The sequence below is a fragment of the Cricetulus griseus genome, chromosome 3 (genome assembly GCF_003668045.3).
Source record: "Cricetulus griseus strain 17A/GY chromosome 3, alternate assembly CriGri-PICRH-1.0, whole genome shotgun sequence".
Classification (NCBI taxonomy): Eukaryota; Metazoa; Chordata; class Mammalia; order Rodentia; family Cricetidae; genus Cricetulus; species Cricetulus griseus.
This window is the reverse complement of record NC_048596.1, coordinates 22,112,720-22,256,898: the sequence shown is the minus strand read 5'-3', so window position 1 is coordinate 22,256,898 and position 144,179 is coordinate 22,112,720. Positions and strand designations below refer to the sequence as shown.

The window sequence follows — 144,179 nt, the reverse complement described above, 5'->3', positions numbered from 1 at the left end:
TGTTTCTAGCCTGAATTGTAATAAAAGTCTGAGAAAAGGCTTTTATCAATCAAAAGACCTTATTATTGAGAACACACAGAAAATAAATTACTATGAATAATTGTAAGATAATAAATTCTTGGTGTTATAGTTAAGCTGCATTAATAACTCAAGTTTAGATACACATGGACACAAGGTATAGAAACTATGTTACAGAGAATAGGGAAGTACACATATGTGTGTGTCATGACTCCAGAATCTGCACAATGGAATATGTGTGTCTCCTGAATCTTGAAGGATGTGGCAACTATGAGAAGGGAGAAAGCACCCAGGGTCCTCAAAGGAGAAAGAAGTGTATGTTGGCCTAAAGGGTACTGCAGAAGACAACACATCACAAGACAGACACCTGATCTCTTTAGATAGGAATGAAGTGAAGCTGGTAAGAGGGTAGCAGAGAGGCTAATACACTGACCACTGGGGTTGTATCTATGTCCTTTGGGTGAACCAGAGTTTCAGTTTAAAGTTCCAGAAAACAGTGGTCACGAATAGAAACAGCTCCACGCAGGCCAGGCCCTCTCCTGAACACATCCATTTTCCTGGGCGGTGGGGGAGGAAAAACAAAAGAAGGTAATTATTCCTTCTACACAAGAAATATTTTTTTGAGATGTACGGTGCTGGTACAGATAAAGAATAATAGTAACTCTCTGTGTTATTGGATATGTAATTAGATAAATGGATGAGTGAAGGGAAATCTAGTTCAACAAATAGGATAAGGGGGCATATTACCAATTAACACATGGTCTTAAGGAATATGTCATTCAAAAGCACTTCTCAGCAAGATGTATTGGTTTAAACTGTGTATAAATACCAGGGAGGCCATGGAGTAGGGATTATTACTCTAATATAAAGATCGCAAAATCAAGAATGGGAGCCCAGTACCACATTTTCTCTATCCATTCTTCATATATGTGTGTGTGTGTGTGTGTGTGTGTGTGTGATAGTAGGACATGTGTGACACTAAAGAACAGAAAGAAGATACTTGGAGCTAAATGTTTAAGCATAAAAGGGAGATGGGGGTGCAAGGAGGTAAGGCGTGGATTTCAAACACATCCTCAATCCTCAGGGCACATCAAGAAAAAAATGGGCAAAAGACTGTAAGAACCAAAGGAAAAGTGCTGTTTAATGATGTTGATTTGACATGACATGGCTGTTGCACACTCATAGCAACTATGCTTATATACAGTAGATCCTCACAAGATTAAGTCAACTGCCTTCTGTGTGCCCTCCTTGAGGTCTCCTGCTCTGGGGACTGTGCACAGGTGGAATTTCCCCAGCAGGCCAAGGCATCTAGGGACTGCCGATATCGAAATCCTAGTACCAACTCTAACCACAGGAAATGGTTAGTGTGGGGTTTGGGTCTGTTTTTGGCCTTTCTTTCACTTGCATTCCTAGGAGTCTCTTGGTCTGGGGAATGTGCACAGGTGAAACTCCCCTGCCCAACAGGCCAAGCCATCCAGAGTCTGCTGACATTGCAGTGCTAGTTCCACCTCTACCCACCAAGAGAGGGAGAATCTTACACATGTCTGCACCCATCAGGAAAGCCATAAGAGTATTTGACCTGCTGGCACCCATCAGAAGAGAACCTTTGACCAGTACTGACCAGGAGAGGGAAGGACTCCACCTGCACCATCTGGAAGAAGGAATGGGAAGACAATAGTATAAGAACACATTCAACAACAAAAAGAACAATATGACACCACCAGAGTCTAGTGACTCTACTCCAGCAAGACCTGAGCATCCCAACACAGGTGAAGCAGAAGAGAACAATCTTAAGAACCACATTATGAAGATTAATAGAGTCCCTCAAAGAGGAAATGAGAAAATCTGTTAAACAAATTCAAGAAATAACGAAATGTCTTAAAGCAAGGAGAGCCAAGAAAAAAAGAAACAACTAAACAAGTGAAGGAAACAATCCAAACAGTTCAAGTCTGGAAAGCTAAAACACAACCAATAAAAAAAAAGACACACACACAGTCTGAGGGAATGTTGGGAATAGAAAAGCTGAGTAAACAATCAGAAACTACATATACAAGCATGGTATGAAAGACATAATCTCAAGCGTAGAAGATACACTAGGAGAAATAGATTCATCCATCAAAGTAAATTTTGAGTCCAACAAATCCCTAACACAAAATATCCAGAAAATATGGGACACCATGGAAGGCCAAACCTAAGAATAATAGGTATAGAAGAGGGTGAAGAAACCCAACTCAAAGGTACAGAAAACATTCAACAAAATCAAAGAAGAAAACTTTCCCAACCTAAAGAATGACATGCAAATGAAAGTACAAGAGCCTACAGAACACCAAATAAATTGGACCACAAAAAGTCCTCTCACCACATAATAATCAAAACAACAAACATTCTGAATAAAAAACAATATTAAGAGCAGCAAAGGAAAAAACACCAAATAACATATAAAGGCAAATCTATCAGAATTATACCTGACTTCTCCACGGAAACCCTGAAAGCCAGAAGGACCTGGATAGATGTTCTACAAACACTAGGAGACCACAGATGCCAACCCAGACTACTATACCCAGCAAAGCTTCCAATCACTAAAGTTGGAGAAACAAGATATTCCATGACAAAACCAGATTTAAACAATACATATCCACAAATCCAGCCCTACAAAAAGTACTAGAATGGAAACTCCAACCCAATGAAGTTAACTACACTCACAAAACATAGGCAATAGATAATCCCACTTTACAAAAAGCCAAAAGAAGAAAGGGGGAATCCACACACAATACTGCAACCAACAACAAATCCAAAACAAATAAGAATTAATAATCAATGGTCATCAATATCCCTTAATATCAATGGTCTTAACTCGATTAAAAAAAGACACATGCTAACAGAATGGATACGAAGACAGAATCCATCATTCTGCTGCATAAAAGAAACACACCTCAACTTCAAAGACAGATGTTACCTCAGAGTAAAGCATTGGAAAAGATTTTCCAATCAAATGACCCTAAGAAGCAAGCTGGTGTAGGTATCCTAATAGCTAACAAATTAGACATCAAACTAAAATTAGTCAAAACAGATGATGAAGATAATTTCATATTGATCACAGGAAAAGTCCATCAAGATGAAGTCTCAGTTCTAAACATCTATACTCCAATATAAAGGCACCCACATTCATAAAAGATGCATTACTAAACCTCAAATCACAATTAAACCCCACAAACTTAGTGGGAGACTTCAACAACCCACTCTCATCACTGGACATAGCTACCAGACAGAAACTTAACAGAGAAACAAAGGAACTAAGAGAAGTTATGATGTAACTGGGTTTAATGGACATCTATAGAACATTTCATCCAAACACAAAAGAATATACCTTCTTGTCAGTGTCACATGTAGGTGTCAGTTGGGAGGCAAGGGCAGCCTATGGTACCTCTGGCAGTGGAACCAGTATTTTATCATTAGTGCATGGATTTTGGAGCCCATTTCTTTTGGAGGGATGCTCTCTCAGCCTAGATATATAGGGGAGGGCCAAGGTCCTGCCCCAAATGATGTAATTGACTTTCATGATCCCCCATGGGAGGCCTCACCCTTCCTGGGGAGTAGAACAAGGGTGGGATGGGGGTTGTTTCAGGGTCATGAGAGGATAAGAGAGAGAGGGAACTGGATTTGGTATGGAAAAAAAGATTGTTTTTTATTTAATTAAAAAATGTAAAAAAATATTTTTTGAAATAAAAAAAGAAAATTACTTCTTCAATCGCACAGGTTTCTTAGAGACAGAACTAATATGGTAGATAGGTAGACTGGACTGATAGACAACAGGCATAGGAAAGAGAGAAAATGTACATAGATGTATGAGAGAGATGATAAATGATAGATAGATAGATAGATAGATAGATAGATAGATGATATATAGGCATATAGATGATTGATGAGAGTTAATTTATCAAATCAACTGGTTCACATAGTTTTAGAACTAAGTATTATCTCTGTAATCTGACTGTGATGGGGATACTCAGGAAACCAGGTGGCATATCTGAATGCAAGTTTAAAAGCCTGTAAACAATGGAGTCAATTGTGTAGCATATCCTTACTAGAAAATATATAACTGCATATAAAATATTAGTATTTTAGCCCATTTTCACAAAGAGCCACATTTTGTACCATAGATTGAATAGCATGTGGAGACATCTCTCTGCAGAAGGCCCCAAGGTAGGAAATCAGCAATACCAGACAATGTGGATCCCTTGACACTAAGAGAGTAAGGGATAATCAGTAATGTCAGAGTTTCTCATTTGATTACTTGTAGTGCAGTGGGAAGGCAATGTAGCATCTAGAAATTATACAAATGTGACACTTCCTGGTACCATTATTCCTTTGGAAAGAGAAGTGAGGAATATGGAGCATGTGGTTAGCAATAGGAAAGCAAATGCATGGTCAATTCTAGCCTAAAAATATCAAGACAAAAGCTGTTTGAACTGTCACATTTTTCCTTTTTTAAATTTAAAATAGAAACAAGTTTGTTTTCCATGTCAATCCCAGTTCCCTCCCCCTCCCCTCCTACCCTGTCCTCCACCATGCCCCTACCCCATCCCCATCCTAATGGAGGGTGAGGCCTTCTGTGGGGGATCTTCAAAGTCTGTCATAGCATTTGAAGCAGAGCCTAGACCCTTCCCCCTGTGTCGAGGCTGAGAGAGTGTCCATCTATATGGATTGGGCTCCCAATGTCCATTCATGTACTAGGGATAAATGCAGATCCATTACCAATGGCCCCATAGATTAACCAGATCTCCAAACTGACAACATTCAGGGGATCTGAAACAGTCTGATGCTGGTTTACCAGCTATCAGTCTGGGGTCCTTGAGCTCCCCTTGTTCAGGTCAGCTGTTTCTGTGGGTTTTCACAGCATGGTTTTGACCCCTTTGCTTTTATCTTTTATTGACAATAACAGCAAAGGAGGGCATGTGCTGGCCCTATATGTGTATTCTTTTACTTGTCGTCTATAGGGTGTAGGTACTCCTGGACACTGTTTGTCATCTGTATATAAGGAGGGCAATTGGTTTTTTTAGTCAATCTTGTACCCTGCCACTTTCCTGAAAGTGTTTATCAGCTGTAGGAGTTCCCTGGTAGAATTTTTCAGGTCACTTATGGAAACTATCATATCATCTGTAAATACTGAAAGTTTGAGTTCTTCCTTTCCAATTTGTATCTCCATGTCTTGTCTTATTGCTCTAGCTTGAATGTCAAGTAAAATATTGAAGAGATATAGAAAGAGTGGAACAACCTTGTCTTGCTCCTAATTTTAAAGGAAACACATTGAGTTTCTCTCCATTTACTTTGATGTTGGCTGTTGACTTACTATATATTGTCTTTATCATGTTTAGGTATGTTCTTCTTATCTTTGATATTTATCATTAAGGCAGGGTGGATTTTATGAAAATCTTTTTAAGCATCTAATGAGAGGGAAATTGTGGTTTTTCTTTTTCACTTTGTTTATATGGTGAATTATATTGATGGATTTTTATAAGTTGAACCATCTCTGAATCCCTGGGATGAAGCCTACTTGTTCATGGGGGATGATTTTTCTGATATGTTCTTGGATTTGATTTGCCAGCATTTTAATTGAGCATTTCTGCATTAATGTTCATGGGAGGGAGGGATTGGCCTGTATTCCTCTTTCTTATTTGTGTCTTTGTGTGGTTTGTGTACCAAGGTAATTGTAGCCTTGTAAAAAGAGTTTGACAATGACCTTTCTACTTCTATTGTGTTGAACACTTTGAGGATTGTTGGCATTAGCACTTCTTGGATTTCTGATAGATCTCTGCACTGAAACCATCTGGCCCTGGGTTTTTCTTAGTTGGAAGATTTTTGATGACTGCTTCTATTTCATTAGGGGTTACAGATCTATTTAGATGGCTTTTCTGTTCTTGATTTTCAGTTTTGGTAAGTGATATTTATCCAGAAAATTGTCAATTCCCTTTTAATTTTCCAATTTGGAATACAGGTTTTGAAAGTGTGACCTAATGATTCTCTGTATTTCCTCAGTATCTGTTATGTCCCCCTTTTCATTTGTGATTTTGTTAATTTGCATGTTCTCTCTCTGCATTTTGTGTAGTTGGATAAAGGTTTGCCTTTCTTCTTGATATTCTTGAAGAACCCACTCTTTCTTTCATTGATTCTTTGTATTGTTTTAATTGTTTCTACTTTATTGATTTGAGCCTTCAATTTGATTACTTCCTGGCATACACTCCTTCTGGGAAGGTTTACTTCATTTGTTCTAGAGCATCCAGTCATGCTGGTAATTCTTTAGTGTGACACTTCTCCAGTTTCTTCATGTGGGCACTTAGTGCTATAAACTTTCACTTAGCACTGCTTTCATAGTGTCCCATAAGTTTTGGTATGCTGTGCCTTAATTTTCATTGAATTCTAACAAGTCTTTAATTTATTTTTTTATTTCTTCCTTGACTCAGGAGTGATACAATTGAGAATTGTTCAATTTCCATAAGTTTTTAGGATTTCTGCAATGTGTGTTGTGGTTGAATTCTAGCTTTAAGCAATGGCGATCTGATGAGATACAGGGGGTTATTCCAATTTTTTGTATCAGTTAAGGTTTGTTTTGTTACCGAGTATGTGGTTGACTTTAGAGAGGCTCATGTGGCACTGAGAAGAAAGTATATTCTTTTGTGTTTGGGTGGAATGTTTTATAGAGGTCTGTTAAACCCAATTGGCTAGAACAATAATTTTGAGTCTATAAAGAAACAAATCAAAGAAGATGCCAGGAAATGGAAATATCTCCCATGCTCTTGGATATGTAGGATCAACATAGTGAAAATGTCAATTTTCCAAAAAGCAACCTAGAGATTCAATCCAATCCTCTTCAAAACCCCAGTACAATTGTTTACAGAACTTGAAAGTACAATACTCAACTGTATATGGAATACCAAAAACCCAGGATGTCCAAAACAATCCTGTGCAATAAAGGAACTTCAGGGGCCATTAAGTTCTACTTTAGAGCTATAGTAATGAAAAAAAGCTTGTTATTGGCATAAAAACAAGCAGGTTGACCAATGGAATGAAAATGAAAACCCTGATATTAATCCATACATCTATGAACACCTGATTTTTGACAGAAAAGGTATATTTATACAATGGAAAAAAGAAAGCATCTTCAACAAATGGTGCTGGAATAACTAGATGCTAACATGTAGAAGACTGCAGATAGATCCTCATCTATCGCCATGGACAAAACTTAAGTCCAAATGGATTAAAGACTTCAACATATATCCAGCCAAACTGAACTTCTTAGTGAAAAGTACCCTTGAATGAATTGGTACAGGAAATCACTTCATGAACATAACTCCAGTAGCACAGACACTGAGATCGGCAATTAATAAATGGGACCTCCTGAAGCTGAGATGCTTCTGTAAGGGAAAGGACACAGTCAACAATACAAATAGAAGTCCACAGACTGGCAAAAGATCTTCAACAACCTCACATCTGACAGTGGAATTATTTCCAAAATATACAAAGACCTCAAGAAGCTAGTCACCAAAACACAAAATATTCCAGTTAAAAAGTGGGGTACAGAACTAAATAATGAATTCAGAAAAGAGGTACTTAATATGGCTGAAAGGCACTTAAGAAATTGTTCACCATCATTAGCCATCAAGGAAATGCAAATCAAAACAACTCTAAGAAACCATCTTACACTGGCCAGAGTGGCTAAAATCACAACCACCAATGACAGTCTGTGCTGGAGAGGATGTGCAGAAAGTGGATCACTCTTCCAGTACTGGTGGGAGTGCAAACTTGTGAGGTCACATTGGAAATCAGTATGTCTGTTTCACAGGAAAATGGGAATCAGTCTACATCAAGAAAGAGTAATTCTACTCTTGGGTAAATATGCAAAGGATGCACATTCATAAAACAAGTTCATCCATTCAACTGTGTTCATAGCAGTGTTGTTTGTAGTAGTCATAACCTGGAAGCAACCTAGATGCCCCCCCACTCAACTGAAGCGTAGATAAATAATATGTGGTATTTACACATTTACACATTGAAGTGTTACTCAGTGAGAAAAAATGAAATCTTGAAATTCACAGGCAAATGGATAGAACTAGAAGAGACCAACCTTGGTGAGGTAACCCAGTCAAAGAAAGACAAGCAAGGTATGTACACACTCACATATGAATATGAGACATAGAGCAAATGACTACCAGCCTACAATCCCCACATCCAGAGAAGGTAGGAAACGAGGACCCCAAGAGAAACATACATGGGCTCCCGAAGAAGGGGAATGTGACAGGAACTTCTGAGTAAATTGGGAGCACAGTGGAGACAGGGAAGGAAGGTAGGAAAAAGAGAAGGGGAGAAGCGGTGGGGATAGGAGAACATGAGGGATCAGAAAGACTGTGTTGGGGGAACAACAGAGGAGAGCAATAGATACCTAAAGAGATACCTCAATAGATGGAGCTCTTATATGTTTAAAGAGAAATCTGGCACAAGGGAAATATCCAGAGACCCACAAAGGTGACCCCAAATAAAAATCTAAGCAATAGTAGAAATGTTACCTTAAATGCCCTTCCCCTATACTGAGATTGATAACTACCATAAATGCCAACCTTCATGCTCTAGCCTTCATCCAGTAGCTGATGGAAGCCGAAGCAGACACTCACAACTAAGCACTGTGCTGACCTCCTGGAATCCATTTGTAGACAAGAAGGATGAATGAGCAAAGTGGTCAAGACCCTGCTGGAGAAACCTACAGAAACAGCTGACATGACTGAATGAGATCACATGGACCCCAGTTGTAAAGTTGCGGAATCAGCATTGGAATGAACCAATCACTATGAATCTGGGTGTCCATTAGGAGGCCAGGGCAGTCTGTGGGACCTCTTACAGTGGAACCAGTATTTATCCCTAGTGCACAAATGGACTTCAGGAGCACATTGCCTATGGAGGGATAATCTCTCATCCAAGACAGGGAAGAGGGCCGAGGTCCTCCCCCAAGTGATGTGACAGTCTTTGATGATCCCCCATGGAAGGCCTCACATTCTTTGGAAAAGGGTGTGGGGTTGGATGGGTGGGTATGTGGGGGTCAAGTGAGACTGGGAGGGAGAGGGAATAGGAATTGATATGTAAAATAAGTATGTTTCTAAATTAAATAAATTAATTAAAAAATGAACACCAAATACTGCAGTGATTCTAAGTTATGCTCAGCCGAAGAGCTTTGCTAACGTCCCCTTCACATTCTGTTTTCTGTGTATATATGTGGGTGGGTGATGTGTGTGCATAATCAGATGCATATATGTGAGGAATGCATGTTCATGCACATACACATATGTGGGAGACAGAAGTGAACCTTGCTGTTGTTCCTTGGGAGATGACAAACTTGTTTCTTGAGATAGGAGGATAAGGGCTCACTACTTAGGCTTGTTTGGGTGTCCAGCAAGACTGAAGAATCTCTTCTTCTGTCTCCAGTTTGGTATAACAAGCACACACTACCATGCCTGGCCTTTATATACATATTAGAGTGTAGATTTAGGTCTTCAAGTTTGTGTGGCAAGCACTTCAGTGGATGAAATAACTCTCTAAATTTGCATTCTGTATCCTTCACAGTGTGTGAACAAGCATGATAGGTTGAGAACTGTATTTCCTTTCATTTCTTACCTGACTTGTAAGCTAGTCTCAGAAAAAGTACACAAATCAAATATATTTATTACTGAAAACATGAAGAAGAAAAATGATAATGAATTATCTTATTATATTAGTTATATAACAGTAAAGTTCTATTTTAGCTCAAGACCAGAAACATATTAGTAGAAGGGGTAATAACACTGTTGCAAAGAATAGAAAATAGAAATAGATTTGTGCAGTGACTCCAGAAATTATAATATGATTGACAGGTGTTTCCTGGGAATTGACAGATTGGGAATACATGAGAGGGGAGGAAGGAGAATTTGTCCCCAGCGGAATGAAGGTCTTGAGGGGATTGCAGAAAACAACAGAGCCTGGGCCCGAAAGTCTAATCTTCTTTAGACAGAAATGAAGCAGAGCTAGAAGTGGGGTGGCACAGAGGCTAATCCATTGACCACTGGGGTTGTATCAATATCCTTTGGGTGAACCAGAGATTTCATCTTAAAGTTCTGTAAAATGGTGGTCAGGAATAGAAACAGCTCCATGCGTGCCAGGCCTTCTCCTGCACACATCTGTTTTCCTGGGGGAGCAGAATTTTAAAAAAGATTATTATTCTCATTTGTAAATGTGAGAACCTCTGTACTTGTAATTGACACAAGAGGCTATGAATGAAGGGTAAGTTATTGGATGGGTTGGTAGAAGGATAGCTACATGAAAGGACAGACAACTAGGCAAAAAGAAAAATGTAGAACAAATTTGTTGCTCAATTAACATACACTAGTAAGAAATACATAGTTCAAAAATACGATTTAGCTAGGTGTGGTAGTTCACATGTGTAACCATACTACTGGGAGAATGAGGAAGAAAGATTTCATGTTCATTATCAAAAATAATTAAGCCAAGGACAGAAACTACACATACAAAGGCAACATACATACTGAAGATTTTGACTCAATATCCCTTACTCTCACCCTGAATGAGAAGGAACAGGGTTCTTGATCATCTGTGCAGAGTGTCCTGCCACATTGACAATGTTTCCATCCTCTCATGACGGTCTTGAAGCTTCTCGCATTCTGAACTGTGTAAAAATGGTTTGGTCTAATGGTTCATGACCTTCTTTTAATTATGCGTGATTTCTTCTTACAATTCTCCATTACCTGTGCCTTTTGAGGCAGCAAAGAAGTCATGTACTACAATGTTGCTCCATTTTTGCCATTAATACATAAGGTTTGAGAGATCAATATGCTGATTTATCCTTAATAATTCAGAGATCTGGGAAACTTTCTCATTGCCTTAGTCCAATTGCTATTTGATAAGTATTTTTCATTCAGGTGTTTACCAAGGGCACTTGAGGCTTTCAAGAATTGTCTGTATTTTGGAGACTTGTAATTACATAGTTGAGCAAGGAGGTGATTGACACAGCAAAAAAGACAAGAATGTAAATTATAATGTCTCCATTTTCATGGTGAGTGAGAAAAGTGTAAAGTTGGCTTTCTTTGTTATTTCTTTGATGTAGCTAAAGAAAGAAAACCAATAGTCTACATTCTAGAGTTCTCAATTTTGAACAGTGATTGAACAATCAAAGCCTTAGCTTCATACCTTGTCAGGGAAGAAATTTCTCTTTCATGACAGTGCATGAACACTGAAAGTCGCACCCCTGATCATTGCAAGTCTGATGGCCATTAGGGAGACACTATGTAAGCCTCCACAGATGCTCATGACACTGGATCCATGGAAATGAATTTCTCTTACCTATTGAAAAGGGCACAAAGTAGTCACTTTTTCTTAAAGTTCTCATTCTTATCTAGAAAGTGGCCAGGGTCAAATATCTCTGGGTTGGGGAATTCCTTCCTGTTATCTAGTACTGATGACAGTGATGTTATTACCATTGTTCCCTAAACAACACACAGAGAGAAATCAAGTTACAAAATAAATGCATAGAGGTATAACACATTAGGTAAATAACCTAGTTCACCTTCAGCTCCATAATTGGGTAAGGTTCAAAGAACAGTAGGGAAGTTTCAAAACAGAGCAGATGAGGAGCAGGGAGGAGTTTGAGGCTAGGTACAGTGGTGTGGCTAAAGTGTCTTCAGTGACATTTCATGTGAGTACTTGTATTAAAATCTCTCCTTTCTTTCCTTCAGATTGGACTCATTCTTCTCTGACCACTGTCTACTATAGCTCATCACATCTGTCTATGTACCCCACATGTGAATCTGTTTCCTGATGGAATAGTTCATTAAGTGTTTTGAACAGACTAGGAGCCCATTCATTAAGAAAAATAGGGAAAATTTGGGAAGAAAAATATCACTCTTTTATGTTCATTTATAGAATCTATCTATATAACTATCTATTTATATAATAAGAAAGTAAATGTAGGGCTAAGTACCAGATTAGAAATGTGCAATCATATATGGAATCTATCTATGTGAATGCACAGACACAACACAGAAATGCACATATGTATTTGTGTCAGAAAAACAGGATGAAGACTCTTTGGGAGAAGGAAAGAAAGTAATGGAATGAGAAAGAGAGGGAGAAAATAAAATCCAAATAAGATGGGATAAGTTATGATGTCATGATCTGATGACAGGTAAATTAATAAAACTTCTGAAGATACACAGAAATATCTGGGAGCAGGTCCTGGCAAGGTCTCTTCAACTAGCACACAAACCAACTTTATATTATATCAAAGTTTCCAGGATCATGATCTAAAAGCTTTTACAAGGTTGCACACAAATTAGAATGTGGCTAAACTAAGTATGTTTATATTTTAAAAACTAAAAAGATTATTGACATAAGTAAGTTTTATGAAAAGTAAGTTCTAGTGTCAATAGGAGTTGAATGTATTATATTCATTAGCATTTGTTTACATGTTCCCTGTGACTGCTTCTCTGCCACAATGACAGCATCTCTAAAGGCACAGCACAATTCTTATGGACTTGAAAGTCTGAGATCTACGAGGACAATTATACCAAAGATTAGTGGTTCCTTCTTATCCTATAGGTTCTGCTAAGATCAGTGGCTCCATTCTGACTAAAAAAAAAACCTTATCCTACTTGTCAGAAGGGAGAATTAACTGTGAAATAGCCAGGTTGTTCCATAAAGGCAAAGAATGGAATATTCAAATTGACTAGACCACAAAGAGACCGGTCATGACATCATCCAACAGCAGAGGGATGAAGGGATAAAAGTTTAGCTGAGGCAACACTCTTCTCAAACAGGGCATTAAACTCAAGGAAGCTATGAAGAAATACACTGTTCCAATCTTCTCCTCAGTTGTACTTATCAAATAGTTGGACTGATGACATAAACATAAACAAGTTTTGTATATTAGCCATAGACTTCAATGGTCTTATCTCAGGAGTGCCCTTTAGCCAAATAGAGCATGATGGCAATTTAATCCATATTCTGAATCTGTTATCAAAAAGTAAAACCCATTGTCACCTGAAGGAATTAGTTCCATCATCTCTGCATGATGTTAGTAACTGGAACCTTACCAGTATCTTTTTGTGCCACCCCACCCTGAAGAAATACAAGGCTCTCCGGGAGAGAGAGCTTCATCCATTCTGAATGAATATATTCATATAAAAATTCTGAAGTTTTCATCTGTAGTATCTGGTTCTCAATAAAAAGTTTTATAGTATCTTCAAAGTTAGCACTAAGTGGTCACAGAAATGATATAAGTACAAACATAACCATATCATGGAACATTTTAACTTAGTTTTAAGCCAACAACTTGGCTTTAATTCAACTATGAGGAAGAAAAATTATGGACAGAATTTTTTAACATAGAAGTCATAAGCATACACCTGATCTAGACACCAAGAAGGTGGGTATCAGTAAGGAGGTCTCGGAAGTTTATGGGACATCTGGTAGTAGATCAGTATTTATCCCTAGCATAGGAATGGACTTGGATGCCCATTCCACATAGAGGGATACTCTCTCATCCTAGACACACAGGGGAGGGCATAGGCCCTATCTCAAGGATATGACAGACTCTGAAGATTCCCCATGGAAGGCCTCACCCTCCCTGGGGATCAGAAAGGGTATGAGATAGGCAGGTTGTTAGTGGGGGGCAGGGGAGGAGAGTAGGGAGAGGGGACTAGGATTGACATGTAAAACAATTTTGTTTCTAATTTCAATTTAAAAATGGAAAAAAGAAGTCATAAGTAATATGTGGTAGAGAAAATCCAATGTACATATATGTTTGCCACATATACAGTCACTGATCAAAGAGGAAACAATACACAGAACCATAAAATGGGTGCACAGAAGAATTTTTAAAAGAATAGACAGACTTTTGTGAATAAAATTTATCTCAAAGTAAAAATCTGTGTTCCTGGGCCATATTCATATGTAATTGGCTCCACAATAAACAATCTCTTGTATCCTTAAGTAAATCAAACCAAAACTTTTCATCTGGTCTACACAACTACCTTTGTATTCCTAAAACATCAAACTTGATAGGGAGATATTAAAGTTACAATAGTCATTCTCATCAGAAATGTGACAAGTGATGTGCTGTGGAATAATCCTTTTGCACATTGTGAAGATTAGCCACTCTGATTGATTTAATAAAAAGGTGATTGGCCAGTAAGCAGGCAGAAGTTATAGGTGGGACAACCAAATTAGGAGAATGATGGGAAATAATAGGGCAGAGTCACAAGACATGCCAGCCAGTCAATGAGAAAGCAAGATGTGTAGAAAAGAATTTAACATGCCACTAGCCAGGTGACAATGCATAGCTAAGAAATGTGGGATAATTTAAATGCGACTTTAATAGTAGCAAGCCTGAGATATTGACCAAGCATTTACAATTATTATTAAGTTTCCAAGTCAATTATTTGGGAAGTGGCTGCTGGTTATTTGGGATCAGACAGTCAGGGAAGGAAAATTCTTCCTACAGTGATGCGTACTGCAACCAGGTCTGTTCATCACTGTATTGCAATTCAACACACTGAAGAGAAATTAAGCCACAGGAATATGAAAAGTACATAGAAAATTACTAGTCCACATAATCCTTTCAAATTTCACATATATTTATAGATACATCATTAAAATAATAAATTCATTTTCAGATAAAAATAAGATCAACATAATGATTACATAAATTGTTTCCTTTAAGCAGATGGAAAGAACAGCAGAAGCACTAGAGACATAACAGGCAATAATTCTGGAAACCACTAAGAAGATATTTATAGGCTACAATATTGAAAAGAAACATGGAAAAGAAATCAATATCACAAGTACATGATTGAATGAAGTAGCTTTATTAAGGAGTTGAAGAATTCAGGATATGGATTCTTTCCACTTTGAAGATATTTTTTTCTCATTATGATGAAAATCTAGAAAAGACTTTTGGGAATTTGACAAAATGTTTGAACATTCAGACAAAAATAAATAAGCTTTGCCAACCTGTTTGGAAGAGAGCAAATGTGGAAGTATCATTGCCAGATATCTCTGTACCTGCAACAGCGCTGCCTCCAGTTCATGGAGCAGTACAAACCACAAGCAGCCCTGGGTGGCTCAGAGGACTGGAACCACACTGTGAACCTGGGAGCATCAAGAGGACAGAGGTGCAGCAGAGAAGAGACAAGCTTACCTTGGGGATGAAGTAGTCCCTGAATTTAATGTCACAGGTCACTGCATGGGGCAGGCTGGTGGGGACCATGTCTATGAATCTGTAGACCTTATGAACCGTGGCATCTGTGTAGGACATGCGGCTCCTGTCCTGCATGCAGGGACTACGGTGTCTGCCCACCATTTGATCAATCTCTTCCTGGACTTTAGCTGGTTGTTCACAGTGAGAAATGGGGGAATAGAAAAGTGACATGTTTGGTACAATGTCAGGCCATACAGAGCATAATGCAGGTGTTCCAAAAGAATTATAAAACGTTCATTATTTCTTTCACAAGTAAAATCATTTATACATCTTCCTCCTCTGCCAGCCTGACCTCTCCTGAGGTGAGTGTACCCTCTGCCACTGCCCTACTCTTCTCCATGCCCCCAGCAGTCCAGGATCTCTCTGGAACTGCACCTGCATAGAGTGGACCTGCCCAGACAGGGAAGACCTCCCTGAGTCTGGAAATACATCACTCTTCATTCCCTTCCTCTGGCCAATCCTCTCCAGAGGTGAGTGTACCCTCTACTCCTGCCCTACTCCCGCCCAATGTCCCCACCATCCCAGGATGTCTCTGGGACTGTGCCTGCATAGAGTGGACCTGTCCAGACAGGAAGGACCTCCCTGAATCTGGAAATAAGTCACTTCCTTCACCCTCCACCTCCCGAACCTCTCTTGAGTGAGAAGACTACCAGGATGGTAGTCTGGATGGCAAGACCATCCAGAGCTGTGGACATTGAAGTCTTGGCCCACACATACCACCTGGTGACAAAGGAGATAGAGAGAGCCCACCTGCACCCACTGGAAGAAGAGATGGGAAGAAGACAGAATAAGAACACACTCAACAACAGAAATACCAATATGACACCACCAGAATCTAGGGACTCCACACCAGGAAGATCTGAAAAGCATACCATAGAGGAAGAAGACGAGACAGACCTAAAAATCTACTTCATAAAGATGTTCAAGACCCTTAAAGAGGAAACAAGAAAATCTTTTAAAGAAATAGAAGAAAAACAAACAAAAAGTTCAAGAAATAAAAAAATTCTCTTAAAGAATCTAAAGAAAAAGCAACCAAACAAGTGAAGGAATCACTCAAAACAGTTCAAGGCATGAAGGCTTAAATAGAAACAATAAAGAAAACACAGAATGAGTGGATGCTGGAAATAGAAATGCTGGATAAATGATCAGGAACTAAAGATGTGAGTATAACCAATAGAATACAAGAGATGGATGAGAGAATCTCAGTTGTTGAAGATCTCTAGAGGATATACAGTCATCAAACAAAGAAAATCTCAAGTCCAACAAATCCCTAACAAAAAATATCCAAGAAATATGGTACATGGTGAAAAGGCTGACCTAAGAATAATAGATAGAGAAAAAGGTGAAGAAACACAGCTCAAAGGTACAGAAAACATATTCAACAAAATCATAGAAGAAAACTTTCCCAACCTACAGAATCATATGCCTAAGAAAGAACAAGAAGCTTACAGAACACCAAACAGACTGGACCACAAAATGAAGTCCCCTCGACACATAATAATGAAAACACCAAACCTACAGAATAAGAAGAAAATATTAGGAGCAGCAATGGAAAAAGGCCAAGTAACATATAAAGACACCTATCAGAGTCACACCCAACTTCTCAATGGAAAGTTTGAAAGCCAGAAGGTCCAGGATAGATTTCCTACAAACACTAAGGGAACATGGATGTCAATCCAGACTACTGTACCCAGCAAAGCTTTCAATCACTATAGATGGGGAAAACTAGATATTCATGACATAACCAGATTTAAACAATACATTTCCACAAATCCAGCACTACAGAAAGTTCTTGAAAGAAAACTCCAACCCAAGGAAGATAACTACACTCACAAAAACATAGGCAATAGATAATTCAAATTTACCAACCATGGAAAGAAACAGGAGGAGGTCTGTTTCTTATCAGACCACCATGCTTTAAAGTTAGAATTCAACAAAAACACGAATTGCAGAAAACCTACAAACTTTTTGAAATTAAGTAACACCCAGTTGCACACTGCCTGGGTCAAGGAAGAAATAAAAAATGAAATGAAAGATTTCCTAGAATTCAATGAGAATGTGGATACAATTTACTCAAATTCATGGGACACGTTGAAAACAGTGCTAAGAGGAAAGTTCATAGTGCTAAGTGCCCACATGAAGAAACAGGAGAATAATCACACTAGAGAATTAACAGCACAACTGAAAGCTCTATAACACAAAGAAGCCAATACACCATGGAGGAGTAGATGCCAGGAAATAATCAAATTGAGGGCTGAAATCAATGAATTGGAAACTAGGAGAACAATACAAAGAATCAATGAAATAGAGTTGGTTCTTTGAGAAGATCAACAAGATAGACAAACCTTTATCCAAACTTACCAAAAGGCAGAAAGTGAGCATGCAAATTAATAAAATCAGGAATGAAAAGGAGTACATAGCAACAGACACAGAGGAAATCCAAAGAATCATCAGGTAATACTTTGAAAACATGTATTCCTCAAAGTTCAAAAATCTAAAGGAAATGAACACTTTTCTGGACAGATTTCACTTACCAAGATTAATCAAGAACCAATAAGCAACTTAAATAGACCTGAAATCCATAATGAAATAGAAGCAATCATTAAAAGTCTCTAACCAATCAATGAAATTAAAAAGTTGGGTGCATAACTAAATTGAGAATTGTCAACAGAGCAATCTAAAATGGCTGAAAGACATTTAAGAAAGTGCTCTTAAATGGCTAAGTACATCCTTAGCCATGAGAGAAATGCAACTCAAAACACTTCTGAAATACCATCTTACACCAGCCAAAATGACTAAATTCAAAAACAGCAATGACAGTCTATGTTGGAGAGGATGTGGGAAAAAGGTGCACTCTTCCATTGCCAGTAGGAGTGCCAACTTGTAAGACCACTTTGGAAATCATTATGGTGATTGCTCAGGAAAATGGGAATCAGTCTACCTCAAGATCCAGCAATTCCTCTCTTGGGCATATACCCAAAGAATGCACATTCATACAACAAGGACATATGTTCAACCATGTTCATATTAGTGCTGTTTTTAATAGCTTGCCAGAACCACAAAGCAACGTAAATGCCTCTCAACTGAAGAATGGAGAGAGAAAATGTGGTAAATTTACACAATGGAGTACTATTCAAAAGAAAAAAGCAATGGAATCTTGAAATTCACAGGCAAATGGATAGAACTACAAGAAACCATCCTGAGTGAGGCAACCCAGTCACAAAAAGACAAACATGGTATGTACTCACCCATATATGAATTTTAGACATAGAGCAAAGGATTACCAGTCAAAAATCCTCTTCACCAAAGGAATTAGGAAACAAAAAAGGTCTTTAAGAGAAAAATGCAGGGACCCCAGAGGATGGGAAGGGGCAGGTTCTCCTGAGCTAATTAGGAGCATGAGTGTAGGGAAGAGGGAGCTGACAGAATGAGAGGAGGAGAGAGGAGGAAATGGAGGTATAGTAGGTAATTACCAATACGGAGTCAGGTAGAAATATAAGGGTATTTAATAGGGAAAAGCCTTACTTACAGAGCGAACCAGCCAGCCAGTGGTAGTCTGTACAGCAAGAAGCAAAGAGAAACCAAAACCGAAAATGCAGTCCCCCTACTCACTCTGACCACGCCCTCACAAGCCCTCAGGTACTCCTGTAGCCAGCCCCTAAGAAGGCGTGGCTACAGCTTCCCCTACAATTCCCCTTTTAGTCTAAAAGAGGATTAAAACTTAACAGTATAAAGGTAAAATATAAGAAGATAACTATCTATTTTAACTAAACCCTAAAGTCATAAACAATAGGAAGCTATTCCTAACTAGGTATATACACTATCCTAAGTGACAACAATGGGGAAAGGGGGCGTAGCATTCTCCAAGTTACTTCCTGCTGAAATGGGACGATGATAGTCATGTGGGGTCCTGTAGAAAGAAAATGTTAGTATCCAGTCCATGTTAGATGGGATTCACTTGATTGAAGGTCTCGCTTGAAATCCTCAACTTGATTGAAGTCAGTACCCGAACCTCTGGCCGGAGTGTCAGCTGAAATGGAGCAAGTTGGATCCAGTGCAGTAGAGGAGCTGTGGCCCATTTTCTTTTCAGGGTGTCCAGGGATTGCTGTCAGGCAGGTCTTCATTGGCTGTGTGGGACTCAAACATGAACAGTTAGCAGAGAAATGTTTGCTTGTGTATGTACACATGCTGAGGAATGTAACCATGAGAGCATAACAATTATGAGAGGGTGTACACCTTGAGAGAAAGATCCAAGAAAAGACAAAGACAGTCCCCAAATTCTTCTTTTATTCTGTATTACATCAATTGGCTTCTTGATACAATACAGAAACACTAAAGCTTAGTTAAATAATGTGCTTGGATTTTAGAGGAGGAAAGCCAAATCCACCTCTAAGTCCAGCATTGGTTTAATTGAATAGGGACTAGGAAATAAAGAGAAATAGAGTTTTTTGAGAGACAGCTGTAAAGTTTACCGTATGGCACATTCCTTCTATTTGATGGTTATAGCTACCTTTTCTTCTTAAGTATCTACCCATGTAGTGTCTTTTGCCTTCTGAAGATGAGTTTTCCTGTGAAGATAAAAGCAAAACACTTCCCTTTCCTTTGGGAGGTTTCTATTTAGTTTATAAGATATACCTTAGTAGAATACCTGTCATTTGTCCTCGTTGAGAGGTTTTTCCTTTTCCAGTCGAATCTTGATCAACTTTGATGGTATCCAAAGTTTTTCTTTTCCTGTAGAAACCAATGCAAAACCCCTACCCCAACGTAATACATGTCCTGGTTTCCATGCAGAGGTTAGTACATCTTTGAAGTATACTGGCTGATTGAGTTATGCTGGAGCATTGTCAGTTTTTATTTGTGCAGGTATACCCATAACTGCCATCACCTCTAGCAGGTGTATAATAACAGAATCAGCTTTTTAGAGTTAAGAGCAGTAGCCCATTGGAACCCTGAGAATGTGTCTATGGTATGATGCACATATTTCAAATTTCCAAACTCTGCAAAGTGAAAGACATTCATCTGCCAAACCTCATTTATCCGAATGCCCTTAGGATTACAACCTGCTGGCAATGGAGTTTGATTATAAAAGGAACAAGTAGGACAGTTTTTTACTATCTCCTTTGCTTGTTGCCAAGTGATAGAGAAGTCCTTTTTAAACCTTTGTTATTTACATGATGTTTCTTATGAAATTCTGAGGCTTCTAGCACACTTCCAATTAATAAACGATCAATCTCATCATTGCCTTGTGCTAGTGGGCCAGGCAGACCCGTATGGGATCTGATATGTGTAATATACATAGGATTACTTCTGTTTCTGATAGTTTCCTGTAATTGTAAAAACAGAGAAGTTAATTCTGTATTATCAGGAACAAATTCTGTAGTCTCAATATGTAACACGACTCTCTCTGCATACTGAGAATCAGTAACTATATTAAGAGGTTCTGTAAAATCCTTAAGTACCATGAGAATTGCATATAATTCTGCCTTCTGTACAGATGTATATGGACTTTGAACTACTTTACTTACCTCACCTGCTTTATAACCTGCCTTACCTGATTTGTTGGCATCAGTGTAGAAGGTAAGAACTCCAGAAATGGGAGTTTGTCTTACAATACGTGGAAGAATCCAGACTGTCTTTTTTATGAATTTAATTCTGTCAGTTTTGGGATAGTTGTTGCTAATTGTTCCCAAAAAGTCAGTAAGAGCTATTTGCCAATATTCATTATCTTTCCATAAGGAAGAAATTTCTTCATTAGTTAAAGGTACTATAATTTCTGCTGGATCTTTTCCAGTCAGCTGGCGAAGTCTTAATTTACCCTTTAAAATCAAATCAGAAATCTTTTCTATATATGTCTTTAACTTTTTATTCTGTTTATGTGGCAGAAATATCCATTCCAATATAGTGTCTTCCCTCTGCATCAGAATTCCAGAAGGGTATTCTCTGGATGGCAAGATAACCAGAATACAGTCTAAATTAAGGTTTATCCGATCTACATGTGCATTCAATATTCTGTTTTCTACCCATTGTAACTCTTTTTCTGCCTCATCAGATAATATTCTAGGACTGTTTAGGTCCTTATCACCTTTAAGGGCCATTTTTAAATGCTTTAAGTCATGTCCTTCTACACCAATAATTGTCTGTAATTGAGAAATTTCCCCTAATAATTTCTGAAGAGAATTAAGAGTTTGATACCGATCTCTCCTAATTTGTACCTTTTGAGGTCTGATTCTCTGTAAGTCTATCTTGTAACCTAAATAGTTAATAGAATTTCCTCTTTGTATCTTTTCTGGTGCAATCTGTAATCCCCAACGAGGCAGAACTTCCTTCACCATTTCAAACATACGTTCCAAAGTTTCCTTATTAGAATCTGATAAAAGAATATCATCCATGTAATGATAAACAAGAGATTGTGGAAATTTCTTATGAATTATTCCCAAAGGTTGCTGTACAAAGTGTTGACACAAAGTAGGGCTATTGAGCATTCCTTGTGGCAAAACCCTCCATTGATATCTCCTAACTGGTTGTGAATTATTAAGAGTTGGTACAGTAAATGCAAATTTTTCTCTATAACGGTATTGTGAAAAAACAGTCTTTTAGATCAATGACTATGATAGGCCATCCTTTAGGTATTAAGGAAGGTAATGGCATTCCAGGTTGCAGAGAGCCCATTGGTTGAATTACCTTATTTATAGCTCTCAGGTCTGTCAGCATTCTCCACTTACCTGACTTCTTTTTGATGACAAATACAGGAGAATTCCAAGGACTGGTAGATTCCTCTATATGTCCAGCATCTAGCTGTTCCTGTACTAACTTTTTTAAAGCCTCTAGCTTCTCAGAGGTCATAGGCCATTGTCCTACCCAAACTGGTTTATCTGTAAGCCACTTCAATGGCAGGGCCTTTGGCTCCTCTGAAGGTCCATCATTTGTACCTAGTTTCTGTACAGCATGGATGGTTGGTAACCGTTTTCCATAGCGTCTTACCAGATCTTTTTCATAATTTGTATCTGACACTGGAGGAATATTAATCTGAGTATTCCATTGCTGTAAGAGATCACAACCCCAGAGATTTATAGCTATATCTGCCACGTATGGTTTCAGTATCCCTTTCTGTCCTTCCGGTCCAATGCAGACCACTGAGTTAACACTCTGTCGAACTCTAGATAGAGTTCCAATTCCTAAAAATTGTACATTTGCCTCTCTAAGAGGCCATTTCTGAGGCCAAGACTTTTGAGTAATAATAGTTACATCCGCCCCAGTGTCCACTAAGCCAGAAATAACTTTATTATTAATTTTAACTTTTAACTGAGGCCTTTTATCATTAATAGAAGCTTGCCAAAATATGCGTTTCTCATTTTGTCCATTCACACTTGATTCTTCATCACTATTCAAACTACCATCTAGAGCAATATCTTTTTTCACAATATGCAAAGAACTATCTATTGTTCCTGTGAGAGATTGTCTTCCACTGCTATTGGGAATGACCTGACCTTTCTCGATGTGGGGGCCTTCTTGAGGCCCCCCTCGGGGTTTCCCGACCTTAAGGGGTTTCCTTGTATGTCCCTGGTCGATCTACATTCATTGGTCCAGTGTCTGCCCTTACCACATCTTCTACACAATCCAGAAGGCAGTGGCCTTCCATATGAGGCATTGTTAGAATTCATTTGTCTACAATTTCTCTTAGTATGTCCCATTTTACCACAGTTGAAACATCTAGGTTCCTGGCGCCTTCGTGGTCTCAAGGGGAAGGCTCTTCCTCCCCAAGGTTCTGGTTCATAGTAGTAGTAACCTCTAGCCTCTTGGTACCTATGTTGACCTCTGTAAGGTGCTTCTCCTTGCCAAGCCCTTACATCCTCATCTCTAGAACTTTTAATTTCCTGTTGCCGTTTTAAACCTTTTGAAATGGCTTCTCCTACCCAAGCTCCAGTATCTTGCACATTATAGTCAATGTTGGCTGCATACAAAATCCATTCTTCTAACGGAGCTGATCTGATCTTTAAAGGCAAAAGTATTCTTTTGCATATAGGGTTTGCATTTTCATAAGCTATTGTATATATAATTGATTGTCTTGTTTCTGGATCTGTTACCTGTAATTCTACTGCCCTAGTTAACCTTTGTAAGAAGTCCTGGAACTGTTCTGTAGGTCCCTGTTCTATTCTGGTATAAGCTTCTAGACGTTCTCCTGGCTCACGAACCTTATCCCAGGCATTTAATGCTGCTTTCCTGCAAAGAGACAGTATATCGTCATCATATTTAGCCTGAACCTGTGGGTCAGCATAAATACCCTGACCAAGAAGCTTATCTAGAGGGGCTTCAAAACCTTCCTTTATGCCCTGACGTTTAAGGAGCTTTGCCTCTTCCCTTACCAATGCCTTCCACTGGATTTGGCATGAATTCTCAAGTACAGCTGTTACCAATAGTTCCCAATCTGTGGGTGTCACCCTGTTAAAGGTTGCCCATGAATGTAATAGCTGTTTTACGTATGGGCTATGGAGACCATATGAGACAACTGATTCTTTAATATTCTTAAGATCCTTCGGCTGTATAGGTTGCCATTCATAAACCATTCGTCCATGAGGGTGTTTCTTAGAAGCTGGCTTTTCTACCATGGTAGCTGGGTACACTAATGGTGTACGAGTAACAACCTTAGAAGAATAGTCACGATACCTGGGTGGAGTAGGTGCCTGGGATTGGAGTGATTCTGCTTCTGAGGCATCCCACTGATCTTTAAGCCTAGCAATGATATCCTTTTGAAAAGTTTCAATCTCCTTAATCATAAAAGATTCCAAGCACGTTAGTGAATCTGTAAATTGCTCTAACTGCTCATCTACACGTTTTTCTAGGTCTTTCATACGATCATCCTTAGACAGCGTCTGGATGGCATGGAAACTGCCTTCTAGGTATTGGAGTCTAGATTCCAGGTCATGATTTGCTGATTTTGAGTCCTCAGCAATCGACCATATGGACCTATGTAATCTGCCAGCCCTGTACTGTAAATTATCTTCCAAACATTCAAATCTAGACTCAAATTTCTGATCTGTTACCTTGGATGCTTCAATAACTGATTGAATGGCATTGTCCAATTCTTTAACCCTATGCTGGGTATTTTGTACCGTTGCGTCTAGTTGATGAGTAACATTGACTGTCTGAGTTTCTAGCTGGCTACAGATATTCTTTAGCTGGTCATGGTCTTCTGACAGCCTAGCCTCTAAGGCCTCAGACATGGAGGATCTCTCTGTGTTTATCTTATCATAAATACGCTGTATCTCATCAGACAGCTCTGTCTTTAGTGTATTGGACACAGAGCCAAGCTTATCATCCAATTTCTGTTCCACTTGCTGCACAATTGTGGTCTGACCTAATCTGTTTTCCAAAACCTCATTGCGTAAAGCTGTTATTTCCTGCAAGCAGGTGGTGAGGTTATTTCTGTCCCTGTTCCTGAGTCCTCTGGCTAGTAATACTATTTGTACCAGCAAGCTGACTGCCATGACAGCATATAGGCCAATAATTGGCAAATTAGCATCCTCCTCAAACAGTGAATTCATGTAATAAGCAAAAACATTACCAATTTCAGCAAATGATAAATATTCCGCCATGATTTTACCTGATTTCTACTCCAGATGCAGTAAATATATTTGACCAGCAGGTAGCACAGGCCTTCAGTTATTCCGAGGCATTTGGCAGCAGTTGGTCAGCAGTGGAGAGAGGTCACAAAAGCGCCTGCGCTTATCTTAGAGAGTATACGGCTTTTCAGCTTTGGCTTTCCCGTTCTGCCGCAAGGGGAAGCCTCTGCTGAAAGCCGAAACTTACTCACCTCTAGGCAGCTAGAAACTGGGTGGATGACTGAGCAGCACAGCTGCCGTGGGTCAGCTGCTAGCCGGGAACGCCTGTGGAGAGAGGGTGCTTTCCGGGCCTAGGCGGCGGGCCCGATGGAACCCACAGCCTGTCCCAAATGGGGTGTGGGTTTCCAATATCCCACTTCTGACACCAGATATAGTAGGTAATTACCAATACGGAGTCAGGTAGAAATATAAGGGTATTTAATAGGGAAAAGCCTTACTTACAGAGCGAACCAGCCAGCCGGTGGTAGTCTGTACAGCAAGAAGCAAAGAGAAACCGAAACCGAAAACGCAGTCCCCCTACTCACTCTGACCACGCCCTCACAAGCCCTCAGGTACTCCTGTAGCCAGCCCCTAAGAAGGCGTGGCTACAGCTTCCCCTACATGGAGGAGCAGAAAGGTTGAGTCGGGAGAACGATAGAGGAGAGCAGGATGAGAGATACCATAACAGAGGGAGCCATTATAGGTCCGAGGAGAGATCTGGCACTAGGGAGATTTCCATAGATCTACAAGGATGACACCAACTAAGAATCTAGGTGATGATGGAGAGGCTACCCTAAAGGACCTTCCCCTATATTGAGTCTGATGATTATTTTATATGCCATCCTAGAGCCTTCATCCAGTGGCTGATGGAAGCATAGGCATACACCCACAGCTATACACTGAATTGAACTCTGGAACCCAGGTACAGAGAAGGAGGAATGAAGATCAAAGGGGTCAGGAATAGGCTGGTGAATCCCACATGAAACAGCTGGCCCACACAAAAGGGAGCACATGAACCCTCCTCTGGGAAGAAAGCATGGGACTGATCCAGACCCCTGAATGTGCTTGTCAACGAGGAGTCCTCAGCTCTCTGTGGGGCCCCTGGTAGTGGATCAGTATTTTTCCCTGGTGTAAGAAGGGACTTTGAGAGCTCATCTCATGTTAAGGGATGCTCTTTCTGCTTGGACACATGGTGGAGGGCTTAGGCATGGCCCAGGATGATTGGTGGAATTGGGGGACCCCCATGGAGGGCCTTACCCTCCCTGGGGAGCAGAGGGGGAAGGGCGGGACTGGTTGGGGGGTGAACATATATGTGTGTTGCATGTGTACAATTTAAAAGACTTTTCTTCTCACACACCATATTGAGCAAGTTCAACCTCTTCAACTACTTCTGAAATGTACTCTTACTTGTAAAATGACTGTTCTTATATGCCCACATATGTATACCATTTATGACTTTCAGATATAGGAAATGAATTTTTCAGTTGTATTACATCATCTATATAAACACATACGTGCAAAACACAAACAGCCTTCCTCTTTCTCATTACTAAAAGCATTTTAGGACCTCATGAAACTGAAAGACTTCTGTATAGCAAAAGACACTATCATTAGGACAAAAGTGGCGGGCTACAGAATGGGAAAAGATTTTTGCTAATTACACATCCAATAGAGGACTAATTTCAAAAATATGTAAAGAATTAAAAAAAACAAGATATCAAGAAAACAAATAATCCAATTAATAAATTGGGTAGAGATATAAGCAGGGAATATTCAAAAGATGAAACTCAAATGGCTGAGAAAAACTTAAAGAAACTTAGAAAAATGATCAGAAACCTTAGTCATCATAAAAATGCAAATAAAACTATTTGATATTTCATATTAACCCAACAGAATGGAGAATATCAATTTTTAAAATGTGATAGCTCATGCTGGTGAGGATAAGGATCTAAGGGAATATTAATGCATTTTTGGTGGGAACAAAAACCTGTACAGCCACTTCAGATATCAGTGTGATAGAAATTTTGGAAGTTGTAAATCAATCTCCAGCAAGATACAGCTAAACTATTCTTGTGCATACAGTTGCTTCATCCTGTCATGGAAACACTTGCTCAGCCATGTTCATTGCTGCTTTATTTATAATATCCAGGAAATCGAAACAATGAATAGATCACTAAACAGAAAGATAGATTGATTTTTTAAAATGCAATAAATTTAACAATGAAGTATTACTCAGCCATCAAAAAAGAATAAAAATCATTAAATCCTCAGTTAAAAGGATGAAACTAACAAGTGGATATTAGCTGTTAAATCAATGATAAACAAGCTGTATTCTGTAGAACCACAGAGGTTATATGTAACTAAGCGACTATGGAGGACAGATAGTTCCTGCGAAGAAAGGGAGGTAGAATAGATAATTATGGATATATGGGGGAATTAAGTGGGAAGCAGAGACAGGAATGCAGGAGGGAATACAGGGAGAGACAGTTAAAATTCAGGGCCATTTGAGGAATAGTATGGAATCTTAATACAGTAGAAACTTCCTAAATATATATATTTGAAACATATATGAAGGTGATCTAAATGAAATAGCCAAATATTTAAGAGACCGAGCCCCAACTGAACATCCCTTGTCATCAAATGAATCTTCTAGTTCTAGAGTTAGGCTACATCTAATTGAGTTGTTGGTCAAAGCATACTGTGAAATCTCCAAACAACCAAGGCTGTGTCCAAAACAATGAGCTGCTCTCCACAAACTGACAACAAGACCCCATTGCTGAAGTAACAACTGCATAATTCTGTTAACATGGAGAAGTCAACCTGATGCCTATATAGATCTTTACGCCTATGTTTCAGTATCTTTTAAAAGAATGTACTCTGTATACTATCAAAAGAGAAACTAAACACCAACTCAGCCACAAACCCTGTGATCAAAATGGTGTCTTGCCTGCTAGATATGATAGGGCAATTGTGGCACAAATCTTGTGGGAGTAACCAACCAAGAACTGATTTGAATTAAGTCCCACCCCATGATATCAAACCTATTCCTGAAAACTCTTGGGGGGCAAATAATGGAATACTAGATATCTCAGGAACCCATGGTAAAACTGAATACTTCTTTTCTAAAAATAAAAAATGAACAACCACAAAACAAAGCAATTAAATGACTCCTTATGACATTCTCCTATACTCTTAAATCAGTGTCTTGCTCAGACATCTTTGGAGAAACTTTATCTTGCAAAAGACAGCAACAGATACAGAAACACTTAACCTGACATTATGTAGAGAGTGACAGACCTTGGAATTTTTAGTTCTAAATGGAATGTCTCTGTTATGATAAATCTTTCTGTCCAAAGCCGCCTGAGCCCTACCACCATGTGGGCAGTCTCTCCCAGCTGTCTGAGTTGTGCCCACCACGTGGATGGACAAAATAATATAGAGACTTATTTTAGGGACAAATGCTGCTGGGCCAATGATTAGGATTTCTCATCTGCAGGCTCAGTTGTAATTATCATAATTCTATATATTTTGTAAGACTTATCTTATCAACCACCTTCATTTGGTGTCCTCCCTTGCTGGTGGATCACATCGCACCACTGGAGAAAGAGCAGAGGGGAAAAAGGGACCGCTTCTTGTCCTTCCTTAAATATGAGTCTCCTTGCTATGTCACTTCCTGCCTGGATCAACACTTCACTACTACATTTCCCAGAATCCTGTTTGACTCCTAGTCCCATCTAACTTGCTGTCTTATTTTCCAAACAGTACTTTATCCACCAACCAATAAGATGAACATACACAGAAGTACATTCCCCAACATGTCTCCATCAAATCCCTCCCCTCAGGGATCAGAGAAACCTGTGCTATAGGAGGCAGACAGTGTAAGAACCAGAAGGGATGGAGGATATTAAGAAAATAAATTCTTCTAAAGTCAAAATAGTCAAAGAACATAGGAACTCAAGAGACTGAGGCAGTGTGCACAGGGCCTGTGTAGGTCTGCACTAGGACATTTGCATATATAATATGGTTTCCAGTTTAGTGCTTTTATAGGATTCATTGATGTATAAATGAATGGGTTTCTGTTTCCTGTGCCTTCTCTTATGTTCCTTTCCTCTATTTTATGTCCAATTCTGATTTGTTATTTTGTGTCATATAATATATAATAAATTATATTATTATTTAGAAGCCTAATTGTTTTCTATTGAGAGGAAGAAAACAAGTGCATCTAGATGTGAGGGGAGATGGGGAATAAGAGGAAGGATTAATGGGAGAGGAAACCATAATCATAACATTATGTAAGAAAAACATTTTTCATTGAAAAAGGGAAAAACAGCAGATAGGTTTATAATACTTTGTTGTAACAATATGCATTATTAGATTAATTGTAATTACATAAGTATTATTCATTATTATGAAAATTATGATTATTTCCATTATTAGCAGTGTTTTGATAAATAGATACATTTTTATGTTTTGTAATTTTCCATTTCTTGAGTTAGAATTCTACTGGATATTTAAGTGTGTATTTTTAAACATTGGGAATATATATTCAATTAAAAGGAGCATTAAACTACAAGTTGTTTCTCTTTCATCCCTCACTTTCTTTGTAAAACTGCTACAGCATTCACATGGTAAATATTGAATTGGGAGTTTCTCAGACCTGTTACCCAGCACCCTTCTGATAATCTTCCTTTCCCACAAGCTCCATTCAGATTCCTGGAGCCCTGAATTTCTGTGACTTTACTTCAGATATTAGTATGAAAAAACATTCTTACAAGTATCATGAAGAAATGGAAAATTGGATAATTCTATGGCAATCCTGGTGTTCTCATCTACCTCTGATTTTGTAAACTTACAAGAAACCAACTGATCTGGAGAATTTTGGTGTAGTCTTGATGAGAACAGTTTACATATGACTGAGGGATCTCCCTGAAGGGTTTCATGCTTCTATTCAGTCTTAAAACTCTATGATCCTGTTTTGGATGGATGATTGCATCCATTCTGATTAACACATGGAAGATATTTTCTATTAAGGTGGAAAAATAAGACATGCTGATTTATTCATGTTATCTGGAGGATAGACCCTATTGCTCACATTCACAGAATAGGAAACAGAATGGGCTCTGACATGCGGAATTCTGGGACTCAAATTGTGTCGGTTTCTCCTTTGATCCCCATGCATTGCTCATTCCCTGTCAATCATCAATGTGTCAGGTACAAGGCTTCTTTGACTTAGATTCTCTTAAGAATTTATTTTTCCTGGAGGGGGGATCACCTGTTGAATGGGAATGGGAAGGGAACTTGAATGAGGCCAGCATCCTGTATATAGCACTTTTCTCTACTAAACTGCATTGCATTAGAATAAGAGTCTTGAGGGGCCTGTAGATACAGATTCACAGGTTACTTTTCTTACTACATGCAGGTTCATCTAACATTTATGTTTCAACATCATAGTTCCTGCTCTTTATTTTTCTCATTCCTCATACTGTTGTTTCAGTAATTTGGTGAAGCTTTCTTGGCTGCTTATTGTTATCTCTTCCTATCCTAAAATATACATTTTTAATTCATATTTGTGCATTTATCATGCAGTATATATTGGGCACAGGAGCGAGGGTGTGTTTCATATATGCTGGAATACTGGAGCTATTTTAAAGTACAGTGTACAGTGTAAAAGGAAACACTATTGGTACAGTTGAAATAAATCTTTGTTCAACAGAAGCTAAGGAAATGAACTTCTGAAGTGATAAAATTCCTTAATCTACATTTTCTGCCTCAATAGAAAAATGTTTTTTAGAGGATCTAAATATGTTTCTCAAAATGTACATTATCTCAGCTAGTCTCAGAAAATTCTAGGCTTTTTGCTTATGCTTCAGTGAGGTGAGTTTTATTTCTCCACCAAAAAAATTTGATTCATCCAAATGAGAAAAGGAAACTGAAAGATTTTTGCTGATCTAAAGACATGACTTTTAAGAAGAGAAGAACATACATCCACACGACAATGTACCCTGGCCATGCCTGTAGCCGTTTACCTTCCAGAGAACTCAGACACTAAGCAGAAGTTGATTGCTTTTCTGACAACCAGTCTGTTTCTCTTAGTCACACTCTTCATTACAGCCAGTGAGTGGCACAGGCAGTGACGCTCTGAGACTTCTCTAAGAATAACAACACACATGACACTAGAAGTGGCTTTCCATCATCAGACAGGAGCACTGTGGGTCACCACCTGTGTCCTTACCTGTGACATGTGGGTGCTTCAGCAGGAGCAGGAGAGCATATCTCAGCGTTGTGCTTGTTGTCTCTGTCCCAGCACCAAACAGATCATTCACAGTGGTTTCCAGATTTTCAAGTGAAAATTCAGATGGTTGATTGTGGTTTGCCTAAGAGTAATTTGATGCAATAATTTGTAATATTATTTATTAGCACTTCTGTTTACAGTGGCTCTACAGGTTTACACATGCTTATATATTTGTTACTAAAAGTGTAAAATTCAAAGTAAAACTCCATAGTTTCCATTCCAAATGGTTATTCTACCTGCATAGAAGTTTCCAGAATTGTATAGACTATGGGTTTAGCTAATTTGACATGATGTTTTATTTATGTACAAGTATTTTATAAAAAGACTTGTACAAAATTTTGTTTTATGATATTGCCAACAAAGATCCTGAAATGTATAGTATAGGAAAAACTAGCATACTATCTCAAAGACTATGGTACAGATTTTTAAAACTTTCAATTTCACCCTATTTCCTTACTAGACTTACACTTTCATTGATGTGATTATATGCAGGTAAGTATATACAGTTTTGTTCTTCTATGCCTTAAAAACATAAGGGAAACATTTTATTAAACTACTATTTTCTCTTATAAAAACCATAGGAAGAAGAATATGTGGTTGGTCTAACCTTAGGATGCATGCCCTAGGACCAGTAAACGATGACATATATGTTTCTGAGCCATTGGCCAATAAAGCCACATTGATCCTTATATATCACAGGTCATTATCAATATTCTTGTTTATTCTCAAGAACTTCATAGTAAACCCCTGCTTCCTGTTGAAACCTCTTGAGACAGCTTCTCCTGCCCAGATTCCAGCACCTTGCATGTTATAGTCAATGTGTGCAGTATGCAGAACCCATTCTTCTAGTGGAGCTGATCTGATCTTTAAAGGCAAAAGTATTCTTTTGCATATTGGGTTTGCATTGTCATAAGCTAAGGTATACAAAATCGAATGTCTTATCGCTGAATCTGTTACTTGTATGTGTACTTCTCTGGTCAACCGATCTAAGAAGTCCTTAAATGGTTCTGTTTGTCCCTGTTCTCTTTTGGTATAAGCTTCTAGTCGTTCTCCTGGCTCACGAACCTTATCCCATGCATCTAGTGCTGCTTTCCTGCATAGGGACACTATATGGTCGTCATATTCAGCCTGAACCTGTGGGTCAGCATAAATACCTTCTCCTAGGATCTTCTGAAGGGGTGCATCAACCCCATCCCTAATGGTCTGCCACTCTAGGAGTTTTCCTTCCTCTCTGAGCAATGCCTTCCATTCAATTTGGCAAAAGTTATCAAGGACAGTTGACACCACCAATCTTACCCAATCTGTGGGTGTCACCCTGTTAAAGGTGGCCCATGAATGCAACAGCTGTTTTACGTATGGGCTATGAAGACCATACAAGTCAACTGATTCTTTAATATGCTTAAGATCTTTCAACTGGATTGGTTGCCAGGCATGTCTGCCCCTGGGAGTGTCTTTTAGTTGGTTGCTTTTCCACCCCCATGGCCGGGTAGACTAGAGATGTGTGCATAATGACTTTAGAATGATTGAAATACCTGCTTGGAGTAGGCACCTCAGATTGGAGCAAGTCTGCCTCTTCATCAAATCGATTCTTCAGCCTGGCCAGGACATCCTTATGGGAGGTTTTAATCTCATTCATCATGAAAGATTCAAGGCATGATATAGAATCCACGATTTGCTGCAACAATTCTTCTGTAAGGTTTTCTAGACAGGTAATACATTCATCCCTAGCTAGCATCTGGGTGGTGCGGAGATTGCCATTCAGAGATTGATATTTTGAATCAAGGTTGTGATTTGCCTCAGCAATCGACTTGATAGATACTTCTAGTTTGTTATCTCTGTTCTGTAATTCATCTTGTAAGCTTTGAAACTCAGCTCTAATTCTACCATAGTCTCTCTCGAATTTTCCAGCCATTGATTTAATGGCATTATCCGATTGTTGAAGCCTATTCTGGGTATCTTATACCTTAGTAACAAAGGAATAGGAAAGAGAGACTATTTGACTATTTTTAGTTGGTTGCATATATCCTTTAATTCATCACGGTCCAATGCCTGCCTAACCCCTAACGCCTCTGAAACATTCTTTAATTCATCATTGTCCACTGCCTGCTTAGCTCATAATGTTCCTTCTAGAATTTCCTTATGTAAAGCTTGCATGTCCTTCCCTTTGTTCCTGAGGAATGACAATATGTGAATTAATACATTCACAGCTAATAAGACATATAGGCCAATATTCAGCAAGTCAGCTTGTTTCTCCAGTGCTGAATGCACATGAGAATAGGAGAGATTAGCTTTCCGCCAATCGACCCAGGAACTAGGTGAGTGAGACTCTGCCCTTACCCAACTCCTGCCCAAAACATCACTCACCCAGATGCCCCCTGCCCCCGCCTGCACCTGTGGGCTTGGGATAGACACACCCAGGCAGGGAGGAGCTCCCTGAATCTGGTAGCACTCCACTCTTCCATTTCAGTGACCAACCCAGGAACTAGGTGAGTCTCTGCACTTACCCAACTCCTGTCCAAAACATCACTCACCCCGACCACCCCCACCCCCATCCTTCCACCCCCACCTGCATCTGCCAGCTTGGAGTAGACACGCCAAGGCAAGAAGGACCTCCCTGCTCCCTGAATCTGGTAGCACCCCACTCTTCCATCCCTTTCTGCCGACCAACCCAGGAATGAGGTGAGTGAGCCTCTGCCCTTACCCAACCCCCACCCAAACCATCACTCACCCCGACCACCCCGGGCCTGCACCCGCCTGCTTGGGGTAGACACGCACAGACAAGGAGGAGCTCCCTGAATCTGGAAACACCACACTCTTCCATCTCTTTCTGCCAACCGATCCTCAAGTCCAACAAATCCCTAACACAAAATATCCAGGAAATATGGGACACCGTGAAAAGACCAAACCTAAGAATAATAGGTGTAGAAGAAGACGAAGAAACACTACTCAAAGGTACAGAAAACATATTCAACAAAATCATAGAAGAAAACTTCCCCAAACTATGGAAGGATATGCTTATGAAAGTACAAGAAGCTTACAGGACACCAAACAGACTGGACCACAAAAAGAAGTCCCCCCAACATATAATAATCAAAACACCAAATCTACAGAGTAAAGAGAAAATATTAAGAGCAGCAAAGGAAAAAGGCCAAGTAACATGTAAAGGCAAACCAATCAGAATCACACCCGACTTCTCAATGGAAACTCTGAAAGCCAGAAGGTCTTGGATAGATACCCTACAACACTAAGGGAGCATGGATGTCAACCCAGACTACTGTACCCAGCAAAACTTGATGGAGAAAACAAGATATTCCATGTAAAAAAAAACAGATTTAAACAATACCTATCCACAAATCTAGCACTACAGAAAGTTCTGGAAGAAAAACTCCAACCCAACGAACTTAACTACACTCACAAAAACACTGGCAATAGATAATCTAATTTTACCAAACACAAAAAGAAACAGGAGGGCGATATCCAATTTCAATGACACAACCACCAGTAAATTCAAAACAAAGAAGAACCAATGAAAAATTGACATTAATATCTCTAAATGTCAATGGTCTTAACTTAACCATAAAAAGATATAGGCTAACAGAATGGATATGAAAACAGAATCCATCCTTCTGCTGTTTACAAGAAACACACCTCAATTTCAAAGACAGGTGATATCTCAGAGTAAAAGGATGGGAAAAAATTTCCAATCAAATGGGCTCAAGAAACAAGCTGGTGTAGCAATCCTAATATCTAACAAATTAGACTTTAAACTAAAATCAATCAAAAGAGATGAAGAAAGGCATTTCATATTCATCACAGGAAAAGTCCATCAAGATGAAGTCTCAATCCTGAACATCTATGCCCCAAATGTGAAAGCACCCACATTTGTAAAAGAAACATTACTAAAGCTCAAACCACACATAAAACCACACACACTTATAGTAGGAGACTTCAACACCCCCCTTACACCACTAGATAGGACCACCAGACAAAAACTTAACAAAGAAACAAAGGATCTGACAGAAGTTATGACCCAACTGGGTTTAACAGATATCTATAGAACATTCCATCCAAACACAAAAGAATATACCTTCATCTCAGTGCCACAGGGAACCTTCTCAAAAATTGACCACATAGTTGGCAGCAAAGCAAACCTCCACAGTTACAAAAGAATTGAAATAACCCCCTGTATCTTATCAGACCACCATGCATTAAAGCTAGAATTCAACAGCAATACAAATTGCAGAAAACCTACATTCGCATGGAAAATGAATAACACCCAATTGCACCATTCCTGGGTTGAGGAAGAAATAAAAAAAGAAATTAAAGACTTCCTAGAATTTAATGAGAATGTAGACACAACATACCCAAACTTATGGGACACTCTGAAAGCAGTGCTAAGAGGGAAGTTCATAGCACTAAGTGCCCACATGAAGAAACTGGAGGAAAGTCACATTAGAGAATTGACAGAACAACTGAAAGCTTTAGAGCAAAAAGAAGCAAACACACCAAGGAGGAGTAGACGCCAGGAAATAATCAACCTGAGAGCCGAAATCAACAAAGTAGAAACTAGGAAAACAGTACAAAGAATCAATGAAACAAAGAGTTGGTTCTTTGAGAAGATCAATAAGATAGACAAACCTCTAGCCAAACTAACCAAAAGGCAGAGAGAGAGCACAATAATTAACAAAATCAGAAATGAAAAGGGGGGTGTAACAATGGACACTGAGGAAATCCAGAGAATCTTCAGATCATACTTTGAAAACCTGTACTGCACAAAATTGGAAAATCTAAAGGAAATGGACAGCTTTCTGGATAAATATCACTTACCAAAATTAAATCAAGATCAGATAAACAGTTTAAATCGACCTATAACCCCTAATGAAATAGAAGCAGTCATCAAAAGCCTCCCAACCAAAAAAAGCCCAGGGCCAGATGGCTTCACTGCAGAATTCTACCAGAAATTCAAACAAGAGCTAATTCCAGTACTCCTCAAACTGTTCCACACAATAGAAGCAGATGGGATATTACCAAACTCTTTCTACGAAGCTACAATCACTTTGATACCCAAGCCACACAAAGATAGGACTAAGAAAGAGAACTACAGACCGATATCCCTCATGAACATTGATGCTAAAATACTCAATAAAATATTGGCCAACCGAATCCAAGAACATATCAGAAAAATCATCCACCATGATCAAGTAGGCTTCATCCCAGGGATGCAAGGATGGTTCAACATACGAAAATCCATCAATGTAATCCACTATATAAACAAACTGAAAAAGAAAAACCACATGATCATCTCACTAGATGCTGAAAAAGACTTTGACAAAATCCAACATCCCTTAATGATAAAGATCTTGGAGAGAACAGGAATAACAGGAACATATCTAAACATGATCAACGCAATATACACCAAACCAATAGCCAACACCAAAGTAAATGGAGAGAAACTCAAAGCGTTTCCTCTAAAATCAGGAACAAGACAAGGCTGTCCACTCTCTCCAATATCTCTTCAATATTGTACTTGAAGTTCTGGCTAGAGCAATAAGACAAGAAAAGGGGATCAAAGGGATACAAATTGGAAAGGATTAAGTCAAACTTTCACTATTTGCAGATGACATGATAGTCTACACTAGTGACCCGAAAAGCTGATAAACACCTTCAGCAAGGTAGCAGGATACAAAATTAACTCAAAAAAATCAGTAGCCCTACTATATACAGATGATAGATCCAATAAGAAAGAAATCAGGGAAACATCACCTTTCACAATATCCATAGGTCAAACAGTTTGTAATTAATGTTAAACCTCTGAGTGATTGTTTTATAAGTGACTTCAGGGACCAGAAACTGGTCCAGTGGGACTGAGTGGGACAGAGAAAAGCTTCAGGCTACAAACAATTTTTGGCTTAAAAACAAACCCCACAAGAGGTTGGGAACTTTTAAAATACTTACATAGTGTACCATTATAGTTCCCTGTATAACTTAGTTTAGCAAATTAGCTACAGCTTAGCAATGCTAGCAAAAACAAGGAGGTTAGTCATATGTATTTTAATTTCTCTTAGCTTGAGAGACTCTGTGGATACAAGTTTTTTTTTTTTTTTTTTTTTTTCCCCGCCAGACTGCTTTGGTTACCATCTGACTATATCGTAAGTTAGGAATATCTTAGTCTCTGGTGTCTATCAGTGGTCCTAAGTTTTAGCCTTTTATTTTTGTTTTTTATTTTTAGCCTTTTATTTGTTTATTAAGATTATATATTAACAAAGACATTATAATAAAATATCTTGTAAAATTTAAAATGTCTCATAGCCTTATAAATTTAAACATTTTAAAACAGTTTCTTGAAAAATCCAGTTTACTTAAACCTTCTATAAAACTCTAAAAATCTCTTTTAAAGAAGTTTAAGATCTTTTAACTGTGTGTTCTGGTAACATGAAATGAAAGTACTTTTTTTTCCTTCAAAAATGAAGACATATAGCACAACTGTAATTTGCAGAAGACAAAACCAAGTTTTAACAGTGTAAATCCAGTGTCTCTAAAATCAATACCTAGTGGATTGCTCTTACGTTACAAAGTTTGGCTGCCTGCAAGATATGTTGTATGAACACACAGAGATGCAGCTTTAATACCCTATTAAACAAGCATTGTTTTAAACACTATCTTTTATAAGCTTGGCTTTTAAGACAGAACAGGAATTAGACAAAATCTTACCCCAATTTAAAAGTATCCCTGGAGATCTGTTGTCTCCTTGATTGGCCCATTCCTTGTGGCTGCCCTCAGTCAAGGTGGCAGTGAAGCCATGACATCTGCCTTATCCAACCCTAGTCAAAAGGACAACTGCGCAGGTGGCTGCCTTTAGTTAAGATGGTAGCAAACCAACTGATTCTCAGAATAGCTCCAACTCTAAGTTAAGAGTTTTAAGTTAATCTTGCTACAGATATTTCAGATATCTGTAGCATATCCAATAACTTATAAGCCAAAATCCCTTAGCTGGTCAGCTCTTGTTCTTTCTTGCTAGCAGGTTTTGACCTCAGACACAGAGACTTTAAAAACCATGCCTGCGTCTGAAAAAGGCTGAGCCATAACTCAGTTCCAGACCCAGCTTTTTATTAAAGTGGAACAGCATAAAAACAACTTTAATATCATTTATACCTGAATGACGTGCAAATTACTGTTATTACATTAGGTTCAGTGGCCAGAAAGCCCAGAGGTAAATTCTGAGCCCAGGCAATTAGTTGCAACAGAAACAGTTGATCGATCACCAAGACACATGGAACATAGCAAACTTACACATTCAAGACCAGGGAAACAAACATGCAATGTCCATATACTTTTATATATTTAACTGAGTTTAATGCAATTCTGTGTTGCTCCATGTTTGCAACAAAATGTACAGGCAGAGATCCATTTATACATACAAAATAGACAAAACTTTTCCTACCTCCTCTAGTGTTGGAATTTCAGGGGAGGAGTAACTTGTGCGCCATTTAATTTTTGTTTGTTTGGTTTTTTTGTGGGCCCAGAGGTGTTGCAGCAGGACTGCCTGCAGGCTTCCCTACTGGAGAAAGCTGTCTACTGGCCCCACATACTGTATTCTGTGAATCCTATACTCCAAAAGCTCCACCATTCCCATAGCTTTATAATTTGGGATAGATTCTGGAGGGAGAAAGGGACATGCAGCCTGGCATCTCTCAGAGGAGCCAGAGGAGAACAGGGATCCCCAGGATCGTGCATGAGAAGCCACAGGGGAGGTCCCCCCTGGGGGGGGGGCGGCCAGTGTGTGGATGGGGACCAGGGTGTAGGTTGTGGCTTTGTAGAAGTGGAGAGGGCCAGAGAAGGCCAGGAGATGGGAGGGAGATGGGGAGCAAGTGGAGATAGCGGATGGGGTTGACCATTAGGTGGAGCTTGTGTTGGTAGAGAGGATGGGAGGGCAGTAGGAAGAGGGAGAAGAGAGAGAGGTGTTTCGGGGGAAAGGTTGATATTTGTCACGGAGGGGGAGAAGGAAGGGGTGGGTAAAGATAAGAAGGCTGGCAACCAGGTGAAGTATGTGGCAGTGAAGAAAGGGAAGCGGTAGGCGGGGCTGGGGAAAGAAGGGGGATGCCTGAATCGTGGAGCTCCTGGATGAAAGGCATGAAGAAGTGCCATAACCCTGGCCAATAAGGTTTGTGCTTTCATGCACTGGCTATAAAGGGAGAGGCGGGAGCACAGGCCCCCAAAGCCCTAGACATAAGGGAGCTCAGACCATTAGTTCATGTTCCTACAGTTTTCAAGACCACGGAGGATGTTAAAATCAAGAGTGCCCTCTGGTGGCCATTTAGATTGGTTGTGTTTTGACATAAAGTCTGAGACACTCCCAATTTGGATAAATTTCATAGCAGGCACCCCAGAGGTGACTGACGATCAGGTTTAGATCTGGTGTTGTTTATTCCTGAGCTTGTGTTGGAAACCGAAGACTAGAACGAGGGATCCCCCGCAGTAGCCTGGGATCAAGCAGTGAAGGTTGAGTAGCCTTGGTAGGAACGCCTTCCAATCCAGCAAGGCTCCCCTGAACAGAGATTATCTCTGTTCCAGAACGGGCTTGCCCTGGTGTAGCTGTGACTTTTGGTAGAGGGCTCAAGATCTTTAACAAGATGAGGTACCCAGTACATCTTAGGCACTGGCTGGAAAATGGCGACTGACCCCAAATCAAAAGTTGATGGAGTCAGGCAGAGAGTGGGGGGAGTGAAGTGGTCCCCAAGCAGCCTGGGGCCCGGCCCTCCAGCTGGGGGCTCAACTTCTCCAGGGTTTTTGGCACACGATACAGGTTTCTACCAATGCAAAAGGCCCGATCAGATCAGATTAGAAACAGATAAATGCAGGTTTATTTGGTGTCATTCTTGGCAGGTACACTGGTCTCAAACAATGATTTTTCATTTCTGATTTTATTAATTTGGATGTTTACTCTTTTAGTTAGTTTGATTAAGGGTTTGTCTACCTGGTTGATTTTCTCAAAGAACCAACTCTTTGTTCCATTGATTCTATTGTTCTCTGTGTTTCTATTTTATTGATATTAGCCTTCAGTTTGGTTATTTCCTGACATCTACTCCTTGGGGTGTGCTTCTTTCTTTTTGGTTCTAGAGCTTTCAGATATGCTGTTAAGTTTCTAGCCTTGGATGTCTCAATTTCTTTTATATAGGTACTTAATGCTATGAACTTTCCTCTTAGCACTGCTTTCATTGTGTCCCATAAATTTGGAAACCGAAGACTAGAACGAGGGAATCCCCCGCCTAGTCGTTTTCATTGAATCCCAGAAAGTCCTTAATTTCCGTCTTAACGCATTTTTCATTCAGTACAGAGTTGTTCAGTTTCCATGAGGCTTTAGCTTTCTGTTGCTGTTGTTGATATCCAGCTTTAATCTGTGGTGGTCTGATAGGATGCAGGGAGTAATTTTAATTTTCTTGCATCTATTGAGACTTCTTGTATCTATTGAGACTTGCTTTGTGTCTAAGCATGTAGCCAATTTTGGAGAAAATTCCTTTAGGTGTTGAAAAGAAGGTATATTTTTATGTTTGTGTGGAATGTTCTTTAGATATCTGTTGTTTATTTGGTTTATAATGTCAGTTAGCTCCAGCATTTCTCTGTTCAGTTTTGTCTGGTGACCTGTCCATTGGTGAAAGTGGAGTATTGAAGTCTCCACTATCAATGTGTGAGGGTCAATGTGTGATTTATGCTGTAGTAGTGTTTCCTTTACAAAAGTGGGTGCCCTTGTGTTTCGTGCATAGATGTTAAAAATTCAAATCTATTCTGGTGGATTTTCCTTTAATGAAATTGTAGCATTTCCCCATCTCTTTTGATTAATTTTGTTTGAAGTCCATTTTGGTAGATATTAAAATGGCTATAACAGTTTGCTTCTTAAGTCCATTTGCTTGAAATGTCTTTATCTAACCCTTTATCCTGAGGTAATGTTTACCCTTGATATTGAGGTGTTTTTATTGGATGAGGCAAAAGAATGGATTCTGTTTTGTCATCCATTCTGTTAATCTGTTTATTTTTATTGGGGAATTGAAGCCATTGACATTGAGAGATATCAATGTCCAATGATAATTTCTGTTTCATTGTTGTTGGTGGTGGTGGTAGTGGTTTTCTTTTTTAAATTTTTTCTATTCTTTGATTTCATTTTACATTCCAACCACAGTTCTCCCTAGCACCCCTCCTTTTCTGAGTGTGTGTGTGTGTGTGTGTGTGTGTGTGTGTGTGTGTGTGTTGTATATATGTATGTATGCTTCCCTTATTTTGGTTTTGCTGGTGTGAGATTACTTCCCAGGTTTTCATAAGTGTAGTTAAATTTCTTCTTTTTAACTTTTCTTTCTAGCAACTTTTGTAGGGCTGGATTGTAGATAGATATTGTTTAAATTTGACTTTATCATGGAATGTTGTATTTTCTCTATCTATGGTGATTGAAACTTTTTCTGGGTATAGTAATCTGGGCTGGCATCTATAGTCTCTTGGAGTCAGAAGCACATCTTTCCAAGCCCCTTTGTCTTTTAGAATCTCCATTGTGATAGGTCTGATAGGTCAGCCTTTATATGTTATGTGGTGTTTTTCCTGTGTAGCTTTTAACATTCTTTCTTTGCTCTGTATGTTTAGTGTTTCAATTATTATATGGCAATGGGATTTTCTTCTCTGGCCCAATCTATTTGATGTTCTGTGTGGGAAGAGATTTCCTGTCCCATAGCTGCTCTCAAATAAATACACTGAGATTTACATTAATTTTAAATGCTTGGCAAAAAGCTCAGGCTTATTACTAGTTAACTCTTACATTTTAAATTAACCCATATTTCTTATATACCCTCTGCTATGTGGCTCATGGCTTTACCTGTCATCCAGTATGTCCTGTTCCCTCTGTGACTCCTGGTGACTGTCCCCACTCTGCCCTCCTTTCTTCCTGTATCCTCAGTTTGATTACACATTATACATTTTGCCTGGCTATTGGCCAATGAGCTTTTATTAACCAATGAGAGCAATACATATTCACAGTGTACAAAGAATTCTTCTACAGCATTCCCTTTTTTGTCTAATTAAAAAAGAAGGTTTTAACCTTAACATAGTAAAACTATATATAACAAAATACTTATCAATTAATAACTACAGTTACAATATCCAATCTGTTTGTATTTGGCAAAATTAGAGAAAATACTCAATTATCTGACTTATCTTTCTGAGTATAAAATTTTAAATTTAATTTACTTTCTATTATAACTTAGGAATACTATCAAGGATCACAGAAAGACCTAATGACAGGGACATCAGGTTGCCTGGACAGTCACCCAAATTTTGCAACACTGGGGCATCCAACTCTGTATGCCTAGCTCTGTAGAGGACTAGCATATCTTACAGACATTCCCAGGAGTCAGGGAATTCTGAAGGACTGTTCTACCTTGTTTTGGAAAAGTTTGGCAGTCTAGTTCAGTTTGGACAATATACCATCAGCAACTGAGACAAGGAAGGACAGGAGTTTTTTGCCCACATGTTTAAGGCTTTTTTTTCCTTTTTTTCTTGTGCTCTAGAAATATTGTCCTGGCTGTTATTGCTTATGTTCTTACACTAGCATCTAGGCATCTTGGTCTGGGGTGATTATAGGTTTTGGTGCTAATTTTTGGATTTATCTTGGTTGGGTGGGTGTTATGTTCCTTGGTTTCTGTTCATACTCCTGATTTTCAGAGTGTGTTGGCTCTTTACCTTGCATGCTCATCTGGTGTAGTCATTGGAATGCTTGCTGGTGTTGGAGGTTGGTGGAAGGGAAAGCCAAGATGAGTTAGTCTGTTGCAGTGCTAGGCATGACCTGAGTATTGGTTCTGGGTAACAGTGAGAGTGGGTCAGGTCCATTGGCATCCTACCTTGTCTGCTGGCAGATGTGGCCTGTGGTCATGTTGGGGCATGGAATACAGTGAAGAAGCAGGGATGGAAGGATGGTGTGAGATGGTCTGTGGGGTCCATAGGAGGTGTGGATGGAACAGGGGAGTGGGGAGCTGCAGCTGGTGTTCTGCTGCAGCTCTAGAAGCAACCATGAGAACTGGATCTAGAATAAAGGAAAGAGTGGGGAAGGTCAGTGGGCAGCCTACCTGGTCTTCTGGTAGGCATGGCCTCTTAACCACTAACATATATTATTAATTATTATTAATAAAGGATAATTTTTTTCCATTTTAAATTACTTTTTATTTTGCAGCTTTCAAAAGTCTATGGTCCTGTGTTCACTATGTACTTGGGCAGGAAGCCTGCTGTGGTGTTGCTTGGTTACGAAGCTGTGAAAGAAGCCATGGTTGATCATGGGGAGGAGTTTGCTGGAAGAGGAAGCTTTCCAGTGGCTGATAAGATTGGTCAAGGCTTTGGTAAGTGTCCATGTGCCAACATGTCCACTCATCTACACATCTAAGCACCTATGTATCCATGTATGTGTGTTGGGCTGTGGTCATAGGGAATGTAATCTTGGAAAATCTATCAGACACAGCTTAGCTCTCTGTGTGGCAGCTGCCATCAGTCCCCCTTCCTTACTTAGGATCTCCCAACTCATTTCTTGTCTTCTTTTAGGCATTGTTTTCAGCAGTGGCAAGATCTGGAAAATGATGAGACGCTTCTCACTTGTGACTCTGCGCAACTTTGGGATGGGGCAGAGAAGCATTGAGGAGCGTGTTCAAGAGGAAGCTCGCTATATGGTGGGGGAACTGAGGAAAACCAATGGTGAGTGTTACTCATCATACATTTCTGTCTTGTTATTAGGTCCTTGAGAAGTTTTGGGGTTGGCCAGAGCTTTCATTCTATGTTCTGGTTCAGTTTCCATATGGAAAGTGTGATTTTGAACAAAAAATGTAGGAGAACTTTTGTATCTGAGAATTTTGTTGTATGGTGGAATTCTGTCTATTGCAGAGGCTCTAAGTAATCATTTAATTTAGATCTTTTCCAAATGTTTTGTTTTCAAAAAACAGAATGACTGTATGAATTTAGGTTTTGAGCTTATTTTCTTTTTATAATTGTAATTAGACCAAGTTTAAATTAGAAACAAGCTTCTTTTACATGTCAATCCCAGTTCCCTCTCCCTCTCCTCCTTCCCTGCCCCCCCCATCGCAACCCCTTTCTGCTCCCCAGGGAGGGTGAGGCCTTCCATGGGGGAATCATCAAAAGCCTATCATATTTAGAGCAGGGCCTAGACCCTCTCCTGTGTGTCTAGGCTGAGAGAGTATCCCTCTATGTGGAGTGGGCTCCCAAAATACATTAATGTACTAGGGATAAATACTGATCCACTACCAGAGGCCCCATAGATTGCACAACTGACATCCTCCAAATTGACATCCTCGTTCCGGGGGTCTGGAACAGTCCTATGCTGGTTTCCCAGCTATTAGTCTGGAGTCCATGAGCAATCCCTTGTTCAGGTCAGCTGTTTCTGTGGGTTTCTCCAGCCTGGTCTTAACCCCTTTTGCTCATCACTCCTCCATTTCTGTAACTGGATTCTATAGTGGGAAATTACCAATACAGGGTCAGGTAGAAATATAAGGGTATTTAATAGGGAAAAGCCTTACTTACAGAGCGACCTAGTCAGCCGGCGTGTCAGTGGTCTGTACAGCAAGAAGCAAAGTGAAACCGAAAGAGCAAACGCAGTCACACTACATCACTCTGACCATGCCCTCACAAGCGTGGTCAGGCACACCTGTAGCCAGCCCCTAAGTAGGCATGGCTACAGCTTCCCCTACAGGATTCCAGAGTTCAGCTCAGTGTTTAGCTGTGGGTGGCTGCTTCTGCTTCCATTAGCTACTGGATGAAGGCTCTAGGATGGCATATAAGTTAGTCATCAATCTTGTTATCAGAGAAGGGCATTTAAGGTAGCCTCTCGATTATTGCTTAAATTGTTAGTTGGGGTCAACCTTGTAAATCTCTGGAAATATTTGTAGTACCAGAATTCTCTTTAAACCTATAATGGCTCCCTCTATTATGGTATCTCTTTTCTTGCTCTCCTCTAATCATTCCATGACTAAATCTTCCTGCTGTGTCATGTCCTCCTCTCTCCTCCTCTTCTCCCTTTCTCTTTCTTAAGGAACAATAATTTCCCTCAGCATAAATATTAATTTTACTAGCAAACACTTGATTTATGACTATGGTGGCACTCACTGTATCACACTTGTATAGAACTGGAGCCAGATGTTGTCACTGTCTTTCATTGGACTACATTGTATAACTGACATATCTCAGGTCCATGCATGAAATTCTGTTGGATGTTGCTGTGGAACACATTTTTTTACTTGGCTATATCTTAATAAAGATTTATCAGTTCATTCTCATCTAAAAGCATAACATAATTTATATAAAACAGAATAAATTATTTCTAATCTTCTATGCTATTGATCTATAGTTTTGAATAAATATGTTATTATATGATTCTTCAAAATGAATGTTCAGTTTTCAGTAGTGTATGCAACTAGGCTTCCCCATTGGTTCCATTTCCATTTATTTATCTCGTCTCCCTCTTTTTGTTGTATTTGGGTTACAAATTTGTGACAATAATTGTCTTCTTTCACTCTCAAGTTTCCAAACACTTGAAATATTTGTCATGATGGAACACAACTATGTTTTTAAATGCCATCTTTCAAATTAAATGAAAGAAAATGAAAAAGGGACTTCTTTGAGTCTCCCTCTCTCTCTCTCTCTCTCTCTCTCTCTCTCTTCCTCCCTCCCTCCCTCCCTCTCTCTCTCTCTCTTCCTCCCTCCCTCCCTCCCTCTCTCTCTCTCTCTCTCTCTCTCTCTCTCTCACACACACACACACACTCTCTCTCTCTCACACACATGCATTTTCTCTTTCTCTCTCTCTCTCTCACACACACACACTCTCTCTCACTCACATACATACACAGTGCTCCCTCTCTCTTTCTCTCTCTCTCTCTCTCTCTCTCTCTCTCTCTCTCTCTCAAGCACACACACTCCTAGTCATTAACCCATACCCATGAACATAATATACTTTTTAAATAAATTTCTTCCTCCTTTGACATAAGAAAATATGTATTGTGTATTGATATACTATTTCCATGAATACTACAGTGTTTAAAAGCATGTATCATTCAAACAACTAACTCAATTTCTTATTGTTAAATGTCCTAGTATTTTTCCAAATTCCTTTTGATTCAAGTTATTTTTACTTTAGGTTTTATGGATTTGAGATTTTTAATCTGTTTATTTATTAGTTCAAATTATGAGCAGGCTTGCTTCACATGTCAATTCCTTCTCCCTCTCCCTCCCCTCCCTCCAACCATCCTCCCATCCCCACACCTGCCCTCCATCCCATCCACCCTCCACTCCCCAGGCAGGGTAGGGCCTTGATGGTGGCTCCCCAAAGTCCACCACATGATCCTGGGCCAGGCCTAGGCCCTCCCCCATGTGTACAGGCTGAGAGTGCATCCCTTCACGTGGGATGGGCTCTTAAAGTCCCCTCTTACACCAGGGAAAAGTAATAATCCACTACCAGGGCCCCGTAGAGTGCAGAGGCCACCTAATTGACATCCATGTTCAGGGGTCTGGATCAGTCTTGTGCTGGCCTCCCAGACAGCAGTCTGGGGTCCATGTGCTCCCCCTTGTTCAGGCCAGCTGTTTCTGTGGGTTTCACCAGCCTGGTATTGACCCCTTTAATCTTCATTCCTCCCTCTCTGCAACTAGGTTCCAGAGTTCAGTTCAGTGTACATCTGTGGGTGTCTGCCTCTGCTTCCATCAGCCACTGGATGAGGGCTCTAGGATGGCATAAAAAGTAGTCATCAGCCTCATTATAGGGGAAGGGCATTTAGGTTATCCTCTCCATCTTTGCCTAGATTGTGAGTTTGTGTCATCCTTGTAGATAACTGGAAATCTCCCTAGTGCCAGATCTCTCCTTGGTCCTATAATGTCTCCCTCTGTTATGGTATCTCTCATCCTGCTCTCCTCTATTATTTTGCCCAACTCAACATTTCTGCTCCTCTATTTCCTCCTCTCTGCTTCTTTTCTCCTCATCTCATTCTGGCAGCTCCCTCTCCCCTACCCTCATGCTCTCAAGTAGCTCAGGAGTTCCTGTCCCTTCCCATTCTCTGGGGTCCATGCAATTTTCCCTTAGAGTCTTCTTTTTTCCTAGTTTCTTTGTTGCAGAGGATTATAGGCTGGTAATCCTTTGCTCTATGTATAAAATTCATATTTGAGTGAGTACATACCATGTTTGTCTTTTTGTGACTGGGTTACCTCACTCAGGATGGTTTCTTCTAGTTCCATCCATTTGCCTGTGAATTTCAAGATTCCATTGCTTTTTTATGCTGAGTAGTACTCCATTGTATAAATATACCACATTTTCTCTATCCATTCTTCAGTTGAGGGACATCTAGGTTGCTTCCAGGTTCTGGCAGTTACAAACAATGCTGCTATGAACATGGCTGACCATATGTTCTTGTTGTATGAACGTGCATTATTTGGGTATGTGCCCAAGAGAGGAATTGCTGGATCTTGAGGTAGACTGATTCCCATTTTTCTGAGCAACCACCATACTGATTTCCAAAGTGGTCTTACAAGTTTGCACTCCCACCAGCAATGGAGGAGTGTTTCCCTTTCTCCACATCCTCTCCAGCATAGAATGTCATTGGTGTTTTTGATTTTAGCCATTCTGGCTGGTGTAAGATGGTATCTCAGAGTTGTTTTGAGTTGCATTTCTCTGATGGCCAAGGATTTTGAGCACTTTCTTAAGTGACTTTCAGCCATTTCAGATTCCTCTGTTGAGAATTCTCTATTTAGTTCTGCACCCCACTATAGTGGGAAATTACCAATACGAAGTCAGGTAGAAATACAAGGGTATTTAATAGGGAAAAGCCTTACTTACAGAGCGACCTAGCCAGTCGGCGTGGCAGCTGTCTCTGTTGCAAGCTCAAAAGTGAAACCGAAAGAGAAATGCAGTCCCCGGAAAGACTCACTCTACATCACCCTTGCAAGCATGGTCAGGCACACCTGTAACCATCCCCTAAGTAGGCGTGGCTAGAGCTTCCCCTTTTAGTCTAAAAGAGGATTAAAACTTAACAGTGTAAAGTATCCAAAATTAACAATCATTAAGATAAAATATAGGAAGATATGTCACATCCTAACTATCTATTTTAACTAAACCCTAAAGTCATCTGAGAGAGGTGTCCAAGCCTGAACACCTCCTTCCAATCCCAACCATAAACAATAGGAAGCTATCCTTAACTAGGTATATACACTATCCTAAGTGACAACAATGGGGGAAGGGGACAGAGCATCCTCCAAGTTACTTCCTGCTGAAATGGGATGACCATAGCCTTGTGGGTCCTGTAGGAAAAAAATGTTAGTATAGTGAAAGCCTTGAATGGATTATATCCAGTCCATGTTAGATGTGGTTCACTTGATTGAAGATCTTGCTTGAAATCCTCAACTTGATTGCAGTCAGTACCCGAACTTCTGGCCAGAGTGTCAGTTGAAATGGAGCCAAGTTGGATCCAGTGCAGTCGAGGAGGTGTGACCCATTTTCTTTCCAGGGTGTCCAGGGATTGCTGTCAGGCAGGTCTTCATTGGCTGTGTGGGACTCAAACATAAACAGTTAGCAGAGAAATGTTTGCTTGTGTATGTACATATACTGGGGAATGCAACCATGAGAGCATAAAAATTATGAGAGGGTGTACACCTTGAGAGAAAGATCCAAGAAAAGACAAAGACAGTCCCCAAATTCTTCTTTTATTCTGCAATACATCAATTGGCTTCTTGATACTATACAGAAACACTGAAACACTAAAGTTTAGTTAAATAATGTGCTTGGATTTAAGAGGAGGAAAGCCAAATTCACCTCTAAATCCAGCATTGGTTTAATTGAATAGGGACTAGGAAATGAAGAGAAATAGAGTTCTCTGAGAGACAGCTGTAAAGTTTACCGTATGGCACTTTCCTTTTGTTTGATGGTTATAGCTACCTTTTCTTCTTAAGTATCTACCCATGCAGTGTCCTTTGCCTTCTGGAGATGAGTTTTCCTGTGAAGATAAAAGCAAAACACTTCCCTTTCCTTTGGGAGGGTTCTATTTAGTTTATGAGATATACCTTAGTAGAATACCTGTCATTCCACTCGAATCTTGATCAACTTTGATGGTATCCAAAGCTTTTCTTCTCCTGTAGAAACCAATGCAAAACCCTACCCCAACGTAACACATGTCCTCATTTCCATACAGAAGTTAGTACATCTTTGAAGTATACTGGCTGATTCAGTTCAGCAGTGTTTTCCATAGTCAAGTGTCTTTCTGTAGCTGTTTGTCCTTTTTCATTGGCATTAAGAAAGTTTAGTGATAATAAAGCATTCTGCAACCTATGTTTGGGGGGAGTTAGTCTTCTAAGCTTGTTTGTTGAGCATCCCCTTAAGTGTTCTATTAGATCTCTCAACCACTGCTTGTCCTGTAGGATTGTGTGGTATACCAGTGACATGCTTTATGTTATAATATTTGAAAATTGTTCCAATTTTGTAGAGACATATGCTGGAACATTGTCAGTTTTTATTTGTGAAGGTATACCCATAACTGCCATCACCTCTAGCAGGTGTGTAATAACAGAATCAGCTTTTTCAGAGTTAAGAGCAGTAGGCCATTGGAACCCTGAGAATGTGTCTATAGTATGATGCACATATTTCAAATTTCCAAACTCTTCAAAGTGAAAGACATCCATCTGCCAAACCTCATTTCTCTGAATGCCCTTAGGATTACAACCTGCTGGCAATGGAGTTTGATTATAAAAGGAACAAGTAGGATAGTTTCTCACTATCTCCTTGGCATGTTGCCAAGTGATGGAGAAGTCCTTTTTCAAACCTTTGCTATTTACATGTTTCTTATGAAATTCTCAGGCTTCTAGCACACTTCCAATTAATAATGATGAATCTCATCATTGCCTTGTGCTAGTGGGCCTGGCAGACCCGTATGGGATCTGGTATGTGTACTGTATGTAGGATTATTTCTGTTTCTGATAATTTCCTGTAATTGTAAAAACAGAGAAGTTAATTTCATATTATCAGGAACAAATTCTGCAGTCTCAATGTGTAACACAACTCTCTCTCTGCATATTGGGAATCAGCAACTATATTAAGAGGTTCTGTAAAATCCATAAGTACCATTAGAATTGCATATAATTCTGCCTTCTCTACCAGATATATATGGACTTTGAACTACTTTACTTACCTCACCTGCTTTATATCCTGCCTTACTGATTTGTTGGCATTAGTGTAGAAGGTAAGAACTCCAGAAATGGGAGTTTGTCTTACAACACGTGGAAGAATACAGATTGTCTTTTTTATGAATTTAATTCTGTCAGTTTTGGGATAGTTGTTGCTAATTGTTCCCAAAAAGTCAGTAAGAGCTATTTGCCAATATTTGCCAATAATAAATATTATCTTTCCATAAGGAGGATATTTCATCATTAGTTAAAGGTACTATAATTTCTGCTGGATCTTTTCTAGTCAGCTGACGAAGTCTTAATTTGCCCTTTAAAATCAAATGAGAAATCTTTTCTATATGTCTTTAACTTTTTATTTTGCTTATGTGGCAAAAATATCCATTCTAATATAGTGTCTTCCCTCTGAATCAGAATTCCAGAAGGATATTCTTTGGATGGCAAGATGACCAGAATGTAGTTTAAATCAAGGTTTATCCGATTTACATGTGCATCGAATATTCTGTTTTCTACCAATTGTAACTATTTTTCTGCCTCAGCAGATAATATTTTAGGACTGTTTATGTCCTTATCACATTTAAGGGCCATTTTTAAATGCTTTAAGTCATGTGCTTCACCAATAATCGTCTGTAGTTGAGAAATTTCCCCTAATAATTTCTGAAGAGAATTAAGAGTTTGATAACGATCTCTCCTAATTTGTACCTTTAGAGGTCCGATTCTTTGTAAGTCTATCTTGTAACCTAAATAGTTAATAGAATCTCCTCTTTGTATCTTTTCTGGGGCAATCTGTAAACCCCAACAAAGCAGAACTTCCTTCACCATTTCAAACATATGTTCCAAAGTTTCTTTATTGGAATCTGATATAAGAATGACATCCATGTAATGATAAACAAGAGATTGTGAAAATTTTTTATGAATTATTTCCAAAGGTTGCTGTACAAAGTGCTGACACAAAGTAGGACTATTTAGCATTCCTTGTGGCAAAACCCTCCACTGATATCTCCTAACTGGATTATCAAGATTTAGAAGAGTAAGTGCAAATTTTTCTCTATTATTTTCTTCTAATGGTATTGTGAAAAAAACAATCTTTCAGATTGATGACTATGATTGGCCATCCCTTAGGAATCAAGGAAGGCAATGGCATTTCAGGTTGCAGAGAGCCCATTGGTTAAGTTACCTTATTTATGGCTCTCAGGTCTGTCAGCATTCTCCACTTACCTGACTTCTTTTTGATAACAAATACAGAATTCCAAGGACTGGTAGATTCCTCTATATGTCCAGCGTCTAGCTGTTCCTGTACTAACTTTTATAAAGCCTCTAGTTTCTCAGAGGTCCTACCCAAACAGGTTCATCTGTAAGCCACTTCAATGGCAGGGCCTTTGGCTTCTCTGAAGGCCCATCATTTTTACCTAGTTTTTGTACAGCATGGATGGTTGGTAACCATTTTCCATAGCATCTTACAAGATCTTTCCTACTATCTAAAGATTGTACATAATTTGCATCTGACACTGGAGGAATATTACTTTGAGTATTCCATTGTTGTGAGAGATCAAGACACCAGAGACTTATAGCTATATCTGCCACGAATGGTTTCAGTATCCCTTTCTGTCCTTCCAGTCCAATGCAGACCACCGAGTTAACACTCTGTCGAACTCTAGATAGAGTTCCAATTCCTAAAAATTGTACATTTGCCTCTCTAAGAGGTCATTTCTGAGGCCAAGATTTTTGGGTAATAATAGTTACATCCGCCCCAGTGTCTACTAAGCCAGAAATAACCTAATTATTAATGTTCACTTTCAACTGAGGCATTTTATCATTAATAGAAGCTTGCCAAAATATGCGTTTCTCATTTTGTCCATTCACATTTGATTCAACATCACTATTCAAAATATCATCTAGAACAGTATCATTTTTCACAATAGTCAAAGATCTATCTATTGGTCCTGTGAGAGATTGTCTCCCACTGCTACTGGGAATGACCTGACCTTTCTCGATGTGGGGGCCTTCTTGAGTACCCCCCTCGGGGTTTCCCAACCTTAACAGGTTTCCTTGTATGTCCCTGGTCGATCTACATTCATTGGTCCAGTGTCTGCCCTTACCACATCTTCTACACAATCCAGAAGGCAGTGGCATTCCATATGAGGCATTGTTAGAATTCGTTTGTCTACAATTTCTCTTAGTATGTCCCATTTTACCACAGTTGAAACATCTAGGTTCCTGGAGCCCTCGTGGTCTCCAGGGGAAGGCTCTTCCTACCCAAGGTTCTGGTTCATAGTAGCAGTAACCTCTAGCCTCTTGGTACCTATATTGACCTCTGTATGGTGCTTCTCCTTGCCAAGCCCTTGTATTCTCACATCTAGAACTTTTAATTTCCTGTTGCCTTTTTAAACCTTTTGAAATGGCTTCTCCTACCCAAGATCCAGTATCTTGCACATTATAATCAATGTTGGCTGCATACAAACCCATTCTTCTAGCGGAGCTGATCTGATCTTTAAAGGCAAAAGTATTCTTTTGCATATTGGGTTTGCATTTTCATAAGCTATTGTGTATATAATTGATTGTCTTGTTTCTGGATCTGTTACTTGTAATTCTACTGTCCTAGTTAACCTTTGTAAGAAGTCCTAGAACTGTTCTGTAGGTCCCTGTTCTATTTTCATATAAGCTTCTAGGCATTCTCCTGGCTCAGGAACCTTATCCCAGGCATTTAATGCTGCTTTCCTGCATAGGGACAGTATATTGTCATCATATTCAGCCTGAGCCTATGGATTAGCATAAATACCATCACCAAGAAGCTTATCCAGAGGGGCTTCAAAACCTTCCTTCAAGCCCTGATGCTCTAGGAGCTTCACCTCTTCCCTGAACAATGCTTTCCACTGGCTTTGGCATGAATTCTCAAGTACAGGTGCTACCAATCGTTCCCAATCTGTGGGTGTCACCATGTTAAAAGTTGCCCATGAATGTAATAGCTGTTTTACGTATAGGCTATGGAGAACATAGGAGACAACTGATTCTTTAATATTCTTAAGATCCTTCAGCTGTATAGGTTGTAATTCATAAGCCATCTGTCCATGAGTGTGTTTCTTAGAAGCTGGCTTTTCTACCATGGTAGCTGGGTACACTAATGGTGTACGAGTAACAACTTTAGAAGAATAGTCACGATACCTGGGTGGAGTAGGTGCCTGGGATTGGAGTGATTCTGCCTCTGAGGCATCCCAATGATCTTTAAGCCTAGTGATGATATCCTTTTGAAAAGTTTCAATCTCCTTAATCATATAAGATTTCAAGCATGTTAATGAATCTTTAAATTGCTCTAACTGCTCATCTACACGTTTTTCTAGATCTTTAATATGATCATCATTAGACAGCATCTCGATGGCATGAAAACTGCCTTCTAGGTATTGGAGTCTAGATTCCAGGTCATGATTTGTTGATTTTTAGTCCTCAGCAATCGACCGTATGGACCTATGTAATCTGTCAGCCCTGTACTGTAAATTGTCTTCCAAATATTCAAATTTAGACTCAAATTTGTGATCTGCTACCTTGGATGCTTCAATAATTGATTGAATGGCATTATCCAATTCTTCAACCCTATCCTGGGTATTTTGCACCTTTGCATCTATTTTCTGGGTAACATTGCTTATCTGAGTTTCTAGCTGGCTATAGATATTCTTTAGCTCATCATGGTCTTCTGACAGCCTAGCCTCTATGGCCTCAGACATGGAGGATTTCTCTGTGCTTATCTTATCATAAATATGCTGCATCTCATCTTGGGTAACAGACAGCTCTGTCTTTAGCGTATTGGGCACAGAGCCAAGCTTATCATCCAATTTCTATTCCACTTGCTGCACAATTGTGGTCTGACCTAATCTGTTCTCCAAAACCTCATTGCGTAAAGCGGTTATTTCCTGCAAGCAGGTGGTGAGGTTATCTCTGTCCCTGTTCCTGAGCCTCTAGCTAATAGTATTATTTGTCCCAGGAAGCTAACTGCCATTAAGGCACATAGGCCAGTAATTGGCAATTTAGCATCCTCCTCAAACAGTGAATTCATGTTATAAGCAAAAATATTACAATCTTAGCAAATGATAATTATTCCGCCATAATTTTACCTGATTTCTATTCCAGATGCAGTAACTATCTTTGACCAGTGGGTGGCATAGATGTTCAGTTATTCTGAGGCATTTGGCAGTGGTGGATGGCAGCTGTGGAGTGAGGTCACAAAAGCGGCTACGCTTATCTTAGAGAGTATAAGGCCTTGTGGCTGCAACAACTGAATGAGGCTTGGCTTTAAGGCCATTGCACAGACCCTGCTGAAAGCCGAGACCTACTCCAACTCGGTTCAAGGGCTGGAGGCCACCGGGTGTGGGTAGGCAGCAGTCCGAGCTGGTCCTGAGCACGCATGGTGGTAAAACCATAGGAGGTCTGTGTCAGTCTCCAAGCTGGGAGCAGCTCAGAGACAGCAGTTCGGCTGGGAGACTGTAGCACCTGTGAAGAGAGGGACCTTTCTCCGCCTATGCCAAAGGCCTGGTGGGCTGTCCCAAATGGGATGTAGGTTTCCAATATCCCGCTCCTGACAACCAGATATAGTGGGAAATTCCCAATACGGAGTGAGGTAGAAATACAAGGGTATTTAATATGGAAAAGCCTTACTTACAGAGTGACCTAGCCAGTCGGCGTAGCAGCTGTCTCTGTCGCAAGCCCCAAAGTGAAACCAAAAGAGAAACGCAGTCTCCTGAAATTCTCACTCTATGTCACCCTGACCACACCCTCCCAAGTGTGGTCAGGCACACCTGTAGCCAGCCACTAAGTAGGCGTGGCTACAGCTTCTCCTACACCCCACTTTTTAATTTCATTATTTGGTGTCTTGGTGGCTAGCTTCTTGAGTTCATTGTATATTTTGGAAGTCAGCCATCTGTCAGATGTGTGGTTGATCAAGTTCTTTTCCCATTCTGTGGGCTGTTGTTTGTCTTTCTGACTGTGTCCTTTGCCTTACAGAAGCTTCTCAGTTTCAGGAGGTCCCATTTATTAATTGCAGACCTCAATGTCTGAGCTACTGGCGTAATGTTCAGGAAGCAGTTTCCTGTGCCAATTTGTTCAAGGGTATCTCCCACTTTCTCTTCTAGAAGATTCAGTGTGGCTGAATATGTTGAGATCTTTAACCCATTTACACTTAAGTTTTGTGCATGGTGACAGATATGGATCTATCTGCAATCTTTGCATGTCTGAATCCAGTTGTGCCAGGACCATTTGTTGAAGATGCTATCTTTTTTCCATTGTATAGATTTAGCACCTTTGTCAAAAATAAGGTGTTCGTAGGTGTGTGGGTTAATATCAGGGTTTTCAATTTGATTCCATTGGTCTACCTGTTTATTTTTGTGCCAATACCAAGCTGTTTTCAGAACTATGGCCCTATAATAGAACTTGAAGTCAGGGATGGTGATGCCTCCAGAAGATCCTTTATTGTACAGAGTTGTTTTGTCTATCCTAGGTTTTTTAATTTTCCCATATAAAGTTGAGTATTGTTCTTTCAATGTCTGTGAAGAACTGTGTTGGGATTTTTGATGGGGATTGCACTGAATCTGTAGATTGCTTTGGGCAAGATTGCCATTTTTACTATGTTGATTCTCCGTATCCAAGAGCATGGGAGATCTTTCCAACTTCTGGTATCTTCTTTAATTTCTTTCTTTAAAGACTCAAAGTTCTTACTGTATAGGTCTTTCACTTTTTGGTTAGCATTACCCCAAGATATTTTATGTTGCTTGTGGATATTGTGAAGTGTGATGTTTCTCTGATTTCTTTCTCATTGCATTTATCATCTGTATATAGTAGGGCTACTGATTTTTTTGTTAATTTTGTATCCTGCTACTTTTCTGAAGATATTTATCAGCTGTAGGAGTTCCTTGGTAGAGTTTTTGGGTCACTTATGTAGACTATCATATCATCTGCAAATAGTGAAAGTTTGACTTCTTCCTTTCTGATTTGTATCCCTGTGATTTCTCCTTTCTTGTCTTATTGCTCTAACTAGAACTTCAAGTCCAATATTGAAGAGATATGGAGAGAGAGGACAGTCTTGTCTTGTTCCTGATTTTAGAGGGATTGCTTTGAGTTTCTCTCCATTTAGTTTGATGTTGGCTGTGGTTTGCTGCATATTGCTTTTATCATGTTTAGATATGTTCCTGTTATTCCTGTTCTCTCCAAGATCTTTATCATGAAGGGATGCTGGATTTTGTCAAAGGCTTTTTCAGCATCTAGTGAGATGCTCATGTGATGAGATAGATCATAGTCTGTAAGACTAAGGTTTCTTTATTCAGATAAACAACAGCCAAGCGCAAGCCAAAGTGTGCCCAGAGCTTGCAAGCTACCATGGCCAGAGAGAAGGGAGGGCTCCCACGTGTCTGCCCCCTTAAGAACTCCCCATGCATCATCCTGCACCCCTCGACCAGGCCTGACAGGCATGGTCAAGCATACCTGTCTCCGGCCTATGGGAGGCCTGGCTACGGTGTCTCCCTATAATTCCCTTTTTACTCTAAGAGAGGGTTAAAACTTAATAGTGTAAAAAATGCAAAATTAACAATCATAAAGGTGAAATACAAGACGATACAATAATCTGCTATTGTACATCTTAACTATGTCTATACCAACTAAGGCCTAAAGTCATGAGGAAAGGGTGTCTAACTTGAACACCTCCTTCCAATTCCAACTCTAAACAATAAGAAAGTTATGCCTAACTAGGCTTATAGTGCCCTAATAAACAATAATGGGGAGCAGGGGCGTAGCATCTTCTAAGTTACTTCCTGCTGAAATGGGACGATGGTAGCCTCTTGGGGTCCTGTGTGAAAAAATGTTAGCATAGGGAGTCTCTATTGGGTTATCTCCAGTCCATGTTACATGGGATTTGCTTGATTGAAGATCTAGGTTGAAATCCTCAACTTGATTGAAGTCAGTACTTGAGGTTCTGGTCAGAGTGTCAGTTGAAATGGAGTAAGTTGAATCCAGTGCAGTCGGAGAGGTATGGCCCAATTCTTTTTCCGGAGCATGCAGGGATTGTCAGCAGGTGGGTCTTCATTGGCTGTATGGGACTCAAACAAAAGTGTCAGCAGAGAAATGTTTGCTGGCACATGTATGTGTACTGGGAAAGGCAACCATTGAAAAATGACAATTATGAGAGGGTGTAGGCCTTGAAAGAAAGAGCCAAGAAAAGACAAAAGATGGTCCTCAAATTCTTCATTTATTTTGTATTACATCAATTGGATTCTTGATATAACACAGAAACGTTAAAATTTTGTTAAATAACATGTTTGGATTTTAGAGGAGAAAAGCCAAATGCCCAGAACTGTTATAATATTTGAAGAACTGTTCCATTTTTGTGGAGACATATATTGGCGCATTGTCATTTTTTATCTGTGCAGGTATGGCCATAATTGCCATCACCTCTAGTAGGTGTGTAATAATGGAAACATCTTTTTCAGAGTTGAGACCAGTAGCCCATTGGAAACCTGAAAATGTGTCAATGGTGTGATGCACATATTTCAAATTTCCAAATTGTGTAAAGTGAAAGACTTCCATTTGCCAGATCTCATTCCTCTGAATGTCTTTAGGATTACAACCTGCTGGCAATGGAGTTTGATTATAAAAGGAACAAGTAGGACAGTTTCTCACTATATCCTTGGCATTTGCCAAGTGATGGAGAAGTCCTTTTTCAAACCTTTGCTATTTACATGATGTTTCTTATGAAATTCTGAGGCTTCTAGCACACTTCCAATTAATAAACGATCAATCTCATCATGGCCTTGTGCTAGTGGGCTTGGCATCCCGGTATGGGATCTAATATGCATAATGTACAGAGGATTACTTCTGTTTCTGATTGTTTTCTGTAATTGTAGGGACAACGAGGTTAGTTCAGTATTATCAGGGATGAATTCTGCAGTCTCTATGTGTAAGACAACTTTCTCCACATATTGGGAATCAGTAACTATGTTAAGAAGTTTTGTGAAATCCATAAGCACCATGAGAATTGCATGTAATTCTGCCTTCTGTATAGATGTGTATGGACTTTGAACTACTTTACTTACCTCACCTGCTTTATAACCAGCCTTACCTGATTTGTTGGCATCAGTGTAGAAGGCAAGAACTCCAGAAATGGGAGTTTGTCTTACAATGCATGGAAGAATCCAGACTGTCTTTTTTTATGAATTTAATTCTGTCAGTTTTGGGATAGTTGTTGCTAATTGTTCCCCAAAAGTCGGTAAGAGCTATTTGCCAATATTTGCCAATAATAAATATTATCCTTCCATAAGGAGGATATTTCATCATTAGTTAAAGGTACTATAATTTCTGCTGGATCTTTTCTAGTCAGCTGACAAAATCTTAATTTGCCCTTTAAAATCAAATGAGAAATCTTTTCTATATGTCTTTAACTTTTTATTTTGCTTATGTGGCAAAAATATCCATTCTAATATAGTGTCTTCCCTCTGCATCAGAATTCCAGAAGGATATTCTTTGGATGGCAAGATGACCAGAATGTAGTTTAAATCAAGGTTTATCCGATTTACATGTGCATCCAATATTCTGTTTTCTACCCATTGTAACTCTTTTTCTGCTTCATCAGATAATATTCATGGACTGTTTAGGTCCTTATCATCTTTTAGCGCCATTTTTAAATGTTTTCAGTCATGTCCTTCTACATCAATAATCGTCTGCAATTGATAAATTTCTCCTGGTAGCTTTTGAAGATTATTAAGAGTTTAATAATGTTCCCTTTTAATTTGTACCTTCTGTGGTTTAATAATTTGTACGTCTATCTTACATCCTAAATAGTTAATAGAATCTCCTCTTTGTATCTTTTCTGGAGCTTTTTGTAATCCCCATCTTGGCAGAACTTCCTTCACCATGTCAAACATACATTCCAAAGTTTCCTTATTAGAATCCGGTAAAAGAATATCATCCATATAATGATAAACAAGAGATTGTGGAATTTTTTTACGAATTATTTCCAAAGGTTGTACAAAGTGTTGACACAAAGTAGGACTATTTAGCATGTCTTGTGGTAAAACCTTCCACTGGTATCTCTGAACTGGCTGTGAATTATTAAGAGTTGGCGCTGTAAATGCAAATTTCTCTCTATCACTTTCTTGTAATGGTATAGTGAAAAAGCAGTCTTTCAGGTCAATTACTATGAACGGCCATCCTTTAGGTATTAAGGAAGGCAGTGGCATTCCTGGCTGTAGAGAGCCCATAGGTTGAATTACCTTATTTATGGCTCTCAGGTCTGTCAGCATTCTCCAGTTACCTGACTTCTTGATAACAAATACAGGAGAATTCCAATGGCTGGTAGATTGCTCTTTGTGACCAGCCTCTAGCTGTTCCTGTACAAACTTTTCTAGAGCCTCTAGTTTTCCAGAGGACAAAGGCCATTGCCCTATCCAGAGTGGTTCATCTGTAAGCCATTTTAATGGCAGGGCCTTTGGTTCCTCTGAAGGCCCATCATTTGTATTTAGTGTCTGTACAGCCTGGGTAGTTGGTAACCATTTTCCATGGCGTCTTACCCGATCCTTCCTATTATCCAGCGATTTTCTAGAATTCGTATCTGACATTGGAGTGATGTTAATTTGAGTATTCCATTGCTGTAAGAGATCTGCCTTGTCAGGTTTCAGTCTTCCTTTCTGTCCTTCTGGTACAATGCAGACCACCGAGTGAACACTCCGTTGAACTCTAGATAGAGTACCAATTCCTAAAAATTGTACATTTGCCTCTTTAAGAGGTCATTTCTGAGGCCAAGACTTCTGGGTAATAATAGTTACATCAGCCCCCGTGTCCACTAAGCCTTTAATAACTTTACCATTGATTTTTATTTCTGAGGCCTAGAATCATTAATAGAAGTTTGCAAAAATATGCGTTTTTTCAGTCACATTTGATTCTTCATCATTATTCAAACTACCATCTAGAGCAGTATCATTTTCCACAATAGGCAAGGAACTATCTATTTGTCCTGTGAGAGATTGTCTCCCATTGCCATTGGGAACAATCGGACCTTTCTTGATGTGGGGGCCCGCTGGAGTCCCCCTTCGGAGTTCCCCGATGTTAACAGGTACCCTTGTATGTCCCTATTCTATCTGCATTCATTAGTCCAATGTCTGCCCTTACCACATCTCCTACAAAACCCAGAGGGCAAAGACATTTCATGTGGGGAATCACTAGAATTTTTTTGCCTACAATTTCTCCTTATATGTCCCATTCTACCATAGCTGAAACATCTATTCTCCTGATGCTTCCATGGACTCCTGGAGTGTGCTCTTCCTATATGAGGCTCTGGGTCATGGTAGCGATGAACATTGGCTTCTCGATACCTGTATGAGTCCCTGTAAGGTTCTTCTTCTTCCCAAGTCCTTCTGTTACTATCTCTCCTAATCTTCTTCTGTCTGTTGAAACCTCTTGGGACAGCTTCTCCTGCCCAGATTTTAGCATCTTACATGTTACAGTCAATGTGGGTAGTATGCAGAACCCATTATTCTAGTGGAGCCGATCTGATCTTTAAAGGCAAAAGTATTCTTTTACATATTGGGTTTGCATTGTCATAAGCTAAGGTATACAAAATCGAATGTCATATCTCTGAATCTGCTATTTGTATGTCTACTGCTCTGGTCAACTGGTCTAAGAAGTCCTTATATGGTTCTGTTTGTCCCTGTTCTATTTTGGTATAAGCTTCTAGTTGTTCTCCCGGCTCACGAACCTTATCCCATGCATTTAGTGCTGCTGTTCTGCATAGGGACAGCATATGGTCATCATATTCAGCCTGAACCTGTGGGTCAGCATAAATACCTTCTCCTAGGATCTTCTGGAGGGGTGCATCAACCCCATCCCTAATGGCCTGCCACTGTACGGGTTTCCCCTCCCCTCCAAGTAATGCCTTCCATTTAACTTGGCAAGAATTCTCAAGGACAACTGAAACCAGTCCTACCCAATCTGTGGGTGTCACCCTGTTAAAGGTGGCCCATGAATGTAACAGCTGTTTTATGTATGGGCTATGAAGACCATATGAGTCAACTGATTCTTTAATATGCTTAAGCTCTTTCAACTGGATTGGTTGCCATGCATACGATGTCTGTCCCTGGGAGTGTCTTTTAGTTGGTTGCTTTTCCACCCCCATGGCCGGGTAGACTAAAAGTGTGTGCGTAATTACTTTAGAATGATTGAAATACCTGTTCGAAGTAGGCACCTCAGATTGGAGTGAGTCTGCTTCCTCTTCATCAAATCTATCCTTCAGCCTGGCCAGGACATCCTCATTGGTGGTTTTAATCTCATTCATCATGAAAGATTCAAAGCATGATATAGGATCCACGATTTGCTTTGACAATTCTCCTGTAAGGTTTTCTAGACGGGTAATACGTTCATCCCTAGCTAGCATCTGGGTGGCGTGGAGATTGAAATTTAGAATCAAGGTTGTGATTTGCCTCACCAATCGACTTGATAGACATTTCAAGTTTGTTATCCCTGTTCTGTAATTCATCTTGTAAACTTTGAAACTCAGTTCTAATTCTACCAATCTCTTTCGCATTTTCCAGCCATTGATTTAATGGCATTATCCGATTGTTGAAGCCTATTCTGGGTATCTTCTACCTTAGTAACAAAGGAATAGGAGAGAGAGACTATTTGAGTTTCTAGTTGGTTACATATGTCCTTTAATTCATCACAGTCTGTTGCCTGTGTAGCCCCTAACACCTCCAAAACATTCTTTGATTCATCATTGTCTGCTGCCTGCTTGGCTTGTAATGATCTAAAATATTTTTCAGTTCATCATGGTCTGTTGCTTGCTTGACCTCTGATGCCTCTAAAATACTCTGTAATTCATCATGGTCTGTTGCATGCTTAACCTGTAAGGCCTCTAAAATAATTTTTAATTCATCACGGTCTTCTGCCTGCCTAACCTGTAAAACCTCTAAAATGGAGCATTTCTCCGTTTTTATGTTATTATAAATGTGTTGCATTTCAGCTTGAGTAGTAGACAGATCTGCCTGTATTGTATAAAACATAGAATGAAGCCTATCATCCAGTTTCTGTTCTACTATCTCCATAAGTGTATTATAAGTCATTCTTGTCCCTTCTAAAACCTTGTTATGCAAAGCTTGCATGTCCTGTAGGCAGGTGGGGAAATCAGCCTTCCCTTTGTTCCTGAGGAATGACAATATGTGAATTAATACATTCACAGCTAATAAGACATATAAGCCAACATTCAGCAAGTCAGCTTGTTTCTCCAGCACTGAATGCGCATAAGAATAGGAGAGATTATATAGTGGGAAGGGTGACAGAAATTCAGCTACATTTACTGTAATGCCATCTTCAGGTGCAGTAACTACATCTGACCAGCAGGTGGAGCAGTCACGTCTATTTTGAGTAGGATCCGAAACTTTCAGAAAATTTCTAGACACTAAGAAATTTTTAGAACGTACCTGGCGGGTATTTGTGTCAGGCAGGTGACTGTGCCCACAGTTAATTTGAAAAGACTCACTCAGCAGCAGATGCATCCAGGGTCTGGCCCAGCGGATGGTGGGCAGAGCCCGGGAAACAAAGAAAGCAGCATCGAGAAGCTGAGGTGGGGACAGCACAGTGGGAACCTGGGACAGGAACTCGAAGCAGCAGTGAGCGTTTTCTGTGGATTAAAGCTGTAAACCCCAGGCTGTGCCAGCCAGGCAGCTCTGGATTTCAGGCTGCAGACACACACATGTAGCTAGATTTGAGCGAGCATGTGGCAGACACGCGGCTTTTCTGCCAGCAGCTAGGGTAGCAGAGGCACAAATTGGAAAGTGTGACAGGGAGTAGCAAAACATCGCCCATTGGGCAATGGGTGTCAAGTGATGAGATCGATCTGCAGTCCAAAAGGCTGAGATTTCTTTATTCAGATAAACACCAGCCAATCACAAGCCAAAGCGTGCCCAGAGCTCACAAGCTAGTGTGGCCAGAGAGAAGGGAGGTCTCCTACGTGTCTGCCCCCTAAAGAACTCCCCACACATCATCCTGGACCCCACGACCAAGCCAAGACAAGCGTGGTCAGGCACACCTGTAGCCGGCCTTTAGGATGTGTGGCTACGGTGTCTCCCTACAATCATGTGGTTTTTCTTTTTCAGTTTGTTTATATAGTTTATATAGTTCAGTTTGTTTTGTGGATTACATGGATGAATTTTCACATGTTGAACCATCCTTGCATCCCTGGGATGAAGCCTACTTGATCACAGTGGATGATTTTTCTGATGTGTTCTTGGATTCGATTAGCCAATATTTTGTTGAGTATTTTTGCATCAATGTTCATGAGAGATATTAGTCTGTAGTCTCTTTTTTACTTGTATTTTTGTGTGGCTTGGGTATCAAAGTGATTGTAGCCTCGTAAAAAGAGGTTTGCAATGTCCCTTCTGTTTCTATTGTATGGAACAGTTTGAGGAGTACTGGTGTTAGCTCTTGTTTGAATTTCTGGTAGAATTCTGCAGTGAAGCCATCTGGCCCTGGGCTTTTTTTGGTTGGGAGGCTTTTGATGACTGCTTCTATTTCATTAGGGGTTATAGGTCGATTTAAACTGTTTATCTGATCTTGATTTAATTTTGGTAAGTGATATTTATCCAGAAAACTGTCCATCTCCATTGGATTTTCGAATTTTGTGGAGTACAGGTTTTCAAAGTATGACCTGAAGATTCTCTGGATTTCCTCAATGTCTGTTGTTATATTTCCATTTTTTTTCTGATTTTGTTAATTAGCATGCTCCCTCTCTGCCTTTTGGTTAGTTTGGATAGAGGTTTGTCTATCTTGTTGATCTTCTCAAAGAACCAACTCTTTGTTTCATTGATTCTTTGTAATGTAATCTACTTTATTGATTTCAGCCCTCAGTTTGATTATTTCCTGGCATCTACTCCGTGTTGAGTTTGCTTCTTTTTGCTCTAGTGCTTTCAGTTGTTCTGTCAATTCTCTAGTGTGACTTTTTTCCACTTTCTTCATGTGGACACTTAGTGCTATGAACTTTCCCTTTAGCACTTCTTTCAGAGTGTCCCATAAACTTGGGTATGTTGTGTCTACATTCTCATTAAATTCTAGGAAGTCTTTAATTTTTTTTTATTTCTTCCTCAACCCATGAATGGGGCAATTGGGTGTTATTCCATTTCCACGAATATGTAGGTTTTCTGCAATTTGTATTGCTGTTAAACTCTGACTTTAAATCATGGTGATCTGATAAGATACAGGGGGTTATTTCAATTCTTTTGTAACTGTGGAGGTTTGCTTTGTTGCCATCTATGTGGTCAATTTTAGAGAAGGTTGCATGTGGCGATGAGAAGAAGGTATATTCTTTTGTGTTTGGATGGAATGTTCTATCGATATCTGTTAAACCCAGTTGGGTCATAACTTCTGTTAGATCCTTTGTTTCTTTGTTAATTTTCTGTCTGGTGGTCCTGTCTAGTGGTGAAAGGGGGGTGTTGAAGTCTCCTACTATAAGTGCGTGTGGTTTTATGTGTGGTTTGAGCTTTAGTAATGTTTCTTTTGCAAATGTGGCTGCCTTTGTATTTGGGGCATAGATGCTCAGGATTGAGACTTCATCTTGATGGACTTTTCCTGTGATGAGTATGAAATGCCATTCTTCATCTCTTTTGATTGATTTTTGTTTGAAGTGTAATTTGTTAGATATTAGTATTGCTGCACCAGCTTGTTTCTTGGGCCCATTTGATTAGAAAATCTTTTCCCAACCCTTTACTCTGAGGTAACGCATGTCTTTGAAGTTGAGGTGTGTTTCTTGTATACAGCAGAAGGATGGATTCTGTCGTATCCATTCTGTTAACCTGTATCTTTTTATGGGCAGGTTAAGACTGTTGACATTTAGGGATATTGATGTCCATTGATTGTTGGTTCTTGTTTTTTTGGATTTATTGTTGGTGGTGTCTTTGTGTGTGGATATCATCCTCCTGTTTCTTTTCGTGTTTGGTAAAACTGGATTATCTATTGCCTATGTTTTTGTGAGTGTAGTTATCTTTGTTGGGTTGGAGTTTTCCTTCCAGAAGTTTCTGTAGTGCTGGATTTATGGATATGTGTTGTTTAAATCAATTTTTGTTATGGAATATCTTGTTTTCTCCCTCTATAGTGATTGAAAGTTTTGTTGGGTACACTAGTCTGGGTTGACATCCATGCTCCCTTAGTGTTTGTAGGATATCTATCCAGGACCTTCTGGCTTTCAGAGTTTCCATGGAGAAGTCGGGTACGATTCTGATAGGTCTGCCTTTATGTTACTTCGCATTTTTCCGTTGATGCTCTTAATATTTTCTCTATATTCTGTAGATTTGGCATTTTGATTATTATGTGTCAGGGGGACTTCTTTGTGGTCCAGTCTGTTTGCTGTTTTATAAGCTTCTTGTACTTTCATAGGCATATCCTTCTGTAGGTTGGGGAAGTTTTCTATGATTTTGTTGAATATGTTTTCTGTACCTTTGAGCAGTATTTCTTCACCTTCTTCTCATCCTATTATTATCAAGTTTGTCCTTTTCATGGTGTCCCATATTTTTTTCTCAGTTAGAATGAACCTTCTCACCTCCCTGACATGTCCACAGGCCACTCTCTGGTGATGTCAGAGCCTGTCAAGTTGACAATCCATATTAATCACCAAAGACATTTACTTCCTTTTAAAGGGTGGAAATCAGAGAGCTTTTTAGACAGAAATGAGAAATAAAAACTTTAGCTATTTTCTACTTTTGTTTGTTTTCTTTTTGGGACATATTTCAAACAAAGGTCCTTGTCTTAATTTTATCCCAAGATATCCATTATATATTTAATATTTATATAACTTTCATTTCACATAACATGGATGTGTTTCCTTTTCCTGTTAGTTTTCTCAATCCATTAAATTAACATGATCTCTCTGTTTATTATAATCTCCTGGCCAAAGACATGGGCCTTTAAACTCCCATATATAATTTTTCAATGTTCCTATAATTTTTTCCATTTCTGAACAACTACAGGAGGTCCCATGGATTTCCGATACCTCCTTATTGAAACCCATGTTCCTGGGTTCTGGATCAGTCCCATGCTGGTATCCCATCTATCAGTCTGGGGACCAAGAGTTCCCTGTTGTTCAGGTCAGCTGTTTCTGTAGGTTTCACCAGCCTGGTCTGGACCCTTTTGCCCATCACTTGTTCTCTGCAACTGGATTCCAGTTCAGTTCAGTGATCAGTTGTGGGTGTCTGCTTCTACTTCCACCAGCTGTTGGATGAAGGCTATAGGATGGCATATAAGACAGTCATCAATCACATTACCAGGAGAGGGCATTTAAGGTAGCCTCTCCTCTGTTGCTTAGATTGTCAGTTGTCATCTTTGTAGATCTCCAGTCCTTTCCCTAGTGCCTGATTTCTCTGTAAACCTAAAATGTCTCCCTCTATTATGGTATCTCCTTTTTGTTTTCTTCTATCCCCCCCCACTGACTCAAACTTTCTGCTCCCTCATGTCCTCCTTGCTCCCTCCTCTTCTCCCTTTCTCATTCTCCTATCTCCCTCCCCTCACCTCCCTTGCTCCCAATTTGCTCAGGAGATCTTGTCCCTTTCCCCTTCTCCAGGGGACCATGTATGACTCTCTTAGGGTCCTCTTCCTTACTAGTTTCTCTGGCAGTGTGGATTGTAGGCTGGTATTCTTTTACTCTATATCTAAAATCCACATATGAGTGAGTACATACTATGTTTGTCTTTTTGTGATTGGGTTACCTAGCTCAGAATGGTTTCTTCTAGGTCCATCCATTTTCCTGCAAATTTCAGGATTCCATTTTTTTTCTGCTGAGTAGTACTCCATTGTGTAAATGTATCACATTTTCTCTATCCATTCTTCAGTTGAGGGGCATCTAGGTTGCTTCCAGTTTCTGGCTATTATAAATAGTGCTGCTATGAACATCATTGAACAGATGTCCTTGTTGTATGAATGTGCATCATTTGGGTATATGCCTAAGAGTGGAATTGCTTATCTTGTGGTAGATTTGATTCTCATTTTCATGAGGAGTCCCCATACTGATTTCCAAAGAGGCTGTACAAGTTGGCACTCCTACCAGCAGTGGAGGAGTGTTCTTTCTCCACATCCTCTCCAGCATAAACTATCATTGGTGTTTTTGATTTTAGCCATTCTGACAGGAGTAAGATGGTATCTCAGTGTTGTTTTGATTTGCATTTCCCTAAAGGCTAAGGATGTTGAACACTTTCTTATGTGTCTTTCAGCCATTTTAGATTTCTCTATTGAGAGTTGTCTATTTAGTTCTGTACCCCATTTTTTAATTGGATTGTTTGGTGTTTTGGAGACTAGTTTCTTGAGTTCTTTGTAAATTTTGGAGATCAGCCCTCTATCAGATGTTGGTTGGTAAATATCTTTTCCCAGTCTGTGGCTGACTTGTCTTGCTGACTGTGTGTTTGCCTTACAGAAGCTTCTCAGTTTCAGGAGGTCCCTTTTATCAGTTGTTGATCTCAATGTCTGTGCTACTGGTGTAGTGTTCAGGAAGTGGTCTCCTGTACCAATTAATTCAAGGGTGTTTCCCACTTTGTCTTCTAATACGTTCAGTGTGGCTGGATTTATGTTGAGGTCTTTGATCCATTTGGATTTAAGTTTTGTGCATAGCAATAGACATGGATCTATCTGCAGTCTTCTACATTCCAGCATCCAGTTATGCCAGCACCATTTGTTGAAGATGCTTTCTTTTTTCCATTGTATAATTTTGGCTTCTTTGTCAAAAGTCAAGTGTTCTTAGGTGTGTGGGTTAATATTGGGGTTTTCAATTTGATTCCGTTTGTCTGTCTGTCAATTTTTGTGCCAATACCAAGCTGTTTTCAGAACTATGGCTCTATACTTGAGCTTGAGGTCAGGGATGGTGATGCCTCCAGAAGATCCTTTATTGTACAGGGTTGTTTTGGCTATCCTGGGTCTTTTGTTTTTCCATATAAAGTTGAGAATTGTTCTTTCAAGGTCTGGGAAGAATTGTGTTGGTATTTAGATGGGTATTGCTTTGAATCTGTAGATTGCTTTTGACAAGATTGCATTTTTACTATGTTGATCCTACCTATCCAAGAACATGGGAGATCCTTCCAATTTCTGGTATCTTCTTTAATTTCATTCTTTAGAGACTTAAAATTCTTATGGTACTGGTCTTTCACTTTTTTGGTTAGCATTACCCCAAGGTATTTTATGTTGACTGTGGCAATTATAGACGGTGATGCTTCTCTGATTTCTTTCTCCACAAATGCATCATCTGTATATAGTAGGGCTACAGATTTGAGTTAATCTTGTATCCTGCCACCTTGCTGAAGGTGTTTATCATCTGTAGGAGTTCCCTGGTAGAGTTTTTTGGGGTCACTTATGTAGTCTATCATAAAATCTGCAAATAGTGAAGGTTTGACTTTTTCCTTTCCAATTTGTATTCCCTTCATCTCCTTTTGTTGTCTTATTGCTCTAGCTAGAACTTCAAGGACAATATTGAAGAGGTATGGAGACAGTGGACAGCCTTGTCTTTCCCCTGATTTTAGAGGAATTGCATTGAGTTTCTCTCCTTTAATTTGGCTGTCAGCTTGTTGTGTATTTCTTTTCTTATGTTAAGGTATGTTCTGTTATCCCTGATTTCTCCAGGACCTTTATCATGGAGGGGTGTTGGATTTTGTCAAAGGCTTTTTCAGAATATAGTGAGATGATCATGTTTTTTTCCCTCAGTCTGTTTATATGGTTGATTACATTGATGGATTTTCATATGTTGAATCATCCTTCCATTCCTGGGATGAAGCCTACTTGATCATGGTGGATGATTTCTCTGTTATGTTCTTGGATTCGATTTGCCAGTATTTAATTGAGTATTTTTGCATCAATGTTCATGAGGGATATTGGTGTGTAATTCTCTTTCTTAGTTGTGTCTTTGTCTGGCTTGGTATCAAGGTTATTGAAGCCTCCTAAAAAGAGTTTGGCAATGACTCTTCTGCTTCTATTGTGTGGAATACTTCGAGGAGGATTGGTATTAGCTGTTCCTTGAATTTCTGGTAGAATTCTGCACTGAAGCCATCTGGTCCTGGGCCTTTTTTGGTTGGGAGACTTTTGATGACTGCTTCTATTTCATTAGGGGTTATAGGTCTATTTAAGTTGCTTATCTGTTCTTGATTTAATTTTGGTTATTGAGATCTGTCCAGAAAATTATCCATTTCCTTTAGATTTTTCGAATTTTGAGGAATACAGGTTTTCAAAGTATGACCTGATGATTCTTTGGGTTTCTTCTGTGTCTGTTATTATGTTCCCATTTTCTTTCATGATTTTATTCATTTGCATGCTCACTCTCTTATGTTTGTCAAGTTTGGATAAAGGTTTGTCTATCTTGTTGATCTTCTCAAAGAATGAACTCTTTGTTTTATTGTTTCTTTGTATTGTTCTCCTAGTTTCCATTTTATTGATGTCAGCCCTCAATTTGATTATATTCTGGTGTCTACTCCTCCAGTGTGTATTGGCTTCTTTGTGTTGTAGAGCTTTCAATTGTGCTGTTAATTCTCTAGTGTGATTATTCTGTTTCTTCATAGCACTTAGTGCTATGAACTTTCCTCTTAGTACTGCTTCCAAAGTGTCCCATAAGTTTGAGTATGTTGTATCCACATTCTCATTGAATTCTAGGAAATCTTTAATTTTTTTTTATTTCTTCCTTGACCCAGGGATTGTGCAATTGGGCGTTACTTAATTTCCATGAGTTTGTAGGTTTTCTGCAATTTGTGTTGTTGAATTCTAACTTTAAAGCATGGTAGTCTGATAAGACACAGATAGTTTTTTGTACCTGTTGAGGTTTGCTATGTTGCCAAGTATGTGGTCAATTTTAGAGAAGGTTTCATGTGGCGCTGAGAAGAAGGTATATTGTTTTGTGTTCAGATGTAATGTTCTATAGATGTCTGTTAAGTCCAATTGGGACATAACTTCTATTAGTTCCTTTGTTTCCTTGTTAAGTTTCTGTATGGTGCACCTGCCTAGTGGTGAGAGTGGGGTGTTGAAGTTTCCCACTCTAAGTGTGTGCAGTTTTGTGTGTGATTTGAGTTTTAGTAATGTTTCTTTTAGGAACGTGGATGCCTTTTTATTTGGGCCATACATGTTCAGAAGTGAGACTTCATCCTGATGGATTTCTCCTGTGATGAGTAGGAAGTGACCTCCTTCATCTCTTTCAATTGATTTTAGTTTAAAGTCTAATTTGTTAGATATTAGGATTGGTATCCCTGCTTGTTTCTTGGCTCCATTTGATTGGAAAATCTTTTCCCAACCTTCAATTCTTAGGAACAGTCTGTCTTTGAAGTTGAGGTGTGTTTCTTGTATGCAGCAGAAGGATGGATTCTGTCTTCTTATCCATTTTTCTAACCTGTGTCTTTTTATGGGCGAGTTAAGACCATTAATATTGAGGGATATTATTGACCATTGATTGTTCATTCTTGTTTGTTTTGGATTTGGTGGTGGTGGTGAAGTTATGTGTGGGTTTCCATCCCTTTTTTCTTTTGGGTATTGGTAAAGTAGGATTCTCTATTGCCTATATTTTTCTGGTTGTAGTTAACTTCCTTGGGTTGCAGTTTTCCTTCCAGTACTTTCTGTAGGGCTGGATTGGTGGATATATTGTTTGCATCTGGTTTTGTTATGGAATATCTTTTTTCTCCATCTATATTGATTGAATTCTTTGCTGGTTTATAGTAGTCTGGGCTGGCATCCATGGTCTCTTAGTGTAGGTAGAATATCTCTCCTAGACCTTCTGGCTTTCAGAGTTTCCATGGAAAAGTCATGTGTAATTCTAATAGGTTTGCCTTTTTATGTTACTTGACCCTTTTCATTTGTTGCTCTTAATATTTTCTCTTTATTCTGTATGTTTGGGGTTTTGATTATTATGTGGTGAGGAGACCCTGTTTTTTTTTTTTTTTTGGTCCACTCTATTTGGTGTTCTGTAAGCTTCTTGTACCTTTATTGGCAGGCCTTTCTTTAGTTGGGTAAGTTTTCTTCTATGATTTTGTTGACTATGTTTTCTGCACCCTTGAGGTGGGTTTCTTCACCTTTTTCTATACCTATTATTCTTAGGTTTGGTCTTTTCAAGGTGCCCCACATTTCCTGGGTATTTTGTGTTAGGGATTTGTTGGACTTAAGATTTTCTTTATTTGATGAGTCTATTTCTCCTAGTGTATCTTCAACTCCTGAGATTCTCTTTTCCATCTCTTGTATTCTGTTTTTTATGCTTGCATCTGTAGTTCCTGATTGCATATCCAGCTTTTCTATTTCCAGCATTCCTTCAGATTGTGCTTTCTTTATTGTCTCTATTTTAGTTTTTAGGTCTTGAAATGTTTCCTTGAAAGATTTGTTGATATCTTGTATTTTTTGTTTTTTTTTTGGTTTGTTGTTTCTTCCATTTCTTTAAGGAATTTTCTCATCTCCTCTTTGAGGCCCTCTATCATTTTCATGAAGATGTTTTAAAGTCATTCTCTTCTGCTTCATCTGAATTTTGATGTTCAGGTCTTGCTGGTGTAGAGTCTCTAGCCTCCAGTGGTGTCATATTGGATTTTCTGTTGTTGAGTGTGTTTTTGTATTGTCTTCTTCCCATCGTTTCTTCTGGTGGGTGTAGCATGAGTCTCTTCCTCTCCTGGTGGGTATGGGATCAAGGTTCCCTTCTGGTAAATGCACACAGATCCAATACTCTGATGTCTGTCCTCTTCTCCTGGGCTGGTGGATGGAGGTGGGACTGTTACTGGGACCTTGGCAGTCTCTGGGTGTGGCCGAATTTGGATCCCATGAGCAGACCTCTGGAGTCAGGCGTCCCTGATTAGGGCCAGCCTTTACAGGGATACTCAAATGGTTCAGATCAGTAATGATTGACAGCACTATGTGCTTAATATGTACATGAATTTGTAGGAAGCATCCCAGACAATACAAAGTTAAGTAATTTGAATATATTGGCCCTAATTTTTTAGACAAAAAATATCTACCTCAAGAGTCATATAACACAGTGGCCCCACGGGATGGAAATATTTCCAAAACTCTCAGAAAAAAATGTCATGACATGATATAATGATGAATATTGTCTTTGCAGTTAATGTATGGAAACTTAGAAAAGCAGCTCAAGCGAGGCACACTTTCTACAGCATCTTTAGACTGAACTAAATCTTGAAATGTTAGGTGTGGACAGGTGAGGGAATTTCACATGAATTATAAGTTGTAGGTTGTGGTGTGAGAAGGGAATTAGTGCCAAGGATGAAAGGTGCCTTAAGTGAGTGTAACTTCAAGTGGATTGACATGGACATCGAATTAAAGATTGATGTCTATCAGGCACCTACATGAATAAATGCTTCTGTCATGGCTCCATTTGTTGAAAATACACTGATTTTCACTGAATACTGTTGGCACTCATCATAAATGTAAGGTGTTTGTTTTGTGAGCTGTCCATTCTGATCCACTGAACTTTATACTACTTATGCTAGCTTCGTCCAGGGTTTACTATCTGTGTTTAAGCAGTGTACCTCACTCACACGTTTTAGGGCCTTCCATTTTTCTTTACCACATTAACAATTGAGACCTTCATTTTCATGACTAGCCCTCACATAACATGCTGGCTTCCTTTTCTTTTTCTTATGTGTATTTTTGAGTGAAACTTTGAAACAAAGGAAATGGGGTGTCAATTCTTTTGTTTACGTGTCAGGAAGATGGGACATTGCATGGCTTACTTGCCTGAGGAGTCTCATGCAAAATTTTTTCCAGACATGACACTGGGTGTAGGAGGTGAGGATGTGTCAGGAGTTCTGCATGTCTGTTGAACACATGTCAGTTCCTTCCCCTGTTATACTTTTCAGGATCTGTCAGGTTAAACTCATCACATGTTAGTCATTTTATGTGCTGTAATAAGTATATTGACAAATAATTTGCTGGCTATCATGGTCAAACCATTCCTAGGAAAAGAACAATCCAAAGACGGAGTTTATTCATGAAAACTTGATCTTCTCAGTATCTGACCTGTTTGCTGCTGGGACTGAGACAACAAGCACAACACTGAGGTACTCTCTGCTGCTCCTGCTCAAGTACCCAGAAGTCACAGGTAAGGACACAGGAGGGAAGCAAGTGAGTTTCAGCAAGGAATTGGAAGAAATCCCTAGAGTCCTTGATTTTGTTTGTCATAAGGAAGCCTCAAATTTTAACTTTCTCTACCACTACAGTCTGCTACATCCCCCAACTCCTCCCCAGGGATAGTGAGGCCCTCCATGAGTGACCTTCAAAATCTGTCATATCATTTGGGGGAGGGCCTAAGCCTTCTTTCCTGTATCTGGGCTTAGGCAGAATTTCTAAAGACATTTTATTTATTATTCTAGAAATAAGTTTCCATAAAATACTATTTAACATAGGACAGATTATTGGGGAGTGTTCTATAATTTTATCTTTAATTGAAAGATATTCTATGTGTTTGAGTGTTTTGCCTGCATTTATGTGTGTGTACCATGTTCATGCCTGGTGCCCACAGAGAACAGAAGAAGGCATTAAATACCTAGAATTGAAATTTCCAGGTGGTTTTGAGCCACCATATGAATGCAGGGAATTGAACACAGGTCTTCATGTGATAAGAAGTAATATGCAGGAATATGGAGAACTTATGGGAAGGATGACACTGTCAGGGATGCTACTCAGAATCACACTTAGAAAATATCCAGTTTAGAATGGACCAATGGATGATGAAGGTATGAGGAGAGAACCAAGGACAAAAGGGAAATAAGTAGTTGATAGTATGAGACTTCCCCATAACTGGACAGTATTGGCAGGACTTTGAAACATCTATCTGAATATTTAAAAATAATTCTATTAAAATAAAAAATGTAAACATATAAAGAGAAATAGTTAAGTTCAAGATAGCACCAACAATGACAATAGCATCAACAAAACTAATAGTCATTGTTTTCTTACTAGGGCACAGATTTTATGTAGACACAAAGATTTACCCAATGGACACAAACAAAGTCTCCCTATGAGAAATTGGATTGAGGGAAAAGTTTATATTTAATATATGTAGAGATTATGAAAACATTATTTCCACATGAAGAAGAATTTAATCTCTCCAATGATGGACAAGAAATAAATAGTAATTACATATAAACATAGATTTCAGGAGAAACTGTTAGTATATGGCTATATATGGGAAGTAAAAGGGTATTACATACCTTTGGAAACTATATACAAAAATGCATGCAATCCATTACAATTTATTTATTTTTTTCTAGACCAATATGGCTGTTAATTTCTGTACAAGGCCAACTCAACACGGTAAACTGGGAGACTTTTTTCCAAAGTTGACAGCACAGCTAAAGTTTCCAAAAATTCAAATTATATATATATATATATATATATATATATATATATATATAGACCAATAATAGCAGTATGTTATGTATCAATAGCAGCAACAGCTTTTCCAGGTTCTGTAGTCATTTGAACAAAATTGTAGAGACATCCAGCACACTCCATTTAAAAAAAAACAAAAACAAAAACAAACAAAACAAAAAGTAAAAAACAAAATCCTAGAAAACAGCACAGTTCTGTTACTCTTGTGGTACCTGGCACCATTTTTTTTTAAAAATTAGCTTTTCAATCATCATCTGGAAGGAAACCATTCTAAGCAACATCTTTAAAAACAGCTCTGATAAGGCACGGTCACTACTATGTATCATAAAGCAGGTCCACATATGAGTGAGTACATATCATGTTTGTCTCATTGTTATTGGGTTACCTTGCTCAGAATGGTTTCTTCGAGTTCCATCCATTTTCCTGCCAATTTCAAGATTCCATTGTTTTTTTTTTCTGCTGAGTAGTACTCCATTGTGTAAATGTACCACATTTTCTCTATCCATTCTTCAGTTGAGGGGCATCTAGGCTGCTTCCAGTTTCTGGCTATTACAAATAATGCTGCTGTGAACATGGTTGAATATATGTCCTGGTTGTATGAATGTGCTTCTTTTGGATATATGCCTAGGAGTAGAATTGCTGCATCTTGTGGTAGACTCATTCCCATTTTCTTGAGGAGTCACCATACTGATTTCCAAAGTGGCTGTACAAGTTGGCATTCCCACCAGCGGTGGAGGAGTGTTCCTCTTTCTTCGCATCCTCTCCAGTATAAACTGTCCTTGGTATTTTTGGTTTTAGCCATTCTGACAGAAGTGATGGCATCTCAGAGCTGTTTTGATTTGCATTTCCCTGATGGCTAAGGATGTTGAACACTTTCTTATGTGTCTTTCAGCCGCTTTAGATTCCTCTATTGAGAATTGTCTATTTAGTTCTGTACCCCACTTTTTAATTGGATTGTTTGGTGTTTTGGAGAATAGCTTCTTGAGTTCTTTGTATATTTTGGAGATCAGCCCTCTGTCAGATGTGGGGTTGGTGAATATCTTTTCCCAGTCTGTGGGCTGTCATTTTGTCTTGCTGACTATGTCCTTTGCCTTACAGAAGCTTCTCAGTTTCAGGAGGTCCCATTTATTAATTGTTGATCTCAGTGTCTGTGCTACTGGTGTTATGTTCAGGAATCGGTCTCCTGTACCGATTAATTCAAGGGTATTTCCCACTTTATCTTCTAGTAGGTTCAGTGTGGCTGGGTTTATGTTGAGGTCTTTGATCCATTTTGACTTAAGTTTTGTGCAGGGTGAAAGGCTTGGGTCTACCTGTAGTCTTCTACATGTTTGCATCCAGTTATGCCAGCAGCATTTGTTGAAGATGCTCTCTTGGTTACAGCGTATAAATTTGGATTGTTTGTCAAAAGGTGTTTGTAGGTGTGTGGGTTAATTTCAGGGTTTTTAACTCTATTGCGTTTGTCTACCTGTCTATTTTTGTGCCTATACCAAGCTGTTTTCAGGACTATAGCTCTGTAATAGAACTTGAGGTCCGGAATGATGATGCCTCCAGAAGTTCCTCTATTGTACAGGGTTGTTTTGGCTATCCTGGGTCTTTTGTTTTTTCATATAATGTTGAAAATTGTTCTTTCAAGGTCAGTGAAGAAATGTGTTGGGATTTTGATGGGGATTGCAGTGAACCTGTAGATTGCTTTTGGCAAGATTGCCATTTTTACTATGTTGATCCTACCTATCCAAGAGCATGGGAGATCTTTCCATTTTCTGGTATCTTCTTTAATTTCTTTCTTTAGAGACTCAAAATTCTTATGGTACCTGTCTTTCTCTTTTTTGGTTAGTGTTGCTCCAAGGTATTATATGTTGTTTGTGGCAATTGTAAAGGGTGATGCTTCTCTGATTTCTTTCTCCACCAATGTGTCATCCATATATAGTAGGGCTACAGATTTTTTTGAGTTAATCTTGTATCCTGCCACTTTGCTGAAGGTATTTATCAGCTGTAGGAGTTCCCTTGTTGAGTTTTTTGCATCACTTATGTAGACTATTATATCATCTACAAATAGTGAGAGTTTGGCTTCTTCCTTTCCAATTTGTATTCCCTTGATCTCCTTTTGTTGTCTTATTGCTCTAGCTAGAACTTCCAGGACAATATTGAAGAGGTATGGAGAGAGTGGACAGCCTTGTCTTGTACCTGATTTTAGAGGAATTGCATTGATTTTCTCTCCATTTAATTTGATGTTGGCTGTTGGCTTGCTGTATATTGCTTTTATTATGTTGAGGTATGTTCCTGTTATCCCTGATTTCTCCAGGACCTTTATCATGAAGGGATGTTGGATTTTGTCAAAGGCTTTTTTGGCATCTAGTGAGATGGTCATGTAATTTTTTTCCCTCAGTCTGTTTATATGGTGGATTACATTGATGGATTTTTGTATGTTAAACCATCCTTGCATCCCTGGGATGAAGCCTACTTGATCGGGATGGATGCTTTCTCTGATGTGTTCTTGGATTCAGTTTGCCAATATTTTATTGAGAATTTTTGCATCAATGTTCATGAGGGATATTGGCGTGTAGTTCTCTTTCTTAGTTTTGTCTTTGTGTGGCTTGGGTATCAAGGTTATTGTGGCCTCATAAAAAGAGTTTGTTAATGACCCTTCTGCTTCTATTGTGTGGAATACTTTGAGGAGAATTGGTATTAGCTGTACTTTGAATTTCTGGTAGAATTCTGCACTGAAGCCATCTGGCCCTGGGCATTTTTTGGTTGGGAGACTTTTGATGACTGCTTCTATTTCATTAGGGGTTATAGGTCTATTTAGGATGCTTATCTCTTCTTGATTTAATTTGGAACGTGAAATCTGTCCAGAAAATTGTCCATTTCCTTTAGATTTTCAAATTTTGAGGAATATAGGTTTTCAAAGTGTGACCTGATGATTTTTTGGATTTCCTCTGTATCTGTTGTTATGACCCCCTTTTCATTCCTGATTTTATTAATTTGCATGTTCACTCTTTTTCTGTTTGGTAAGTTTGGATAAAGGTTTGTTTATCTTGTTGATTTTCTCGAAGAACAAACTTTTTGTTATATTGATTCTTTGTATTGTTCTCCTAGTTTCCATTTTATTGATGTCAGCCCTCAATTTGATTATTTCCTGGCATCTGCTCCTCCAGGGTGTATTGGGTTCTTTGTTTTCTAAAGCTTTCAGTTGTGCTGTTAATTCTCTAGTGTTATTATTCTCCTGTTTCTTCATGTGGGCATTTAGACCTATGAACTTTCCTCTTAGCACTGCTTTCAGAGTATCCCATAGATTTGGGTATGTTGTGTCTGCATTCTCATTGAATTCTAGGAAATCTTTAATTTCTCTTTTTATTTCTTCCTAGACCCATGTATTGTGCAATTGGGTGTTACTTAATTTCCATGAGTTTGTAGGTTTTCTGTAGTTCCTGTTGTTGATTTCTAATTTTAAATCATGGTGATCTGATAAGACACGGGGGGGGGTTATTTCAAGTTTTTTGTACTTGTTGAGGTTTGTTATGTTGTAAAGTATGTGGTCGATTTTAGAGAAAGTTCCTTGTGGCACTGAGAAGAAGATAAATTGTTTTGTATTTGGGTGGAATGTTCTATACATATCTGTTAAGTCCAATTGTGCCATAACTACTATTAGTTCTTTTGTTTCTTTGTTAAGTTTCTGTCTGGTGTTCCTGTCCAGTGGTGAGATTGGGGTGTTGAAGTCTCCCACAATAATTGTGTGTGATTTTATGTGTGATTTGTGTTTTAGTAATGTTTCTTTTAGGGACATAGATGCCTTTTTATTTGGGGCAAAATGTTCAGAATTGAGACTTCATCCTGATGGATTTCTCCAGTGATGAGTAGGAAATGACCTTCTTCATCTCTTTTGACTGATTTTAGTTTAAAGTCCAATTTATTGGATATTAGGATTGGTATCCCTGCTTGTTTCTCGGGTCCATTTGATTGGAAGATCTTTCCCCAACTTTTAATTCTTAGGTACCATCTGTCTTTGCAGTTGAAGTGAGTTTCTTGTATGCAGCACAAGGATGGATTCTGTCTTCTTATCCATTTTTCTAACCTGTGTCTTTTTATGGGCGAGTTAAGGCCATTAATGTTGATGGATAATGACCATTAATTATTTTTCATTCTTGTTTGTTTTTGATTTGGTGATGGTGGAGAGATTATGTGTGGGATTCTGTTCCTTTTCCCTTTTGACTGTTGGTAAGTTTGGATTATCTATTGCCTATCTTTTTCTGGTTGTAGTTAGCTTCTCTGGGTTGCAGTTTTCCTTCCAGTACTTTTGTAGGGCTGGATTGGTGGATATGTATTGTTTGCATCTGGTTTTGTCATGGAATATCTTGTTTTCTCCATCTATAATGATTGAAAGCTTTTCTAGTATAGTAGACTAGGCTGGCATCCATGATCTCTTAGTGTAGGTAGAATATCCAGGACCTTCTGGCTTTCAGAGCTTCCAAGGAAAAGTCAGGTGTGATTCTGATAGGTTTGCCTTTATACTTGACCTTTTTCCTTTGCTGCTCTTAATATTTTCCCTTTGTTGTGTATGTTTGGTCTTTTGATTATTATGTGGCGAGGTGACCTTTTTTTAGTTCAGTCTATTTGGTGTTCTGTGGGCTTCTTGTATTTTCATTGGTATGTCTTTCTTTTGGTTGTGAAAGTTTTCTTCTATGATTTTGTTGAATATGTTTTCTGTGCCTTTGAGTTGGACTTCTTCACCTTGTTCTATATTTGTTAGTCTTAGGTTTGGTCTTTTCACTGTATCCCATATTTACTGGATATTTTGTGATAGGGATTTGTTGTCCTTAAGATTTTTTTGGTTGATGAATCTATTTCCACTAGTGTGTCTTCAACTCTTGAGATTCTCTCTTCCATCTCTTGTGTTCTGTTGGTTATGCTTACATCTGTAGTTCCTGAACATTTACCCAGCTTTTCTATTTCCAGTATTCCCTCAGATTGTGCTTTTTTATTGTCTCTATTTCAGTTTTTAGGTCTTAAACTGTTTCCTTGAGAGCTTTGTTGATATCTTGTATTTTTTGGTTCGTTTTTTCTTCCATTTTTTAAGGGATTTTCTCACGTCCTCTTTGTGGTCCTCTATCATTTTCATGAAGATGCTTTTAATGTCATTCTCTTCTGGTTCATCTGCATCGTGATGTTCAGGTCTTACTGGTGTATGGTTCCTAGTCTCTGGTGGTGTCATGTTGTGTTTTCTGTTGTTGGATGTGCTTTTACTTTGTCCTCTTCTCATGCTTTCTCCTGGTGGGTGTAGCAAGTGTTTCTTGTTCTCCTGGTGGGTGTGGGACCAAGGTTCTCATCTGGTAGATGCAAACAAATCCAATACTCTGATGTAGGTCCTCTTCTCGTGGATGGAGGTGTCATTGTTACATGGGTGTCGGCAGTGTTCGGGCATGCCAGGTCCTACTGGGCCAGCAGTTGGAGGCAGAGCTGTCACCGGGCCTTGGTGTGTGTGATCCCGCTGCTGAACTCCGTCCAGCACGCAGGTTGCTTGTATCAGATGACTCTGAGCAGCGATGACAAACAGGAGCCAGAAACATCTACTGGCCTACCTGGGCCGGCAGATGGAGGCCAGGCTGCCTCTGGGTGTTCGGTGTTCAGAACCCACTGCCGCCGAACTGGTGCCATCACACATGTTGCTTGCATCAGATGACTCTGAGAAGCGATGATCTATAATTTAGTTTTAAATGCACTGCATTATTTTGATACAAATAATGCTTGATCAATAGTTTTCTTCTATAAGAGCTGATTTTCTTCTGTTTATCATTTGAAAATAATAGTTAATGTTGACTTTTAAGTATGCTAATTGATATATAAGGACTATGTATTGTGACATCTAGTATATATGATAGTAGTATTTATATCGTATCAACTGTCACTTAATTAGTATATATTATGCTTTCATAATGCTACCAGGCATCTTCCTCTTTCCACAAGTAATCCTGGGTTGTGACCAATGTGCCACTTCCTTCCTTTTTCTGTCAAACCAGCCAAAGTCCAGAAGGAGATTGACCATGTGATTGGTAGAAACAGAAGCCCCTGCATGCAGGACAGGATTCACATGCCTTACACTGATGCTGTGTTGCATGAGATTCAGAGATACATTGACCTCCTTCCCACCAGCCTGCCCCATGCAACAACCTGTGACATGAAGTTCAGAAACTATCTCATTCCCAAGGTAAATTTCCTTTGTCTACACTGTACCTTTATGATCTTGATTTCAAATGAGTGAGTGAAATTAAATCATAAACCCAAGATATTAGGTCTTGCAATTTCAGATTACCAATTCTGAAGAGAAAGTTCTAAAAACCTTCAGGGAGATTAAGCTAAACAAGCTGCAAATGTATATTTACAAGTAGACTGTGACTGGTCCAAATTTTCTGTCTCCACAAGATAGGAGAAATAACACACTTTAAATCTGGAAGCTGGATTGATTTTATGCTATTTCCAGTAAGAGATAATACAATTATAGAACAAATGTTTGTTTGTGGAACTGTATGTCTCCCAAATGTACTCTCCATTTAAAACCACTTGACTGTTTACACTTTCAAATAAAACATAAAGTTCGGATTGGCAGTCTTTGAAAAGACTCTTCTAGGATTTTATCAGGATGCTAAGAAGTATTTAGGCACAATTAGAGAATTTATATATTGACCCATTAAATCTTTCAGTTCATGGTATTATGTACTCAGTTTCAGGGTTGGTTTGTGTCATTGTTCTCTAACAGTTTACTTCCAGTTATAACACTGGAAAAATAATGGACAAAGGATAACCTATAGGACTCATATATTGAAACAGATAGGCATATGTTAACTATGTTGTTAGTGGATATGACTACTTCTTCCTGTCTTATGATGTATTCAGATCTCTCCATTATAGAGGCTCTGCTATTTTTGTAATCAATAAAATGTATGGCATGGCCCATTGATGCCTTAAGAATATCCTGCTTGGTGAGTCATCTGATCAGTTTCTCAGTTTCAATATTTATTCTCAAGTAAACTGATGACACTGACTGGAATTCTTACAAAATCAGGAAATTTCTAAGTTTGTCATACCTTGAATTTTTTTCAAGTAGTCCTAAATGTAATACATATTGCATCCATATTTTAAAATTGAGGCAAATAAACTGTGTGTTGTGGAAAAATGGAATTATGTTTTATTTGTTTTTGGTTGTGTTATTCTAGAAGACATTGTTAATTTTATTAGACATGTATATGCAACATTTCTATGAGCAGGTACTTCTGGTGTTACACATAAAAAACTTACATTTGAAGCCACGTTCCACATATGCATGATGCTAAAGCAGCAGTGGTAAAGTAGAGCAGTAGGTTGTGATAGATACTAGTGCCAAGCTTGTTGAAAAAAGAACATCCCATTACATGGTACTTCTAAAGTTATTGGAGGACACTGTATCAAAATCATTGCCATTGGATCCCAACTTATCTTTGTCTGTTACATGATTTGTCTGTCTAGATATGCCTCTGCTCTTGTTTGGACATGATTTCCTCAGAAGCTTTGACTATCCCATGCCCATTGTTTTTCTTACCTCTGTAACATTTATATAACTTGGCTTGTCTATGCCTCTTGTTTATAGGGTACCACTGTCATAGCATCTCTGTCATCTGTCCTATATGATGACAAAGAATTCCCCAACCCAGAGAAGTTTGATCCCGGTCACTTTTTGGATGAGAATGGCAAGTTTAAGAAAAGTGACTACTTTTTCCCCTTCTCAACAGGTAATCAAAATTATTTCTTGGTCTTCACATCTTACAATACACCTCCATCTTCCTTAATGTTCCATGAGCCTTAACTGCAGCAGTTGTGTTGTAGGGTATCCACTGGAGTTAGACACCCAGTGATAAATTGTTCTCTGCACTTTGGTCAGTTGTGGTTTTCTATAATGGTCTCTCTTTGTTGCAAAGAGTTTCATTGATGAACATGAGAGCTACACTTTGTCTGTGGATATAAAGATAAGTAGATCTATGCCTTCACTAGCCCAGGAAATTTGCGGAAGATTTCTAGTACCAGACAATATTTCCATCCCATTGAGGGGACTTAAAGACAGCCATAGGTTACCAACAAGATTTGTGTGTCCCTATTGCATCTTTAGGGATATTTTGTATTACGACCATGACTGTGGATCATAGTTGTCACAACTAGGCTGGCTGTATTGGTTGCTTCCTTCTCTTCTGAAATTATGTTTCCTAGAAATGACAGGGAAACAACTACAAAACCAATAGGTATGCTAACACAGAAGGGGGAAATGTCATGAGACTCTTTCCTTAAACAAATAACAACAGATAACTAAAGAATCCACAGTGAGAGAAATCTTCATCCCCATTGATGAGCCTCCTTATTGGCTTTATAATTCTAATTGGTCAGCTTTGAAATCATATATATATATATATATATATATATATGTTAATATATGTATATATATTAACACTAATGGACTCAGACAGTTGTATTTTTATATCTACATATATAGATGTTATATATACATTTAATGATATATACTCACATATAACTACATGTTACATTTGTATGTAGCAATAACAAAGAATAGGAGATCATGATTTGAGAGTAAGTGAGGGGACATGTGGAAAAAATGTTACAGAAAGGAAGTGGAAAGGTGAAATGATGCAATTATATTTGAATTTCAAAAAAAATATCTCTAAGGTAGCAAGGTAACCTTTAGGTATCCCTTGAATATTACAAGTTGTTTTTTCTTAGGATGGTAGATTAGATCTGATCTGATCACCATTCCTGATGCCCATGCATTTTTTTCTGAGATGAAACATTATATCTGCTGAGTCATATTAGTGGTACTCTGGAATGTTGACTCATCCTTTCCAAATACACAAAGTGAGACCACAATGCAGTGGTATTATGTTTATAGATATCTCATTGAGCTACTATTGGATCCTTCCTACACAACTGGGCACCATGTGTTTAAATAATGAGCCAATGAAGGACATATCATATTCAGTACACATCAAAGATTCTTTTCTAAGCAACTGTCTCTGGTGGTCACTGCATATCCAGTTATAGCTGTGGACTGCCCATGGGGACTCTATGATGATGTCAGGTTTTCTAATCCCAAGAACAGTTTAATTTCTATGATTTAGGACAATCCTCAAGATGATTGCTGGCTTTAGTACTCTAAGTGTTTGCTGAGAGACATGCAAAGGTTTCCTGTAAAGCTTCTCATCTAGGAAGGATCCTGGTTATCTGCTTATTTAAGCTATTTCTTTTTCTATGTGAAGCAGCCTTGTCTATGCTATGGCACTTTCTCTCTTGCATTTCTCCTTTCAGTGGGAGTCTCTTCCATTATCATTGTGTTTGGTTCCAAAGCAGTAGTATTCTAACTCTTCTGTTGTATTCTATATATTCTCTGGAGTTCATCAGCTCTAATTTTGTGTGTTTTTAAATCCCAAGCCTCACCTAGCTACTCAGCTCCATGAGCAGTTAAATGAGTGTTCCATTGTTTTTATCCTGTGAATGAGAATTCTAGTGATCAGTATTGCTGTTCCACCCTCTAAAGCTTTGTATCCAAGTATTTTAATTCTATGCTTTCTAATATAAGACATGGAAAATGTACCTGTCTTTTTTCCATTTGTCCACCCAACTGTCCATCTATCCATCCATCCATCCAGTCTATCAAAGAGTGACACAAATTCTCTTTTATTATAATTGTACACAGTGTTTGTCTCAGCCAAACATAAGGAGTTAATTATATTCTGTTATTTATTTATTTATTTGCAGGAAAATGGATTTGTGTGGGAGAAGGCCTGGCCCGAATGGAGTTATTTTTATTCCTGACCACCATTTTACAGAACTTTAACCTGAAGTCTCCAGTTGACCTGAAAGACCTTAATATCACCCCAGTTGCCAATGGATTTGTTTCTGTGCCACCTGAGTTCCAAATCTGCTTCACTCCCATCTGAATGTATTTCCCCATTGTACCTACCCCCTTCCTCTAGAGCACAGCTGACCTCTTCTGTCAGACATGCCTCTTTGGCCTCCCATCTCGCATGGCTTCATCTCCTCAAGATCTAGGGAATGCCTGTCTTCTAATTGGGGGCAATTTTCAGGGTTAATGTACAAACATATCTACAATTCCCTATGCTGTCCAATGATTTATTGATTTCAGCATTGCCAATTCTTATCTAATGCTGAATTGTTAATACATTCTTACTATAAAACTCAGAAATGTGACAGTTCAGCATCACCTAGCCCTGTGTATTTTAAATAAAATCATTATAGTTCTGTTCTGTTTTCAAAGTTTCCTTTCTTTTTTCTCTTATCATTTTATATAATCTCATGTAGTTCAGGCTGTCTCTAAACTCATTGTGCAGCTGAACATAACTTAAAATCTTCCTGTCCCACCACTTGAGTTCTGGAATTCTATGTATATACCTGTACAATCTGATCCATTGTCATTTTTTGATCATAAGGCAAGTAGTAATAAATCAGTGTCCCAAGATGCTTTTGTTTCTTTATCATAACATATGCAAAGAAAGTAAGAATGAGTGGTAGAAAGGGTCTTTAGTTGAGCCTCACTGATAATGACTACAAATTTGGGTCTGAATGAGAAAAATGATGCTGTAAAAAGAAATATAAGAAGGACTAGACATAGGATTCCATATTAAGTGTTGATTCCTGTCTCTGACTTGGTGTTACTCTGAAAATAAACACTTGGCATGATCTTTCCAGTTTATGATTCTTACCTATTACCAAATATGAATCCATGCTTTCACAAGGGAAATACTGTGTTCTATGTATTATCTTTCTCTCCCAAATAAGACCAAGTTCTTCTATGAAGAAGGATATTCTAAAGGACTGTCCTGCCTTGTCTTGGCAAGGTTTACAGTCACTCTTTTTAGTGTCCTGTTTGTCCAATTTAGACAAAATATTGTCAGCAGTTGAGGCAAAGGACAGTTTCTTGCCCAATGGCTTACTTTTGCCACAAAGAAAGTAAACTCCATGTGGAGTTTCTCTAATAACCATCATCTTCTCCAATGTAGATTGGTGCTTCCAGGAGCAGAGGTATCTCCTTGTCATAAAAATACCTATATTGAAACATCTTAAATGCCATATTCTATAGGTCTCTGAAATGTTTGAAGATGACCATTCTTCCTAAAATATATCTTTTTGACCTTGAAAAAATACCTTATGTGACTACAACTTTGATTGTAATAGCTGAATAACTACTAACCTATACTTCCTTATTATCCTATATAGTTGGTAATAATAACTTTCAAGGACTAGAAATTTGCATTACATTGATAAATGAGCTGTATAGGTACAGTATCTTGAACAATATTAGAAACATATGGACAATATTTTTAAACAAAATTAATCTCAAAGATTTATCAATATATAATATTTGTATAGAATATATAGAAGTCCAATCCAATGTAAAAGATTTAAAACTAGCAGGTGCTTTTAAAAAATAAATTCAATAATCTACCTTTCAATCTTATTATATCTATACTTTGTAGAAGCAGATTCAATAATCTACCTTTTTATATGTCATATCTATATCTTCCCCTTTTTTCTTTTCAGAGCAGATTTTAAAAAATCCGTCCTTTTTATCCTATCATATCTATATCCATTTTTTCCTTTCAAAATGAAAATCTTGAATCTAATCCCCTTGGTTCAACTTTTTCCTGACCTTAATGGACAATGAATTTTGCAATCGATTCCCCTAAACAATGTCAAATATTCATAACCCAATGAGTGACCAAAAACAGTTCACCTCACCTTTTTGGAAAATGCATCTCTTGTTCTTGAATTTACTTCTTGCTATTTGGGGGTGATGACTGTTAGAGATAGACCAGCGATCAATAGAGTATAGGTTTTCTTTATTCAGATACACCAGCCAAGCACAAGCCAGAGCACACCCAGAGGCAGCAAAGCAGGGAGGCCAGAGAGAAGGGGTCCCCATGTGTCTCCAGCCCTTTAAGACCCTCCTTTTATGTCACCTCAGATTTCCCCTCACCCCGCTCTCACTGGCGTGTCCCGGCACACCTGTCTGGGTTACCTGGGGCGGGGTTAGGGTGTCTCCCTACAGATGACATCTTAGGGGATTCTGAAAATAAAATTTTGGGTTAATTGTTTTGCTGTATTATTTTTGTGCATTCTTTGCATAATGGGAAAATGCAGGGCTTGTCTCAAGTCCTGGCTAAAGTGGTCTGTGAGATAGGATCATCTCAGTTGGCCTGGCTTGTTCCTGATTTTAGAGGGATTGCTTTGAGTTTCTCTCCATTTAGTTTGATGTTGGCTGTTGGTTTGGTGTATATTGCTTTTATCATGTTTAGGTATGTTCCTGTTTTTCCTGTTCTCTCCAAGATCTTTATCATGAAGGGATGTTGGATTTTGTCAAAGGCTTTTTCAGCATCTAGTGAGATGATCATGTGGTATTTCTTTTTCAGTTTGTTTATATGGTGGATTACATTGATGGATTTTAATATATTGAACCATCCTTGCATCCCTGGGATGAATTCTACTTGATCATAGTGGATGATTTTTTCTGATGTGTTCTTGGATTCGATTCGCCAATATTTTGTTGAGTATTTTTGCATCGATGTTCATGAGGGATATTCATCTGTAGTTCTCTTTTTTACTTGTATCTTTGTGTGGCTTGGGTTTCAAAGTGATTGTAGCCTCGTAAAAAAGAGTTTGGCAATGTCCCTTCTGCTTCTATTGTGAGGAACAGTTTGAGGAGTACTGGTGTACTCTTGTTTGAATTTCTGTTAGAATTGTGCAGTGAAGCCATCTGGCCCTGGGCTTTTTTTGGTTGTGAGGCTTTTGATGACTGCTTCTATTTCATTGGGTGTTATAGGTCTATTTAAACTGCTTATCTGTTCTTGGTTTAATTTTGGTAAGTGATATCTATTCAGGAAACTGTCCATTTCCTTTAGATTTTCAAATTTTGTGGAGTACAGGTTTTCAAAATATGACCTGAAGATTCTCTGGATTTCCTCAGTGTCTGTTGTTATATCTTCTTTTTTGTTTCTGATTTTGTTAATTAGCATGCTCTCTCTCTGCCTTTTGGTTTGTTTAGACACAGGTTTGTCTATCTTGTTGATCTTTTCAAGGAACCAACTCTTTGTTTCATTGATTCCTTGTATGATATTTCTAGTTTCTAATTTATTGATTTCAGCCCTAAGTTTGATTATTTTCTGGCATCTACTCCATGCTGAGTTTGCTTCTTTTTGCTCTAAAGCTTTCAGTTGTTCTGTCAATTCTCTAGTGTGATTTTCTCCACTTTCTTCATGTGGGCACTTAGTGCTATGAACTTTCCCCTTAGCACTGCTTTCAGAGTGTCCCATAAATTTGGGTATGTTGTGTCTACATTCTCATTAAATTCTAGGAAGTCTTTAATTTCAGTTTCTTCTTCCTCAACCTATGAATGGTGCAATTGGCCGTTATTCAATTTCCACGAATATGCAGGTATTCTGCAGTTTGTATTGCTTTTAAATTCTAACTTTAAAGCATGGTGATCTGATAAGATACAGGGAGCTATTTCAATTCTTTTGTAACTGTGGAGGTTTGCTTTGTTGCCAACTATGTGGTCAATTTTAGAGAAGGTTCCATGTGGCACTGAAAACAAGGTATATTCTTTTGTGTTTGGATGGAATGTTCTATCGATATCTGTTAAACCCAGTTGGGTCATAACTTCTGTTTAATCCTTTGTTTCTTTGTTAATTTTCTGTCTGGTGGTCCTGTCTAGTGGTGAAAGGGGGGTGTTGAAGTCTCCTACTATATGTTTGTTTGGTTTTATGTGTGGTTTGAACTTTACCAATGTTTCTTTTACAAATGTGGCTGCCTTCGTATTTGGGGCATAGATGTTCAGGATTGAAACTTCATCTTGATGGACTTTTCCTGTGATGAGTATGAAATGCCATTCTTCATCTCTTTTGATTGATTTTTGTTTGAAGTGTAATTTGTTAGATATTAGTATTGCTGCACCAGCTTGTTTCTTGGGCCCATTTGATTAGAAAATCTTTTCCCAACCCTTTACTCTGAGGTCATGCCTGTCTTTGAAGTTGAGGTGTGTTTCTTATATACAGCAGAAGGATGGATTCTGTCTTGTATTGATTCTGTTAACCTGTATCTTTTTATGGGCAGGTTAAGACCGTTCACACTTAGGGATATTAATGTCCATTGATTGTTGGTTCTTGTTTGTTTTGGATTTATTGTTGGTGGTGTCTTTGTCTTTGGATTTCACCCTCATGTTTCTTTTCCTGTTTGGTTGAGTTGGATTATCTATTACCTATGTTTTTGTGAGTGTAGTTGTCGTCATTGGGCTAGAATTTTCCCTCTAGAACTTTCTGTAGTGCTGGATTTATGGATATATATTGTTTAAATCTGTTTTTGTTATGGAATATCTTGTTTTCTCCCTCTATAGTGATTGAAAGTTTTGCTGGGTACACTAATCTGGGTTGATATCCATGCTCCCTTAGTCTTTGTAGGATATCTATCCAGGACCTTCTGGCTTTCAGAGTTTCCATGGAGAAGTTGGGTGTGATTTTGATAGGTCTGCCTTTATATGCTACTTGGCCTTTTTCCTTTGCTGCTCTTAATATTTTTTCTTTATTATGTAGATTTGATGTTTTGATTATCATATGTTGGGGGGACCTCTTTTTGTGGTCCAGTCTATTTGGTGTTCTGTAAGCTTCTTGTACTTTCATAGGCATATCCTTCTGTAGGTTGGGGAAGTTTTCTTCTATGATTTTGTTGAATATGTTTTTGTACCTTTGGGCAGTATTTCTTCACCTTCTTCCATACCTATTATTCTTAGGTTTGGTCTTTTCATGGTGTCCCATATTTTCTGGATATTTTGAGTTAGGGATTTACTGGACTAGAGATTTTCTTTGGTCGATGAATATATATCCTCTAGTGATTCTTCAATAACTGAGATTCTCTCTTCCATCTCTTAAATTCTATTGGTTATTCTCACATATTTAGTTCCTGATCATTTATCTAGCCTATTTCCTGCATCCCCTCATTCTGTGTTTTCTTTATTGTGTCTATTTCAGCTTTCATGCCTTGAACTGTGTCGAGTGCTTCCTTCATTTGTTTGATTGTTTTTTTTCTTGGCTTTCTTTAGATTCTTTAAGATATTTATTTTTTTGAGTTTTTCATTTCTTTCTTTTCCTCCACTTTATGCAATTTTTTGCTTCTTTTTTTCTTCTATTTGTTTAAGGGATTTTCTTGTTTCTTCTTTAAAGGTGTCTATCATCTTCCCAAGATAATTTTTGAGGTACATCTCTTTTTCATCCTCTATGTTGGGCTTTTCAGATCTTGCTGGTGTGGAGTCCCTAGATTCTGGTGGTGTCATATTGGTCTTTCTGATGTTGAGTGTGTTCTTATTCTGCCTTCTTCTCATGTCTTCTTCCAGTGGGAGAAGGTGGTATCTCTCTATATCTTCTTGTGACCGGCTGGTGTGTGTGGGCCAGGAGTTCAATGTCTGCAGCTCTGGATAGTCTTGCCTTTCCTGGTAGTCTCCTCACTCAGTAGGGGTTAGGCCTCCGTAGGGGTCAAGCTCAGTAGGGGTTAGGCCAGGAGTAGGGGAAGGAAGAGTGAGGTGTTTCCAGACTCAGCGAGCTCCTCCCTGGCTGGGCATGTCCACTCCAAGCAGGCCCAGGCCCAGAGAGATTGGGGTTAATTGGGATTTGGATAGGAGTTGGGCAAGAGCAGAAGGTGCACTCACCTTGATGGGGTCAGGCTCAGTAGGGGTCAGGTCAGCGGATATGGATGGAAGAGTCCATATTCTTGTTTTTGTGTTTGTCTAAAATACTTTTTTTTGAAAATACATTTTTTTCATAAAATGTATTCTGATCACAGTTTCTCCTCCCCTAACTCCTCACAGATCCTCTACAGCTCTGTAGTCATCAAACTCTATGCCTTCTCTTACTTTTTCTTTAGAAAGCAAATAGACAAATAAAGCAAACAAATCAAAATTTAAAACAAAAAACAACAATGAGTATAAGAAATACAAACAAGCAAAAAAACACATACAAATATAAAACCCAGTAAAACACAAAATTGGGTCAGGCATGGTGGTGCCTGCCTTTAATCCCAGCACTCAAGAGACAGAGGCAGAGGCAGCGGCAGAGGCAGAGGCAGAGGCAGGTGGATCTCTGTGAGTTCGAGGCCAGCCTGGTCTCCAGAGTGAGTGCCAGGACAGCCTCCAAAGCCATAGAGAAACCCTGTCTCGAAAAAAAAAACCCACAAAATTGGAAAACATAATACACATGCTAAAGACATGTAAAATTAAAAAAAATTCAAACAAAGCAACTTGAGATGAAATGCATCTGCAAAATAGCATTGCTGGGTATGGACCTAACATTAAATGTTGTTTATATACTCAGTGAGACTCCATTGGAGACAACTGATTCTTTCTTTGCAAGCAATTGTCAATTGGTGATAGTGTCTGGGTGTCTACTTCCTGCTCTTTGTGCTGGGAGCCTGATTTGTTGAGCCAAGGTAAATAGTTCAAAGTAACCTAATTGCAGTACCAGGGACAATAATTAACTCTTTGCATTGATTCTTAACCTCAGTTTTATGGCCTTTGTTCAGACACCATTGGTTAAGATTCCCTGACGGGCCAGGGTTAGCTACAAAATATAAACTAATTCCCAGCCCCCAAAACCAACTACAAACTTCTCTTTCTATGGTAGGGTTACATGCTGGACAGTAAAGTATGTCTTAGATTTAAAATGCTTTTAATGCTTTTAATGGCTCAACAAATCATACATCTGGCTTCATGTCCTAGTAAATAAGATTGTGTTCTTTTGGTAATAGTTTATCTTAAAATCCAAATAGCAAGTTACCTGGTTGTGGTTTCTTGACTGTGTGGCTGTTGTGCATGTAACTAGGGGATATTATCAATATACCCCAATGTCCCTTGGTCAGATATACTATGGACCACAATAAAATTAAGGAGTTTAAGAAAAAATTATCTTGGATGTACATCCGAAACTTTTATGCCCATGTTGCTCATAGTTGAAAAGAGGAATCCCTAGACCAGGAAAAGGGGAGACATCCCAGGAAAATGGAGAGAAATTTATCACGTTGGTTGACAGGACTACTTACCTGGAGTCTGTTAGAGAATGTTTTGAGAGGATACAGGAAAATTTAAATAGGCTATATAAGGCTAATTGGGGGAAAAACTGTCACCTGAAAGCAGACTGTGTTTGTTTGTATTATACATAAGAAGAGTCTTTCCTGGGGTGTGTAGGTGGAGTTTACCCATCCTGGCTGCTGCTTCCAAATAATCAACACAGAGGCTTATATTTTGGCCAATAGCTCAGGCTTATTACTAACTAGCTCTTACATTTAAAGTTAACCCATATTCTTTCTTTACACTCTGCTACATGGTGGTACCTTTGTTAACATGGCATACTCATCTCCTGCTCCCTCTACATCTGCCAGTGACTACTCAGACTCTGCTCTTCCTTATCCCATTATTCACAGGTGGATTTCCTGCCTACCTATGACTGTTCAGTTATTGGGAAGTCAGGTTGTTTATTAAACCAATCACAGAGACATATATTCTCACAATGTAAAGGAATATTTCACAGCATTTCCCACTTTGTGTCTAAATATAAAGGAAAATTTTAACTTTTTCTGTTTTTTCTTTATTTTTCATTTAAATTAGAAACAAGATTGTTTTACATGTCAATCCCAGTTCCCACTCCCTCCTCTACTTCCCTACCAAGCTCCCCCAACTAATACCCTACCTATCACATATCCTTTCTGCTCCCCACGGAGGGTGAGGTCTTCCATGGGGGGTGTCATCAGAGTCTGTCATATCCTTTGGGATAGGGCCTAGGCCGACCCCCGTGTGTCTTGGCTCAGGGAGTATCCCTGTATGTGGATTGGGCTCCCAAAGTCCACACCTATGCTAGGGATAAGTACGGAAATAATACAGGAGGTCCCATAGATTTCCGAGGTTTCCTCACTGAAACCCATGTTCCTTTCTGCTCCCTCATATCCTCTGCATCCCTCCTCTTCTTCCCATCTCGGTCTCCTAGCTCCCTTCCCCCTCTTCCGGTGCTCTCAATTTTCTCAGGGGATCTTGACCCTTTCCCCCTTCTCCAGGGGACAGTGTTTGTCACTTTTAGGGTTCTCCTTTTTACTAGTTTCTCTGGCACTGTGGATTGTAGGCTGGTAATCCTTTACTGTATGTCTAAAATACACATATGAGTGAGTATATATCATGTTTGTCTTTTTGTGATAGGGTTACTTCGCTCAGAATGGTTTCTTCTAGTTCCATCTTTAGTTCACTGAGCCAAGACACACATGGGGGGGGCTTCGGCCCTATCCCAAAGGATAGGATAGACTCTGATGACACCCTATGGAAGTCCTCACCATCCAGGGGGAGCAGAAAGGATATGTGATAGGTAAAGTTTTAGTTGGGGGGGTGGTAGGGGAGGACGGGAGGGAGAAGGGAACTGGGATTGTCATATAAAACAATCTTATTTCTAATTCAAATTTTAAAAATATCTGAGAAAAAAATTTTAAAAAAGCTTTGCTGGGTACAATAGTCTGGGGTGGCATCCATGAAGTTCCTTTATTGTACAGGTTGTTTTGGCTATCCTGGGTCTTTTGTTTTTCCATATAAAGTTGAGAATTGTTCTTTCAAGGTCTGTGAAGAATTGTGCTGAGATTTGGATGAGGATTGCATCAAATCTGTAGATTGCTTTTGGCAAGATTGCCATTTTTACTATGCTGATCCTACCTATACAAGAACATGGGAGATCTTTCCATTTCTGTTATCCTCTTTAATTATTTTCTTTAAAGTTTCAAAATTCTTACAGTACATGTCTCTTAGTTTTTTGGTTAGCAGTACTCCAAGGTGTTTTATAGTGTTTGTGGCAATTTTAAAGTGTAATGTTTCTCAGATTTCTTTCTCCGTGAATGTGTCATCTGTATTTAGTAGGGCTACTGATTTTTTTGAGGTAATCTTGTATCCCGAAACTTCACTGAAGGTGTTTATCAGCTGTAGGAGTTCCCTGGTAGAGCTTTTCAGGTCACTTATGCAGACTATCTTGTCATCTGCAAATATTGAAAGTTTGACTTCTTTCGTTTCAATTTGTATCTCCTTGATAACTTCAAGGACAAGCACTTGAAGAGGTATGGAGAGAGTGGGCAGCCTTGTCTTGTCCCTGATTTTAGAAGAATTGAATTGAGTTTCTCACCATTTAATTTGATGTTGGCTGTCAGCTTGTTTATGTTGCTTTTATTATGTTAAGGTGTGTTCCTGTTATCCCTGATCTCTCTAAGACCTTTATCATGAAAGGGTGTTAGATTTTGTTAAAGACTTTTTCGGCATCTAATGAGATGATCATGTGTTTTTTTTTTCTCAGTCTGTTTATATGGTGGATTGCATTGATGGATTTTCATATGGTGAACCCTACTTGCATCCCTGGGATGAAGCCTCCTTGATTATTGTGGATGATTTCTCTGATGTGTTCTTGGATTCACTTTGTCAATATTTTATTGAGAATTTTTGCATCAATGTTCATGTGGGATATTGGTGTGTAATTCTCTTTCTTAGTTTTGTTTTTGTGTAGCTTGGGTATCAAGGTTATTGTGGCCTCATAAAAAGAGTTTGTTAATGACCCTTCTGCTTCTATTGTGTGGAATACTTTGAGGAGAATTGGTATTAGCTGTACTTTGAATTTCTGGTAGAATTCTGCACTGAAGCCATCTGGCCCTGGGCATTTTTTGGTTGGGAGACTTCTAATGACTGCTTCAATTTCAATAGAGGTTATAGGTTTATTTAAGTTGCTTATCTGTTCTTGATTTAATTTTGGAAAGTGAAATCTGTCCAGAAAATTGTCCATTTCCTTTAGATTTTCAAATTTTGGGGAATATGGGTTTTCAAAGTATGACCTGATGGTTTTCTGGATTTCCTCTGTATCTGTTGTTATGACCCCCTTTTCATTCCTGATTTTATTAATTTGCTTGTTTACTCTTTTTTGTTTGGTTTGGATAAAGTTTGGATAAAGGTTTGTTTATCTTGTTGATTTTCTCAAAGAACCAACTTTTTGTTATAATGATTCTTTGTATTGTTCTCCTAGTTTCCATTTTATTGATGTCAGCCCTCAATTTGATTATTTCCTGGCATCTGCTCCTCTGGGGGTGTATTGGCTTCTTTGTTTTCTAATGCTTTCAGTTGTGCTATTAATTCTCTAGTGTAATTATTCTCCTGTTTCTTCATATGGGCATTTAGACCTATGAACTTTCCTCTTAGCACTGCTTTCAGTAGTAGTAACCTCCAGCCTCTTGGTACCTATATTGACCTCTGTAAGGTGCTTCTCTTTCCCAAGCCCTTGCATCCTCACCTCTAGAAATTTTAATCTCCTGTTGCCTTTTTAAACCTTTCAAGATGTCTTCTCCTACCCAAGCTTCAGTGTCTTGCACATGATAGTCAATATTGGCTGCATACCCAACCCATTCTTCTGGCGGAGCTGATCTGATCTTTAAAAGCAAAAGTATTCTTTCGCATATTGGTTTTGCATTCTCATAAGCTATTGTATATATAATTGATTGTCTTGTTTCCTGATCTGTTACCTGTAATTCTACTGCCCTAGTTAACCTTTGTAAGAAGTCCTGGAACTGTTCTGTAGGTCGCTGTTCTATTCTGGTATAAGCTTCTAGGCATTCTCCTGGCTCACGAACCTTATCCCAGGCGTTTAATGCTGCTTTTCTGTGCAGAGACAGTATGTGGTCATCATATTCAGCCTGAACCTGTGGGTTAGCATAAATACCCTCACCAAGAATCTTATCTAGGGGGGCTTTAAAGTCTTCCTTTATGCCTTGACGCTCAATGAATTTTCTCCTTCCCTGAACAATGCCCTCCAATGGATTTGGCATGAATTCTCAAGTACAGCTGCTACCAATCGTTCCCAATCTGTGGGTGTCACCCTGTTAAAAGTTGCCGATGAATGTAATAGCTGTTTTACGTATGGGCTATGGAGACCATATGAGACATCTGATTCTTTATTATTCTTAAGATCCTTCAGCTGTATAGGTTGTCATTCATAAGCCATCTGTCCATGAGTGTGTTTCTTAGAAGCTGGCTTTTCTACCATGGTAGCTGGGTACACTATTGGTGTACGAGTAACAACTTTAGAAGAATAGTCACGATACCTGGGTGGAGTAGGTGCCTGGGATTGGAGTGATTCTGCCTCTGAGGAATCCCAATGATCTTTAAGCCTAGGAATTATATCCTTATGAAAAGTTTCAATCTCCTTAATCATAAAAGATTCCAAGCATGTTAGTGAATCTGTAAATTGCTCTAACTGCTCTTCTACATATTTTTCTAGATCTTTAATATGATCATCCTTAGGCAGCATCTGGATGGTGTGGAAACTGCCTTCTAGGTATTGGAGTCTAGATTCGAGGTCATGATTTGCTGATTTTGAGTCCTCAGCAATTGACCGTATGGACCTATGTAATCTGTCAGTCCTGTACTGTAAATTGTCTTCCAAACATTCAAATCTAGACTCAAATTTCTGATCTGCTACCTTGGATGCTTCAATGTCCCGCACGCGCTGTATTTTCTCGGCCGGCAAGAAATACACGCAGGACACTCGGATCCTTCTGCAGACAAGCTTTAATGCATCTTACCAGAGCGGAGACTAGAGCGGAGACACTGAACTAAGAAACCCATCCCTTATAAAGGCTGGCCCGCCGCCTGGGACGTGTTACCCTATGAATGGCTTCAGCTCCTCAGGCCAAATGAGCCACAGGATAGGCAGAGATCAAAGGAATGGAGATTACCCAGCGCCTGTGAAGTAATTTACATCTTGGTGTCTTCAGGCACCATTATTGTAATGGATAATGCAGGAACCGGCTCCCTACACTTCAATAACTGATTGAATGGCATTGTCCAATTCTTCAACCCTATCCTGGGGATTTTGCACCTTTGCATCTAGTTTCTGTGTAACATTGCCTATCTGAGTTTCTAGCTGGCTACAGATATTTTTTTGTTCGTTGCAGTCTTCTGACAGCCTAGCCTCTAAGGCCTCAGACATGGAGGTTCTCTCAATGTTTATCTTATCATAAATATGCTGCATCTCATCTTGGGTAACAGACAGCTCTGTCTTTAGCATATTGGACACAGAGCCAAGCTTATCATCTAATTTCTGTTCCACTTGCTGCACAATTGTGGTCTGACCTAATCTGTTCTCCAAAACCTCATTTTCGTAAAGCTGTTATTTCATGTGAGTAGGTGGTTAGGTTATCCTTATCTCTGTTCCTTAGTCCTCTGGCTAGTAATATTATTTGTACCAGCAAGCTAACTGCCATTGCGGTATATAGGCAGGTAATTGTCAGATTAGCATCCTCCTCAAACATTGAATTCATATAATAAGCAAAAACATTACCAAATTTTAGCAAATGATAAATATTCTGCCATAATTTTTCCTGAGTTCTGCTCCATATGCAGTAACTATCTTTGACCAGCAGGTAGCAAGGCGTTCAGCTACTTGGCACGGCGTTTGGCAGTGGTCAGTGGCAGCAGTGGATAGATCACAAAGCAGCTGCACTTTTCTTAGAGAGTATACGGCCTTGTGGCTGCAACCACTGAAACAGATGCAGCTTTACTGCAGCAGTGGCCAGGGGAATCCTCTGCTGAAAGCCGAGGCCTCCCTCGACTCTAGGCAGCTAGAAACTGTCTCCAAGCTGGGTGGATGGTCCTGAGGAGCTCAGCCACAGCGAGTTGGCTGGGAGCCGGGAGCACCTGTGGAGAGAAGGCGCTCCCCCAGCCTAGGCGGCAGGCCTGGTGGAACCAACAGCCTGTCCCGAATGGGGTGTAGGTTTCCAATATCCCGCTCCTGATAACCAGATAAAGTGGGAAATTACCAATACAGAGCCAAGTAGAAATATAATGGTATTTAATATGGGAAAAACCTTAATTACAGAGCGACCTAGTCAGCAGGCGTGGCAGCAGTCTGTCCAGCAAGCTGAAAGGGGCAAAACTGAAAGCCAAACCCAGCCAACTGAAACTGTATGTCACCATGCCCACGCCCTCACAGGCGTGGTCAGGCAGACCTGTAGCCAGCCCCTAGGCAGGCGTGTCTACAGGTTCCCCTACAGATTTGCCATTATTTTGTTGAATATTTTTGCATTGATGTTCATGAGGGATATTGGTCTGTAATTATCTTATTTTTTGTTGTGTCTTTGTGTGGCTTAGGTACCAATGTAATTGTAGCCTCATTGAAAGAGCTTGGCAATGTCCCTTCTGCTGCTATTGTGTGGAGCAATTTGAAGAATACTGGTATTAGCTCTTTGAATTTCTCGTAGAATTCTGCACTGAAACCATCTGTCCCTGGGTCTTTTTTCATTGGTAGACTTTTGATGACTGCTTCTATTTCATTAGGGTTTATGGGTCTATTAAATTGCTTATCTGTTCTTTATTTAATTTTGGTAAGTGATATCTATCCAGAAAGTTGTCCATTTCCTTTAGATTTTTAAATTTTGTGGACTACATGTTTTCAAAGTATGACCTGATGATTCTCTGGTTTTCCTCAGTGTCCATTGTTATGTCCCCCTTTTCATTTCTGAGTTAGTTAATTAGCATGCTCTCTCTGTGCCTTTTGGTTAGTTTAGATTAAGGTTTCTCTGTCTTGTTGACTTTCTGGAAGAACCAACTCTTTGTTTCACTGAGTCTTTGTAGTGTTTTCCTAGTTTCTACTTTATTGATTTCAGCTCTCAGTTTGGACCAATGAATATAGATTGACCAAGGACATGTAAAGAAACCTGTTAAGGTCAGGAAACTCTGAGAGGGTCCTCAAGAAGGTCCCCACATAGAGAAAGGTCTGGTTGTTCCCAGTAGCAGAGGAACACAATCTCTCACAGAATGAATAGATAGTTCTTTGCCTATTGTGAAAAATAATAATGCTCTAGATGGTAGTTTGGTTAGTGATGAAGAATCAAATGTGACTGGATAAGATGAGAAACACATATTTTGGCAAACTTCTACTAATGATTAAAGGCCTCAGTTGAAAATGAGAATTAATAATACAGTTTTTACTGGTTTGGTAAATAATGGAGCATATGTAACTATTATTACCCAAAAGTCTTGGCCTCAGAGATGGCATCTTAGAGAGGTGAATGTACAATTTTTAAGAATGGAACTTTATCTAGAGTTTAAAGAGTGTTCACTCGGTGGTCTTCATTGGACCAGAAGGACCGAAAGGGAGACTGAAGCCATACGTGGCAGATATAGCTATTAATCTCTGGGTTCATGATCTTTTACAGCAATGGAATACTCAGATTAATATTCCTCCAGTGTCGGATTATGTATGATCTTTAGATAGTAGAAGAGATCTTGTAAGATGCTATGGAAAACAGTTACCAACCATCCAGGCTGTACAGAAACTTGGTACAAATGATAGGCCTTCAGAGGAGCCAAAGGCCCACTATTGAAGTGGATTACAGGTGGACCTGTCTGGGTAGAACAATGACCTATGACCTCTGAGAACCTAGAGGCTTTAGGAAGACTAGTTCAGGAACAACTAGATGGTGGACATATAGAGGAATCTACCAGCCATTGGAATTCTCCTGTATTAGTTATCAAAAAGAAGTCAGGTAAGTGGAGAATGCTGACAGACCTGAGAGCCATAAATAAGGTAATTCAACCAAAGGGCTCTCTGCAACCTGGAATGCAATTGCCTTCCTTGATTCCTAAGGGATAGCCAATCATAGTCATCAATCTGAAAGATTGTTTTTTTCACAATACCATTAGAAGAAAATAATAGAGAAAAATTTGCACTTACTCTTCTAATTCTTGATAATTCACATCCAGTTAGGAGATATCAGTGGGGGGGGTTGCCACAAGGAATGATAAATAGTCCTACTTTGTGTCAGTACTTTGTACAGCAACCTTTGGAAATAATTCATGAGAAATTTTCACAATCTTTTGTTTAACATTACATGGATGGTATTCTTTTATTAGATTATAATAAGGAAACTTTGAAACATATGTTTGACATGGTGAAGGAAGTTCTGCCTAGATGGGGGTTACAGATTGCCCCAGAAAAGTTACAAAGAGCAGATTCTATTAACTATTTATGTTACAAGATAGATTTACAAAGAATCAGGCCACAATAGATACAAATCAGAAGGGTAGTTATCAAACTCTTAATAGTCTTCAGAAGCTGCTAGGGGAAATTCCTCAACTACAGACAATTATTGGTGTAGAAGGACATGACTTAAAGCATTTAAAAATGGCCCTTAGAGGTTATAAGGACCTAAACAGTCCACGAATACTCTCTGCTGAGGCAGAAAAAGAATTACAATGAGTAGAAAACAGAATATTGGATGTGCATGTAGATTGGATATACCTTGATTTAGACTGTATTCTGGTTATCTTGCCATCCAGAGAATACCCTTCTGGGATTCTGATGCAGAGGGAAGACACTATATTGGAGTGGATATTTCTGCCACATAAACAGAATAGAAAGGTAAAGACATATAGAAAATATTTCTGATTTGATTTTAAAGGGAAAATTGAGAGTTCATCAACTGACTAGAAAATATCCAGCAGAAATTATAGTACCTTTAACTAATGAAGAAATTTCCTCCTTATGGGAAGATAATGAATATTGGCAAATAGCTCTTACTGCCTTTTTGGGAATGATTAGCAACAATTATCCCAAAACTGACAGAGTTAAATTCATAAAAAAGACAGTCTGGATTCTTTCACGTATTGTAAGACAAACTTCCACTTCTTGAGTTTGTACCTTGTTCATTGATGCCAATAAATTAGGTAAGGCAGGTTATAAAACAGGTGAGGAAAGTAAAGTAGTTCAAAGTCCATATACATCTGTACAGAAGGCAGCATTATATGTAATTCTCATGGTACTCATGGATTTTACAGAATTTCTTAATATAGTTACTGATCCTCAATATACAGAGAGAGTTGTGTTACACATTGAGACTGCAGAATTCATTACTGATAATACAGAATTAACTACACTCTTCATACAATTACAGGAAACAATCAGAAACAGAAGTAATCCTATATACTTTACACATAGCAGATCCCATACGAGTCTTCCAAGCCCACTAGCACAAGGCAATGATGAGATTGATCATTTATTAATAGGAAGTGTGGTAGAATCCTCAGAATTTCATAACATCATATAAGTAGCAAAGGTTTGAAAAAAGACTTCTTCATCACTTGGCAACAAGTCAAAGAGATAGTGAAAAACTGTCCTACTTGTTCCTTTTATAATCAAACTACATTGCCAGCAGGCTGTAATCCTAAGGGCATTTGGAGAAATGAGGTTTGGCAGATGGATATCTTTCACTTTGCAGAATTTGGAAATTTGAAATATCTGCTTCATACTATAGACACATTCTCAGGATTCCAATGGACTCCTGCTCTTAAAAAGCTGATTCTGTTATTACACACCTGCTAGAGATTATTGTGGTTAAGGGTTTACCTGCACATATAAAAACAGCATATGCCTCCACAAAATTGGAACAGTGTTTCAGATATTATATCATAAAGCATGTCACCAGCATACCACACAATCCTACAGGACAAGCCATGGTTGAGAGATCTAATAGAACACTTAAGGAGATTCTCCATAAACAGTCTGGAAAACAAAACCCCCCAAACATAGGTTGCATAATGCTTTGTTAACACTAAACTTTCTTAATGCCAATGAGAAAGGACAAACAGCTGCATAAAGACACTGGACTATGGAAAAAAATCGCTGAATTGTATCAGCCAGTATACTTCAAAGATGTACTAACTTCTGTATGGAAACCAGGACATGTGTTACATTGGGGTATGGGTTTTGCATTTGTTTCCACAGGAGAAGAAAAACTTGTGTACCATCAAAGTTGATCAAGATTTGAGTTGAAAAGGAAAAACCTCTTGACGAAGAGAAATGACAGGTATTCTACTAAGGTATATCTCATAAACTAAAAGAAAACTCCCAAAGGAAAGGGAAGTGTTTTGCTTTTATCTTCATGGGAAAACTCACCTCCAGAAGTCAAAGGACACTTCATGGGTAGATATTTAAGAAGAGAAGGTAGCTATAACCATCAAACTAAAGGAATGTGCCATATGGTAAACTTTACATCTGTTTCTCAGAGAACTCTATTTCTTTTTATTTCCTAGTCCCTATTCAATTAAACCAATGCTGGTCTTAGAGGTGGATTTGGCTTTCCTCCTCTAAAATCGAAGCACATTGTTTAACTAAACTTCAGAGTTTCTGTATTATATCAAGAAGCCAATTGATGTAATATAGAATAAGAGAATTTGGGGACTGCCTTGTCTTTTTTGGCTCTTTCCTTCAGGGTGTACACTCTCTAATGATTGTTATTATCCCATTGTTGCCTTTTCCAGTATGCATATATACACAAGCAAACATTTCTCTGCTAATGTTTATGTTTGAGTCCCACGCAGCCAATGAAGACCTGCCTGACAGCAATTCCTGCATGCCCCAGAAAGAAAATGGGCCACACCTCCTCAACTGCATTGGATCCAACTTGTAACATTTCAACTGACATACCGGCCAGAGCTTCGGGTACTGACTTCAATCAAGTTAAGGATTTCAAGCAAGATCTTCAATCACGTGAATCCCACCTAACATGGACTGTACACAATCCATTTGATACTTTCACCATACTAACATTTTCTTTCCATAGGACCCCACGAGGCTATTGTCATCCCATTCCAGCAGGAAGTAACCTGGAGGATGCTATGCTTCTTTCCCCCATTGTTGTCACTTAGGATAATGTATATACCTAGTTAGGAATAGCTTTCTATTGCTTATGGTTGGGATTGGAAGGAGGTGATCAGGCTTGGTCACCTCTCTCAGATGACTTTAGGGTTTAGTTAAAATAGGTAGTTAGGATGTAATATAAGCAGATTGTTGTATCTTCTTATATATCACCTTTATGATTGTTAATTTTGGATAGTTTACACTGTTAAGTTTAATCCTCTTTTAGACTAAAAGGGGAATTGTAGGGGACACCGTAACCACTCCTGCTAGGTGCTGGCTACAGGTGTGCCTGACCACACCTGTGAAGTTGTAGTCAGGGTGACACAGGAAAGGTTTAAGTGTGAGGAGCACACAAATGGAAGCCCCTTCTTCCATTTCATCTTCAGCTTGCTGTACTTATTCCTGTTCTGCTGGCTGTCTAGGTTGCTCTGTAGGTAAGGCTTTCCCCTAATATATATATATGCTTATATTTTTACCTGACCCTGTACTGACCCTGTATTGGTAAATTCCCACATTATACCATAATGGAAGAGCTGTTATAGATTTGAGGAGAGATCTGGTTCTAGGAAGAATTCCAGGGTTCTACTAGGATGACACCATCTGGCAATCTAAGCAATAGTGTAGAGGCTACCCTAAATGCATTTCCCCTACAATGAGACTGATGACTGTCTTATATGCCATCCTAGAGTCTTCATCTAGTGGCTAATGGAAGCAGAGGCAGACACCCACTGAACTGAACTCTGGAAACCAGTTGTAGAGAGGGAAGAGTGATGAGCGAAGAGGTCAAGACTGGGCTTGTGAAACCCACAGAAACAGCTGACATGAAAAAGAGGGGGGGGCATAGACCCCCGACCGATGGCTGGGAGGCCACATGAGACTGATCCAGACCCCTGACCCTGAGTGTCATTGAGGAGTCCTCTGCACTCTATGGGGCCTCTGGTAGTAGATCAGTAATTATCCCTGGAATAAGAAAGGACTTTGGGAGCCCATTCCATGGGGAGGGATGCTCTCTCATCCTGGACATATAGGGGAGGGCCTTGGCCCTGCCCAGGATGATATGACAGACTTTGGGTTTCCCCCATGGTGAGGCCCTCCCTGGGGAGCAGAGAGCATATAGAGTATGGGATTGGTGCGGGTGGGGGAGAAGTGGAGGGAAAAAAGTACAGGGATTGACATGTGAAGCAGGTTTGTTTCTAATTTGAACTAATAAATAAAATAGTGTTCTCAAGAATCAATTCATCTTTAATTGAGTTACAGTGATTGGTTATGCTCCATGTATTACCATCAGCTCTTTCCTTGAAAAGCAAAGCAAAATGCAGACAAACTGAGCTCAGTGGCCCATCTCTCTTTAAGTGTTCATCAGTTCTTATATTTTATAAAAGGAAAAGTTAATCCAAAGCATCATGCTGACTTACAAATGTGACAGACCAAGTATCACTCCAGGCATGAAAAGAAATCTACTGAGACTGTTTTATTCAAACCTACTCTTTGGGATTTTAGAGTAATATTATTTGGGTGACAATTTATTGTTTACTGTGTTGTATATAATGAGGATAATGATGAATTTGGGTTATTGAAATTTATCTTAGCTCCCTGTGTACCTATTTTTGTAATGTTTGAGCAAGATTACAAATCTTGAGCAAACTTTTCTGACTTTTGTGTTAAATCCATGATGACATAATTATTAACTAGGTTCATGGTTCCATGAGTGTTAGTAATTTTGATCAGTATAGTGCCATATCTCACAGTTAAGGATTTATGATGGATATAATTGAATAGTATGTCTTTATGCAGGCAAGGGGGTAACATGCATGAACTGTGGGTTAAGTTATAAATGCCCCCTTTGGCTCAGGCATTTTAATACTTGGTACCCACTTGGTGGTGCTGTTTGGGGGAGGTTAGGTTATTTCAATTATTGTTACAGACTATAGACCCTTGTGCTTATCCAGGTTTACATCTGCACTGGTTGGACTAGGGGAATTCCAATTCTTTCTTTAAGAATCTATGGTAAAGCTAGGGGAGTAAGTATGCCACTTAAATAGCCACTTTGATTTCTAAATTCTTCCTGCTATGAGCTGTGAGACACAGATAGTTCTTTCTGTTCCATTACCTTTAGAAAAAAAGGTCTTTCATGGTTGAACTACACAACACTGAAAAGCACAGAACATTCTTTAGCTAAAAGCTTAATATATATATATTTTCTGATTCAAGATGTCTTATTGATAGTTATGTTTTGTTATCTTGGTTTCATAAATGGTCAAAGATTGAAATAAAGAGCTATAAGCCTTACAATGTAAACAGAACATGTACAAATGTTTAATATAGCCAAGAATTATTTAAAATATGCATGGCTACGGTAGTGCACAAATGCATTTCTAGCCATTGGGTCAATGTAGCAGAAGAATTGTCATTTTGAGGTCAACCTAAGCTATATAGTAAGACTTTTTTAAAAAAGAAATATATTTCTTAGAATAAACAAACTCTTCTTAATTCATAATCTCATCTCTGGGCACTAACCTGAGAATATAAATGTTGAGTAGTTTTCTTAAATCTCAGAATTAATCCATTTGCTTCTCAAGAGTAGTTTCACATTATAAATACATTTTTTATTTTTATTAGCACTATTTGGACAATAATCAGTATAGCTAAACCACAAATTCAAAACGGTACCCTGTAAAGGACAAGTGTAAACAGCATATTTTTATCTCTATCAAAAGGACAACGTCTACTTGAGAGAGATTAAAGGTTATCTGATTGGCCAGTCAATGATGTTTCAAGAGGAACATGGTGATCCAGCAGATGGTGTTATAAAAGCCCTGTGCTGGCTGATCATAGCTGTGTTAGTGAGAAGGGTCTCCATGGATCCAGTTTTGGTGTCGGTGTTTATTCTCTCATGTCTGGTTCTCCTCTCACTCTGGAGACAGAGCTCTGAGAGAGGGAAGCTACCTCCTGGCCCCACTCCTCTCCCTCTTATTGGCAATTTCCTCCAAATAGATGTGAAGGACATCAGAAGATCCTTGACCAATGTAAGTATTCTTTGTGCTCCTCCAATACATTGATGAAGAAGATTCATTAAAAGCTGCTTTTCAGAGAAACCCACAGAGACAACTGACCTGAACAAGGGGTTGCTCATGGACCCCAGACTGATAGCTGGGAAACCAGGATAGGATTGTTCCAGACCCCCTGAGTGAGAATGTCAGTTTGAAGGTCTGGGAAATCTAAGGCGCCTCTGGTAGTAGATCAGTATTTATTCCTAGTATATGAATGGATTTTGGGAGCCCACTTTATGTAGAGGGATACTCTCTCAGCCTAGGCACACAGGGAAGGCTATAGGCCCTGCTACAAATGATATGACAGACTTCAAGATCCCTCATAGAAGGCCTCTCTCCTTCTGGGGAGCAGAAAGAGGTTGAGATGGGGGATGAGGAGCAGGAGAGGAGGGGAAGGAGAGGAAACTGGGATTGACATGTAAGAGAAGCTTGTTTCTAATAAACATCAAAAAAAACGAAAGCTGCTTTTAATGAAAATCTAGTATCAGAGGCAGTATTGGTATAAATAATCATGAAGCCAAAATGCTTTCAAAGGATTGTGTTCTTTATGACTTAAACAACAGGCCTTTTCAGTAATTCAGTAATGAGAGAGGTTTCAGGTGAAAGGACATTTATATCATTGCATTTTATAAAAAAGAAAAAATTCCCATAAAATTGCATAATTTGTGATTATTTCCTTTCTTAAACAGTTTTTCCTATGATGTTTGGTTGAAGGTCAATATTGGGTAATAGGTTATTCAGTAAGTCAGGTAGAATTTTAGATATCCTTTTTTACTGGGGTTATCTATTTGATGCTGGCCTCTAAAAGAACCGATGCCTAATTTAACTAAATACAAATGGACATGGAATAACACAAGAAATTCAAGAAAGAAGTCAAGCTTCCAGCATATTTGGTGATATTTATATCTAGTTTTCATATTTGTAAATCTAAGTCTGGAGCAAAGAATGCTGCCAGAGCAGGAACGATTTTTCCAGGAAATATTGCATGCCTATGTACAGTGTCAGTGGTGCCCACACTCTATGTTTGTAGTAGCAGACTGCCAAACTTGGACTACTCAAACAAATTTTTTGTGCTGACTTACAAATTTTCATCTCATGTCTAAGTGGGCCTGTCTTAGTTGCTTTATTTCTGCATCAGTTCATCTGTTTCTTTGGTCTTAATGTCTATTTTTTGTTAGTGCCAGACTGCTGATATCACTATAGCTCCATAATATAATTGGAGGTCAGGTCTTGTTATACATTGAACAGATTTTTTGTTCCTAGGATTCCCTTGTTTATTCTTGTTTCTTTGTGGTCCCATATGAAGTCCTCTGTTGTTTTTCTAAAACTGTAAATATGGCATCAGAAGTCTGATGCATAGCATTCAATGTATAAATACAGAAGTATGGGTTTAGTAGATTGGGTGTTTTGTTCCTTGGTTTCTGCTTCTTCTCTGGTCTACTGGCTGGAGTGTTAGAGTAGAGCATCTCCACACCTGTGGGCTGGACTTCTGCATGTTGGAGTGGAGTGGCCTTTGTTCAAACAGGTCATTTCTGCCCAAATTGGGGAACTGGGACATGGTGGGAAGTATGAGAGGGGTAATTGTGGGTAGGGTAGGCAGGCACTGAGAGACTGGGGGCACTCAACAGTCAGGTGGCCTATATGGAGTTTTGGTGGCCAGCTTCTTGCTGACTGTTTTAATGTGAAAATTCCTTGTAATCTTTGTGCAATAAATACCTGAGCCCTCAGAAGTTACATAGTTCACTGTAGGTGATCAATAACTGATAATCACCATAATGTGATATTAAATAGGCTTCTGAACCATTGGAAGCTGAGTTTTGCCAGAGTAAAAATATTAAAATACAGTGAATGATAATGTTACTGTGAAGGAGGTTGCCTCCATGGAGATTAAAGTGACTTTTACTTGCTAGTATTTACAATTTTCTTTCCTATTTCCAGTTCTCAAAAGTCTACGGCCCTGTGTTCACCCTGTACCTGGGCACGAAGCCCACTGTGGTCTGCATGGGTATGAAGTAGTGAAGGAAGCTCTGATTGACCATGAGGAGGAGTTTGCTGGAAGAGGAAGCTTACCTATGGCCGAAAGACTTAATAAAGGTCTTGGTAAGTAAGTGTACATGTTCATGTGAGTGCTGCCTAGTGTTGACTGTGAAGGTGAAGACTGAAAAGAGGGGCTGGACTTCTTCCTGAGGTGAGGGTTGGCCCTCTCTATGGTTTCACCTATCAGGTCTCTCACCTGTTCCCAGAATCTATTTCTAGTGTTTTGCCATTTCTTCAGGCATTGTTTTTAGCAATGGAAGCATATGGAAAGAGACAAGGCGCTTCACACTCATGACTCTGAGGAATCTGGGCATGGGCAAAAGGAGCATTGAGGACCGTGTTCAAGAGGAAGCACAATGCCTTGTGGAGGAACTGAGGAAAACCAATGGTAAGTGCAGGTTTAAACATTTACATTTCAGTTAGGTATGTGTGCATGTCATGTTAATCATATCCTATCTAAAATTTTTGTTGTTTTGAAATCAAACAATGATTATAGGTTTCATATTAATTTTCTGTTAACCTGCAGGACTAAGCACTTCCATTATGCAGGAGTAATTTGTCTTTGTGGTTCATTTCATCATGGAATAAGTGGTTGTGTTATTGGTGACAGAACCCAGTCAGAGGATATTTGTTTACGTTTTCTTGGACCTCAGTGGTTTGACCAAATTAACTCAGCAGTACAGGGATTCTTCTAGGTCTGTGTTTTCATTCCTGGATAACAATGATATTATGTAAGGTTTTTCTTTCTCAGATGACTGTAATATATTTTCACCAATAACTGTGTCTTCTACAGCATTATATCAAATTGCATTGTTACTTGTTTAAAAATTATTTACTATATTGTGAATGTTACATAATGTGTTTTGATCATGATCCCCCAGCAACTCTTCTGAGACATACCCCCAATTTCCAATCTATCCTACTTTGTGTAGTTTCTTTATTTAATAAATATCAACTAAACCTGATTTGTGCTTGACATACAAAATTTTTAGAGAAAAATTTTTTAGTGCTTTTACAATTTTGTACTTGTTTAAAAATATGTTTTAAATTGAAATAGAATTACACAATTCCTCCCTTTTCCCATTCTATTCATTTCCAGATGCTCTTCCTTGCCCCCTTTTCATTCTTTTTCCATTCTTCAATCATCAGCCACTCGTCTTTGAGTATTATTGTATATATGCATGTACATAGACACATATGTATATAACTTCCACCCCACCCAACATATCAAGCCACATAATTCTCACCTATAATCAGAGTGTCTAGTTCGGTCCCATGCAGGTTCCCAAGCTGTCAGTACATAGTGCATGAGCTCCCACTAGTTCAGGTCAGCTGTCTCTGTGGTTATCCACATCATGCTCTTGACCCTGCCTTGTTCATGTGATTCCTCCTCCCTCTCTTCAGATGAACTCCAGGAACTCAAACCAGTGCTTGTCTGTGGATCACTGCATCTGCTAAATTCAGTTGCTGGATATAGGTTCTATGATGAAAATTAGGATAGTCACTAATCTGATTAAAGGGGAAGGTCCATTCAGACTCCCTCTACACTATTTCTAGGAGTCTTAGCTGAGGTCATCCATCCTCAGCCAAGAATTTCTCTAGCATCAGGATTCTCCCTACCCCTATAATGGCTCCCTCTATCAGGGTATCTCTTTCATTGCTCCCACCCTCCACCCCCTGACATAACTCTTCTTCATCCCTTATGTTCCCATTCCACATCCCCTCCTTTGTACCAACCTTCCCTGACCCAGCAGATCTTAACTATGTTCCCTTCCTGGGGCCCTCCATGTGTGTCCCTCTTAAGGTTCCCTTTTTACCTAGATTCTTTGGGTTTGTGAACTGTAACCTGGTTCTTTCCCCTTACATCTAATATCCACTTATGAGTGGGTTCATGCTGTATTTTCCTTTCTGGCTGTGTTACCTCTCTCAGGATTTTTTTCTAGTTCAATTCATTGTTTTTTTCTGATGAATAATACTCCATTGTGTAAACGTGCAACATTTTCTTTATCTAGTGTTTGGTTTTGGGGCATCTAGGTTGTTTCCAGATTCTGGCTGTTACAAATAATGCTGCTGCTATGAACAAAGTTGCACAAATGTCATTGTGGTATGACTGTGCATCCTTTTTGTATATACCCAAGGGTGGTATTGGTGAGTCTTGAAGTAGATTAATTCCCAATTTTCTGAGAAACTGCAATTCTGATTTCCAAAGTGGCTGTATAAGGTTTCACTACCATCTGCAATGGAGGAGTGTTCTCATTACTCCACTGTCATCAATGTTCTTAACCTTAGCCCTTATGATAGCTGTAAAATGGTATCCCAGAATTGTTTTGATTTGTATTTCCCTGATGGCTACGGATGTTGATCAATTCCTTAGATGTTTTTTGGCCATTTTAATTTCTTATGTTGAGAATTCAGTGTTTAGGTCTGTACTTGATTTTTTACATTTGATTATTTTTGTTTTGGTGTCTGGTTTCTTCAGTTCTTTATATATTTTGGAGTTCAGTCCTGTGTCTGGCATGGGATTGGTGAAGATACTTTCCAGTTCTGTAGGCTGCTGTTTAATCTAGTTGACCATGTCCTTTGCTTTAGAGAAGCTGCTCAGTTTTAGGAGGTCCCATTTATTGGCTGCTGCTCTCACAATCTGTGCTATTGCTATTAATTCATGAAATGTTCTCATGTGCCCAAATGTACAAGGTTACTTTCCACTTTCCCTTAAATCTGGTTCAGTGTAACTGGATTTCTGTTGAGGTCTTTGATTCAATTAGACTTGAAGTATGTGAATGGCACTAGATATGGAACTATTTGTATTCTTCTATATGTCAACCACCAGTTAACCCAGCAACATTTGTTGAAGTTGTTTTCTTTCTTTCCATTGTACAAATTTGGTTCCTTTGTAAAAAAAAATCAGGTGTTTATAAATGTGTGAATTAATGTTTGAGTCTTTGATTCAATTCCCTTGATCCACTTGTCAGTTTTAATGCCAATACCAAGCTGTTTTTATTACAGTAGCTCTATAGTGGAGCTTGAGTTTAGGGATGTTCACCCTGAGGGTTTTGTTTTCCCATATAAAGTTGAGTATTCTTTCCAGGTTTGTGAAGAATTGTTTTGGGATTTTAATGGGGATTTTATTGAATGTGTAGATTGCTTTGGTAACATTGCCACTTTTACTATATATATCCTAACTACCCAGGAACATGGGAGATCTTTCAATTTTTGATATCTTCTTCAATTTCTTTTTCAAAGACTTAAAATTCTTTTTGTATATTTTTTCACTTGTTTGGTTAACAATACCCCAAGGTATTTCATGTTATATGTGGCTATTGTGAAGAATAATGTGTCTCTGATTTATTTCTCATCCATTTTATCATTTCTATATATGAGGGTTACTGATTTTTAAAATTAATCTTGTATCGTGCTACATTACTGAATGTGTTTATCAGCTCTAGGAGTTTCCTGGTACAGTAGTTGGCATTACTTAGACTATACCATCATGTCCTCTATAAATAGTGGAAGTTTAATTCTTCCCTTCTAATTTATATCCCCTTGATCTCCTTTTGTTGTCTTATGTCTCTAGCTAGAACTTTGAGTACTATATTGAATAGATATGGATGAGTGGACTATCTTGTCATGGTCCCAATTTTAGTGGGATTGCTTTGAGTTTCTCTACATTTAGTTTGATGTTTTCAGTCATCTCACTATATATTCCTTTATTATGTTTAGGTATGTTCTTTGTATCCATGATCTCTCCAAGACCTCTATGTGTGCCTTCAGCTTTTGTAGCCTCAGTATTTGTCATCATCTATTGTAAACAAAAGCTTCTCTGGTGGTGGTAGAGACATGTATTTTATGTCTGGCTTTCTTCTGGGTTATGGTTTACTTACGAGGGGTTATATGCTTAAAGAAAACTGACTCAACTTTGGAGAGCTAAATAGTGCCAGTAGCTTCCTGACTAATGTTGGGAGTTTGTACATACCTACTCTCTCTATATTGTGATTCAGTCTGGCTTAAACTTACATGGATATTGTAAATGTTGTTACAACTGTTGCAAGGAGACATGTGAAGCTGCCTTGTTTTGTTCATGAGACACTATTTCCTGTAGCCACATACCACCTGTGCCTTTTTCTTTTCCTTCATTCATAATAATCATTAAGCCTAGGGAAAAAGCTGTGTGATACAGTTGTTCCAAGTATGGCTGAGCATACCACAGTCTCTTTTTGCTCTGTGCTTGAGTAGCTGTGGCTCTCTGTGTTATTAATCATCTACCACATTATGAGTTTCTCTGATTCGGTTTGAGAGATGCAGTAATGAATAGGTATCGTGACATTATTTGGTGTTGGTTAATACTATGCCCATGTAGCAGAGGAACAGTAGTAGATTCTCCCTCAAGGATGATTATGTGTCTAGGCACAGGACCATAGCCTGATAATGGTGCCAAGTATGTATTTACCTCAGGGAACAGGCTTTAAACTGAAAATCAATGCTGTTTGCTACTTCTATGATACTCATGCTACTATGGCACAAGTTAATATGCCTTGCCAGGCAAGTTGTTACTGCAACATGCACAGTTTAGAGCTGAGTAATATTGATTATTACTTTTTTCTTTTAGTAGTCCACATAGCACTTTCCAACACTATGAGAGCTAGACTATACAAACTTTTTTGGAAATCTAAAATTAATAGGTTAATGTTTCACCTAAAAATCTTCAAAAATGAACAAATAATATCATAAAAGGTAGATAGGAAGAAGACTGAATGGGTTTGTACATGCTCTTAATCCTAGTACTCAGGAGTCAGAGACAGGTAGATATCAGTGAGTTCAAGGCCAGCCTGGTGTACATGATAAATTCCTAGACAACCAGGGCTATGCTTTTCTAAAAAACAAAACATTAACAAAAACACTAATTAGGAAGAAATAAAAATGTAAAAACTCACAAAGAAAATGCAGAAAACCAATGTAGTATTGTTCTTTGAAATAATCAATCAGTTTAAAAAATAGTTCAGTAAAATTAACCAAATGGTAGATATGGCCCAAATTTCTAAAACTGCAGATGAAGTAGGAGACATTACAACACATACTATGTAGTTCTGGCTGCCCTGGAACTTACTTACTCTGTGTACCATGCTAGCCTCAAACTCACATATCAACCACCCTAGTGCCTGGATTAAAGGTGTGTACCACCATTGCCCAGCAAGAAATTCAGACGATCTTTTTAAATTATTTGTTTAATTTATTTAGAAACATTCGAATTTTACATATTGATCCCAGTACCCTCTTACTCCTATCCTTCCATGCCCCCAAGGTATCCCCATGCCATCCCCTTTCTACACCCCAGAGAGGGGAGGCCTTCCTTGGGGATCATTAAAGTCTGTCTCATCATTTGGGGAAAGGCCTAGGCCCTCCTCTCTGAGTCTAGGCTGACAGAGCATCCCTTTTGGGGGAATGGCCTCCAAAAATCCATTTGTAATTAGGGATAAATACTGATCTGCATCCAGAGGCTCCATAGACTTTCCAGGCCTCCTAACTGACACCAACATTCAGGGGGTTTGGATCAGTCCTATGCTGTTTTTCCAGCTGTCAGTCTGGCATCCATGAGTTCCCTGGCATCCAACAGTTCAGGTCAGCTGTTTCTGTGGGATTACTAAGGCTGGTCTTGAACCCTTTGCTCATCACTCTTCTCTTTCTGCAAGTGGATTCCAGGAGTTTGGGTGTGCTTAGCTGTGGGTCTAAGCTTCTGCTTCTATCAGCTACTGGATGAGGCTCTATGGTGGCATTTAAGGTGGTCATCAATCTCATTATCATGGAAAGGCATTTAAGGTAGCCTGTCCACTAATGCTTAGATTGTTAGTTCGAGTCATCCTTGTAGATATCTGTACAATACTCCTTCTCTCCTCTTCCACCCCCATGCTCCCAATTTTCTAAGGGGGTCTTATCTCTTTCCCCTCTTCCAAGAGACCTTGCATGTCTTTCTTATGGTCCTCCTTTTTTAAAAAAAAAACTAGTTTTTCTAGTGGTGTGGATTGTAGGCTAGTAATCTTTTGCTCTATGTCTAATATCCATATATGAGTGAGCACATACCATGTTTGTCTTTTTGTGACTGTGTTACCTCACTCAAATTTCAAGATTCTATTGTTTTTGTTTTTCCAGTGTAAATGTAAGACATTATCTTTATCCATTCTTCAGTTGAGGGGTATCTAAGTTGCTTCCAGTTTCTGGCTGTTAAAAGAATATTGCTATCAATGTAGTTAAACATATGTCCTTGTTGTATGAATGTGCATTCTTTGTGTATAAACCCAAGAGAGGAGTTGCTGGATCTTGAGGTAGATTGACTACCATTTTTCTGAGGAACTGCTGATTTCCAAAGTAGCTGTACAAGCTTGCACTCCCATCAGCCGTGGAGGAGTGTTCCCTTTTCTCTATATCCTCTCCAGCATAAACTGTTGTTGCTGTTTTTGATTTTAGCCTTTCTTACTGGAGAAAGATGGCATCTCAAGTTGTTTTGATTTTCATTTCCCTGATGCTAAGGATGTTGAGCACTTTCTTATGTGTCTTTCAGCCATTTTAGATTCCTCTATTGAGCATTCTTTATTTAGTTCTGTGCAAATTTATTTAGTTCTAATTACAAATTACAATTTGTAATTAGATTGTTTGGTGTTTTGGTGACTAGCTTCTTGAGTTCTTTATATATTTTGGAAATCAGCCCTCTGTAGTTATATGGTTGTTGAAGATCTTTTCCCATTCTGGGGGCTGCTGTTTTGTCTTGCTGACTGTGTCCTTTGCCTTACAGAAGTTTCTCAGTTTCAGTATGTCCCATTTATTAATTGTCAGTCTCAGTGTCTGTGTTACTGGTGTTAAGTTCAGGAAGCAGTCTCCTGTACCTCCCACTTTCCATTTTAAGAGGTTCAGTTTGTCTGGGTTTATGTTCAGGTTTTTGATTCATTTGAATTTAAATTTGTGCCTGGTGATGTATATGGAAATACCTGCCATCTTTTACAAGTCAGCATTCAGTTATGCCAGCACTATTTGTCGAGGATGCTATCTTTTTTCCATTGTATAATTTTAGGTTCTTTGTCAAAAATCAGGCGTTCGTAGGAGTGGGGGTTAATATCAGGGTTTTAAATTAGATTTCATTGTTCTACTTGCCTATTTTTGTGTCAATACTAAGCCATTTTAATTACTATAGCTCTATAGTAGTGTTTGAAGTCAGGGATGGTGATGCCTCTTGAAGTTCCTTTATTGTTCAGGGTTTTTGGCTATCCTGGGTTTATTGCTTTTCCATATAAATTTGTTCTTTCAACTTCTGTTAAGAATTGTGTGGGGGTTTAGATGGAGATAGCATTGAATCTTCAGATTGCTTTGGCAAGATTGTGATTTTTACTATAGTGATTCTACCTTTCTGATGTCTTCTTTGATTTCATTCTTTAAAGACTCAGATTTCTTATTATACAGGTCTTTCACTTGTTTGGTTAGAGGTACTCCAAGATATGTTATGTAGTTTGTGGCTATTTTGTGGGATGATTTTTCTCTGATTTTGTTCTCAACCCATTTATTTTCTATATATAGTAGGGCTACTGATTTTTTGAGTTAATCTTGTATCCTTTCACTTTACTGAAGGTGTTTATCAGGTTTGTGAGCCTCCCTGGTAGAATTATTTGGGTCACTCATGTAAACTATCATACCTATCTACAAATCTTAAAAGTTTGACTTCTTCCTTTCCAATTTTTATTCCCTTGATTTCCTTTTGTTGTCTTGTTGCTCTAACTAGAACTTCAAGTACAGTATTGAAGTGATATGGAGAGAGTGGACAGGATTGTCTTGTTCCTGATTTTAGAGGAATGCTTTGAGTTTCTCTCCATGTAGTTTGATGTTGGCTGTTGGCTTGCTATATATTGTTTTTATTGTTTGGTTATGTTCCTGTTATTCCTGATCTCTCCAAGACCTTTATAATGAAGGGGTATCTACTTTTGTCTCAGGCCTTTTCAGCATCTAGCGAGATGATCATGGTTTTTTTTTTTTCAGTTTGTTTATATGATGGCTTACATTGATTTGATTTTCATCTCTAGGATGATGTCTACTTGATCATGTTGGATGATTTTCATGATGTGCTCTTTGGTTCGATTTGCCAGTATTTTAGCATTAATGTTCATGAGAGAGATTGATCTGTAGTACTCTTTCTTAATTGTGTGTTTATGTGGCTTGGGTATCAATGTAATTATAGCCTCATAAGAAGAGTCTGGCAATGACCTTTCTGCTTCTATTGTGTGAAGCATTTTGAGGAGTAGTGGTATCATCTCTTCTTTGAATTTCTGGTCAAATTCTACACTGAAACCATCTGACCCTGAGATTTTTTTGTTTGGGAGAGTTTGATGAGAAATTCTGTTTCATTAGGAGCTATAGATCTGTTTAAATTGCTTGCCTGTTCTTGATTTAATTTTGGTAAATGATATATATCCAGAAAATTGTCTATTTCCTTTAGGTTTTTGAGTTTTGTGGAGTACAGGTTTTCAAACTATGACCTGATGATTCTCTGGACTTCTTTTGTGTTTGTTGTTTTGTCCCCCCTTTCCTTTCTGATTTTGTTAATTTGCATGTTCTCTCTCTGCCTTTTGTTTAGGTTGGATAAAGGTTTGTCTATCTTGTTGATTTTTGCAAAGAATCAACTATTTGTTTCATTGATTCTTTGTATTATTTTCTCTGCTTCTACTTTATTGATTTCAGCCCTCAATTTGATTATTTTCTTGCATCTCCTCCCCAGGGGTATGTTTGCTTCTTTTTGTTCTAGAGCTTTCAGGTGTGCTGTTAATTCTCTAGTATGACTATTCTCTAGTTTCTTCATGTGGGCACTTAGTACTATGAACTTTCCTCTTAGCAATGCTTTCAAAATGTCCCATAAGTTTCAGTATGCTGTGTCTTCAATTAGAAATTCAGTCAATCTTAAGGATTGACTAGAAAGCTATACTCCACCAAAGTGTAAAATCTAAAAGAAACATATTTATATATATCCTATACATTCAAATCAAATTGAAATAAAGAATTCAAATAGACGCATAATATCCAATGAGATGGAAGAAGTCATTAAAATTCTCTTAACTATCATTAACTATCATAGGCCAGGAGGAGTTGTATTCAGTGTGTAATTCTACCATAGCTTTAGAAAATTTTCCTGAAATTATTTGGTAAAATAAAAAATGATGAAATATTTCTAAAAATCTTTCTACAATGTTGGTATTGCCTTGAAACCAAATGTATGTAAAGCATAGAAAAGAAAGAAATGATGGAATCAAGAAAGAAAGTAAATTTTAGGCTAACATCTCTGATGAACGTGGAGAAAATATTTTATCAATAAAATATTTCTAACCAAATACATAATGAATCAACAAGATTATCCAATGTGATCTAGTTGGTTGAATTCCAGAGCTTCAGGGATGGTTCAACACATGGAAATCAATAAATGTACACAATTTCATTATGTACTTCTTACATGTAACCTATCAATTTGCCTTACATTCTACTGACACATGTAGGACAACACATATCTGCAAGATGCACAAGAAGGAAGCAAAGACTTTATTTCTTAATTATATGATGTCTTTAATTAAGCAGAAACTATTTTTGTTAACCTTTTAACTCTGTCTTTAATCCTGCCTGTCATTTCTGCTCAAGTTCACCTTTCCATTTGTGTGTGTGTGTGTGCTCGCGCGCAGAAAATGAATCACTTTTCTTTTGCTACCCCTATAGATGCTACTTACCTATGAAGTTCCTATTCTGAAAAAAATCAGGTTAGATATTTGATTTCTAAGGACTATGAGTTATTTCTTCCAAATAAAGTGAAAGGAAAGACTAAAAATCAAATTTAATCTGTGAATGGCATGTATACATATAAGAGTAGTCCCAATATTTTACCCTTCATTGTTTTTGGCTTAAATAAAATATTTCATGATAGCATAGAATATAATCAAGTTTCTAAACCCTGGCATAGTGAAAACAATATTAAGGAGTTTCCTATTACTTACATGTTTAATAATTTATTCACACACAGCTAATTCATATGATTCTTATGTGATGTCTAGAGGTTTAAATTTTGATGAGCTTGAATGTAAAGTGTATTTATCATTTGATCAAAGTAAATTCACTATAGAAAGGACATCAGAAGAAAATGTCCTGGGACCTGGAGAGCTGGCTTATCACTTTGGAGAGAATGTTTCTTCTGAGTAGCAGCAATGGCTTCCCAGTGCCCATGACATGCAGCTCCATGAGATCTGGCATGCTCTCCTAGCCACCACAGATATACACCACACATACCACACACACCACACACATCACACCACACCACACCACACACACCATATCACACATCACATACACATACTCTCACGCATGTGAGCACATGCACACAGATAAAAGTAAGACTAAAAAAGAAATTTCTTTATGATTTTTCAGCCTGTAATATCACACACGTGTGTGCCACACAAATTTTAAATATTATACCCACCATAGTCATTTAATAATGTGATTTGGGGAAATGTTTATAAATCTGTAAACCACACTTTCCCCCAAATATGCTGTGTAGACTTTTTTTAATATAGTAATTCATTTTGGTTTCAAAACCACTTTTTATTTTGTTTTTAAATTATTTTTTGTAAGTTCAAATTAGAAATAAGCTTGCTTCACATGTCAATCCCTGCTCCATTTCCTTCTCCTCCTCCCCAAAACTCCACCAATCCCCAACCCATCTGCTCTCTATTCTCCAGGGAGGGTAAGGCCCTCCATGGGGGATGCTCAAAATCTGTCATATCATCCTGGGCAGGGCCAAGGCCCTCCCCTGTATGTCCAGGATGAGAGAGCATCCCTCCTCATGGGATGGGCTCCCAAAGTCCTTTCTTACTCCAGGAATAAATACTGATCTACTACCAGAGGCCCCATAGAGTGTTGAGGACTCCTCACTGACATCCATGTTCAGGGGTCTGGATCAGTCTTAATGCTGGCCTCCCAGCCATCGGTGGGGGTCCATGTCCCCTCCTCCTTGTTCAGGTCAGCTGTTTCTGTGGCTTTCACAAGCCTGGTCTTGACCTCTTCACTCATCACTCTTCCCTCTCTGAAACTGGTTTCCAGAGTTCAGTTCAGTGTTTACCTGTGGGTGTCTGCCTCTGCTTCCATTAGCCACTGGATGAAGACTCTAGGATGGCATATAAGACAGTCATAAGTTTCATTATAGGGGAAGGGAGTTTAGGGTAGACTCTCCCCTATTGCTTTGATTGCCAGTTCGTGTCACCCTTGTAGATTTCTGGAAATCTTCCTAGTGCCAGATCCCTCCTCAAGAACCTATAATGGTTCCCTCTGTTATGGTATTTCTCATTGTGCTCTCTTCTATACTTCCCCAGACTCAACCTTCTGTTCCCTGTTTCCTTCTTGTCCACTCCCTCCCTCTTCTTCCCCTCTCTTTCTCCCAGCTCCCTCTCCTGTACCCCCATGTTCCACATTAGCTCAGGAAATTCTGTCACCTTCCCCTTCTCTTGGGGTCCTCCTGTTTTCCTAGTTCCATTTGGTGAAATGGATTGTAAGTGGGCAAACATTTGCTATATGTCTAAAATTCATATATGAGTGAGTACATACCATGTTTGTCTTTTTGTGACTGGGTTACCTCACTCAGGATGTTTTTATCTAGTTCCATCCATTTGCCTGTGAATTTCAAGATTCCATTGCTTTTCTCTCCTGAGTAGTAGTCCATTGTGTAAATGTACATTTTCTCTTCAGTTGAGTGGCATATAGGTTGCTTCCAGGTTCTGGCCATTACAAATAGTGCTGCTATGAACATCATTGGACAGATGTCCTTGTTGTGTGAATGTGCATTCTTTGGGTATATGTCCAAGAGAGGAATTGCTGCATCTTGAGGTAGACTGATTTCCATTTTCCTGAGAAACCACCATACTGATTTCCAAAGTGATTGTACATATATGCACTCTCACCAGAAATGGAAGAGTGTTCCCTTTTCTCCACATCCTCTCTGGAACAGACTGTTATTGGTGGTTTTGATTTTAGCCATTCTGGCCGGTAAAAGATGGTATCTCAGAGTTGCATTTCCCTGTTTTCTAAGGGTGTTGATCACTTTCTTAAGTGTCTTTCAGCCATTTTAGATTCCTCTGTTGAGAATTCTCTATTTAGTTCTGCACCCCACTTTTAAATTTCATTTTTTGGTGTTTTGGTAGCTAGCTTCTTGAATTCATTGTATATTTTGGATATCAGCCCTCTATCAGATGTGGGGTTGGTGAAGATCTTTTCCCATTCTGTGGGCGGTTGTTTTGTCTTGCTGACTGGGTTCTTTGCCTTACAGAAGCTTCTCAGTTTCAGGAGGTCCCATTTATTAATTGTCAGTCTCAATGTTTGAGCTACTGGTGTTATGTTCAGGAAGCATTCTACTGTACCAGTTCGTTCAAGGGTACCTCCCACTTTCTCTTCTAAGAGGTTCGGTGTGGCTGGATTTATGTTGAGGTCTGTGATCCATTTGCACTTAAGTTTTGTGCATGGTGATGGATATGGATCTATCTGCAATCTTCTCCATGTCCGAATACAGTTATGCAATCACTATTTGTTGAAGATGCTTTCTTTTTTCCATTGTGTAATTTTAACTTCTTTGTCAAAATCCAGGTGTCCATAGGTGGGTGGGTTAATATCAGGGATTTCAATTTGATTCCATTGGTCTGTCTGACTACTTTTATGCCAATACCAAGCTATTTTCAGGACTATGGCTCTATAATACAGCTTGAAGTCAGGGATGGTGATGCCTCCAGAAGTTCCTTTATTATACAGGGGTGTTTTGGCTATCCTGGGTTTTTTGTTTTTCCATATAAAGTTGAGTATTGTTCTTTTAAGTTCTGTGAATAACTGTGTTGGTATTTTGATGGGGATCGAGTTGAATCTGTACATTGCTTTTGGCAAGATTGCCACTTTTACTCTGTTGATCCTAAGTATCCAAGAGCATGGGAGATATTTCCATTTTCTGGTATCTTCTTTAATTTCTTTCTTTAAAGACTCAAAGTTCTTATTTTTACAGTTCTTTCACTTGTTTGGCTGCTGTGTAGGCTTTTATTGAACATAATCACCATTTACTTATTTTAAAAATAAGCATTATTGTCGCTAACACTGAATGTAGTGTGTGCCTTATGAAGATTTTACAGTAGTGTAACATGTGCTTTGGAAATGCCTCTATACCATCTTCCTTCTGGGCCACCCCATCCCCAGTTACCCTATTGTATCCTCCCCCAGGCTTCTTTGTTATAATTAAAATATTGTGTATATTCTTTTATGTGTATGTTTGCCTGCAAATCCATGTGTGCTCCACTTGTGGACCTGTTGTCACAGAAGTCAGAAAAATGTGTCATATTCCCATGGAGCTGAGGTGACAGAAAGTTATGGACCATGAGGAGGGTGCTCTGGTCTGAATTTTGATTCTTCAAACAACCGGAAGTACTTTGAATGCATAATTATCTTTATACCACTAACCTTATTACACTTTGTGTCTACTTTTTCAATATTTTGTTTACTTCCTATGAAACAAAATGTATTGTAGTAAAAGATGAAATGAGAAAAGGGAAGTCTCTGTCAAGTCCCTAATGTTGTTTCTACCTCTTGGAATCAACTATAAAATAAGAATTTTCCTTTTATTTGGTAATGCAAACAAATACACATTGAAGTGGATGTTCTTAAGCTTACACATTACTCTCATGTAACTAGGAAGAATTACCCTTATGCTTTTCCTTCAAATATGAGAACTCACCTGCAGGGTTGCCATTTCCTCCTTCCTTGGATCAACACTTGCTTTGGTTACTCATTGTGGCTGCAGAGCTTCCAAGTGTACACTTTTGTATTCAAATACCAGTGTTATGTGGTAATTAGGCATTCCAGTAAGAAATAATTCTGTTCCAAATACTAGAAATGTTGTGTTTATAAAATATTTTTCCTTTCATATGCCAGGTAATTAAAAGTGCAAAAATCTGTGTAATAGATATGCTCTGTTCTTATTTAACTGGTGACGGTGAGGCCATCTCAAGTTTAGGTTAAAGTGATCATTGATTCTACATAAATGGATGCGTAGTTGCTAGGAAAATTGTAGATAAGATATGGTCTAAAATTTCTAAAGAATCTTTACCTATAACAAAAGCAAAATGTCTCCTTTGTATATTTTAATAGTATTTCTTCAATTGTTTCTAATGCTCCAGGCTCACCATGTGATCCCATGTTCATCTTGAGCTGTGCTCCCTGCAATGTGTTCCATTATTTTCCAAAATTGTTTTGATTATAATGATCAGGATTTTCTTACCTTTATGGAAAAATATATGAGAATGTCAGGATTCTGGGCTCACCCTGGTTGCAGGTGAAGTAAAGATCTTTACTTCTGGGAAAACATTTATAGTCTTTCATTCTCACAGGTCAAATTCAATATGGACCAAGAAGTGAAGTGAAAAGACATCATGGTTCTGAACAACGTATTATGGAAAGAATATCTGGAAGTCAGGTCGAATCCCTTTGCTATACAAATAGCAAAACTAAAGGGCAAATTCCAGGTTGGCTCATTTCCAATTGATGTCTCCAGAACTGTTTCTACAAAAGATTGCATTATTTCTAGAAGCGTTGCCAATTCTTCATAGGACGTTATTCTAGGAATAATTCTTATCCTGTTTTCTATTATTAAACATATATATATATATATATATATATATATATATATCATATTACTAGGCAGGAATATTTTAGTTCAGAAAGAATATTCTCTTAAGGATAAAGATTACCAATGGCAATGAAATCTGCCAGGAAACACTGAATAGTTTTAGAGGTTTGATGGGTCAGCTGGAATCCTAGTTGACAAACAGACTGGAAGAAAGATGAGTGATTTAATGATGTGTGGACCACATCCATCTTCTCAGAGTTGTCCTAGGCACAAGTGTCACCTCCTGAACTCTCCATAAAGAGTGCCCGTGATCTGGGCACTCAGGATAACAAGGTACCAGACAGACAGACACTAATATATTAAGCAAATGTCAAGAGAGTTAGAATGGTTCATGTCCTATGGAGAGACACATAGGATCGGGTAAGACGCCATGGAAAATGGTTACCAACTACCCAGGCTGTACAGACACTAAATACAAATGATGGGCCTTCAGAGGAACCAAAGGCCCTGCCATTAAAATGGCTTACAGATGAACCGGTCTAAATAGGGCAATAGCCTTTGACCTCTGAAAAACTAGAGGCTCTAGAAATGTTAGTACAGGAACAGCTAGAGGCTGGTCACATAGAGCAATCTACCAGCCATTGGAATTCTCCTGTATTTGTTTTCAAGAAGAAGTCAGGTAACTGGAGAATGCTGACAGACCTGAGAGCCATAAATAAGGTAATTCAACCTATGGGCTCTCTACAGCCAGGAATGCCACTGCCTTCCTTAATACCTAAAGGATGGCCGATCATAGTAATTGACCTGAAAGACTGCTTTTTCACTATACCATTACAAAAAAGCGATAGAGGGAAATTTGCATTTACAGCACCCACTCTTAATAATTCACAGCCAGTTCAGAGATACCAGTGGAAGGTTTTAACTCAAGGCATGCTAAATAGTCCTACTTTGTGTCAACACTTTGTACAACAACCTTTGGAAATAATTCGTAAAAAAATTCCACAATAACTTGTTTATCATTATATGGATGGTATTCTTTTTACCAGATTCTAATAAGGAAACTTTGGAATGTATGTTTGACATGGTGAAGGAAGTTCTGCCAAGATGGGGATTACAAATAGCCCCAGAAAAGATACAAAGAGGAGATTCTATTAACTATTTAGGATATAAGATAGACTTACAAATAATTAAACCACAGAGGTACAAATTAGAAGGGACCATTATTAAACTCTTAACAATCTTCAGAAGCTACTAGGAGAAATTTATCAATTACAGATGATTATTGATGTAGAAGGACATGACTGAAAACATTTAAAAATGGCGCTAAAAGAAGATACTGACCTAAACAGTCCATGAATATTATCTGATGAAGCAGAAAAAGAGTTACAATGGGTAGAAAACAGAATATTGGATGCACATGTAGATCAGATAAACCTTGATTTAAACTACATTCTGATCATCTTGCCATCCAAAGAATATCCTTCTGGAATTCTGATGCAGTGGGAAGACACTATATTAGAATGGATATTTTTGCCACATAAACAAAATAAAAAGTTAAGGACATATAGAAAAGATTTCTGATTTGATTTTAAAGGGCAAATTAAGACTTCGTCAGCTGACTAGAAAAGATCCTGCAGAAATTTAATTAATGATAAAATATCCTCCTTATGGAAGGATAATATTTATTATTGGCAAATATTGGCAAATAGCTCTTACCGACTTTTGGGGAACAATTAGCAACAACTATCCCAAAACTGACAGAATTAAATTCATAAAAAAAGACGGTCTGGATTCTTCCATGCATTGTAAGACAAACTCCCATTTCTGGAGTTCTTACCTTCTACACTGATGCCAACAAATCAGGTAAGGCTGGTTATAAAGCAGGTGAGGTAAGTACAGTAGTTCAAAGTCCATACACATCTATATAGAAGGCAGAATTACATGCAATTCTCATGGTGCTTATGGATTTCACAAAACTTCTTAACATAGTTACTGATTCCCAATATGTGGAGAAAGTTGTCTTACACATAGAGACTGCAGAATTCATCCCTGATGATACTGAACTAACTTCGTTGTCCCTACAATTACAGGAAACAATCAGAAACAGAAGTAATCCTCTGTACATTACGCATATTAGATCCCATACCGGTCTGCCAAGCCCACTAGCACAAGGCAATGATATTTATCGTTTATTAATTGGAAGTGTGCTAGAAGCCTCAGAATTTCATAAGAAACATCATGTAAATAGCAAAGGTTTGAAAAAGGACTTCTCCATCACTTGGCAACAAGCCAAGGAGATAGTGAGAAACTGTCCTACTTGTTCCTTTTATAATCAAACTCCATTGCCAGCAGTTTGTAATCCTAAAGGCATTTGGAGAAATGAGTTTTGACAGATGGATGTCTTTCACTTTGCAGAGTTTGGAAATTTGAAATATGTGCATCATACCATTGACACATTTTCAGGTTTCTAATGGGCTACTGGTCTCAACTCTGAAAAAGATGTTTCCATTATTACACACCTACTAGAGGTGATGGCAGTTATGGCCATAACTGCACAGATAAAAAATGACAATGCGCCAACATATGTCTCCACAAAAATGGAACAGTTCTTCAAATATTATAACAGTTCTGGGAATTTGGCTTTTCTCCTCTAAAATCCAAGCATGTTATTTAACAAAATTTTAAAGTTTCTGTGTTATATCAAGAATCCAATTGATGTAATACAAAATAAATGAAGAATTTGAGGACCATATTTTGTCTTTTCTTGGCTCTTTCTTTCAAGGCCTACACCCTCTCATAATTGTCATTTTTCAATGGTTGCCTTTCCCAGTACACATACATGTGCAAGCAAACATTTCTCTGCTGACACTTATGTTTGAGTCCCATACAGCCAATGAAGACCCACCTGATGACAATCCTTGCATGCTCCGGAAAAAAAAATTGGGCCATACCTCTCCGACTGCACTGGATTCAACTTACTCCATTTCGACTGACACTCTATAACCAGAGTCTCAAGTACTGACTTCAATCAAGTTGAGGATTTCAACCTAGATCTTCAATCAAGCAAATTCCATATAACATGGACCAGAGATAACCTAATAGAGACTCCCTGTGCTAACAATTTTTCACACAGGACTCCAAGAGGCTACCATCGTCCCATTTCAGCAGGAAGTAACTTAGAAGATGCAACACCCCTGCTCCCCATAATTTTTTATTAGGGCACTATAAGCCTAGTTAGGCATAACTTTCTTATTGTTTAGAGTTGGAATTGGAAGGAGGTGTTCAAGTTAGACACCCTTTCCACATGACTTTAGGGCTTAGTTGGAATAGACATAGTTAAGATGTACAATAGCAGATTATTGTATCGTCTTGTATTTCACCTTTATTATTGTTAATTTTGGATATTTTACACTATTAAGTTTTAACCCTCTCTTAGAGTAAAAAGGGAATTATAGGGAGACACCGTAGCCACGCCTCCCATAGGCCGGAGACAGGTATGCTTGACCACGCCTGTCAGGCCTGGTCGAGGGGTGCAGGATGATGCATGGGGAGTTCTTAAGGGGGCAGACACGTGGGAGCCCTCCCTTATCTCTGGCCATGGTAGCTTGCAAGCACTGGGCACGCTTTGGCTTGCGCTTGGCTGTTGTTTATCTGAATAAAGAAACCTTAGTCTTACAGACTATGGATCGATCTCATCACATGAGCATATCACTAGATGCTGAAAAAGCCTTTGACAAAATCCAGCATCCCTTCATGATAAAGATCTTGGAGAGAACAGGAATAACAGGAACATACCTAAACATGATAAAAGCAATATGCAGCAAACCAACAGCCAACATCAAACTAAATGGAGAGAAACTCAAAGCAATCCCTCTAAAATCAGGAACAAGACAAGAGTGTCCTCTCTCTCCATAGCTCTTCAATATTGGACTTGAAGTTCTAGCTAGAGCAATAAGACAAGAAAGGAGAGATCACAGGGATACAAATCAGAAAGGAAGAAGTCAGCTTTCACTATTTGCAAATGATATGATAGTCTACATAAGTGACCCGAAAAACTCTACCAGGGAACTCCTACAGCTGATAAATATCTTCAGAAAAGTAGCAGGATACAAAATTAACAAAAAATTCAGTAGCCCTACTATATACAGATGATAAATGCAATGAGAAAGAAATCAGAGAAACATCACACTTCACAATATCCACAAGCAACATAAAATATCTTGGGGTAATGCTAACCAAAAAAGTGAAAGACCTATACAGTAAGAACTTTGAGTCTTTGAAGAAAGAAATTAAAGAAGATACGAGAAGATGGAAAGATCTCCCATGCTCTTGGATACGGAGAATCAACATAGTAAAAATGGCAATCTTGCCAAAAGCAATCTACAGATTCAATGCAATCCGCATCAAAAATCCCAACACAGCTATTCACAGACATTGAAAGAACAATACTCAACTTTATATGGAAAAATAAAAAAACCTAGGATAGACAAAACAACTCTGTACAATAAAGGATCTTCTGGAGGCATCACCATCCCTGACTTCAAGTTCTATTATAGGGCCATAGTTCTGAAAACAGCTTGGTATTGGCACAAAAATAAACAGGTAGACCAATGGAATCAAATTGAAAACCCTGATATTAACCCACACACCTACGAACACCTTATTTTTGACAAAGATGCTAAATCTATACAATGGAAAAAAGATAGCATCTTCAACAAATGGTGCTGGCACAACTGGATTCAGACATGCAAAGATTGCAGATAGATCCATATCTGTCACCATGCACAAAACTTAAGTGTAAATGGATTAAAGATCTCAACATACTCAGCCACACTGAATCTTCTAGAAGAGAAAGTGGGAGAAACCCTTGAACAAATTGGCACAGGAAACTGCTTCCTGAACATTACTCCAGTAACACAGACATTGAGGTCTGCAATTAATAAATGGGACCTCCTGAAACTGAGAAGCTTCTGTAAGGCAAAGGACACAGTCAGTAAGACAAACAACAGCCCACAGAATGGGAAAAGAACTTGATCAACCCCACATCTGACAGATGGCTGACTTCCAAAATATACAATGAACTCAAGAAGCTAGCCACCAAGACACCAAATAATGAAATTAAAAAGTGGGGTGTAGGGGAAGCTGTAGCCACGCCTACTTAGTGGCTGGCTACAGGTGTGCCTGACCACACTTGGGAGGGTGTGGTCAGGGTGACATAGAGAGAGACTTTCAGGGGACTGCGTTTCTCTTTTGGTTTCACTTTGGGGCTTGCGACAGAGACAGCTGCTATGCTGACTGGCTAGGTCCCTCTGTAAGTAAGGCTTTTCCCTATTAAATACCCTTGTATTTCTACCTGACTGCATATTGGTAATTTCCCACTATATCTGGTAGTCAGGAGCAGGATATTGGAAACCTACATCCCATTTGGGACAGCCCACCGGGCCTTAGGCCTAGGCGGAGTAAGGTCCCTCTCTTCACAGGTGCTCCAGTCTCCCAGCCGAACCGCTGCCTCTGAGCTGCTCCCAGCTTGGAGACTCACACAGACCTCCTATGGTTTTACCACCATGCGTGCTCAGGACCAGCTCGGACTGCTGCCTACCCGCACCCGGTGGCCTCCAGCCCTTGAACCGTGTTGGAGTAGGTCTCGGCTTTCAGCAGGGTCTGTGCAATGGCCTTAAAGTCAAGCCTCATTCAGTGGTTGCAGCCACAAGGCCTTATACTCTCTAAGATAAGCTTAGCCGCTTTTGTGACCTCTCTCCACAGCTGCCACCCACCACTGCCAAATGCCTCAGACTAACTGAACATCTATGCCACCCACTGGTCAAAGATAGTTACTGCATCTGGAATAGAAATCAGGTAAAATTATGGCGGATTAATTATCATTTGCTAAGACTGGTAATATTTTTGCTTATTACATGAATTCACTGTTTGAGGAGGATGCTAAATTGCCAATTACTGGCCTATGTGCCGTGATGGCAGTTAGCTTCCTGGTACAAATAATATTATTAGCCAGAGGCTCAGGAACAGGGACAGAGATAACCTCACTACCTGCTTGCAGGAAATAACAGCTTTACGCAATGAGGTTTTGGAGAATAGATTAGGTCAGACCACAATTGTGCAGCAAGTGGAATAGAAATTGGATGATAAGCTTGGCTCTGTGTCCAATACGCTAAAGACAGAGCTGTCTGTTACCCAAGATGAGATGCAGCATATTTATGATAAGATAAGCACTTAGAGATCCTCCATCTCTGAGGCCATAGAGGCTAGGCTGTCAGAAGACTGTGATGAGCTAAAGAATATCTATAGCCAGCTAGAAACTCAGATAGGCAATGTTACCCAGAAATTAGATGCAAAGGTGCAAGATACCCAGGATAGGGTTAAAGAATTGGACAATGCCATTCAATCAATTATTGAGGCATCCAAGGTAGCAGATCACAAATTTGAGTCTAGATTTGAATGTTTGGAAGACAATTTACAGTACAGGGCTGAGAGATTACATAGGTCCATACTGTTGATTGCTGAGGACTCAAAATCAGCAAATCATGACCTGGAATCTAGACTCCAATACTGAGAAGGCAGTTTCCATGCATCCAGATGCTGTCTAAGGATGATCATATTAAAGATCTAGAAAAAAGTGTAGATGAGCAGTTAGAGCAATTTAAAGATTCACTAACATGCTTGGAATCTTATATGATTAAGGAGATTGAAACTTTTCAAAAGGATATCATTACTAGACTTAAAGATCATTGGGATGCCTCAGAAGCAGAATCACTCCAATACCAGGCACCTACTCCACCCAGGTTTTGTGACTGTTCTTCTAAAGTCATTACTCATACACCATTAGTGTACTACCATTAGCTACCATGGTAGAAAAGCCAGCTTCTAAGAAACACCCACATGGACCGATGGCTTATGAATGGCAACCTATACAGCTGAAGGATCTTAAGAATATTAAAGAATCAGTTGTCTCACATGGTCTCCATAGCCCATACGTAAAACAGCTATTACATTCATGGGCAACTTTTAACAGGGTGACACCCATAGATTGGGAACGATTGAGAATTCATGCCAAAGCCAGTGGAAAGCATTGTTCAGGAAAGAGGTGAAGCTCTTTGAGCGTCAGGGCTTGAAGGAAAATTTTGAAGCCCCTCTGGATAAGCTTGTTGGTGAGGGTATTTATGCTAATCCATAGGCTCAGGCTGAATATGATGACAATATACTGTCCCTATGCAGGAAAGCAGCCTTTTCACAATATGCCTGGGATAAGGTTTGTGAGCCAGGAGAATGCCTAGAAGCTTATATGAAAATAGAACAGGGACCTACAGAACAGTTCCAGGACTTCTTACAAAGGTTAACTAGGGCAGTAGAATTACAGGTAACAGATCCAGAAGCAAGACAATCAATTATATATACAATAGCTTATGAAAATGCAAACCCAATATGCAAAATAATACTTTTGCCTTTAAAGATCAGATCAGCTCCGCTAGAAGAATGGGTTTGTATGCGGCCAACATTGATTATAATGTGCAAGATACTGGAGCTTGGGTAGGAGAAGCCATTTCAAAAGGTTTAAAAAGGCAACAGGAAATTAAAAGTTCTAGATGTGAGAATACAAGGGCTTGGCAAGGAGAAGCACCTTACAGAGGTCAATATAGGTACCAAGAGGCTAGAGGTTACTACTACTATGAACCAGAACCTTGGGTAGGAAGAGCCTTCCCCCGGAGACCACGAAGGCTCCAGAAACCTAGATGTTTCAACTGTGGTAAAATGGGACATACTAAGAGAAATTGCAGACAAGTGAATTCTAACAATGCCTCATATGGAATGCCACTGCCTTCTGGATTGTGTAAAAGATGTGGTAAGGGCAGACACTGGACCAATGAATGTAGATGGACCAGGGACATACAAGGAAACCTGTTAAGGTTGGGAAACCCCGAGGGGGGTACTCAAGAAGGCCCCCACATCGAGAAAGGTCAGGTCATTCCCAGTAGCAGTGGGAGACAATCTCTCACAGGACCAATAGATAGTTCTTTGCTTATTGTGAAAAATGATACTGTTCTAGATGGTATTTTGAATAGTGATGATGAATCAAATGTGAATGGACAAAATGAGAAACGCAAGCTTCTATTAATGATAAAAGGCCTCAGTTGAAAGTGAAAATTAATAATAAAGTTATTTCTGGCTTAGTAGACACTGGGGTGGATGTAACTATTATTACCCAAAAATCTTGGCCTCAGAAATGACCTCTTAGAGAGGCAAATGTACAATTTTTAGGAATTGGAACTCTATCTAGAGTTCGACAGAGTGTTAACTCGGTGGTCTACATTGGACTGGAAGGACAGAAAGGGATACTGAAACCATACGTGGCAGATATAGCTATAAGTCTCTGGGGTCTTGATCTCTTACAACAATGGAATACTCAAAGTAATATTCCCCCAGTGTCGGATACAAATTATGTACAATCTTTTGATAGTAGGAAAGATCTCATAAGATGCTATGGAAAATGGTGACCAACCATCCATGCTGTACAAAAACTAGTTATAAATGATGGACCTTCAGAGGAGCCAAAGGCCCTGCCATTGAAGGGGCTTACAGATGAACCTGTTTGGGTAGGACCTCTGAGAAACTAGAGGCTTTATAAAAGTTAGTACAGGAACAGCTAGACGCTGGACATATAGAGGAATCTACCAGTCCTTGGAATTCTGTATTTGTTATCAAAAAGAAGTCAGGTAAGTGGAGAATGCTGACAGACCTGAGAGCCATAAATAAGATTATTTAACCAATGGGCTCTCTGCAACCTGAAATGCCATTGCCTTCCTTGATTCCTAAGGGATGGCCAATCAAAGTCATCAATCTGAAAGATTGTTTTTTCACAATAACATTAGAAGTAAATAATAGAGAAAAATTTGCACTTACTCTTCTATATCTTGATAATCCAGTTAGGAGATATCAGTGGAGGGTTTTGCCAGAAGGAATGCTAAATAGTCCTACATTGGGTCAGCACTTTGTACAGCAACCTTTGGAAATAATTCGTGAGAAATTTTCACAAACTCTTATCATTACATGGATGACAATCCTATATCAGATTCCAATAAAGAAACTTTGGGACATATGTTTGAAAGGGTGAAGGAAGGTCTGCTTCGTTGGGGTTTACAGATTGCCCCAGAAAAGATACAAAGAGAAGATTCTATTAACTATTTAGGTTACAAGATAGACTTACAAAGAATTGGACCTCTAAAGGTAAAAATTAGGAGAGATCGTTATCAAACTCTTAATTCTCTTCAGAAATTATTAGGGGAAATTTCTCAACTACAGACTATTATTGGTGAAGGACATGACATAAAGCATTTAAAAAATGGCCCTTAAATGTCATAAGGACATAAAAAGTCCTAAAATATTATCTGCTGAGGCAGAAAAATAGTTACAATGGGTAGAAAACAGAATATTGGATGCACACGTAGATCGGATAAACCTTAATTTAGACTGTATTCTGGTTATCTTGCCATCCAGAGAATACCCTTCTGGAATTCTGATGCAAAGGGAAGACACTATATTGGAATGGATATTTCTGCCACATAAACAGAATAAAAAGTTAAAGACATATAAAGAAAAGATTTCTGATTTGATTTTAAAGGGAAAATTGAGAGTTCATCAACTGACTAGAAAAGATCCAACAGAAATTATAGTACCATTAACTAATGAAGAAATTTCCTCCTTATGGGAAGATAATGAATATTGGCAAATAGCTCTTACTGACTTTTTGGGAACAGTTAGCAACAACTGTCCCAAAACTGACAGAATTAAATTCATAAAAAAGACAATCTGTATTCTTCCACGTATTGTAAGACAAACTCCCATTTCTGGAGTTCTTACCTTCTACACTAATGCCAACAAATCAGGTAAGGCAGGATATAAAGCAGGTGAGGTAAGTAAAGTAGTTCAAAGTCCATATACATCTGGTACAGGAGGCAGAATTATATGCAATTCTCATGGTACTTATGGATTTTACAGAACCTCTTAATATAGTTACAGATTCCCAATACGCAGAGAGAGTTGTGTTACACATTGAGACTGCAGAATTTGTTCCTGATAATACAGAATTAACTTCTCTGTTTTTACAATTACAGGAAAACTATCAGAAACAAATAATCCTACATACAGTACATATACCAGATCCCATACGGGTCTGTCAGGCCCACTAGCACAAGGCAATGATGAGATTGATCATTTATTATTTGGAAGTGTGCTAGAAGCCTGAGAATTTCATAAGAAATATCATGTAAATAGCAAAGGTTTGAAAAAGGACTTCTCCATCACTTGGCAACATGCCAAGGAGATAGTGAGAAACTGTCCTACTTGTCCCTTTTATAATCAAACTCCATTGCCAGCAGGTTGTAATCCTAAGGGCATTTGGAGAAATGAGGTTTGGCAGATGGATATCTTTCACTTTGAAGAGTTTGGAAATTTGAAATATGTGCATCATACTATAGACACATTCTCAGTGTTCCAATGGGCTACTGCTCTTAATTCTGAAAAAGCTGATTCTGTTATTACATACCTGCTAGAGGTGATGGCAGTTATGGGTATACCTGCACAAATAAAAACTGACAATGCTCCAGCATATGTCTCTACAAAATTGGAACAATTTTCAAATATTATAACATAAAGCATGTCACAGGTAAACCACACAATCCTACAGGACAAGCAGTGGTTGAGAGATCTAATAGAACACTTAAGGAGATGCTCAACAAACAAGCTTAGAAGACTAAACCCCCCAAACATAGGTTGCATAATGCTTTATTAACACTAAACTTTCTTAATGCCAATGAAAAGGGACAAACAGCTACAGAAAGACACTGGACTACGGAAAAAACTGCTGACCTGAATCAGCCAGTATACTTCAAAGATGTACTAACTTCTGTATGGAAACGAGAACATGTGTTATGTTGGGGTAGGGTTTTGCATTGGTTTCTACAGGAGAAGAAAAACTTTGGATACCATCAAAGTTGATCAAGATTCGAGTGGAATGACAGATATTCTACTAAGGTATATCTCATAAACTAAATAGAACCCTCCCAAAGGAAAGGGAAGTGTTTTGCTTTTATCTTCACAGGAAAACTCATCTCCAGAAGGCAAAGGACACTGCATGGGTAGATACTTAAGAAGAAAAGGTAGCTATAAACATCAAACAAAAGGAAAGTGCCATACGGTAAACTTTACATCTGTCTCTCAGAGAACTCTATTTCTCTTCATTTCCTAGTCCCTATTCAATTAAACCAATGCTGGATTTAGAGGTGAATTTGGCTTTCCTCCTCTAAAATCCAAGCACATTATTTAACTAACTTTAGTGTTTCTGTATTCTATCAAGAAGCCAATTGATGTATTGCATAATAAAAGAAGAATTTGGGGACTGTCTTTGTCTTTTCTTGTATCTTTCTCTGAAGGTGTACATCCTCTCATAATTTTTATGCTCTCATGGTTGCATTCCCCTGTACATGTACATACACAAGCAAACATTTCTCTGCTAACTGTTTATGTTTGAGTCCCACACAGCCAATGAAGACCTGCCTGTCAGCAATCCCTGGACACCCTGGAAAGAAAATGGGTCACACCTCCTCGACTGCACTGGATCCAACTTGTTCCATTTCAACTGACACTCCGGCCAGAGGTTCTGGTACTGACTTCAATCAAGTTGAGGATTTCAGGCAAGATCTTCAATCAAATGAACCACATTTAACATGGACTGGATACAATCCATCAAGGCTTTCACTATACTAACATTATTTTTCCTACAGGACCCCACAAGGCTATCGTCATCCCATTTCAGCAGGAAGTAACTTGGAGGATGCTCTGTCCCCTTCCCCCATTGTTGTCACTTAGGATAGTGTATATACCCAGTTAGGAATAGCTTCTTATTATTTATGGTTGGGATTGGAAGGAGGTGTTCAGGCTTGGACACCTCTCTCTGATGACTTTAGGGTTTAGTTAAAATAGATAGTTAGGATGTGACATAAGCAGATTGTTGTATCTTCTTATATTTTACCTTTATGGTTGTTAATTTTGGATACTTTATACTGTTAAGTTTTAATCCTCTTTTAGACTAAAAGGGGAACTGTAGGGGAAGCTGTAGCCACGCCTTCTTAGGGGCTGGCTACAGGTATGCCTGACCACACTTGTGAGGGCGTGGTCAGAGTGATGTAGTGTGACTGCATTTGCACTTTTCGTTTCTCTTTGCTTCTTGCTGTACAGGCTGCTGCCAACGGCTGGCTAGGTTGCTCTGTAAGTAAGGCTTTTCCCTATTAAATACCCTTATATTTCTACCTGACTCCATATTGGTAATTTCTCACTATAATCTCACACCAACAAAACCAAAATAAGGGAAGCATACATACATATATACATCATACACACACACATACACACACACGCACACTCAGAAAAGGAGGGGTGCTAGGGAGAACTGTGGTTGGAATGTAAAATGAAATCAAAGAATAGAAAAAATTTAAAAAAGAAAACCACTACCACCACCACCACCAACATCGAAACAGAAATTATCATTGGACATTGATATCTCTCAATGTCAATGGCTTCAATTCCCCAATAAAAACAAACAGATTAACAGAATGGATGACAAAACAGAATCCATTCTTTTGCCTCATCCAATAAAAACACCTCAATATCAAGGGTAAACATTACCTCAGGTAAAGGGTTAGATAAAGACATTTCAAGCAAATGGACTTAAGAAGCAAACTGTTATAGCCTTTTTAATATTTACCAAAATGGACTTCAAACAAAATTAATCAAAAGAGATGGGGAAAATGCTACAATTTCATTAAAGGAAAATCCACCAGAATGGATTTGAATTTTTAACATCTATGCACGAAACACAAGGGCACCCACTTTTGTAAAGGAAACACTACTACAGCCTAAATCACACATTGACCCTCATACATTGATAGTGGGGAGACTTCAATACTCCACTTTCACCAGTGGACAGGTCACCAGACAAAACTGAACAGAGAAATGCTGGAGCTAACTGACATTATAAACCAAATAAACAACAGATATCTAAAGAACATTCCACACAAACATAAAAATATACCTTCTTTTCAACACCTAAAGAAAGAGATGGAATAGTGTGGTGTTTCCAGATTCAGGGAGCTCCTCCTTGTCTGTGCGTGTCTACCCCAAGCAGGTGGGTGCAGGCCCGGGGTGTTCAGGGTGAGTGATGGTTTGGGTGGGGGTTGGGTAAGGGCAGAGGCTCACTCACCTTGTTCCTGGGTTGGTCGGCAGAAAGGGATGGAAGAGTGGGGTGCTACCAGATTCAGGGAGCAGGGAGGTCCTTCTTGCCTTGGCGTGTCTACTCCAAGCTGGCAGATGCAGGTGGGGGTGGAAGGATGGGGGTGGGGGTGGTCGGGGTGAGTGATGATTTGGACAGGAGTTGGGTAAGTGTAGAGACTCACCTAGTTCCTGGGTTGGTCACCGAAATGGAAGAGGAAGAGTGGAGTGCTACCAGATTCAGGGAACAGGGAGCTCCTCCCTGCTTGGGTGTGTCTACCCCAAGCCCACAGGTGCAGGCGGGGGCAGGGGGCATCTGGGTGAGTGATGTTTTGGGCAGGAGTTGGGTAAGGGCAGAGTCTCACTCACCTAGTTCCTGGGTCGATTGGCGGAAAGCTAATCTCTCCTATTCTCATGTGCATTCAGCACTGGAGAAACAAGCTGACTTGCTGAATATTGGCCTATATGTCTTATTAGCTGTGAATGTATTAATTCACATATTGTCATTCCTCAGGAACAAAGGGAAGGACATGCAAGCTTTATGTAAGGAAATTCTAGAAGGAACATTATGAGCTAAGCAGGCAGTGGACAATGATGAATTAAAGAATGTTTCAGAGGCGTTAGGGGTTAGGCAGGCATTGGACCGTGATGAATTAAAGGATATATGCAACCAACTAAAAATAGTCAAATAGTCTCTCTCTCCTATTCCTTTGTTACTAAGGTATAAGATACCCAGAATAGGCTTCAACAATCGGATAATGCCATTAAATCAATGGCTGGAAAATTCGAGAGAGACTATGGTAGAATTAGAGCTGAGTTTCAAAGCTTACAAGATGAATTACAGAACAGAGATAACAAACTAGAAGTATCTATCAAGTCGATTGCTGAGGCAAATCACAACCTTGATTCTAAGTATCAATCTCTGGATGGCAGTCTCCGCACCACCCAGATGCTATCTAGGGATGAATGTATTACCTTTCTAGAAAACCTTACAGAAGAATTGTCACAGCAAATCATGGATTCTATATCATGCCTTGAATCTTTCATGATGAATGAGATTAAAACCTCCCATAAGGATGTCCTGGCCAGGCTGTAGGATCGAATTGATGAAGAGGAGGCAGACTCGCTCCAATCTGAGGTGCCTACTCCAAGCAGGTATTTCAATTATGTCATTATGCACACACCTCTAGTCTACCCGGCCATGGGGGTGGAAAAGCAACCAACTAAAAGTCACTCCCAGGGGCAGACAGCAACCCTGTGGCAACCAATCCAGTTGAAAGATCTTAAGCATATTAGAGAATGAGTTGTCTCCTATGGTCTTCATAGCCCATACGTAAAACAGCTGTTGCATTCATAGTCCACCTTTAACAGGGTGACATCCACAGATTGGGTAAGACTGGTGGTGTCAACTGTCCTTGATAACTCTTGCCAAATTGAATGGAAGGCATTGCTCAGAGAGGAAGGAAAACTCCTAGAGTGGCAGGCCATTAGGGATGGGGTTGATGCACCTCTTCAGAAGATCCTAGGAGAAGGTATTTATGCTGACCCACAGGTTCAGGCTGAATATGACAACCATATACTGTCCCTATGCAGGAAAGCAGCACTAGATACATGGGATAAGGTTCATGAACCAGGAGAACGACTAGAAGCTTATACCAAAATAGAACAGGGACAAACAGAACCATTTAAGGACTTCTTAGATCAGTTGACCAGAGAAGTAGACATACAATTAACAGATTCAGCGATAAGACATTCGATTGTGTATACCTTAGCTTATGACAATGCAAACCCAATATGCAAAAGAATACTTTTGCCTTTAAAGATCAGATCAGTTCCACTAGAAGAATGGGTTCTGCATACTGCACACATTGACTATAACATGCAAGGTGCTGGAATCTGGGAAGGAGAAGCTGTCTCAAGAGGTTTCAACAGGAAGCAGGGTTTTACTATCAAGTTCTTGAGAGTAACCAAGAATATTGACAATGACCTGTGATATATAAGGATCAATGTGGCTCTATTGGCCAATGGCTCAGAAACATATATGTCATCTTTTACTTGTCCTAGGGCATGCATCCTAAGGTTAGACCAACCACATATTCTTCTTCTTATGGTTTTTATAAGAGAAAATAGTAATTTAATAAAATGTTTCCCTTATGTTTTTAAGGCATAAAAGAGCAAAACTGTATATACTTACCTGCATATAATCACATCAATGAAAGTGTTAGGCTAGTAAGGAAATAGGGTGAAATTGAAAGTTTTAAAAATCTGTACCATAGTCTTTGAGATAGTATGCTAGTTTTTCCTATACTATACATTTCTGGGTCTTTGTTGGCAATAACATAAAACAAAATTTTGTGCAATCTTTTTATAAAATACTTGTACATAAATAAAACATCATGTCAAATTAGCTAAACCCATAGTCTATACAATTCTGGAAACTTCTATGCAGGTAGAATAACCATTTGGAATGGAAACTATGGAGTTTTACTTTGAATTTTACACTTTTAGTAACAAATATATAAGCATGTGTAAACCTGTAGAGCCACTGTAAACAGAAGTGCTAATAAATAATATTACAAATTATTGCATCAAATTACTCTTAGGCAAACCACAATCAACCATCTGAATTTTCATTTGAAAATCTGGAAACCACTGTGAATGATCTGTTTGGTGCTGGGACAGGGACAACAAGCACAACGCTGAGATATGCTCTGCTGCTCCTGCTGAAGCACCCACATGTCACAGGTAAGGACACAGGTGGTGACCTACAGTGCTCCTGTCTGATGATGGAAAGACACTTCTAGTGTCGTGTGTGTTGTTATTCTTAGAGTAGTCTCAGAGTGTCACTGTTTGTGCCACTCACTGGCTGTAATGAAGAGTGTGACTAAGAGAAACAGACTGGTTGTCAGAAAATCAATCAACTTCTGCTTAGTGTCTGAGTTCTCTGGAAGGTAAACGGCTACAGGCATGGCCAGGGTACATTGTCCTGTGGATGTATGTGCTTCTCTTCTTAAAATTCATGTCTTTAGATCAGCAAAAATCTTTCAGTTTCCTTTTCTCATTTGGATGAATCAAATTTTTTTGGTGGAGAAATAAAACTCACCTCACTGAAGCATAAGCAAAAAGCCTAGAATTTTCTGAGACTAGCTGAGATAATGTACATTTTGAGAAATATATTTAGATCCTCTAAAAAATTTTTTTCTATTGAGGCAGAAAATGTAGATTAAGGAATTTTATCACTTCAGAAGTTCATACCCTTAGCTTCTGTTGAACAAAGATTTATTTCAACTGTACCAATAGTGTTTCCTTTTACACTGTACACTGTATTTTAAAATAGCTCCAGTATTCCAGCATATATGAAACACACCCTCGCTCCTGTGCCCAATATATACTGCATGATAAATGCACACATATGAATTAAAACGTATATTTTTAGGATAGGAAGAGATAACAATAGCAGCCAAGAAAGCTTCACCAAATTACTGAAACAACAGTATGAGGAATGAGAAAAATATAGAGCAGGAACTATGATGTTGAAGCATAAATGTTAGATGAACCTGCATGTAGTAAGAAAAGTAACCTGTGAATCTGTATCTACAGGCCCCTCAAGACTCTTGTTCTAATGCAATGCACTTTAGTAGAGAAAAGTGTTATATACAGGATGCTGGCCTCATTCAAGTTCCCTTCCCATTCCCATTCAACAGGTGATCCCCCCTCCAGGAAAAATAAATTCTTAAGAGAATCTAAGTCAAAGAAGCCTTGTACCTGATACATTGATGATTGACAGGGAATGAGCAATGCATGGGGATCAAAGGAGAAACCGACACAATTTGAGTCCCAGAATTCTGCATGTCAGAGCCCATTCTGTTTCCTATTCTGTGAATGTGAGCAATAGGGTCTATCCTCCAGATAACAGGAATAAATCAGCATGTCTTATTTTTCCACCTTAATAGAAAATATCTTCCATGTGTTAATCAGAATGGGTGCAAAACATCCACCCAAGGCAGGATCATAGAGTTTTAAGACTGAATAGAAGCATGAAACCCTTCAGGGAGATCCCTCAGTCATATGAAAAGTGTTCTCATCAAGACTACACCAGAATTCTCCAGATCAGTTGGTTTCTTGTAAGTTTATAAAATCAGAGGTAGGTGAGAACTCCAGGATTGCCATAGAATTATCCAATTTTCCATTTCTTCATGATACTTATAAGAATGTTTTTTCATACTAATATCTGAAGTAAAGTCACAGAAATTCAGGGCTCCAGGAATCTGAATGGAGCTTGTGGGAAGGGGAGATTATCAGAAGGGTGCTGTGTAAGAGGTCTGAGAAACTCCTAATTCAATATTTACCATGTGAATGCTGTAGCAGTTTTACAAAGAAAGTGAGGGATGAAAGAGAAACAATTTTTATTTTAATGCTCCTTTTAATTGAGTATATATTCCCAATGTTTAAAAATACATACTTAAGTTTCCAGTAGAATTCTAACTCAAGAAATGGAAAATTACAAAACATAAAAATGTATCTATTCATCAAAATACTGCTAATAATGGAAATAATCATAATTTTCATAATAATGAATAATACTTATGTAATTACAATTAATCTAATAATGCATATTTTTACAACAAAGTATTATAAACCTATCTGCTGTTTTCCCCTTTTTCAGTGAAAAACGTTTTTCTTACATAATGTTATGATTATGGTTTCCTCTCCCAATAATCCTTCCTCTTGTTCCCCTTCTCCCCTCACATCTAGATGCACTTGTTTTCTTCCTCTCAATAGAAAACAATTAGGCTTCTAAATAATAATATAAGTTATTATATATTATATGACACAAAAATACCAAATCAGAATTGGACATAAAGTAGAGGAAAGGAACAAAAGAGAGGCGCAGGAAACAGAAACCCATTCATTTATACGTCAATGAATCCCTTAAAAGCACTAAACTGGAAACCATATTATATATGCAAATGTCCTAGTACAGACCTACACAGGCCCTGTGCACACTGCCTCAGTTTCTTGAGTTCCTATGTTCTTTGACTATTTTGACTTTAGAAGACTTTATTTTCTTAATATCCTCCATCCCTTCTGGTTCTTACACTGTCTGCCTCCTATAGCACAGGTTTCTCTGATCCCTGAGGGGAGGGATTTGATGGAGACATGCTGGGGAATGTACTTCTGTGTATGTTCATCTTATTGGTTTTTGGATAAAGTACTGTTTGGCAAATAAGACAGCAAGTTAGATAGGACTAGGAGTCAAACAGAATTCTGGGAAATGTAGTAGAGAAGTGGTGATCCAGGCAGGAAGTGACATAACAAGGAGACTCATATTTAAGGAAGGACAAGAAGTGGCCCCTTTTTCCCCTCTGCTCTTTCTCCAGTGGTGAGATGTGATCCACCAGCAAGGGAGGACGCCAATGGAAGGTGTCTGATAAGATAAGTCTTATAAAATATATAGAATTATGATAATTACAACTGAGCTAGCAGATGAGAAATCCTAGACATTGGCCCAGCAGCATTTGTCCCTAAAATAAGTCTCTATATTATTTTGTCCATCCACGTGGTAGGCACAACTCAGGCAGCTGGGGGAGACTGCCCACATGGTGGTAGGGCTCAGGCGGCTTTGGGCAGAAAGATTTATCATAACAGAGACATTTCATTTAGAATTAAGGATTCCAAGGTCTGTCACTGTCTACATAATGTCACGTTAAGTGTTTTTGCATCTGTTGTTGTCTTTTGCAAGATAAAGTTTCTCCAAAGATGTCTGAGCAAGACACTGATTTATGAGTATAGGAGAATGTCATAAGGAGTCATTTAATTGCTTTGTTTTTGTTGTTGTTCATTTTTTATTTTTAGAAAAGAAGTATTCGGTTTTACCATGGGTTCCTGAGATATCTACTATCCCATTATTTGCCTCCCAAGAATTTTCAGGAATAGGTTTAATATCATGGGGTGGGACTTAATTCAAATCAGTTCTTGGTTGGTTACTCCCACAAGATTTGTGCCACAATTGCCCTATCATATCTAGCAGGCAAGACACCATTTTGATCACAGGGTTTGTGGCTGAGTTGGTGTTTAGTTTCTCTTTTGATAGTATACAGAGTACATTCTTTTAAAAGATACTGAAACATAGGCATAAAGGTCTATATAGGCATCAGGTTGACTTCTCCATGTTTACAGAATTATGCACTTGTTACTTCAGCAATGGGGTCTTGTTGTCAGTTTGTGGAGAGCAGCCCATTGTTTTGATCACACCCTTGGTTGTTTGGAGACTTCACAGTATGCTTTGACCAACAACTCAACTAGATGTAGCCTAACTCTAGAACCAGAAGTTTCATGACAAGGGATGTTCAATTGGGGCTCTGTCTCTTAAATATTTGGCTATTTCATTTAGATCCCCTTCATATATGTTTCAAATATATATATTTAGAAAGTTTCTACTGTATTAAGATTCCATACCATTCCTCAAATGGCCCTGAATTTTAACAGTCTCTCCCTGTATTCCCTCCTGCATTCCTGTTTCTGCTTCCCACTTAATTGCCCCATATATCCATAATTATCTATTCTACCTCCCTTTCCTAGCAGGAACTATTTGTCTTCCATAGTCGCTTAGTTACATATAACCTCTGTGGTTCTACAGAATGCAGCTTATTTATCATTGATTTAACAGCTAATATCCACTTGTTAGTTTCATCCTTTTAACTGAGGATTTGATGATTTTTATTCTTTTTTGATGGCTGAGTAATACTTCATTGTTAAATTTATTGCATTTTAAAAAATCAATCTATCTTTCTGTTTAGTGATATATTCATTGTTTCGATTTCCTGGATATTATAAATAAAGCAGCAATGAGCATGGCTGAGCAAGTGCTTCCATGACAGGATGAAGCAACTGTATGCACAAGATTAGTTTAGCTGTATCTTGCTGGAGATTGATTTACAATTTCCAAAATTTCTATCACACTGATATCTGAAGTGGCTGTACAGGTTTTTGTTCCCACCAACAATCCATTAATATTAATTTAGTTCCTTATCCTCACCAGCATGAACTATCACATTTTAAAAACTGATATTCTCCATTCTGTTGGGTTAATATGAAATATCAAATAGTTTTATTTGCATTTTTATGATGACTAAGGTTTCTGATCATTTTTCTAAGTTTCTTTAAGTTTTTCTCAGCCATTTGAGTTTCATCTTTTGAATATTCTCTGCTTATATCTCTACCCAATTTATTAATTGGATTATTTGTTTTCTTGATATCTTGTTTTTTTTAATTCTTTACATATTTTTGATATTAGTCCTCTATTGGATGTGTAATTGGCAAAAATCTTTTCCCATTCTGTAGCCTGCCACTTTTGTCCTAATGATAGTGTCTTTTGCTATACAGAAGTCTTTCAGTTTCATGAGGTCCTAAAATGCTTTTAGTAATGAGAAAGAGGAAGGCTGTTTGTGCTTTGCACGTATGTGTTTATATAGATGATGTAGATACAACTGAAAAATTCATTTCCTATATCTGAAAGTCATAAATGTTATACATATGTGGGCATATAAGAAACAGTCATTTTACAAATAAGAGTACATTTCAGAAGTAGCTGCAGAGGTTGAACTTGTTCAATATGGAGTGTGAGAAGAAAAGTCTTTTAAATTGTACACATGCAACACACACACATGTTCACCCCCCAACCAGTCCCGCCCTTCCCCCTCTACTCCCCAGGGAGGGTAAGGCCCTCCATGGGGTCCCCCAATCCACCACATCATCCTGGGCCATGCCTAGGCCCTCTACCATGTGTCCAAGCAGAAAGAGCATCCCTTAACATGGTATGAGCTCTCAAAGTCCTTCTTACACCAGGGAAAAATACTGATCCACTACCAGGGGCCCCACAGAGAGCCGAGGACTCCTCGTTGACAAGCACATTCAGGGGTCTGGATCAGTCCCATGCTTTCTTCCCAGAGGAGGGTTCATGTGCTCCCTTTTGTTTGGGCCAGCTGTTTCATGTGGGATTCACCAGCCTATACCTGACCCCTTTGATCTTCATTCCTCCCTCTCTGCACCTGGGTTCCAGAGTTCAGTTCAGTATATAGCTGTGGGTGTATGCCTCTGCTTCCATCAGCCACTGGATGAAGGCTCTAGGATGGCACATAAAATAATCATCAGATTCAATATAGGGGAAGGTCCTTTAGGGTAGCCTCTCCACCATTGCCTAGATTCTTAGTTGGTGTCATCCTTGTAGATCTATGGAAATCTCCCTAGTGCCAGATCTCTCCTCAGACCTATAATGGCTCCCTCTGTTATGGTATCTCTCATCCTGCTTTCCTCTATCATTCTCCAGACTCAACCTTTCTGCTCCTCCATTTCCTCCTCTCTCCTCCTCTCATTCTGTCAGCTCCCTCTCCCCTACACTCATGCTCCTAGTTAGCTCAGGAGAACCTGCCCCTTCCCATCCTCTGGGGTCCCTGCATTTTTCTCTTAAAGACATTTTTTGTTTCCTAGTTCCTTTGGTGAAGAGGATTTTTGACTGGTAATCCTTTGCTCTGTGTCTAAAATTGATATATGGGTGAGTACATACCATGTTTGTCTTTTTGTGACTGGGTTGCCTTACTCAGGATGGTTTCTTGTAGTTC

General features: G+C 38.9%; 1 protein-coding gene and 1 pseudogene across 1 annotated transcript; both read left to right on the top strand.

Annotated features, from left to right (window-relative positions):
* Window positions 1-26,098: 26,098 nt before the first annotated feature.
* Window positions 26,099-84,711, top strand: LOC100753681 (cytochrome P450 2C18). Its single transcript, XM_027407459.2, is given in 10 exon segments — window positions 26,099-26,201; window positions 26,676-26,726; window positions 43,408-43,569; window positions 43,769-43,918; window positions 60,628-60,731; window positions 62,854-63,018; window positions 73,307-73,448; window positions 80,755-80,942; window positions 82,359-82,500; window positions 84,530-84,711. Coding segments are annotated over 10 exon segments (1,389 nt in total).
* A 20,678-nt stretch (window positions 84,712-105,389) lies between these two features.
* Window positions 105,390-121,995, top strand: LOC100774146 (annotated as a pseudogene).
* Window positions 121,996-144,179: the final 22,184 nt, after the last annotated feature.